At 42.7% G+C, this 143738-nt stretch overlaps 4 protein-coding genes across 12 annotated transcripts; 2 read left to right on the top strand and 2 right to left on the bottom strand.

The window, feature by feature from the left end:
* Positions 1 to 22847: 22847 nt before the first annotated feature.
* Positions 22848 to 41431, bottom strand: CRELD2 (CRELD disulfide isomerase 2). Its single transcript, XM_028746013.2, has 10 exons — positions 41168 to 41431; positions 39015 to 39097; positions 36863 to 36973; positions 32591 to 32682; positions 30943 to 31119; positions 29174 to 29269; positions 27513 to 27596; positions 25767 to 25862; positions 25183 to 25323; positions 22848 to 23381 (listed from the first exon to the last, which is right to left on the bottom strand). The coding sequence occupies exons 1-10, from the start codon at positions 41336 to 41338 to the stop codon at positions 23329 to 23331; spliced, it is 1104 nt and encodes a 367-aa protein (XP_028601846.2). The 5' UTR covers positions 41339 to 41431; the 3' UTR covers positions 22848 to 23328.
* Positions 41432 to 42253: 822 nt separating this feature from the next.
* Positions 42254 to 62562, top strand: ALG12 (ALG12 alpha-1,6-mannosyltransferase). Of its 3 annotated transcripts, none has more exons than XM_028746010.2 (10): positions 42254 to 42396; positions 46686 to 46867; positions 48996 to 49128; positions 50396 to 50569; positions 51462 to 51656; positions 52786 to 52889; positions 55068 to 55291; positions 55904 to 56073; positions 56871 to 56946; positions 61725 to 62562. In XM_028746010.2, exons 1-10 carry the CDS (start codon positions 42261 to 42263, stop codon positions 61960 to 61962), a joined length of 1632 nt encoding a protein of 543 aa, XP_028601843.2. In that variant the 5' UTR covers positions 42254 to 42260; the 3' UTR covers positions 61963 to 62562. The 3 variants fall into 3 exon arrangements, with proteins under 3 accessions (XP_028601843.2, XP_077791947.1, XP_077791946.1); XM_077935820.1 differs by lacking the exon at positions 42254 to 42396 and adding an exon at positions 43750 to 43840; XM_077935821.1 differs by lacking the exons at positions 42254 to 42396; positions 48996 to 49128 and adding an exon at positions 43747 to 43840.
* Positions 62563 to 68066: 5504 nt separating this feature from the next.
* On the bottom strand, positions 68067 to 83282 carry ZBED4 (zinc finger BED-type containing 4). Of its 3 annotated transcripts, none has more exons than XM_028746477.2 (4): positions 83098 to 83282; positions 77039 to 77090; positions 75709 to 75811; positions 68067 to 73234 (listed from the first exon to the last, which is right to left on the bottom strand). In XM_028746477.2, the coding sequence occupies exon 4, from the start codon at positions 72874 to 72876 to the stop codon at positions 69376 to 69378; it is 3501 nt and encodes a 1166-aa protein (XP_028602310.2). In that variant the 5' UTR covers positions 72877 to 73234; positions 75709 to 75811; positions 77039 to 77090; positions 83098 to 83282; the 3' UTR covers positions 68067 to 69375. The 3 variants fall into 3 exon arrangements, with proteins under 3 accessions (XP_028602310.2, XP_028602308.2, XP_028602309.2); XM_028746475.2 differs by having other exon boundaries at positions 83138 to 83282; XM_028746476.2 differs by lacking the exon at positions 83098 to 83282 and adding an exon at positions 78882 to 79091.
* Positions 83283 to 89005: 5723 nt separating this feature from the next.
* BRD1 (bromodomain containing 1) lies at positions 89006 to 132431 on the top strand. Of its 5 annotated transcripts, none has more exons than XM_028746471.2 (13): positions 89008 to 89390; positions 97220 to 98597; positions 101641 to 101797; positions 102087 to 102218; positions 103463 to 103591; positions 104374 to 104686; positions 107000 to 107257; positions 109216 to 109704; positions 119997 to 120132; positions 120520 to 120587; positions 124315 to 124424; positions 128227 to 128381; positions 130580 to 132431. In XM_028746471.2, exons 2-13 carry the CDS (start codon positions 97234 to 97236, stop codon positions 130761 to 130763), a joined length of 3495 nt encoding a protein of 1164 aa, XP_028602304.2. In that variant the 5' UTR covers positions 89008 to 89390; positions 97220 to 97233; the 3' UTR covers positions 130764 to 132431. The 5 variants fall into 5 exon arrangements, with proteins under 5 accessions (XP_028602307.2, XP_028602304.2, XP_028602305.2 ...); XM_028746469.2 differs by having other exon boundaries at positions 89009 to 89390; positions 120520 to 120647; XM_028746473.2 differs by having other exon boundaries at positions 89010 to 89390; positions 109600 to 109704; positions 120520 to 120647.
* Positions 132432 to 143738: the final 11307 nt, after the last annotated feature.

Here is a 143738-nt window from a genome sequence, read left to right as displayed (position 1 = left end):
TGATTTCTTTTCCTGTGATAAAAAGCCTTTTGTTTCGTCCGCCAAACCTCTCAGGGGCGCATTTGCAACCGTTTGGCAGCATTTTTGAGTGATTTGCCAAAAGTCAGATTTTTGATGAAATTGTCAGCCCGGGGCTTAGGGATTTTTTGAAAAAAATCTTTTTCTGCCGGTTAAGTTGTCGAGGGCTGATTTTTTTTCCTGTGATAAAAAGCCTTCTGTTTCGAACGCCAAACCTCTCAGGGGAGCATTTCCAACCGTTTGGCAGCATTTTTGAGTGATTTGCCAAAAGTCAGATTTTTGATGAAATTGTCACGCCGGGGCTTAGGGATTTTTTCAAAAAAATCTTTTTCTGCCGGTTAAGTTGTTGAGGGCTGATTTCTTTTCCTGTGATAAAAAGCCTTCTGTTTCGACGGCCAAACCTCTCAGGGGAGCATTTGAAAGTGTTTGGCACCATTTTTGAGTGAATTGCCGAAAGTCAGATTTTTGATTAAATTGTGACCCCAGGGCTTAGAGATTTTTTCAAAAAAAATCTTTTCCTGCCTTTAAGTTGTCGAGGGCTGATTTCTTTTCCTGTGATAAAAAGCCTTCTGTTTCGACCGCTAAACCTCTGAGGGGAGCATTTGCAACCGTTTGGCACCATGTTTGTGTGAATTGCCGAAAGTCAGATTTTTGCTGAAATTGTCACCCCGGACTGATTCTAAATATGCCTTCTTAACCCTGCATGCACATGGAGCTCTATTGAAAGAAAGAGGTCTAATCGGAGCCCACGGGAAGGCCTTGAAATATGGACCTGAAGTAGAAATCCTGTTGGAGGCAGTATGGGCTGCAGAACAGATTGCTGTAATGCACTGCAAAGGTAATGGACGAGGAAGGGATCCAATAACCAGAGGAAATCATGCTGCTGACAAAGCAGCCCGAGAGGCAGCCCAAAAGCCTGTGAGAGGATTTATAGCAGCCCTCATACCAGAGGTAGTTCCAGAAGAAGTTAAACCTCACTATACCCTAGAAGAGAGGAAATGGGCTGAACAGGAAGGAGCGGTTGTGAAGGACGGTTGCATGATCCTGCCGGACTATAGGATTTATGTACCTCATCACCTAGCAGGCACAATTGTAAGAAATTGTCATGAATCTACTCACCTTGGCGGTACTGCAACCAGAGAGAGTTTCAGTCAGAAGTTGTATATTATTAACCTATCACAATTAGCAACTTGCATTTCACAGAAATGTGTTCTTTGTGCTAAAAGCAATCCCAGGCAGGGACCGGTACAACCTCCTGGAATCCAACATGTGGGATATGTCCCCATGGAAAGCCTAATTGTGGACTTCACAGAGCTGGTCCCTTCTAAGGGATTCAAGTATCTCCTTGTGTTTGTAGATACTCTTACCGGATGGGTTGAAGCTTTTCCCACCCGAACTGAAAAGGCACGAGACGTAACTAAGAGACTCCTCACTGAATTGATCCCGAGGTTTGGATTACCTAGATGCATTGGAAGTGATAATGGGCCAGCGTTCATTGACCAAGTAGTACAAGAAGTATGTCGAGTCCTACAAGTGAAATGGAGACTGCATGCAGCATATAGGCCTCAGAGTTCAGGGAAAACTGAAAGAATGAATCGCACTCTGAAAACCCAATTGGCAAAGTTAACCCAGGAAACAGGATTGGGATGGGTAGATGTGTTACCCATAACACTGTTTCGTGTTCGGTGCGCACCTACAAAAAGACTTAAGTTGTCACCTTTTGAGTTCCTGTATGGGAGGCCGCCCTCCTTTGTTCAAGATATTCCAGCTGACCTTAAACAAATAGGAGACCATGTGACACAGGGACAAGTGCAATCTCTCTCCCGTGTTTTTGTTTCTCTTAACAGGTGGGCCCTCGAGCGCATGCCATGCAGCATTGCCGAGCCGATTCATCAGTTCCAGGCTGGCGATAGCGTATGGGTGAAAGAGTGGAAACGCGATCCACTTGCACCTAAGTGGCGTGGACCTTACACCGTCTTGCTCTCTACTCCAACAGCGGTGAAGGTAGCTGAGGTGACCCCCTGGATTCATCACTCCCGTTTGAAGAAGTCCGAAGGCAGTTGGACGTGCAAAGGTGACCCCTCTAATCCTTTAAAACTGACTCTCTCCAAAAAAAACCCTGTATCTAGCCCTACGGGGAACGGGCTAGGTCACGGGCAACATTAGACGACCGGCCTGCTGCAGCCACAACCTGGAAGCTGGCTGACCTGCGCACGCCTGAAGCTTGAGGAGCATCTGAACCAGCGATTGTGAACGGGAAGATTCTCTTATACAATTGATTGACTGCCCCCCTTGTGGAACAATTATCAGGGATATTACTCATTGGGGATCCTCGAGATATATGTTTTGGTCTTGGTGGTTCCCCATTTCTGTCACTTGGGGAATTATATTGGGGCTAATTTTTTTTGCTATCACAATAAGGTAATCTTTTGTGGAAGGAATGCATATACTAGACATAAACATGATTTTATTGTTAATCCTGATGCTTTGGGAAGGGGAAGGGTCCTTGAATCTGACCAAATTTGCTAAATATGGATTCCGCCATGACCACAATATGTGGGTAGGCTTAGCTGAGATGGTAGCCAATGTTACAAATAGGACTAATTGCCTTGTTTGCTCTCTTGGGCCAGATGATTGAAAGGGAGGTATGCCCTTATTACCGATACCATTAAATGCTATTGGTATGGTAAGCGAAATGCCACACCAAACAGAAGTACAGAATTTCCCCGGATGGAACTCAACTAAACCAATACGAGTTATACCTGTGCAAGGGGAATTCTGTGTACATAAATCATCAGATGCAGCTGATTCTACCATGGTAGGCTCTTCTCATTGCCATTATACTTGGGATTATATTAAGAATAGTCAAACCTGGGCAAACTACCTATCGAACTCGGAATACCTTGCCCTGTGCACCTCCTTTTATTCATGCATGGAAAATAGTGTGGAACATAACTGTGACGGCAAAAGGCAATCTAACATACTGCACTGTGAACTCTATACCCCTTTTGATATTTTGCCTTATGCACTCCACGTACCAAAAACCTCAGACCCGATGGTTGTGGTGGATATGTGGAGAATGGGCATACAAGCAACTCCCTTCCAAATGGAGTGGGACTTGTTTCCTGGGATGGGTATTACCACCAATGTGGATTATGCCCACTTGTTCAGCCAAGCGTACACGAAGAAACGCTGATATTTCTCATATAGCAGGAGGAAGTACCCAAAGTTGGAGCGATACTGATGATTGGCCACCAGAGCGCATTATAGCCTATTATGAACCTGCCTCCTGGAATCCTGATGAGCTCATACAAGGGGCACGGGATCCTATTTATAATCTAAACAGAATAATTCGATTGCAAGCAGTAGTGGAACTTGTAACCAATGCAACGGCCCAGAGTTTGAGACTTATTGCACAACAGTTGGATGAAAGTAGAGCCGCCATTTTGCAACTGAAAATGGGAATGGATTATGTACTTGCCAGGCAGGGAGGCCTATGTAGAGTCTTGAACTTGACAGGGAATGCCTGTTGCTTTAACATTTCTGATAATGGTGAGGCAATCCGTGTGTTGGCCACAAAGATGGAGAGTATAACACATGTCCCAGTACAAACATGGGAAGGATGGGATATGGGATGGCTCACCAACTGGTTACCTAATGTTGCGGGACTCAAAGGGATATTATTGTCTTGCTTGTTTTTCTTGACGGTAGTAGTAATGGTTTTATGTATGGTGCCATGTATCATTTCATGTTTTAGAAGTACAATTAGCAAGATGATTTCAAATGAAACTCTACCTCATATCATGGCCCTATACAGAGCTTTACCTCAGGAATATGATGAAGGTCAAGCTATCAAGGACACTTGGGATGAAGGTCCTTGAGCTTGAAAGGGGGGAATGAGGCATCTGATCACGGCCTGTATTTTAAAATGAGCTTAAAAATATATATATTTGCAGATGCTTGTGTGTTTTAATGCCAGGCAGAAGACCAGCTGTCTAAAAGACTGGCAGATGTTTATCTTCCTGGACAAGGGCCCCCTTGATTTATTGCAGGAGACGTACCTCAGGGTTGTAAAAGGGAATTACAGGCTGGAAGCAAAAGGTTACACTGACCATACAAATTACAGAATACAATCAAGCTGCAATTAAGAGTTGGTAAATAGTAAGAATTATTGTGCCTCCCATTAGAAACTTGAGTCACAGGGTAAACGGCAAGAGCTAATGGAAACAGCAGATGGCTAGGGAAAGATGCTTCTCTCTGAAGCCGCTTTGAAGCTTCAGAGAACTTAGAGAATTTAGCTTTTACTAAGTTCTTTTTTTACTTTGAAAAGGCCTTTCCTTTCCTTCTAAAAAGCTATATATGTTAATGTATGAAATATATTGGCTTAAATGTAATTATGCAAAGGATTTAGAAAGTAAGAAATGTTAGATTCTTATGTTAAATTCTTATTTCATAGAATCATATAGTTGGAAGAGACCACAGGGGCCATCGAGCCCAGCCCCCTACCAGGCAGGAAACACCATCAGAGCACTCCTGACATATGGTTGTCAGGCCTTTGCTTAAAGACCTCCAAAGAAGTAGATCTTTCATTGATGATGCGTGAGAATGTGAACCCAAGATCTCTGACATCTGTTTAAAATAAAAATTTAAAACCATTAACCATCTGTTTTGGAGGGCAATAGGGCAAGGAGGGCAAGAGGTGAGCTGGTAATTAAGGTGCCTTGTTGAGGCAAATGTAAGATATATGACTATTTATTTGCCATTTATAGATAGAAGGAAATATAGCTCTTTGTCTCCCATAAAAGCTAATAGGAAATGGGTGTATCTTTTATGATTGGTTCTAGCAAACAGCCAATAGGAATTTCAACCAGGCTGATTGGACAGAGGCAGCCAAAGGAGGAGCAAGGGGGCTGGGCTGAGGAAATATAAGTGCTGACCATCAGGGCTGGAGTGGGCAGAGCTTTGGTAACCATATACCACTGTGTCTCTCATTTATTTCTCTGACAAATAAATTATTATTTTAATTTCTCTATTGCTGCATTGAATATTTCATTCCAGCTAAGCGTTAACCACAAACAGGGTGCTACAGTACCTTGGTTCTCAAACTTAATCTGTTTCGGAAGTCTGTTCCAAAACCAAAGAGTTCCCAAACCAAGGTGTGCTTTCCCATAGAAAGTAATGCAAAACGGATTAATCTGTTCCAGACTTTTAAAAAGAACCCCCAAAAAAGCCATTTAACATTGTTTGGCGCCGTTTTTGAGAGCTCATTTTTTGGCCTACCTGGAAATACAGCATTTGCATCACCAAATGTTCCAGGAGGCAATTTGGAGGTGTTTACCGCCATTTTCAAGTGAATGGGACAACCTCAGAATTTTGGCAAAAACCGTGACCCGGTCAGGGCGGTGAGGGCTCGTTTTTTGGCCTAGCTGGAAATGTGGCATTGGCACCACCAAACTTTCCAGGGGGCACTCTGCTGCTGTTTGGTGCTGTTTTCGAGTGAATCGGATGACATCAGAATTTTAGCGAAAACCGTGAACTGCGTGCTCATTTTTTGGCCTAGCTGGAAATGCCATGTTTGCACCGCCACACGTTCCAGGGGGCATTTTGCAGGTGTTTGGTGCCGTTTTTACATGAATCGGACAACATCAGAATTTTGGCGAAAACTTTGACCCACTGGTGAGGGCACCGAGAGCACATTTTTTGGCCTACCTGGAAATGGCCATACCTTTCAAGGGGCCATTTGCAGATGTCTGGCACCATTTTCAAGTTGGGGTTTTGGCACAACTGTGAAACTCACTGGGTGAGCTCAGGCCAGTCACAAACTCTCAGCCCAACCTGCCTCACAGGTTTGTTGTAGAAGGTTGTAGAATGGGAGAGAACCAATGACAGAATTATTGCCTGGGGGGAATTTTGGAAAATCAGCAAAATGTCCCGATTTTTGATTACCGCCCCCCCCCCCAAATTTAAAGCTCAACAACTTTATTTCGGCAATTTGCCAAAAAAAGAGAGTCTCAATAACTTTCCCAAAGAGAGTTCGACAGCCTTTTTGTCTCCGAATTTTTACTTCTTGAAATACAGATGGACGGGGTATAAATAATAAATTCTTCTCCTTCTCCTTCTCCTTCTCCTTCTCCTTCTCCTTCTCCTTCTCCTTCTCCTTCTCCTTCTCCTTCTTCTTCTTTGGCAAGCTGTAAGGATATCAGGGGGTTACTCGAGAGCAATCAGGCAAATGCCTCTCTGGTCGGCTGTAAAGCCTCGTTATTAGTGCCAAAAACCCTTCACCATGCAGAGCACCACTATTCCGTGGCTCGCTCCTTCACTGGCAGAATCTGTGAGTGGGCGGTCCTTAAACCTTCTACAGCAGAGTAGTTTCTTGATGCCCAATCTGTGCTTCCCCTCTCGGCACGGAAGCCTACTGAACAGGGCGGGTGTAGGTAACCCCTCTTTGCTCAGGCAAGTTGTCCTGGCACTGCCTCGCCTCCTCCGAGCCCTGAAGCTCCTCTCCACTGGAGGCATGGTTACTTTCTTCCACTGAGGAGGTGCTGCTTCCCACAATCTTTGGGGGCTCTCTGTAATCCATCCGGCTTTTCCCCTCTCATCCCTGAGCCAATGGCAGTTCCCTGACACAAGCCTATTGTTGTCCCGCCACCAATCCCCACATTCTGAGCCTTCTTCCCTCAGGGATTCCCCAGCTCATTCCTCCCACCATTCCTTTGCCTCCAACCGGTTCATGACAGTGCAATTGGCACTGAATTGGGATTTCGCTTCTATAGGGTCTTTCTGCTCCCGCAAAACAGAGAGTATGCAGTTATCTTCCGAAGACCTGCTGGATGTATCCTTGCCGATGGAGGAATTGTATGGCGAGTCACACAGCAGAGTTCATATCAGTTTAGCAATGTCTTGCTAGACTGATATGAACTCTGCTGTGTGACTCGCCATACAATTCCTCCGTCGGCAAGGACACTTCTTCTTTGGCGATCACTCGTAGCCAAGTAAGATTGTCTTCCATGATCACAGTTTTAACAGTGAGTCTGTAAGTGGCTGCGGAGACCAATTCTGGATCCACACGTCCTTCCACAGTGGGGACATAGGTTTCCGGGCAGGAGTTGATCATGGTGAGGGTTTGCCAAGCGTGCCTTCCTCTTAGCACATTTCTCCATTTTGTCCTGATTTCGAGCATCTTCAAAATCCATGACGCCGCTGGTGACGGCTGTTCTCCAACTGGAGCACTCGCAGGCCAGTGTTTCCCAGCTGTTGGTGTTTATACTACATTTTTTTTAGATCTGCCTTGAGAGAGTCTTTAAACCTTATTTGTTGACAACCAGCATTACGCTTTCCATTTTTGAAATTTGGAATAGAGTAGTTGCTTTGGAAGATGATAATCAGGCATCCGCACAACATTAAAATCCCACCCGGCCCTCTGTTTTGTCTGGAAAGATCTTACCGTGTGACAACCAATGCCGAAGCTTCGAAATGTTAAGAAACGAGCCGGCAATTCCATGAGAGATCTGTCATTTGCACCCTGTCCCGTCACAAGCTGCGGCTTTGTTTATTAAAATAGATCTGAATCTCAGGAGGGAAGTCCTTTGAATGACAACTCAGAGGACAAGAAGCCAAAGAATTAACCGCTACAAATATCAATCACTTCTGCAGCCCTGTCCAAAGAGAGGAAGAATCTGTCATAGCACTGTGATGGGTAGCAGAGTAATTTTCCACTGGTGTTTTCCACCAATATAATCCCAGGACCTTTCCGGAAAAGGCTAAATTACTACTCTGTCATTCTGTGCACAATCACCATTTTGAAAGAAGAACCGGTTTCTGTTCTTCCTGGCCCAAGGAGTTGTTCATTTTCCCTTCAAGTGTTTTTATCTCGGGGAAACAGAGGAGATTTAGCACAGCTCCATTATCTCCATGCACATTTAGTTAGAAAGAAAGCATGGATTCATGTACTCATTAAATTGCAGAACTGGAAGGGACTCAAAGGGAAATTTCGTCCAAACCCCTGCAATGCAGGAATCTCGGCTAAATCATACTCGACAGGTGTCAGTCCAAAACTCAGACTCTCCAAATGTCCCTATTTTCCAGGGATGTCCCTGATTTAGAGAACCCATCCCAGTTTCTGATTTGATCCCAGAGTGTTCCTTTAGACGCCCTTATTTTCATTGGAGTTATCCAACTTGCAAGCTGTCTGAAGGCAATCCTGTATAGGGAACGGTTGTTTTTTTTAAATAAAGTTTAATGTTTTCTTATGTTTTTATATACTGTATTGGCCCGAATATAAGCTGCACCCGAATATAACTTTTCATGGTCGCAATTTGGCAAAAATTGCAGAGGCTTATATTCAGGCCAATACAGTATGTTGGAAGCCTCCCAGAGTGGCTGGGGCAACCCCATAAGATGAATGGGGTATAAAAAATAAAATTATCATTATGGCATGGGACGATCCTATTTTCATTGGAGGAATGTTGGAGAGTATGAAAGCTCTGCTTAAAAACCTCCAGCTCCAAGAACCTTCTGGCAGTTCCCTCACTGTGAGAAGTGAGGTTACAGGGAACCAGGCAGAGGGCCTTCTCGGTAGTGGCGCCAGCCCTGTGGAATGCCCTCCCATCAGATGTTAAGGAAATAAACAACTATCCTACTTTTAGAAGACATCTGAAAGTAGCCCTGTTTAGGCAAGTTTTTAATTGATGTTTTCTTGTGTTTTTAATATTCTGTTGGGAGCTGCAGATGGGCGAAGTATAAATAAAATAACAACAACAACAACAACAACAACAACAACAATACCTGTGTGTTTGCCACCCTGGGCTCCTTTGGTTGTTTGAAATATGTGCATTCCATGCGCCTATTAAAGGTAAAGGTAAAGGTACCCCTGCCCATACGGGCCAGTCTTGCCAGACTCTAGGGTTGTGCGCTCATCTCACTCAAGAGGCCGGGGGCCAGCGCTGTCCGGAGACACTTCCGGGTCACGTGGCTAGCGTGACAAAGCTGCATCTGGCAAGCCAGCGCAGCACACGGAAACGCCGTTTACCTTCCCGCCAGTAAGCGGTCCCTATTTATCTACTTGCACCCGGGGGTGCTTTCGAACTGCTAGGTTGGCAGGCGCTGGGACCGACCAACGGGAGCGCACCCCGCCGCGGGGATTCGAACCGCCGACCTTTCGATCGGCAAGTCCTAGGCGCTGAGGCTTTTACCCACAGCGCCACCCGCGTCCCTATTGGCATGCAGGAAAAAAGCAACCCTGAACACATTCATTGTGTAACAGATGTCTCATCTCATTGACTCGAAAGCCGGGGTAAAGTTTTGATGAACTGCACAATCGGGAATTAGTGAAGTGACTCCGAGAACGCAGAGCATGACACCGCTGATGTGAGGAGCCAGAGCGATGATGATGATGATGATGATAAGTTCTTGGATGTAGCCGTGACAGCTCATGAATTCGGAGAGAAGAGCATCCCAAGGCATGAGCCATTCCTCTTGGCACTGGGAACGTTCGTCTCGGAGCATTCTGAAATGAGCACAGCGAGCATTAAAATAGCCCCGTGGCTTTCAAATTGCTACTACCAGCAAATAACCATCTCCTCGTCTTTGGAGGGATGCTTCAGAGAGTTCCAGTCTTGTCTTTTTTTAGGAGAACAAAAGCACTGGTTTAAAATGTGGCACTTACCGCAATGTGCAAGTAATAAATTTTTTTATTGTTGTTGTGTTTTTCATGTTCTGTTGGGAGCCGCCCAGAGTGGCTGGGGCAACCCAGTCAGATGGGCATGGTACAAATAACAATATCATCATCATCATCATCATCATCATCATCATCATCATCATCATCGTATTTTTCACTCTATAAGACACACTTTTCCCTCCTAAAAAGTAAGGGGAATGGAAACAAGAAGAAATTCCGACGAAAGAAGAATGGTAGACAAAATTAATGGACTATGCAGAATTGGACAAAATGACAGGAAGGATTCGAAACCTGCGGGACCAGAGATTTACAGAAGATTGGAAGAAGTATATGAATTATTTGAAGAGAAACTGTAATCAACAAATTACGCTAGTAGGACTACAAGAAGTTTTGCAAGGAGAAATATACGAAGTGTTACAAAGTATAAAAAGATAGAGATATTGGTTATGAGTTTGAAATGTAATAGGGAAGATAAGAAAAGAAAGATAAGAAAATTTTCAGACAGGATTGATGGAAATCAAAATTTGAATAAGATGTAAAAGTATGTTTAATTACTGTTGAAAATGATATGTTTTAAAAAAAGTAATAAAAATTATAGGGGGGGGGGGAGTAAGGGGAAATCTTATGGAGCAAATGTTGTGCAGCGATCCCTCTTGCTGTTCTGGCTTCTGGGATCCAGAATATTTTTTTCTTGTTTTCCTCCTCCAAAACTAGGTGCATCTTATGGTCTGGTGCATCTTATAGAGCGAAAAGTACAGTACTTCATGGTGAGTACTGACACCTTTTTTTCCTAAAAGAAAAGCACTGGGCAGGGCTTCCCCAATACCGCATTAGCCTGAATACAAGCCTCGCTTTCCCCCCAAATTCCGACTGTGAAAAGTTAGTGTGGCTTATATTCGCGAGCACGGGGCAAACAGCGCCAGGAGTGTGGCAAAGTGGTGCCCATCCTGTACATAGTCCCCCGTCCTCTCCCCCAAAGCCGGGAAGGGAGAGAGCGAGGAAGGGGAAAGCCAACGCAGCACAGCTCCCCCCGCAACCCCAGTATGCAGCCAGGAGCAGTGAGGAATGGAGCGGCATATATTTGGGTATTTTTTGTTTCCCCCTCCCTCCAATTTTAAAGAAGCGGCTTATATTCGGGCCAATACAGTATTTTATTCAAGTAACGTAATAGTTTCTCAGGCGTTCTGGTTAACTTGTAGTTGTTATACAGTGGTACCTTGGGTTAAGTACTTAACTTGTTCCGGAGGTCTGTTCTTAACCTGAAACTGTTCTTAACCTGAAGCACCACTTTAGCTAATGGGGCCTCCCGCTGCCACTGTGCCGCCGGAGCACGATTTCTGTTCTCATCCTGAAGCAAAGTTCTTAACCCAAGGTACTATTTCTGGGATAGCGGAGTCTGTAACCTGAAGTGTCTGTAACCTGAGGTACCACTGTACTGCATCATCTCTCTCTCTCTCTCTCTCTCTCTCTCTTCTTGTGTGTTTCTGTACTTGTTTTCTTTACCTTCCTTTCTCTTTTTAATCCATTCCCAAGCACTCCCCACATCCTCTCATGAGCGGTTCAACACCAGCAGTTATTTCAACAGCAGCCGGTCAGCACGACATCAAAATCTTAGCCAGCCAGGGCGTGGTGCGATCCATTTGGGCCCTGCCTTTCCGACCCACGAAAATGTGCATGTCACACTAACTTCTCTGCTGAAGCCCGCTGGGTGCTCGGTGACCTGCATTTAGCAGTTTTGGCAAGTCAATACTCCACTGCCGCCTCCACCCCATGTTTTCTTTTTTTTCCTTTTGGCAGGCTCAGTAGGGGGAAATGTTAGCACCAAGCTGTGATAGATCGTTTGGAAGATGTCAGGGAGAAGGAGGAAAGGGCAATGCAGCCACCTGGTGGCTAGGAGAGAATCTGCTCCTCGGTTCCTGAGCTTGCTAAAACAGGGATGAGAAATGCCTGGTAAAATGTATCTTTTACCTGGTAGGTAAAGGAGGGGCGCAGGTGGCGCTGTGGGTTAAACCACAGAGCCTAGGACTTGCAGATCAGAAGATCAGCGGTTCGAATCCCCGCAACGGGGTGAGCTCCCGTTGCTTGGTCCCTGCTCCTGCCAACCTAGCAGTTCGAAAGCATGTCAAAGTGCAAGTAGATAAATAGGTATCGCTCCAGCGGGAAGGAAAACGGCATTTCTGTGCACTGCTCTGGTTCGCCAGAAGCGGCTTATCATGCTGGCCACATGACCCGGAAGCTGTACGCCAGCTCCCTCGGCCAATAAAGCGAAATGAGCGCCACAACCCCAGAGTCGGCCACGACTGGACCTAATGGTCAGGGGTCCCTTTACCTTAAAGGTATAGGACCCCTGGACGGTTAAGTCCAGTCAAAGGTGACTATGGGGTTGCGGCACTCATCTTGCTTTAAGTTGGATATGCAGAAGATATTAAAAAATAATTTAAGAAATCACAGAAAGAGGGGGAAGGAAGTCAAGTTCTGAAATGTCAAAATGATTGTAAAATCAGTGAAATGTATATATCTGAAAAGCATGAATATTTTTTTAAGGGGGGGGGGAGGCACAGCTCTGCTTCAGAGGCCCGGACTGCCTCCTGCCGGACTTGAGGAACCTTCCAAGTTTATCATTCAGTGACAGCGTGACTAATTCCTCTCCTCATTTGCACTGTGTGTGTGCATTGCATCGGGCTGACATTTTATTTATAGTGCAGGCACCCACGAATGCTACTCCTATTAGGTCATTTGTATTACACTGAAAATTGCCCCTCTCATCATCTGAATGCATTTAAAAGCTTAAAAGGAGATGGCAGCATTCCAGAAGGAGCTGCTAAAAAGCAAAGATCAAGGGGAAACATGACATGGGCTCCAAACAGCTGACAGAGGCTGCCACGGGAGAAACTCTGCCATCCTAGAGCTAGTTAATGAGTTTTCCAAGTAAACATCCAAGTTTCTTTTTATCATGCTATCAGGTTTCTTTTATCGAAAGCAGCCGCTCCATTCCTGGCTCATCAGCAGAAACAGAATCCTTTGAATTCTTAAAAAAAAAAAAAAGGACAGAAAAATAAAATATACCAAAGAAAAATGGAGGCTGACAAAAATTGTGAATAATTTAAAATGAAATAGATTTGAATCCGGTGGCTCGATGCTCTACAATCATTAATGGACTGTTTTTCCATAGGTTCGCTGGAGCCCAGAACTTGACGGAGGTCAAAACAACCACCATTCAATGGTTGCTGGTTTTTTCAAAAAAAGAGAAAAAGCTGTCATGAAGACCGCAGAGATGAAAGCAGCAGAGTTGGCTCATTTTGGAACCAAGTTACCTTGGGGACGTGGGTGGTGCTGTGGTCAAAACCAGTGAGCATCTTGGGCTTGCCAATTGGAAGGTCGGCGGTTCGAATCCCTGCGACAGAGTGAGCTCCCGTTGCTCTGTCCCAGCTCCTGCCAACCTAGCAGTTCGAAAGCATGCCAGTGCAAGCAGATAAATAGATACCAGTCCGGTGGGAAGGTAAACAGAGTTTCTGTGTGCTCTGGTTTCCGTCACAGTGTTCTGTTGCACCAGAAGTGGTTTAGTCATGCTGGCCACATGACCCAGAAAGCTGTCTGTGGACAAACGCCGGCTCCCTCGGCCTGAAAGCGAGATGAGTGCCATAACCCCATAGTCGCCTTTGACTGGACTTAACCAACCAGAGGTCCTTTACCTTTTTTTTTTTAACTTTGACCTAAGGGACCATCTCATACCGTACATCCCAGACTCCTCAAATAGGGTACCACTGAGAGCAGCGCATGCCCGGAGGAGGAGCACTAAATTTGCACAACTTTCTTCTGAGCGCCAGCATGGTGTGGAATTGTGCATGAATGAGTCATTTTGCAGATCAAAAGGTCTGGGAACTGGTCTTGTTTGCCGGAGATGTGTGTTCAAGATCTGAGCTCGAAGTGCATCGATTATACACAGGATCAAAGAGAGAACATCAAATACATGACCCCACTGTAATGTAGCCTGAAGTGTGTTGATAGTTTCATCGTGTCATGCCAAGCCATATTGCCATTTACAAACAAATGGCCTGGGGCCCAATTTCACAAACAAGAGCAAACTTTGTCACCAATCATTAATACTATTCAAAGATGGAGTTTTTTCATTCTTTGTTTTTCCTGCCCTGATCCAGGTGGCTGAACGTATAACTTCTGATTTACTGTCAATTCCCATATGATGTGCTGCCAAGCTGTTCTACGTTCAGAGTTCAGCACTACTTGGTGCAACTACTATTTACATCTGAACCATAATGGATCTTCAGAAGGCGAGCCGGTTTGATCCTTCGAGAGGCAGAAGAGTTATTAGACTAAAAACACGGGGAAATTGCGTTATTGAAAGATGAAAGGGATTCCAGCTTTGGAGATGTAGATCAAATAACTTCATGACCAAGCACAATGCGTTTCTGAAACCTAGGCAGTGACGTCTTTCGGAACAGCAAAGAAAGCATGGTAGTTTTATAGTACAGACAAAACCAAACCATATTCCATGGCTGATTTTGCTGCATGGTAAAACATGTCGAGGAGGCAGAAACCGCAATGCAGATCCGTTTGAGAAATGTATGTGCTGATTCTTCGCTGTTCTGCACCCAGCTCAATTTGTACTTTCCCCCGAGGTGGTTGGGGGCATATATTTAATAGTGGTAAACTTGATTCATATCACTGAGCATCCCCAAATGACAATGCTCTTTTTGTCTTTTACAAGAGATGCTTGCAGCTAGAGACCCGATACAAATTGCTCAGATATAAGGAGCTATCGCTTTACCAACCGAGGTATATCCTCAGCTGGTTGAATCTCCTCCCCCCGGCTCCAGCTAATGAACCAAAATTAAGCAAAGCGCTCATTAAAATGACACCCAGGACTGCCAGCATTTTATTACACAAAAATGAGAGCTTCCTATGGGAGACAAAAACTTCTTTGCATCTGAACACTGATTTTATTAGCACCACTCAATTACAAATATTTCGTTTTGAGTGTGGGGATCTATAAAAGTTGCTCTTGCAGTTATTACAGGCCTGGATAGAACTCCATTCAAATTTCTTTCTGGATCATTTGTGATACGTCTTTAAGACTCATTGTCAAAGTGCTTGTCAACATTGCTGTTGGGGCTGGGCGATATATCATCCAAAACTGGTTTCAAGCCCAAATTGTGATATTGGTTTCACGCTTTTTAAGCTGGCGATATATTGCGAAATTTGTGTGCTGTGCAAAAATCACGATTCAGGAAAAACTGTGAAGCCAGCCAATGCCTCTACAAAGCTCCATCCTTATTTTAGACATTGCAATATATTAGTATATCACGATGCTTGCTTATTTATTTATTTATTTATTTATTTAAAAGCATTTTTATTGGTTTTACAAATACAAAATACAAATAAACACAAACTAATAAAAACATATCTGTATAAGGAGATTAAATACAATGGCAACCTTAAAGGTAAAGGGACCCCTGACCATTAGGTCGAGTCGTGACTGACTCTGGGGTTGCGGTGCTCATCTCGCTTTATTGGCCGAGGGAGCCGGCGTACAGCTTCCGGGTCATGTGGCCAGCATGACTAAGCCGCTTCTGGCGAACCAGAGCAGCACACGGAAATGCCGTTTACCTTCCCGCTGGAGCGGTACCTATTTATCTACTCGCACTTTGATGTGCTTTCGAACTGCTAGGTTGGCAGGAGAAGGGACCGAACAACGGGAGCTCACCCCGTTGTGGGGATTCGAACCGCTGATCTTCTGATCTGCAAGTCCTAGGCTCAGTGGCTTAACCCACAGCGCCACCTGCGCCCCTCTTTACCTACCAGGTAAAAGATACCTGGCATTTCTCATCCCTGTTTTAACAAGACAAGGGTGTCCCCATCACCGTTATTGTTTAGTTTAGTGTTAGAAACACTGGCGAGGAATATAAAGATTAGATGAGACAGTGAAGAATAACTTTAGGAAGTAAAGCATATAAACTGAAAGCTTTTGCAGAGGACCTTACGATTACTGTGGAATATCTGAAGAGTAGCATACCAAGATCCAGGAATTCGGCCAGGTAGCAGGTTTCAAGTTAAATAAAAATGAAACTAAGGTCTTGGTGAAAAATGTGACAGAGCAATATAAAAAGGACCTACACCAAACCATGGATTTATGTAAAGAAAAAGAAAGTTAAATAAATTATGATGAAATAATATGCAGTTGAAAAGGTTTATAATAGGACCCACGGAGGGGAAGGTGGGAAGTCTAGAGATTCAGAGAAATCTCTAAATATGGATATGCATCTGGTATTGTTGTAAAATTATTTCAAAACAAACAAACAAATTTAACTGCTAAACCTTAAGGCGCATTTCTAGTGCAACAGCAACAACGGATTGGCGAACTGTATTGTTACGTAACGGGGACGCGGGTGGCGCTGTGGGTAAAAGCCTCAGCGCCTAGGGCTTGCCGATCGAAAGGTCGGCGGTTCGAATCCCCGCGGCGGGGTGCGCTCCCGTTGCTCGGTCCCAGCGCCTGCCAACCTAGCAGTTCGAAAGCACCCCCGGGTGCAAGCAGATAAATAGGGACCGCTTTCTAGTGGGAAGGTAAATGGCGTTTCTGTGTGCGGCTCTGGCTAGCCAGAGCAGCGATGTCACGCTGGCCACGTGACACGGAAGTGTCTCCGGACAACGCTGGCCCCTGGCCTCTTGAGTGAGATGGGCGCACAACCCCAGAGTCTGTCAAGACTGGCCTTTACCTTTACCTTTATTGTTACGTAACACGATACAATTTCCAAACATCCAAGGGGAGAGGGGTGGAAAGATCCAAAGGCAGTTGCGAAATGGCAAAGATTGATTTTGTACCAAGGAAACAGCACATTATTTTTAGAGCAATAGTTGGGAAAGAGACAGCTTTGTTTAAACAGTGAGTAACAGGGAGTTGCCAATGTTTTAAATAGCTGTCTATGCAAACCAAACCTTCACATTGCTTCCACAAAACAGGTTATAAGAGTTGAAATTCAGCAGACACACACAAAGCTTGCCCATGTATATTTTCTCCTTTAGCTGCAGAGTTTTGTATGCATTATTTCTTCAGAGTCCTAGAAATGTTGAGGTATACCAATAAAATGTTAAACAACCGCAACCATTATTTGCAAGTGTAAAGTTCCACGTGTATACTGTTGGGTTGTTGTCCAAATTGTTCTTGAACATACCGTATTTTTCGCTCTATAAGACGCACCAGACCACAAGTTTTTGGAGGAGGAAAACAAGGGAAAAAAATATTCTGAATCTCCGAAGCCAGAACAGCAAGAGGGATCGCTGCGCAGTGAAAGCAGCGATCCCTCTTGCTGTTCTGGCTTCTGGGATAGCTGCGCAGCCTGCATTCGCTCCATAAGACGCACACACATTTCCCCTTACTGTTTAGGAGGAGAAAAGTGAGTCTTATAGAGCAAAAAAATACGGTACTTCGTACAGCCTCCTAGAAACGGTCCCCTCAGTTGGAAAAGGGCAAGCCTTTGAGATTCTTTGTAGAATCGTAGCTGGAAGGGAACGTGAGGGTCATTTCTGCAATGCAGGAATCTCATCTAAAGCATCCGTGGCAGATGCCCATCCAACCTCTGCTTAAACCTCCAAGGAAAAAGGGTCCACAAACTCCCGAGAGAGACCATTCCACTGTCAAACAACTCTTGCATTGCAATGAGAACCAATCACAGTAATATAGACACAACACATAGGCTAATAGTTATTAGAGAATATATAATAGAATAATGATATCATTCATATAGTGGGAGTAAGCCAATTAAAATTCATATATACAGTGGTACCTCGGGTTACAGACGCTTCAGGTTACAGACTCCGCTAACCCAGAAATAGTACCTCGGTTTAAGAACTTTGCGTCAGGATGAGAACAGAAATCGTGCGGCGGCGGCGCGGCAGCACCAGGAGGCCCCATTAGCTAAAGTGATACCTAAGGTTAACAACAGTTTCAGGTTATGAATGGACCTCCAGGACAAATTAAGTTCTTAACCAGAGGTACTACTGTACAGTGTAACAGAGAAGAACATAAAGCCGTATGTTAAAGATAGGTGTCCAAAGACAGTCTCACAGTAGTCTTTCAAATGTTTCAACAGAAGACGTCTCAAAAGTATCAAAAGTAAAGTTTCTCAATAGTCTTTCAAAAGTTTCAACGGAAGACGTCCCAAAAGTATCAAAAGGACATTATCTCCGGAATGATGCTACTGTTTCGTAATCGTCTTCATCAGCTGGAAATACAAGGCATATTACCAATGAATGATAACAAAACTGAGCTACCTGCATACACGTTGTATAATAACACAAAATATACAATATACCGGTATATAGAAAGGTACATACCCAATAGGGACGCGGGTGGCGCTGTGGTCTAAACCACTGAGCCTAGGGCTTGCTGATTGGAAGGTCGGCGGTTTGAATCCCCGCAACGGAGTGAGCTCCCGTTGTTCGGTCCCAGCTCCTGCCCACCTAGCAGTTCGAAAGCACCTCAAAGTGCAAGTAGATAAATAGGTACCGATCCGGCGGGAAGGTAAATGACGTTTCTGTGCGCTGCTCTGGTTCGCCAGAAGCGGTTAGTCCTGCTGGCCACATGACCCGGAAGCTGTCTGCGGACAAACGCTGGCTCCCTCAGCCTATAGAGCGTGATGAGCGCCGCAACCCCAGAGTCGTCCGCGACTGGACCTAACGGTCAGGGGTACCTTTACCTTTACATACCCAATATTTTTCAAAGGAATATGTAAGTAAGATTCAAGTATATTGTTATTAGAAACACCTGTGGCTTACTTCATATGTCCTATGCAGTTGGGTTGCAGATCCTTAGCATGAATCTTACGTTTCCAGCTGATTAAGACTATAGGGAAACAGTAAAATCATTCCGGAGATACTGTCCTTTTGATGCTTTTGAGACGTCTTCTGTTGAAACGTTTGAAAGACTATTGTGAGACTGTCTTTTGACACCTATCTTTAACATGGCTTTATGTTCTTCTCTGTTACACTGTATATATGAACTCTTGTTGGTTTATTCCCACTACAGTGGTACCTCGGGTTAAGTATTCGTTCTGGAGGTCCATTCTTAACCTGAAACTGTTCTTAACCTGAAGCACCACTTTAGCTAATGGGGCCTCTTGCTGCTGCCACTGCGCTGCTGGAGCACAATTTCTGTTCTCATTCTGACGCAAAGTTCTTAACCAGAGGTACTATTTCTGGGTTAGCAGAGTCTGTAACCTGAAGCGTATGTAACCTGAAGTGTATGTAACCTGAAGCGTATTTAACCCGAGGCACCACTGTATTTGAATATCATTATTCTATTATATATTCTCTAACAACTATTAGCCTACATGTTGTGTCTATATTCCTGTGATTGAAACAACTCTTGCTGTCAGAAAGTTCCTCCTGATGTTGAGTCGGAATCTCCTTTCTTGTGACTTGAATCTACTGGTTCGGGTTTAAATTGTCGTCATATTTGCATACTGGAGGCAGCCACACTTTGAATAGGCAGCACTGTCGCTAATCCTACGCCAGGCACCAGGAGATTGACTCAAGGACGCTTCAAGTGCACAGCTCTTCCTACCTCTTTCAGAATTCAAACCTGCAAACTGACTTCCTTCCTCTCATCCACCTGCCCTGCTGAATATTGGTCTCAAATCCCATTCCAGGCATTCAAGTTGTGCACAATCCATTTGTTCGGGTCCTACCATCCAGAGCAGGAGAAAGCAAGCTTTCTCCATCCTTTAGATAGTTGAAGATAGTTATTATCTCTCTTCTCAGTTCCCTCTTTTCCAGGCTAAACATATCCAACTCCCTCAACTGTTCATGGCTTGGTTTCCAGTTTAGGATGCCTTCTTCTGGGGACTAACCTCCAGAGCAGGAGAAAACAAACTTGCTCCCTCTCCCATGTGAAAGTCCTTTAGAGATTTGAAGGTGGCTATCCTCTCTCCTCTCAGTCTCCTCTTTCTCAGGCTAAACATCATTAGCATTATTACATTGTAGTAACTACATTGCTGGTTTCCCCACAGACTATTCAATGATTGAGTTATGCTAGTAAGAGATGAAGGGTGCCCTCTTGTGGCTGAAAGTGCTCAAATGCTGCACCGCAGACCATTTAGAACATGGGTAGGCAAACTAAGGCCTGGGGGCCGGATCCGGCCCAATCGCCTTCTAAATCCGGCCTGCAGACGGTCCAGGAATCAGCGTGCTTTTACATGAGTAGAATGTGTCCTTTTAGTTAAAATGCATCTCTGGGTTATTTGTGGGGCATAGGGATTCATTTTTATTTTCAAAATATAGTCCGGCTCCCCACAATGTCTGAGGGACAGTGGAACAGCCCCCAGCTGAAAACGTTTGCTGACCCCTGATTTAGAAAGATGGGGTAGTGCTTTCAGTTTGGGGCAGTTTTTTCTGTTTTAACATTACAGTGGTACCTTGGGTTAAGTACTTAATTCGTTCCAGAGGTCCGTTCTTAACCTGAAACTGTTCTTAACCTGGAGCACCACTTTAGCTAATGGGGCCTCCCGCTGCTGCCGTGCCGCTGGAGCACGATTTCTGTTCTCATCCTGAAGCAAAGTTCTTAACCCGAGGTACTATTTCTGGATTAGTGGAGTCTGTAACCTGAAGCGTATGTAACCTGAAGCGTATGCAACCCAAGGTACCACTGTATTCACATGGGGAATGAAGTTGAAAAAGGCTGTGTGATATGACTAAGCTCGCTACATATAAAAGAAAACGATTTCTAGTTTTACAGAGCCACCCACATCGAATCTACTTATAGGTAAAGGTAAAGGACCACTGGAGTGTTAAGTCCAGTCAAAGGCGACTATGGGGTTGCAACGCTCATCTCGCTTTCAGGCCGAGGGAGCCGGCATTTGTCCACAGACAGCTTACTGGGTCATGTGGCCAGCTGGACTAAACTGCTTGTGGCACAACTGGACACTGTGACAGAAACCAGAGCACATGGAAACACTGTTTATCTTCCCGCCGCAGCAGTACCTATTTATCTACTTGCACTGGTGTGCTTTCGAACTGCAAGGTTGGCAGGAGCAGGGACTGAGCAATGGGAGCTTACCCCGTCGTGGGGATTCGAACCACTGACCTTCCGATCGGCAAGCCCAAGAGACTCAGTGATTTAGATCACAGTGCCACCAGCACCCCCTCAAATCTACATATAGCTATGTCTGTCTCCGCAGCTGTAGATATTTTACAGAATGCTACAATCTATATCAGTCCTCAAGGTGTGTTGCAGGGAAAAGGATGGCAAGTGCAGCGCGGAGATTCAAGGACAATTATACAACCAGAAACGGAATTCATGCCTCTCTTCAAGAGCACTGACTTTTCTTCTTCTTCTTCTGACAACATACTGTTGTCAACAGGGAGTTTCAACAAATTATGAAGGATCAGGGGGGAAAAGAAAGGCTTTTTTGTGTTGATGAGATGAGAGCTTGCATGTCTCAAATTGGACCTAATATAAATGAGATTACCTGGCCAAAGCAAGCTCACACCTCTCACTGAGTTTGTACTTACGGTACATATGTAAGAGGCTCGTTTATAATCTCATTTTCAGAATGATTCATTTTCTTATGTAGTTGCATTGTTGTAAACTTTTTGGATGTCCCACGATCACATTATAAAGTAGTTGTGTGTTCTGTTATAAATCAAGCACTGCCAGTTGCTTTTCGTTTTCCAATGTATTTCTCATCAATTAAAAATCCAGTGACGTTAGGAAATTTGTGTGTGGTCCAGAGAAAAGTTTGAGAATAGAATCACTGGAGTCAGGAGTCTTTGCCCTAGGCCATGTGTCACATACCTGGTCATGCTAAATAAGCAGTTTAATATTAATGCAAGTATGACTTGAGACTCTCTTATTCAGGGCATCTTAGTTCTGTAGGCAGGGTTTATAAATACCTACCCCTTGTATATGATATAGCACATTATATTATTATTACTTATTGAATTTATATACCCGGAGGTCTCAGGGCAGTTCACAGAACAAAAAGTTTAAACTTAATGGAATCAATTAATCATATGAGTTTTACTATTTTGATCGATTAATCTATCTATAATTTGCTCATGAGTAAAAACAATATTTCTGAAGCAGCCAGCATTTTTTAAGCCACCGTGTTATATGACATTGTCCCAATCTTGCATGTGAGAGGAAAAAAGACTTTTCTAAAACATCAGAGAAAAATGTGTGTGTTGTGTGTGTGTTAGGGGAAGAAACCCCAGGAATAATGATGTGCTCTGTTTTGTTTTGTTTTGTTTTTGGAGGGGTGTGTAAAGTTAAAAAACCCCAGCGCTTACCCAAATAAGATTCTAATATTTTTGCAATAAATTATAACTGCGTCCCTTCCAGCTTTTCCCTTTCTTTGGAAAATATCTTAAGAGCTCATGATGACATCAACACAGGTGAAGTCAAAGAATAACACAAGCGTTCAGAAAGGAGAAACATACCCAAACCCCCCACCTAGTTGCATAAGTGCCCTGAAGCTTACATGTTTTCAGTATTTTATTTCCTAAATCCGTCTGCATTAACAGCAGCATTTTAAAAGCTGTTGAAGAACCAGCAGCCGCTAGGTGGATCTCCAGTATTCAGTCCAGTGCACTTGTAGTTAAACAGTCAGAGTTCTCTTCTTCACTTTTAAAAGTCTGTGAATCCAAGTTGTATGCCATGTTCTTCAAATTTTGCAAAGCCCTCTGCATGAATTGAACTGAAACATCTTCTCACCCTTCCCTGATCCTCCTTCGCACCTCAAGTGTTTTGGTCGGGTTAGCAAGTGTCTCTGCATTCTTGAAAATACCTTTTGTCTAGATGGTTACGGAGGATTGTGCGAGTGTTTGCAGGAGCTGGCCTACTGGGCAACTGCATTTGCTGCTCTGCCAATTTTAGCATCGCCCACCTCTGCCATGTGGTCCCCAGAACAGACTTCAGCCCTCAAGAGAGAAAAAGCTTCCCTACACCTGCTGTACAGCAAGGCAAAGAAAAACAATCTTCTTTTGGTGAAGAGTTATGGGACAAAAAATTAAGATGGCTTCTCTCTTAAAGACCAGCTGATTTCTACAGGAGAATGACTCAAGGCAGAAGTCGATTCACCTATAAACTAACAATTCCCCCACACCCCCATGCAACAGATGCTAACACACAAGGCACACAAAATACAAAGCAGTCAAAATAAATCTTTATTGAATGCCGCACTTGACATTCAGCTCTCATTTGCAAGAGGAGCCTTTTCCATAAAACAGCATCTCCTTTTGCTGGTATCGAAAAGACAAGCATGGGTTGTAGAAAATCCATCCTGATCTAAAAGTACTTAAGTTAGCAAATTCATTTTCTTTTACACAAGGAGCAATGTTTGGCAGGACTCGGCAATAAGTCGTTCAATTTAACCAAATACACCGGGGGCAAAGACCTATCTACCTAACAAAGTCTACTAAGGTAGCTCAGTGGCGGTATAAAAAGTGACAATTGTTTGTGTTTCACAAAGAAATGCAGTTGAAAGGGCAATCCATCATTAAGTTCCAGAGAGAATCTTACTGGCGACCTGAGGTTATTTAATACCATTTACATCTCAGGTAGCAGCTGTTCCGTCCAATAACTTAAAGGTTTGATACTAATGTCTGTCATCTTGGAATGCAGATCATAACTCTTCGTGGGCATTTGACGAAGATACATTTGCGGGCGTCTCCTCTTCTGTCAAAAGCAATGCATCTTTGTTAAGACGAAACCCCTACACAGTTAACATTATTTGTAAGAGGCAGGAACCAGGCAGAGGGCCTTCTCGGTAGCGGCGCCCGCCCTGCAGAACGCCCTCCCGTCAGATGTCAAGGAAATAGACAACTACCAGGCTTTCAGAAGACATCTGAAGGCAGCCCTGTATCGGGAGGTTTTCAGTGTGATGTTTTACTGTGGTTTTATAATTTGCTGGAAGCTGCCCAGGGTGACTGGGGCATCCCTCACCTGTGGGCTCCCCTTCAAGTTCACAGGATACTACTCCAGAAGGTCTCTGCCAACTGGGGAGTGGGGCTTCTGCTGAAAAGACTCTCTGCGCAAGTAAGAAATACATCGTGCACACCCCCTAAATCTGGCCCATTCTTTTTTTAAAGAAGAAGGCAACCAAATGTCCTTGGTTTTTTAAGCAGCGCCAAGAATTTGACCATGCTGAGAATCTACAAGGGGCTTGCCATTCAATTTGACAATGCTTTGGACCATGAAGACCAATCATTAATGGCTTTTCAAATCAGATGTAAAGGAAAGAAGTGTATGGGGAGTGTTTTGTTAGCCCCCAAATGGAAAACGAGTGAGGTCCTAACCAAAGAAGAATGGCAACTAAAATTGATGGAATATGCGCAGCTTGCAGACTTAACATATAGAATAAGAGAGCAAGAAGAACATTTGTTTAAAGTAGATTGGAAAATGTTTATTGAATATATGGGTGAAAATTGTGTACTGTTTAGAGAAGCTTTTGATGTTTGATCGTGTTTTTAATATTCTGTTGGAAGCAGCCCAGATGGGTGGAGTATAAATAATAAATTACTACTACTACTAAAGGTAAAGGTACCCCTGCCCGTACGGGCCAGTCGTGTCCGACTCTAGGGTTGTGCACCCATCTCACTTAAGAGGCCGGGGGCCAGCGCTGTCCGAAGACACTTCCGGGTCACGTGGCCAGCGTGACAAGCTGCATCTGGCGAGCCAGAGCCGCACACGGAAACGCCGTTTACCTTCCCGCTTGTAAGCGGTCCCTATTTATCTACTTGCACCCGGGGGTGCTTTCGAACTGCTAGGTTGGCAGGTGCTGGGACCGAGCAGCAGGAGCGCACCCCACCGCGGGGATTCGAACCGCCGACCTGACGATCGGCAAGTCCTAGGCGCTGAGGCTTTTACCCACAGCGCCACCCGCGTCCCCCACTACTACTACTACTACTACTACTACTTTGGAAAATGTTGGCAGCATTAAGATAAATTCAACAGTGTAAATAATGGATGTAACAATGGAATACTGAATGGTTTAGTTTAAACAAAATACGCAGGGATTTATGATATTTAAAATGAACCATGGAAAGAGAAGGAGGGAAGTCATTGATATTTTAAGGTTGCTTAAATGAGTATTCTAAAATGTGAAACAGAAAAACTTAATAAAAAAATTATACAAAAAAAGAAGAAGTGTATGGGGAGGACTTAATTGCTATATTTTTATCCTAATTCCTTCAAGCTCAGGGCAGTGTGGTGCAAGGTCACTCAGGGAGATTCATGGCTGGGTGAAGACCTAGAAATTAGCCTTTCCAATCCTAGTCCACGACATCACACTGGACCAATGATGCAAAATGTGCTTAAGAATCAAAATGAGAAAGGATAGATCTGGCTGGGGAACGGTGATTGAAAATGCAAGGGAGGCTGAGACGATTATGCAGCAGCAGTTGTGCAATTAACACTGGATTTGCTACATTCCCCTACCAACAGCCCGCAAAACCTTCGGTAACAAACAGCCACTGACCTCCTTTTACCGTTGCAACGCAAGAGCCATCTTCATCTTGAAAACCCTCGGAACAGACACATTTGTAACCCCCTGCAGTATTAACGCAGTCTTCGTTTTCTCTTACACACACCTTTTCGGACGAGGTACATTCATCTACATCTATTTCAAAAAGGGAAAGAGTATCGCGAAAAGTTTAATTCAGTGCAAATGCACGTGGATGAAAATGTTCTAATACAAACATTCAGTTTCTTTTACTTTATTTGCTCACATATACAAGCAGCAACAAGGATTACGGAGAATGAAGCAATTTCCACACCGATAATCACTGAACCGTAGCCAGCTGTTGATTATCGGTATCAATAAACATACATAGAAACACAAAGAAATATGAGTACTTGTGTTCTGCAGGCCTAGTTTGAATTGTAGTAATTAAAAATTCAAGCATACAGAATCTGCTTAAAATGACTTATGAAATTCTCCTCTCTGGAAATCAGGAACACATTCTTGCCTTTTTGGTGGCAGTTAAATACTTTTTTTTTTTAATCCCGGACTTTTAGAGTTGTGTCTTGACTCTGACTTTCATACAAAAGTAGAAATCTAACCTGTGCATTTTTCATCTTTCATTTCATAGCCAGGTACACAGCTTTTACATTTGCTGGGCCCTTCTCCTGTGCATCCCAAGCAGCCCCGATCGCATGCTGAAACATAAAATGGAACGTCTTTAAATCACTGTAAACTAAGGTGAAAACTTGCTTAGAGAACAAGTTGAAGCTAATTTTTGTCGGATCCACCTATTGCGTTTAACCTACACTGTGCTGCTTTGTGTACAGAATCCTTTAACTTATTTTTATAAGTTTATAAACCCATTTAAGCTTGCTTTGAATGCTATGAATATATTGTTGCAAAGGGATTGTGAAGGATAAGAAATCTAACCAATAAACAACAAATGTCTATGTACAAATTAGGCAAGCAGTAACATTACTTGGAAGACCATAACGGCTACATTCAAGACTTGAGGCAAAGCTACACAAACCCCAGAAAGAACGGTACCTGTGTGAATGCTCTTATATCTAGATATTTGCCGTTTAACCTTTCGGCTTTCTGTGAACACTGCTAGCCAACTAAATATACATGAAGTTAGAAGCAACAAGGCAGTGGCGTAGCGTGGGTTGTCAGCACCCGGGGCAAGGCAAGTAATTTGCGCCCCCTAACCCATGGATTTGCGCCCCCTAATCCATGGATTTTCCCTAACCCCAGATGTTGCGCCCGGTGTGCGCGGCCCCCCCTGCACCCCCCACGCTACGCCACTGCAACAAGGTTACAAAAACCTTTCTGCTAATTTTCCAATACTACTTTCGTCAATGGAAAAATGGCCACAATTCAACTAATATATTTAACTCCTTGCTTCCCTTTTGAGATCTCATTATCTTCTATTTTCTATCATATCATTATCCCCTATTTGGGTGCCTTTTCCTTTCTCTCAAATTTATTTACTAAGGATCGCTTTCTAGCTGCATTCCTTCCCCCTCCCTGGTGATGCCAATATCCATGAAGACACATTCTGACCGCTCTGGAGGTGGGTCAAGGGAACCCCCATAGCAGCACGCGGCAAGAAGAGAGCGTAAATTGTTCTGTCTGGCCAGTGGAAATGTGGGTGCTGTCACCTTAGTGTGACATCAAATTCTACCTGCAGAAATTAAATGTGAGGAGTGTTGCTACACAATTGCATTACTAGGGTTCCTGCAATTGCAGAGACATTTCCCAGAGCCACTGAATCACAGCATAGTGTATCCATGTAGCTCACGTATTATACTTCTCCGTGTAGTTTTCTACTTGGGGACAAACACTAAGATTCACAATTTCGGGTGGTGGGGAAGCCACAACAAGCATCCCACTTGAGATGTACCATAGTTACACCTCATTCCAAACCAAACCCAGAAAGTATATACAGTCAAATCTCGGTTGCTGAACATCTCGGCTGCCGAACATTTCAGAAGCTGAACACCGACAACCTGGAAGTAACTGCTTCTGTTTTCGAACGCACCTTGGAAGTCGAATGGCTTTCTGAGGTGCATTTCCCTATTTTTTCAATGTAATTTTTCGATCGCCCATTGAGCCTTGGTTATCAAACGTTTTGGAAGTCGAATGGTCTTCTGGGATGGATTACGTTCGACAACCGAGGTACCACTGTACATCTGTTTATGCCAAAGGAAGCGTGACAAGCTCTTCTTTAAACATGAACATCTATCGATGGTTTTCACGCAAAAAATCTGACATTTGTTTCAGCTCTTATATAACTAAGCAAGCTACAACTTAAGGTTAAATATATAGATATATGGAAAGGAAACCTTTGCAGGAGAAAGAGCCCTCTGTGTTTAAGCAGAATTGGTCCGTACTGCACGGAGACTCTTCTACGGCACATTCATCCACATCTGCAAAGGTGAACATAAATTTGGAAAGTTAGCATTGCCATATGAACAGAATGCTTCAAAGGGGGCGGGGGGGATGTCTGGTTCCAAAGAGATCTGCTCATGAACAGAAAGTGCTTATTATGCATATAAGGGGAGGGCTGCTGATTCATCTTTCCCACTTCAGCCTCATCAAATTGTTTGGAGACCGTGATTTGCACAGGCTAGAACGGAATGCAGGAAATCAGAGGATGAATAAGAGGAAAACCATGAGCTTCTTACCCTTGCATGTGACCTATTCTGACCCCTACAATGGCATGCATTACTTCATGAAAAATGTATCTTTTAAAATCATGAGTCGGTAGAGCACTAGGCTCTTAATCTCAGGGGCGAGACCCATGTTGGGCAAAAGACTTATGCATTGCAGGGGGCTGGATTTGATGACCCTGGGGGAGGGGCTTCCAACTCTGCAATTCTATGATTCTATGAAAAACCCATCTTCCAAATGGCATTGGATTGACATGATTTTCCTTTCCTTTCCATCTGCCAAATTCTGTGGAGCCAACTCACTCAGATTCAAACCAAGCTTCACAAAGGAGACTAGTAGTAGCAAGGGGTGGTTTAGCTTTTTCATTCATTGACTTTGCACTTGCTTTCTGTTTTTGATATGCAGTTAAGTGGGGATTGCGCTATTTAACCGTACCCTTGCATTTATACTATGCCATTCTTGGTGAACGGCTGATCGTTATTTGAATTTGTCGATAGATTTTTTCCAACTGCTTTCAATTGGAAATGCTGTATTTTGGCATTCGACGGAGAGGGGGCAGGTAACAGCCTTGAAATGATTCAGTGAAACAAAAGGCACATCAGGAATCAACAGTCTTAGGTCATCTTCTCCTTCATATGTAACAAAATCAGGAGGGTCAACCAATAATTTAGTGGGCCAACTAGTTAAAAAGCAAACTGAAACCAACAGCTGTAAGCCTGGATCAGAAAAGTCCTCCCAGCTCCAAACTTGTTTAGATAAAAACAGTGTTCTGCAACCCAGCAGCTGAATCTATGTAAATGCATCTCTGCTTGAGAAAAGGCCCTTTACTTTCCCTTCTACGTGGGTGCTGGTTCTCTTTTTCTTTTTCTCTTTTATTTATGTCTCACCATGTTTAGTGCATGTATAATTACAGTCGTACCTTGGAAGCTGAACGAAAGCCATTCCGGAAGTCTGTTCGACTTCCAAAACGTTCTGAAACCAAGGTGCAGCTTCCGAGTGGCTGCAGGAAACTCCTGCAGCCAATTGGAAGCCGTGCCGGATGTTCGGGTTCCAAAAGAACGTTCGTAAACCGGAACACTCACTTCTGGGTTTGCTGCGTTCGGGAGCCAAAACGTTTGAGTGCCAAGGCGTTTGGCTTCCAAGGTACGACTGTATGTACTTTTTAACTTTCAGTTAAGATGCCGGGGGGGTGGGGGTGGGGGTGGGAGAGAGAGAAATGGCACAAAGACAAGTATCTACATGTGTATGATTATAAACATGTTATATATTATATATTAGGTCTTAGGTCTTCTCTAAACTGAACGCTTCGTTTTCTATTGGATGTCTTACTAACCCACACAGGCGTCTTCATTTCTGGTCCAACCTTCTTTACATTCCTTACAGTCTGTGTTTGTTGCTCCACTGCACGTTTTACACGAATCATGACAAGCTGTGAAGACAAAGAAAGACTCAAGACTTCATTTCAGATCCTGGTGAGCACATTTAAAACTGAATCTAAGTTTACGTAATATAGTTAAACTGATTCTAGGGTTACGTCAGAGGCGTCGATAATGCAAATAATTGCATGTAAATTGGCTCATGAAATGTTTGCACATCCTGGTATGTTATTTAATTAACATGGTAAAATAAGTAGGAACGTTACGAAGTTACATAAAGCACTACCTTATAAAAGCAGTGGAACAAGTAGTGAGTGTGAAAACTGAAAAACGCTATCAGGTTATCACCCAAATAATGACTCCACTGTTTTCGGGTTCTGATCAACAAGATACGCAGGGCGGGTTTCTTCTTCCACTTTAGCAAAACAGTTTGGCTTTGACGGAATAAAGTGAGATTACGGCTACAATCCTATTCTCACTTACTTGAATTCAACAAGGCTTACTTCTGAGTAGATGAGTACAGGACTGTGCTTGTTCTTTTTTATGAATTTATTTATTCGGTTTTTCAAATTAAAATTTTACAATCGCAAACATACAACATAAAGACAAGATTCCAAGGAATCTCCTGGACTTCCCCCCTCCCCTTTGTGGGTCCCATTCTTAATCATTTCCTCCTGCATCTTTTATAATAACCAAATATTTTGCATCTCCATTACAGTAGAACCTCTATTTATGTCCCACTCTACTTAGGCCCATTCCAAGTCGCGAACGCGGCAAATCTGGAAGTAAACACTGGGTTTGCCGCGATTCGCCCACACGCAGAAGCGGCTGCCACTGTCTGCACATGCGCAGAAGCAGTTGCTGCCGTCTGCCCATGCGCAGAAGCAGGCTGCCGCTGAATGCGCCTGTGCACAATGGCGCTTCTACCACAGACCCATTTCGCCATAAGGACAGGCCTCCAGAACCGATTGTGGTTGTGAATAGAGGTTCCACTGTATTTCCAAAATCCACCACTAAACTACAAGTGTTATTCCAATCCCGCTAATGATTTTAGCTATTTACAATGGTTTTTAAGATAGATTATAAATTTTCCCCATTCCTTATTAAAATTTTGGCCTTCCTGATTTCTGATTCTTGTCACTTTGGCATAGTCCATCAACTTGATCTGTCATTCTTCTCTGCTAGGGATCTTATCTTCTTTCCATGGACTGTGCTTGTTCTAGCTAATTTGGGATGCAGATCAGGAGCAGTCAGTGAGGAGAGAGGTGGTGCCACTTACTGGGAGAGGGTTGAGATGGTGCTATGAAGATACATCAGGGGGAGAGAGCTAGACTAACAGTCGTGCCTGGCTAGCAACAACCTCCCTTGCCAGCTTGCCCTTCCTTCTGCTAGTAAGCAGCAGTGGCTCCAGCAGCATGGCACCGACCCTCCTCACGGACCACTCCTGGATTGAAATATAGAAAGTTCAGAAATATTTAGCGACAATTTAACCGTAAAAAGCACTGCCCGAAATCTTGCAAGCAATTGGGCATGCCCATGGTTCCGTGTCATATCTAACGGGACTTCTGACTTTTCTTTTGCCATGCCAGCTCACAAACAGCTTCTCGCACAACGAAGCAAAATGTTCCTGGAGAAACTCCAGTCCAAAGTCCCCTTTGTTGTGCGGAAGCAATTACGGTTCTCCGGACCATTATAAAGGCTTTAAATGTAAAGCATGTAGGCATACCTGTACAAACAGAATGTGTGTCGTTTCGGTGAGAGTTGTAGTAGCCGTCAGAGCAGTCCAAACAAAATTCTCCTTGGTATTCCCTTTTACAGCGGCAGGATCCATCGCCACCTCGGGTGCCGTCTCCAGCACAGTTGCCATTTCCGTGGCAAGGTCTTTCTGATCCCCCGCGGCAAGCTTAAATTAACACAAAAACAGCAAGTTTAAGAATTTCACATAAATGAAGCCGAACAGTATTTTCTCCCCATGGCCACTTCTCTCGCTGCCGCCTCTTGATCAACATTCACAAGCCTCTTCACAAAAAGCTTTTCTAACTAAAGCTGTGCTGAAAATTTTCTGTCCCTACTTTTGAAGGCCCATTTGCAGGTTGCCCCCACAAAATGGGTGGCGAGCTGCTTAGGAGGAGCACCACCACAGCAACCAGAAGAAGAAGAATCTAAAAGGGCAGGGGGGATGAAAAGCCTCTGCAGCTAACTCTACTGCAGTGAGCCCTCTGTGGCCTGAACATACTGTGATTTTTCTCCCACCCCCTCCCAAAATGCCTTGTTTTTTTGCCTCTCCAAACCCCTCTGAACGGTGCCAAACTTTCTGTGGATCTTTCAGCTTAGCTCAACTTTTTCAACGAACTGTGCCCTGATGCAGAGACTCCCCTAGCAATAACACCCTATGCCACAATATAACTTGTTGGTTTTTGTGATGCCACATTCTCTATGAACAGTCTTGCTACTGACCCAACAAAGGCCCCAAGTAGCCGATCCACTTGTGTGAGCCAATAACCCAAAGCACATGTTCGTCATACACCATTTCCGCACTTCTAAACTGGCTGTAACCGCTCCCTCCTCGGCACACACACACGCACACACCTGTAGCCATTTTTCGCTTTCCCTCTTACATCAGTATCACTGAGACTGAAAAAATAAAATGGCCTACTAGGCACCTTCCGTATGTCTGCTGGTAGAACCGCAGCTCACGGAAGTATCTTTCTTCTTCCACCATCACATCACCAGACTTAGCTATAGGAACTTAGGAAACTGCTTTATACCAATTCAGACCACTGGTCCATCTATCTCAGTACTGTCTGCACTGACCAGCAGCTGCTCTCCTGTGTTTCAGGCAGGGAGCGTCTCCCAGCCTTACCTGGAGATGCCGGCTATTGAAACTGAGACCTTCTATTGCATTTTGAACCGAACTAATCAATGATCTGGGGATGCGGGTGGCGCTGTGGGTTAAACCACAGAGCCTAGGACTTGCTGATCAGAAGGTCGGCGGTTCAAATCCCCATGACAGGGTGAGCTCCCATTGCTCGGTCCCTGCTCCTGCCAACCTAGCAGTTCGAAGCACATCAAAGTGCAAGTAGATAAATAGGTACCGCTCCGGCGGGAAGGTAAACAGCGTTTCTGTGCACTGCTCTGGTTCGCCAGAAGCGGCTTAGTCATGCTGGCCACATGACCTGGAAGCTCTATGCCAGCTCCCTTGCCCAATAAAAGTGAGATGAGCGCCGCAACCCCAGAGTCGGTCACGACTGGACTTAATGGTCAGGGGTCCCTTTACCTTTACCTAATCAATGATAGTAAAAGGCTGGAACTAAATGAAAGCTTCTGTGTATGATTAAAGACACCCCAGTATTTTATTATTGTCATTTAATTACCAACACAGTCTGGACCATGTGTTCCAGCAGGACAGCAAACTCCTATTGTTTCTATACAAAGCCACTTAAACAAATCAGGAGATTTCTTCTTCCTGTAAATACAAACAAACAAAACAAAAATGTATTTCTTGAACAGAAGGTAAGAGTTCTGTTCATATCCGATTGTAGTATTATCATTAGTCTGAACTTACTGAAATCAAAGTTCTAGAGAACGTCAATTAAAATTGTCACGGAGAGTTTAGATGGGGAAGCAGGTACAGTGTGCAATAAATTTGCATAGCCAGTGATATTAGATTGTCCGTTATGATTGATCTGGTACTTTTTAACCTTCTAGAATCTTTCATGGCAAGAAACTTGGCTCCCAGGTTTATAGTGGAGGTCAAGAGACCACCAACTGATGTCACAATAGAAATACAGTAAGTATTCCCTTCCCCTCTTGGTGTGCCCAGGGTGGAGAGGGCAACTTGGGGTGTCTGAAAACACACACACACACACACACACACACACACAAAAAAACCAGACAGACACCTTTTAAGACAGTGCAAAATTGCACATCCAACACACATAAACATATATGGTCCACATGTAGCTAGGCAGGTAAGACACACCACAAGTAGGAAAACACTCAGCCAGAGAGCAGACCTCCTCATTCCCCTCTTATGGGGAGAAAAGCCCTTCTAAAATTTGGCCCTGTTCTCTGCAAGAGAAGTGGCACTTTTCAAGATAATTTCAAGATAAACTGGATTTTGGAAGAGTGTGGTGAAAATGGTTTCATGGGCAGCTTTATCACCTCAACCTTCAGCATTTGCAACCTTAAATTTGATATATCAGCCGCCAAACAGTCCAGCGTGTCAGGCAAACACATCTTCAAATTGAAACAGAAGATCTGTGATGGAAGCAGAAAGCTAAAAGTGGCAGCCTGCTTTGGTCAGCTTTGTCTCACTTACCTTCAATACACTACTGGTTTTGCCTGAGCCACCAGAGGCTCCGAGATGCTATGTTAAGCTCACCACTATTGCAAACATTCCTATGGTGGCATTCCTATGTAGCAGTAGGTATTTTGCCAATGTGAACAGTCATCTTTACCCCCAGGGTGCAGTTTAGCTGAGGGAGAAGGGCTCAGGACACAGCATCCGCTTTGTATGCAGAAATTCCCAGGTTCAAGCTCTGGCATCTCAAGAGAGGGCTAGGAATACTCCCTGACTTAAATCCTGGATATCTGCTGCTGGCCAGTGTAGATCAAGGGTGTGGAAGCTTTTTTGGCTTTGTGGGCCAAATCCTCATCATTGAGCCAAATTTCAGCCAGAACCTCATCACTGGGCCAAATCCTCATCATTGGACCAAATCCTCACCACTGGGCCAAATCCTCACCACTGGGCCAAATCCTCACCACTGGGCCAAATTTCATGGCCAGATCCTCATCATTAGGCCATATTTCACAGCCAGAACCTCATCATTGGGCCAAATCCTCATCGTTGGGCCAAATTTCACAGCCAGATGCTCATCATTAGGCCATATTTCACGGCCAGAACCTCATCATTGGGCCAAATCATCATCGTTAGGCCAAAATTCACAGGTGGCTGGGGTTGCCAGATTCAGGAAGGGGTTGGTATTGAACCCCATGCATCAGTTGATGAGAGGTGCTTAAATCCTGCTTGGTGGGCTGAGTGCCAATTCCCTGGGAAGAGCTACAGTGAATAATAGTAGCTAAGCGAGTTCTAGTATCAAAGTGAACAGTAATGATTCACACCTTTGCAAAAAGGGAAGGGAAAGAAAAATATTAAGCATTCTGGGGTGTATCTGACTGAAACATACCTGAGAAAGCACTGACTAAAACAAACAGATTTCAGTGGGTCTACTCTTAGTATGGCTCAGTTGGATACAACCCTCTATGCAAGTCTCATTTTATGTTTCATGTCTGTGGGTTAAGAAATAGTCACAAATATCCTCCCTCATGTCATTAACTTCATATGGCTACAGTTATTTTGCAGCAATGAATGGACAGAAGTAAGGATCTCTCTTAGGATGCCTTGAACATTTTGAGATGTGTCTGGCTTGTTCTTAAATGTAACAAGGCTTTTTAAAAAAATAAAATAAAAATAAATATCTGCCAAATGCTGTGTTTGGGGCTGATCACTCATTTGTAGGAATGCCATGTTACCAAAGAACAATAGTTGCAAGTTGATACAACTTCATCATCAAAGATGGCCAGAAGGGCGGCGTATAAATAAATAAATAAATAAATAAATAAATAAATAAATTATTATTATTATTATTATTAGCCTTTTCCTTATCTAATTAACACAATCAAAAGCACAGGTAACTATGTCCTAAATTTTCAGATGTCACAAGAAACTCTGCATTAAGGATGAAAACTCGGGAAATTTCTGAAGGAAAATATTAATATGAGTCTCGACAACCAAATTGATATTTTGTCAGCTGCTGCAAACTTCGGCACCTTGGCATACGTTACGCTTGGAGGTGATAATAGCCTATACAGAGATGCAACTATTGGTTACCATTATAAGCACACAATTTTCTACATTTATTGCTTAAATAACATCAACACACTCTAGCATATGAAAGAATGTGTGTGCACCACCCAAACTGAATTAAGCAGTCAGACTACCTCCCTATTTTGAACCAACACTACTTTATTTATTTTTAAATTTATTTATTTGGTTTTTCAACTTAACATTTTACAAAGATGTATCAAACATAAATTATAAAAACAAGACTCCAAGGAATCTCTTGGACTTCCATCCTCCCCTTTGTGGGTCCTATTATTAATCATTTCCTCCTGCATCTTTTATGATATCAACCCTTTTATGATACTCCTGCATCTTTTATGATATCAACCCGGCGAGTTCAAAAGAACCAAGTTGAATTCTGACTTGTATTCCCATTCTCATCCTAAGGACCCCACACAAAATTGTTAAGCAGGTATGTGTTTTATAAAAGTCTCTGTGAATAAAATGTTAAATTGTGCAGGTTTAACTGAAGGTAGAATGTCGGTTTGTAGTCTCTAAAGCTAAGTGATGATATAAAAGAAGGAACAACTTGCCCTTCTGATTCCTGGTGGAGCTGTCATGGCCGGTAGTTAGATAAACTATCTTCTTTAGTAGCAAATGAAGCAAAAGTGATCTGGAATTAATAAGAACCTTATGGAATCCTACTAAGTAATGCTCTAGAATGTTAACATGTGCATTACAGCAGCACTAATAGGCAACATTAATGGTAACCTAAAGGTTACCAGGCAAGACCATACCATGCTTTCACAAGATACTCAAGCATGAAATTGGTTCTTCTTGCGCGTTACTAAGCTAGCTCAACAGAGACTGGCAACCATCAACGTTGGCCATGCAAAAGCTCAGACTGGTTCACCTGTTATGGATGCAGCAACTCGACACAACAAGCCATCTGCTTTATATGCTTTTCCTAACTGCTAGATTGAGAAATCAATAAAGAAATGTAGCTCAGAATGGTTTCCCCACTTACTGCAATTTACACTTCTCTAATGTGGTATCACCCATTGTGACCCACCTCTGTTTGGATCGATGTCTGCAGAATAAAACCCTGATCTGCTTGTGCTTTAGCTGAGGTGGAAAAACAAGAGCGGCAAGCCCGTTTGGACCTCAATTAGCATGCACGATTTCGAAAGTGCCTTTAAGTATTTTGAAATCATCACTGTGAGAAAGAACAAACCCTGATGCAATACCAAGCCTTGCATATACTTCTGACTAGCGGCCTTGGCCCAGTATACCTGAAGGAGCATCTCCACTCCCACGGTTCAACCCTCACTGCGAGAAGTGAGGTTACAAGGAACCAGGCAGAAGGCCTTCTCGCCCTGTGGAATGCCCTCCCATCAGATGTCAAGGAAATAAACAACTATCTGACTTTTAGAAGACATCTGAAAGCAGCCCTGTTTAGGGAAGTTTTTAATGTTCTATTGTGCTTTTAATTCTGTTGGGAGCCACCCAGAGTGGCTGGGGAAACCCAGCCAGGTGGGCAGGGTATGTATGTATGTATGTATGTATAAATTAATTAATTATAAATAAATAAATATTACTATAGTGAATCTGGTAAAATTAGTAGTTACCAAGCTAACAATATACAAGAAGCTGGTTTTATCAAGACACAGGTTGAAAATTTGTGAATAATGCATTTAACATTGCTTTCCAGGAAGTTTATACCCACTCTTTAATTTACACCTCTCTTGAATCCAATCCTGAATGCAACACAACAAAAAATATTGCCTTGTTTCTTTCTTACCATTTGAACCACCAGGTTTCTATATGTTCTTCATGCTCTTCTACCATGTTGTTGCATTCAAAGTTACTACTGTCACAGAGGTTCTCTATTATTTCCACAAGACGAATTTCACTGCATGGGGGAAAAAGACCCAAGACAAATCAGTTTATTTTGATGAGTTCTAATTGGGCACTGACTTTACAAATGAAAACACATTTCTATAAAAAAGGGTCAAGAATATTAAGAGTCACTATTCATTTCTGTTATTCCATCGGCTGTAAACATTCCAAAATTAAAGTCCAACTTTTGCTCAGGGTAAAAGTGATACATTTAAGCAAAATTGTCTTAGATGATACGTTACTGGTGCACAGCAGCAAAGCAATCTGTTACTACTCAGACTCAAACTATCTGATTTTTAGAAGACATCTGAAGGCAGCCTTGTTTAGGGAAGTTTTTAATGTTTGATCTTTTATTCCTTTTTATTTATTCTTATTATTAATATTCTCTTGGGAGCCACCCAGATGGGCAGGGTATAAATACTAATAAATTATTATTATTATTATTATTAAGCATTGTTTGTGCAGCATATGCAATCAACAGGAAGTTCAAAATACACCCAGCAAGGTCAAGAGCAAAGAAAGCTGTGCCTTTACAGCTTTAATTATAGAATACTTAATCGTGAAATATACTCAGCAAATGCCAAAGGGAGAGATAAGCATTCATATCAGAGCATGTGTTGAAAGAGAACCTGGAACTCTCAAACAAGGTGCTTCTGAAACCTTGCAATGAGGTTTCAGGAACCCTGGGGCTACACAAAAGTAAGCCCATGTTCTCCCTTCTTTTCCTGCCCCACTGCTGCTCCCAACTACATCCCCTCTGGCCTGGATCAGACTCTTTGAAGCAACTCGTATTTCCCCTGCAGAGAAACTTGTGCTCGGGGTTCACAGCAGGGATGCAGAACCTGTGGTCCACTGAATGTTGTTGGGCTGTAACTCTGTTCATCCCCGATAGTTGACCATCTTGGCTAGGACTTGGGGGAGTCTGGAGGGTCACAAGCATCCCACCTTTGCTGTAAAGGTTCCTTTCTCTCCTTCGTCCCTGCCTTAAGGGTGGTCCACAGAACTGCCACTACACTGAACCACTGCCCTTGAACAGCAGCCGAAGCCATTTAAGCTGTCTTCCAGGAATTCAGTGGATTTGTGTAGAAAGTCCCAGCAGGAAGACTGTTCTCTGCATTTGTGTGGTCCTCCCCTTCAGTTCTCCCATTCTTGGTTCGCTCTATCTAGTGTGCTGTGATACCCGAATTAAGAAAACTATGGTTAGCATTAACCAATATATTCTTGGGTTGGAGCAACTGGCTAAAATGTTTTCAACAGTTCTAATTTTGGTTCCTCTGTTTTGTTTTGGGTTGATGTTAGTTAAATGTTTGGTTGGGGTTGGCGGTTATTTAAATTTGGGTATAATTGTAAACTGTTTATTATTGTTATTATTGGTTTCTATTTATTTGTTTGTTTTATTGCTCGTATAGCATATTTTGCTTCTAACGCTTGATGCTTTGTTGTGTTTTATACATGTTGTAAGACGCTCAGAGGGGCTGGGGAAACCCAGCATGATGGATGGGATATACATTTTTAAAAAATATTATTTATTATTATGTTCCCCAGACTGTGGGCTCAAAGCTCACTTCAAAACAATGTTCTGCAACATTTGGACACAATTCCTCAAGGGTGGTTGTTCTTGTTATTTTGCCCATTTCAGATGTTATGGCAAAATATGGTTAGAGATAGCCAAAAAGGAGAAAATACACAGAACCAGGAAGGAGGGAGAACGTCAGCAGATATGTATGCTGAAATTGGGCCAAAGACTTTTTCAACACCTAACCCAGAACAATATTCTACTTTTTACAGAAATGCATGAAAGACATTCATTATGTCCTAGTAACAGCATTATGACCTAGTAACAGCAGGGTGCCAATATGTTCAAAACTAAGATTATGGAGCTTGACTAAAGTATCAAATGTGTCACAATGTGACATTCTTACAATATCAGCATGCTAACTTTGCTCTCAGAAAAATGTCCCCTGCTGACATAGACTATTTCATCCAGTCCAGTTATTTTACAAGCTGCAGACAAGGATATGACCTCATTGAAAAGAAAGATACACATACCATACCTGGACTCATATTTTGATAGGGTCCTTTCTTCCCAAGCTGTATTGCCACCTCCAAAGTTCTTTTTTGCAGTGTCAGTTAGACCCTGAAAAACAGAGTATTTTGAGACAATCTCATTTTCTAGAGCAATTGCAAAACCAGACAGACTTTGGATTAGTAAGTGATACTAATAACGGAGTTTTTAAAACACTAACATACCACCTAAAACTCCCTGAGACCAGTGGATTCCTTCAAAACTGGCTGCCCTTAAGAAGCTCCACACACTGGGCAGTACAGTGGGCAGCCGGTAATACACCCTTTTCTGAAACCCCAGGGCGCTGCTGCCAGACAGTGTAGACAACACTAAGCTAGATAAACCAATGGTATGGAACATTATAAGGCAGCATCCTATGGCTTTTTTATTGGTGTTTTAGAACCTAGTAATAAATAATAATAATAAACTTATTATTTAAGTTTAATAATTAACTTATTATTCTCTGTCCAGGGCAGCTGTTTATCAGCTCCATCTGGTACACAGGCTGAGACCCTACCTGCCCGCAGACTGTCTCGCCAGTGGTGCATGCTCTGGTTATCTCTCGCTTGGACTACTGCAAGGCGCTCTATGTGGGGCTACTTTTGAAGGTGACCCGGAAACTACATCTAATCCAGAATGTGGCAGCTAGACTGGTGACTGGGAGTAGCCACTGAGACCATATAACACCTGTCTTCAAAGACCTACACTGGCTCCCAGTACGTTTCCAAGCACAATTCAAAGTGTTGGTGCTGGACCTTGAAAGCCCTAAATGGCCTCGGTCCAGTATACCTGAAGGAGCTTCTCCATCCCCATTATTCACTGACATAGGCGCCGACTCCATGGGGCTTGAGGGGGCCCGAGCCCCCTCAAAAATTCGTTTGGGGGGGCTCCGCCCCCCCAATAATCTCCGGCGCCCCTCCAGCAGAGCGCCATCGCCGCCCCTCCCCCAGCCCAAAATGCACAGGGAGGGGCGGGCTGCATGCCTCCTGCCCTCCCTCCCGAGCAAAAGCTCCACCCAATTTCCTTTGGAGCTGATTAATAGGCGCAGCACGCTCTCCCCTATTCGCTCACGAGGAGGCGGCGCCACTTTATTTGCATATTCATGAGCTTATTTATTATTCATGAGCTTTCCCGGGCCCCCCCAATATTTTTTATAAGTCCGCGTCCCTGTTCACTGAAGTCCAGCTCCAAGAGCCTTCTGGCGATTCCCTCGCTGCGAGAAGTGAGGTTACAGGGAACCAGGCAGAGGGCCTTCTCGGTAGTGTCACCCACCCTGTGGAACGCCCTCCCACCAGATGTCAAAGAGAAAAATAACGACCAAACTTTTAGAAGTTCTGTAAAAATATTCAGTTATTTAGAACATCTGGAAATCAGGGAGATGACTGGCAGAATCCGTGACCAGGGGAAAGCGACAGTGGAAGAAGACTGGAAGAAATTTAAAATATATCTTAAAAATTGTTGTAAAATTGAGGAGTGTTAAGATGTCAAGGAAATGGGAAATAGAGAATTGCAGCTGTAATCAATAAGTTAAAGAAGAAATCAAAAGAAATTGAATTGAATAATTAGTTAATTGGAGGAGTTGCTGAAGAAACGTAAAACAAGGATGCAGAAAAGGGGAGGTATGGGGAAGTCCGGGAAGTAAGGTGTATGAAAATAAGATTATGAAATTATACATGTTTATATGTTTGTACGTTTGTGTATTGTGTATTGTTTGTTTTTATTTTGTGTTTGGAAAATCAATAAAAATTTATTTTTTTTAAAAAATAGAACACCTGGAAATCAGAATATAGAACTGCCCTGGTGGCCAGAGCCCTCGGTTCCCACCAATGATAGTCGTATCGAGAAATTATAGGCATCTTCAGGGCCAGTCCTACCGTTAGGCAGACAGGTATCTCAAAAATGTGGCCTTTGAATGCTGGGAAATGGAGGACTGTAGCTCAGTGGTAGAGTATTCAGTGTTCCCCAACCTTGGGCCTCCAGCTGTTTTTGGACTACAACTCCCATCATCCCTCGCTAGCAAGACCAGTGGTCAAGGATGATGGGAATTGTAGTCCAAAAACAGCTGGAGGCCCAAGTATATGATTTGAATGCAGGTGTTAAAGGGAGGAAAGGAGGAGGCTGAGGAGTCGCAGCGTCCCTCACCTGGCTGAAGCGCTCCGCGATTCCGCGGCAGGTGTCGCAGGCCTGGCGGACCCGCTGCTCCTTCTCCGCCGCCGCCGCCGCCGCGAGGGCGAGGAAAAGGCAGGCCCCGAGGGCGACGCTGAGCCACCCCGGCGGAGCCCCGCGCGCCTTTCCCGACGGAAGGCGCCTCATGGCCGCCCGCGAGCCTTTCCCCCTCGCCCGCGACCGCGGGACATTTAGCGCCTCTGACGGGGGGAAGCCGGCATCCCGAGCCTGGGGCCCGGCCAATCCCGGCGAGCCCTCGCGCCCGGCGACGTGGGCCAATCGGCGCCCGCCACGCTCCGGGAGACGTAATGAGAAAGCCCCACGTGGAGAAGAGGCGGGAGGGAAGGAAAAAAAAGCACGGAAAGGGCCGTAGAGCTAAAAATGAGAAGACCCGCGCGTGACTTGGATATTCCGGGTTCCTTTAGATCAGGCCTCCCCAAACTCGAGCCTCTAGTTTTTTTGGGGACTACAATTCCCATCATCCCTGACCACTGGTCCTGTTAGCTAGGGATGATGGGAGTTGTAGTCCGAAAAAAAAAAACAGCTGGCGGGCTGAGTTGGGGGGGGCGGGAAATGCCTGCTTTAGATCCCTTCCCTGCCCCACCGGGGATTTTTTTTTAGAGATTCACCCCTAGGAAACGAAACGGAATTTCGAGCTTGGTTGGGCAGCGGTACGTCTAACCACCAAAGTATAAAAAATAGGTGTAAAGAGAGGGTTTGTGTTATTTATTTATTTTTGCATGCTATTATTATTTAGCTTTATTATTTATTTATAGTTATATTTATTATTAATTTAATTTAATTTGTTTTAGTTAAACGCTAAGGAAAAAGCACATGGTGCGCCCAAGTACTTCTGACCTCTACTTAGCAATTGATTTGCGATGATTTGACAGGATGCAGGAAGCGAGCTGTCTAATCTGTCCTTCTCCAGCTTCTGGCTCTATTGCCATCCTATTAAATTCCTGCATTGCAGGGGGTTGGACTGGATGATCCTCAGCTTCCCTTTCCACTTGCTCCATTCAAGCTCTTAAATGCGCCCTGCGCCCTGTGCTTTTTGCCAGTCCCTAAGATGGCCGGGATGCTAGCTCGGCGCCCTTACTCCCGCAGGCGCGTTGGTCAGCTGACGCGTCCGGCCCCGCCCCTGAAGCGGATCACGTGCTCCGCGGGCTGGCTTTGCCTAGAGTGGCCACGTGGGTGCCTTGCGGGTAAGTCCAGTTTCCTCCTTCGTCCGGATCGGGCAGGATTTCTCATCCTTCCGTCGGATGGGCTTGGCAGGCTTGATCTCGGAGGGAAGGAGGGAGGAATAGAGAGCAGAAGCGGAAGTAAACGGGGAGAAGAGTTGGATCAAAGATCCGATACCCTTTTAAAATGTGGTTTTTTTTACGGGGGGGTGGCTGGAAAATTGGGCTGTTGCTTCCATTTCGATTATGTGTTTTGTGGTTTTGTATTTTGATTTTATTCTGCGACCTCTGGGTCTACGAATGCAATAAATAATAATAAATCGGATTCTTCGGAGGGCGTCGTTGATTTGTCGCAACGGTGCTAGTTGCAATCGAAAGATGCCCTCTGAGTTTGAAGGATCGCCCGCCTCAATCTAGAGCGTGGTGGCATGTTTGCAACATAATAATGCGTGCTTCGCCAGGGAGGCAAGAAAGTCGCATCCCTGTCCCCTAAATGCCCCTGCAAGAAAGGCAGTATGGACGTAGCCAAGTTGGGGGGGAGCAGATATTGTGTACAATGAAGGTACAAACACACTAAATGCCCTCTATCTTGTATAAGTGAGGCAGATATCCTATAATGCTGCTTTTCCAGTTGTTTGTAATAATAGAGGCAGTTAGCTTGCCCAAGGTTAATATTAATTTATAATTTATACCCCGCCCATCTGGCTGAGTTTCCCCAGCCACTCTGGGTGGCTCCCAATCGAGTGTTAAAAACAATACAACATTAAATATTAAAAACTTCCCTAAACAGGGCTGCCTTCAGATGTCTTCTAAAAGTCAGATAGTTGTTTATTTCCTTGATATCTGATGGGAGCGCGTTCCACAGGGTGGATGCCACTACTGATAAGGCCCTCTGCCTGGTTCCCTGTAACCACACATCTTGCAGTGAGGGAACTGCCAGAAGGCCCTCAGAGCTGGACCTCAATGTCCGGGCTGGATGATGGGGGTGGAGATGCTCCTTCAGGAATACTGGGCCGAGGACGTTTAGGGCTTTAAAGGTCAGCACCAACACTTTGAATTGTGCTCGGAAATGTACTGGGAGCCAATGCAGATCACCAGTGTGGTGTAGTGGTTAAGAGCTGTAGTCTCGTAATCTGGGGAACCGGGTTCGCGTCTCCGCTCCTCCACATGCAGCTGCTGGGTGACCTTGGGCTAGTCACACTTCTCTGAAGTCTCTCAGCCCCACTCACCTCACAGAGTGTTTGTTGTGGGGGAGAAAGGGAAAGGAGAATGTTAGCCACTTTGAGACTCCTGAAGGGGAGTGAAAGGCGGGATATCAAATCCAAACTACTACTACTTCTTCTTCTTCTTCTTCTTCTTCTCAGGACCGGTGTTATATGGTCCTGGTAGCCACTGCTAGTCACCAGTCAAGCTGCCGCATTCTGGATTAATTGCAGTTTCCAGGTTATGTGCTGAGTACAAAGTAGAGGTAACAACAACAATTTTTAAATTTATATCCTGCCCATTTTGCTGGGCTTCCCCAGACACTCTGGGCAGTTTACAAACATACAGAAAAACAAAACATAGCATCAAACATTAAAAAAACCAAAATCTATACGAGCAACAAACAAACAAACAAACCAATAAATCAATAGAAACCAATAATGATTGGATTTGAGCTGCAAAACTCCAACCCCTCTTCCTCCAGATTGGTTCTCCCCTTTATTGATTTACCCTGGCGTTGGACCATTAGGACTTGGTAAGGACAAAAAAGCAAAACAAGGTAATCAACAAAACACTCCAGTAAAAATCGATGCACATTGATTTTTCCTGGCTTTGTTTTTAAGGCAGCTGTTTGACAAGGCCGTGTGCCCTGTTTAAAGAACCTCCGCCTGTATTTCATATTCCAACCCCCTCTTATCTGCTGCTGTTTGAGAACAACAACAACAAACACTTTGGCTGAATTAATGATCCTTCAAAAGATAAAAATAATAAAGGGGGAATTAACTCATGGTGAAATACTCCGTGTGAACAAAGCATCTTCTGTGTTGCTTGTTACGGAAAATTTGTGTTGAGCAAGGGGTCAATTTTGTTTTGGGATATAAAGGTAAAGGGACCCCTGACCATTAGGTCCAGTCGTGACCAACTCGGGTTGCGGCGCTCATCTTGCTTTATTGGCCGAGGGAGCCGGCGTACAGCTTCTGGGTCATGTGGCCAGCATGACTAAGCCGCTTCTGGCGAAGCAGAGCAGCACACAGAAACGCCATTTAGCTTCCCGCCAGAGCGGTACCTATTTATCTACTTGCACTTTGACGTGCTTTCGAACTGCTAGGCTGGCAGGAGCAGGGACTGAGCAACGGGAGCTCACCCCGTTGCGGGGATTTGAGCTGCCGACCTTCTGATTGGCAAGTCCTAGGCTCCGTGGTTTAACCCACAGTGCCACCCGCGTCCCATTGTTTTGGGGTATATTTGTTCTAATAGCACTTGTGGCAAAGGCACTGTGAAATTCTTTGACTTTGTGCCGTGTTCCAAGCAGAACTACCACTTTTTCTTACTTCTTTTTTCTTCTTACTATTCTCTCTACCCTTTCTTTATCTTCTTTCTTACTCTTTTCTTTTTTCCTTTGATAAGATACATAGATTAATATTTTAGTTTGTGGGGGAGGAGAGGATATTGGACATAAGTTCTGTTTTTCTCTTTAATGAAATTTATTCAAAAAACCACGAACAAACCACAAGGCACCTGACCTGGCTTATAGTGTAACGTTTCCCACAATTGAATTCCAACACCTACTGGACCCAGGCATTATGGAGGTCTAGCACCCACAAACTCATAACAATACCTTCTATCCAGATAACTAGAGAGGGAACAGAAATGGCTAAGCTCAACATGCTTGCAATGTGAAGCTGTGCTGGTTTAGAACAGCTTGGTGCCCAAACCAGCATCATGTTATTCTCTGTGCCTACGGTGTTTGGCTCTGCAGAGAGATGCTGATTTGTCTTTGAACTTTCCCTTTTTTTTGAAATAATTTTTATTTGATTTTACCAGCGTAGAGTTATAACCATACCAAATACATATCCATATTTAGAGATTTCTCTGAATCTCTAGACTCCCCCCCCCATCCCCTCCAGGGGTCCTATTGTCAACATTTTCAACTGCACATTATTTCATAATCCATATTTTATACCTCTCCATATTGTCCATAATGTTTGTTACATTACAATTGTTATTAGAATCCTGCTAATGTTTTCATCTGCTTACAGTGGTCTCCTAAATAAATGACAGTTTTTCCTCATTCTTTCTTGGTTCCTGAGCTTTCCAGTCAGTTTTGCTCTTTCAGCATTGTCTAACAGCTTGGTTTGCCATTCCTCCCTGGTTGGGACTTTATCTTCTTTCCATCTCTGGGCTGGTAGCATCCACGCGGCTGTTGTTGCATACATAAAAAGTATTTTCTCTTCCTTTGTGATGCTGGTACCTACAATTCCTAATAAAAAAGCTTCTGGGATTTTTAAAAAATAAAGGTTATTTCAAACATTTTTTTCAATTCATTATAGATCATTTCCCAGAATGCTTTTATTACCTTATACGACCACCACATATGGTAGAAGGTGCCTTCTTTTTCTTTACATTTCCCTCAGGTATTTGTACCTGTCTTATACATTTTTGCTAACTTGTTGTTGTTGTTGTTGTTGTTGTTTAGTCGTGTCCAGCTCTTTGTGACCCCATGGACCAGAGCACGCCAGGCACTCCTGTCTTCCACTGCCTCCCACAGTTTGATCAAACTCATGCTGGTAGCTTCAAGAACACTGTCCAACCATCTCTTCCTCTGTCATCCCCTTCTCCTTGTGCCCTCCATCTTTCCCAACATCAGGGTCTTTTCCAGGGAGTCTTCTCTTCTCATGAGGTGGCCAAAGTATTGGAGCCTCAGCTTCAGGATCTGTCCTTCCAGTGAGCACTCAGGGCTGATTTCCTTAAGAATGGAGAGGTTTGATCTTCTTGCAGTCCATGGGACTCTCAAGAGTCTCCTCCAGCGCCATAATTCAAAAGCATCAATTCTTCGGCGATCAGCCTTCTTTATGGTCCAGCTCTCACTTCCATACATCACTACTGGGAAAACCATAGCTTTCACTATGCGGACCTTTGTTGGCAAGGTGATGTCTCTGCTTTTTAAGATGCTGTCTAGGTTTGTCATTGCTTTTCTCCCAAGAAGCAGGCATCTTTTAATTTCGTGGCTGCTGTCGCCATCTGCAGTGATCATTACAAGGAGCCAAATACCACCAGTACATCATTTTCATATCTTTTCACTTTTGATCTCACACTATAATCATGCACAGGTGGATGTTTTGTATCCGTCATGGCCGAGAAGAGATCTTCGGGAGGACAGCAGTTTCTGTTGCTGTTGATCATCGCCGTGGCCTTCGTGCACCTAGCAGTCTGCCCGTTTGCAAAAGTGGAAGAGAGCTTCAATCTTCAGGCCATCCACGACATCCTTTGGCACAAACTGGACTTCGACAAGGTGAACGGGATGATCCTCAGGGAAGATCTTGCTTCGAAACCTTCCTCTGTTTACGATTGGTGTCCTGCTGAGTTGCTAGGTTCATGCGACGAAAGGGCGGAAAGCAGAGGTTTTAACGCTCTCCATTTTTAGCCTCTGGGTTTCAATGGATGTGGTAGAATGGAAACAAACACCCATTGCTTGAGGGAGTCAAAAGAGGAGAACCATTATGTTCTTTCTCTTGGGGTGAGATTTGAGATGAAGCACTTAATTCTCATCCCATGTTCAGAGGCATGGATGAAAAAAGAAGTCGTATTTATGCCCCTCTAGAGAGGAAAGGATGCGGGTGGCGCTGTGGGTTAAACCACAGAGCCTAGGACTTGCTGATCAGAAGGTCGGCGGTTTGAATCCCTGCGACGGGGTGAGCTCCCGTTGCTCGGCCCCTCTCCTGCCAACCTAGAAGTTCGAAAGCACGTCAAAGTGCAAGTAGATAAATAGGTACCACTCTGGCGGGAAGGTAAACGGCGTTTCCGTGTGCTGCTCTGGTTCTCCAGAAGCGGCTCAGTCATGCTGGCCACATGACCCGGAAGCTGTACGCCAGCTCCCTCGGCCAATAAAGCGAGATGAGCACCGGAACCCCAGAGTCGGTCACGACTGGACCTCATGGTCAGGGGTCCCTTTACCTTTAGAGAGGAAAATGTTTTATCAGTTTATTATTCCCTGCGCAGATGACGAAGTAAAGGCCGTTCCACATCTGCTAAGCCAAAATATTTGGATTGAATTCAGTACAAGTCTGATCCCCACATATGTATAGATAGGAATTGGAGTCTAGCAACACCAGGAGGGCATGGGTGCCTCACCAGTATTTTATATACCATACTTTTCCATCTGTGAGATGCCCCCATGTATAAGACACCCCCTATTTCGGGGGATTAAAATTTATGTACAGTGGTACCTCGCAAGACGAATGCCTCGCAAGACAAAAAACCCACAAGACGAAAGGGGTTTTGGTTTTTTGAGCTGCTTCGCAAGACGATTTTCCCTATGGGCTTGCTTCGCAAGACGGAAACGTCTTGCAAGTTTGTTTCCTTTTTCTTAACACAGTTAATACAGTTGCGACTTGACTTCGAGGGGCAACTCATAGCATGCGGTGTGGTAGCCTTTTTTGAGGTTTTTGAAGACTTCTGTGATTTTTGAAGCTTTTCCGAACCTTTTCCGACACCGTGCTTCGCAAGACGAAAAAAATCGCGGAACGAATTAATTTCGTCTTGCGAGGCACCACTGTAAATAGGGGAGATCCCACAAAGTTTTGCACAGAGGATTGCACAGAGTTGTTGAGCTTTTTTGGGGGGGGGGGGATGCTGAAAATTGCTCACCCACACACGTTGCTAAATCCGACTCCCATCTGTCCCCTCGCCAGCAGAAGCTGCAAATCACCTGCCCAGTTGCTGCAGCGTCGGCCAATCAACTCCACCCATTGACGCAGCAACCAATAACACGCACAATAGCCGCTGACATCTGCGGCAGCAACCAATCAAACGTCCACCCTATGCACTCCCCAAGTATAAGACGGCCACAACTTTTTAGCATGATTTCTTAGGAAAAAAACATAGTCTTATATGCTGAAAAGTACAGTAATCCTTCCAGAGGGATCTCGTGGGGAAGTGTACTGTATTAGGCAAATTGCTGCTTCAGGATTATGCTACTTGTCTTTTTAATTACCGCTGCAAATACCAGCAAGGCTACTCTGGAGCAAATACTTTGGAGAGCGCATCCCTGTTTCTGCAGACCCACCGAATTTAGAACTACCATTGCCATAGAATATTTGCGCCTTCTATTTTGTGGGTCATATACAGTCGTACCACATGTTGCATTTGCTTCATGATACACTTTTTCAGGTTGTGTCCTGCGGCGACCCGGAAATACCAGAAAGGGTTACTTCTGGGTTTTGCTGCATGTGCAGAAGCGCAAAATGACGTAATGCGCAGAAGTGGCGAATCGCAGCACGCACAGACGCGGGTTGCGTTCTGCTCATGTTGCAAACAGGCCTGCAGAACGGATCCCGTTCACAACCAGAGGTACCACCGTATTTGTTATTTGCAACATTTGTCGCCTACCTTTCTATAGCCTCTTTGTTTTTCAACGACAGTATGATCATCACGAATTTCCTGGCGTCGTCCCGAGGACGTTCCTTGGCCCCTTGTTTGTCGCGCTGCTTTCCAGCCCAGCCGTCTGTCTGCTGTCGCTGCTGCAAATGTCCAAGTTTTACTCCCAGCTGATAGGTATGAGATCTGTTGCTCAAGTCAAGAAAGGCCCTTTTCAGGAATTTGGGGGGGGGGGCGGCTCTGTAATAGTCTGTAAACTGTGGATGAGGAAACCGTGATCCTGGACTACAACTCCCATTATCCCTTAGCATTGGCCATACTTACTGGAGCTGCTGGGAATTGTAGTTCAACAACAATAAGTGGATCGACAATATGAGAACACTTGCAGCTTGTGAACGGGCTGCTTACAGATGCAGACTGGGATACATATGACAATATTTGGAATGTGTTACACAAAATGCAGTAGGCTGTTCATATTTACATAAGTATTAGAATAATATCAAATTCATATTTAAGGGTTAGGGTATTTTTCGTATATATTTATATAATGTTTTCCCCCCTTTGCACATTTTTGTGCCTTTTTATTTTTCTCTCTTTTCTTTTTCTTTGGATCACTTTATTTCTTTATAACTGGAAACTTAGAATAAGTTATACCAAATGCAGTAGGCTATTAATATGTAGATAGGGTCTTCTCGGTAGTGGCGCCCGCCTTGTGGAATTCCCTCTCATCAGATGTCAAGGAAATAAACAACCACCTGACCTTTAGAAGACATCTGAAGGCAGCCCTGTTTAGGAAAGTTTTTAATGTTTGATGTTTTACTGTGTTTTAAATATCCTGTTGGAAGCCGCCCAGAGTGGGAGTCCCGGCCAGATGGGCAGGGTATAAGTAATAAATTATTAGTAGTATTAGTATTGGGATATTAATATCAAATTTTTATTCATGGGTTAGGGTATTTTTTCATATATATTCATTTAATGTTTTCTCCCCAACCTTTACACATTTTTGTGCCTTTTTAAAATTTTCTGTTTCTTTGTATCACTTTATTTATTTATAACTGGAAACTTGGAGTTATAGAAAATGATAATAATATCAAATTTATATTTATAGGTTAGAGTATTTTTCATATATATTTATATACTTTTTTTCCCTTTTGCACATTTTTGTGGCTTTTTATTTTTCTCTCTTTTCTTTTTCTTTGGATCACTTTATTTCTTTATAACTGGAAACTCTGAAAATAATTGAAAATTGTCAATAAATTATTATTATTATTAATAATAGTAAAAATAGTAAAAAAAAAATTGTGGAGGGCCACAGCTACCTCACCTCTGCTACAATCTCTAATGCAGTTAGATTGCCAGAGTAATCTCGCAGCAGTCGATTCTTCCATTTCTACTACAGATAACGTTTGCCCTCCCTCCCCACCTTGTTTTATTTCCATGCAAGCCCGAGGAAGCCTGGGGCTGTGTGTAATTTATGCCTTGTGGCGATTGCACAAAGAAGTGAGAAAGCAGTTTGGTCCGACCGTCTCGACGATGTTCTGTCTCATAACTGCGACGCAGTTCCACCTGATGTTCTACTGCACTCGAACGCTCCCCAACGTGTTTGCACTACCCGTCGGTAAGCAGTTTTACTCGCCGTTGCCTTTAGACTGAAATAACTTGCCGCTTGATCAGTAGTTAATCCAGAATGGAAAACGAACGAGGTCCCAACCAAAGAAGAATAGCAACTTAAACTGATGGAATATGCACAGCTTGCGGACCTAACATATAGAATAAGAGAACAAGAAGAGCGTACGTTTAGAGAAGATTGGAAAATGTTTATTGGATATACTGGGGGGGGGGGATTGTGCACATTTGAAAAGGAGGGCAGCATTAAGATAAATTCAACGGTGTAAATAAGTTTTTATGAATGTAGTAATAGAATACAGTGGTGCCCCGCAAGACGAATGCCTCGCAAGACGAAAAACTCGCTAGACGAAAGGGTTTTCCGTTTTTTGAGTCGTTCCGCAAGACGAATTTCCCTATGGGCTTGCTTCGCAAGACAAAACGTCTTGCGAGTTCTTGCGAGTTTGTTTCCTTTTTCTTTAAGCCGCTAATAGCCGCTAAGCCACTAATAGCCGCTAAGCCGCTAATAGCCGTGCTTCGCAAGACGAAAAAACCGCAAGACGAAGAGACTTGCGGAACGGATTAATTTCGTCTTGCGAGGCACCACTGTACTGAATGGTCTAGTTCAGGCACGTCCAACTTCCAAGAGACTGCGATCTACTCACAGTATAAAAAGACTGGCTGTGATCTATCCATTATCATTGCCAGGAGTTGTTGACCTTGTTTTTAGGGGAGGTTGGCCAAAGTATGCAAAATTAACCGTGGACAGAGAAGAAATTGATATTTTAAGGTTGTTTAAATGTTCTAAATTGCAAAACAGAAAATTTAATGAAAATTGTGTTGTTTTTTTAAAAACCCTAATCTGGTCACACTTTGACAGATTCTTTTGTTTCTCTGTCCACCAGTTCTGCTGGCCATTACGTCCTGGATTCAGCAAAAGCACCGCTCGTTCATCTGTTTCTCGGCGTTGGCCATTATTGTCTTCAGATCTGAGCTCTGCATATTCCTGGGTCTTATGCTTCTGATAACCCTGTTTAATAAAAGGCTCTCCTTTGTGAAAATGCTTTCCTATAGCGTTCCTGCAGGGGCTCTATGGCTTGGTAAGACCCATTTTTCTTTCACATTGCTTTTAGCGTCGATGCGTTTCTGTGAAGAAGGTTGGCTGTGGGTTATTAGTAGCTATTTTTATTTCTGGTTTTGAACAGCCTTCCGAAATGGCTTCATTAATTTTACGGATTGCTTGGCTGGACTCGGAGATCTTTCTAATTACTGTTCTGAAGTATTTTACTGAAATTGTGTTGTTGCTTTATAACGATGAAGGAAACTGCCTCAGGAAAATTGTTTTTTCTTTGAAAGGTTGAAGCTAAAAAGCAACAATGGCCCAGAAATATTTAACAATTAAAGTGCACTTTTGGACTAGTGAAGAAATAACCCCTTTCTAAAAACTAAGTCTTAAACACCTAACATCAAATAGCTATTTTATTTTTTTATATACAATATAGTCTCCAAAGATATTTCAAATAACTTACCATCATATAGTTTTTTTATACATACATAACGTCTTCTAGATAAGGGACGCGGGTGGCGCTGTGGGTAAAAGCCTCAGCGCCTAGGGCTTGCCGATCGAAAGGTTGGCGGTTTGAATCCCCGCGGTGGGGTGCGCTCCCGTTGTTCAGTCCCAGCGCCTGCCAACCTAGCAGTTCGAAAGCACCTCCGAGTGCAAGTAGATAAATAGGGACCGCTTACTAGCGGGAAGGTAAACGGTGTTTCCGTGTGCGGCTCTGGCTTGCCAGAGCAGCGATGTCACGCTGGCCACGTGACCCGGAAGTGTCTCTGGACAGCGCTGGCCCCCGGCCTCTTGAGTGAGATGGGCGCACAACCCTAGAGTCTGTCAAGACTGGCCCGTACGGGCAGGGGTACCTTTACCTTTTTAACGTCTTCTAGACTTCCCGTCCCACCTTTCTTGATGTTTATTTTTACTACTTTTTATTAGCTGTTTTAAAACTTACTATCTAAGCCCTGATATCATTAATTCTTTCAATAATCTGCTGCTTATATTTCAAATCCTGCCTGCAACTTCAACCCATAGCAAAGGTTTTTATTCCACTGTAATTCAGATTGTGTTTTATGTCTTATCTGGGAAACAAATTCATTGCTTCAGGCTAAAAAAAAGAAAAGAAAAAGTGTTTTCCGTTTCACTTTTTACTTTGGGATTTTGCTTTCGTTTAGGCCTCACCGTAGCCTTGGATTCTATGTTGTGGAGGCAGCTTCTGTGGCCCGAGGGGAAAGTGCTTTGGTATAACACCGTTTTAAATAAAAGTTCCAACTGGGGAGTATCCTTTAATGTGTGGTACAGCATCAGTGAAGTCAGGTATTCTGAGCTGGCATGATCGTCCCAGCTGATGCCCTGCGAGTTTCTCTCTCTCTCTGATTTTTATTGGTTTTACATATAATCACATTGCGTGTCGAGGTCCCCAGGTCCACCCCAATAACTCACACATCACACGGAATTTTCGTTTAAGGTTTTTGGCATAATTTTGGCCACAACTTTATTAAAATACAAACAAGTGAGTGGTTGCTTAGGCATTGATTGCGACTAGCTGCCCCCCAGTGGGGGACAGTCTGACATTCCACACGCCTGTGAAAGTCAGAAAAGGGGAATACACTTGGGGCTAGCGACGGAGCAGGGAACGTGCCCTCAGCCCTCCCCAAATGCAATCAGGGGCTGTTGCGTGGCCCTAGCCCCTTGACAGGTTTCAGACAAAAGCAATAGTGAGCCCCTGTATTCCTTGAATGGAATCCCTTGCAGCAGCAGCATTAGAGGGGCAGGCACAGCCAATCCATGCCCCTCAACCAACCAAACCATAAACCAATGCCTAACCGCAACCTTACAAGTTGTGGCGATTTGCTACGCAGTAGGCAAAAACCAAATAGCACCAGCCAATCAGCCAGATGGACAAAATTCTTACCGGGCCTCTGCCCCAAGAGCAGACGACCCCATAACAGGCATAGCAAGGTCAAAGCGAACAACCCTAAATATAGGGAGGGGGCGACGGGCAATCCGCTGCACGGGCGAAAAGAAAAAAGCCCTAGCCTCCTGCAAGGAGTTTTAGCATTTCTGTATGTCAATCAACAAATGGCAACATTAACTTCTTCCCAACAACAAGGGAAGCCCAATCGTATCAGTGGCCAATGGTCGATTAGCCCGCCCCACAACTTTGGAGTGTCCTGGTGGCCCCCACCGCAACACGTGCTCTCCGTGAAGGAGAACACGCTTTACGTAACATCGTATCTATTTGGCTGGACTGATTGAGACTTTCAATTGTGAGTTTTGAGGCCCATGTTGGGCAAAAGATGCCTGCATTGTAGGGGGTTGGACTAGATGACCCCTGGAGTCCCTTTACGATTCTATGTAAACTTTGCCCTTTCACAAAGCTGTGCCATATGGGAACACAGTGGTACTTTGGTTCTCAAACTCAGTCCATTCCAGACGTCCGTTCCAAGGTGCACTTTCCCATAGAAAGTAATGCAAAACGGATTCATCCGTTCCAGACTTTTAAAAACAACCCCTACAACAGCAATTTAACATGACTTTTACTATCCAACGAGATCATTGATCCATAAAATGAAAGCAATAATCATCATACTACGCTATAAAATAAATAAGGCAGCATTGTAGATGATAAAAATTAAAATTATTTTATTTTGTTCCCTGCACTGATGATAGTCAGATTTTATTCATTTCTGCAGACACTCAATCAATCAATCAATCAATCAATCAATCAGTAGCTGAACTGGGATTCCACACAGTCACACAAAAAAATGAACCCAAAAAGCCTCAAAAACAAAAACGCAAAGTAAATAGCAAAAACAAAAGCGCCAAACTTAATGCTGTCTGTTTGACTTCCAAAATGTTTGAAAACCAAGGTGCAGCTTCTGATTGGTGCAGGCGCCGCAGAAACAATAGCCAACAGCTGCATTGGACATTCAGCTTCCGAAAAACGTTCCAAAACCGGAACACTTACTTCCGGGTTTTCGGTGTTTGAGAACCAAGGCGCCATTGTAGTTGGTATGTGCATTTATCCACATGCTCCTACTCTCTCAAACACACGTGTCTCCTTTGGAAGGCCCATGTAAATACAGTGGTACCTCGAGTTAAGTGTTTAATTCGTTCCGGAGGTCCGTACTTAACCTGAAACTGTTCTTAACCTGAAGCACCACTTTAGCTAATGGGGCCTCCTGCTGCTGCTGCGCCGCCGGAGCACGATTTCTGTTCTCAGCCTGAAGCAAAGTTCTTAACCTGAAGCACTATTTCTGGGTTAGCAGAGTCTGTAACCTGAAGCGTATGTAACCTGAAGTGTATGTAACCCGAGGTACCACTGTACGTAGTGTTTCTGTATTCCACTAAAATAGAACTTTTGTCTTTATTCAGGGCCTGTGAGTACGTAGCATGCTTCTTCACTGGAAACATTCCAAAAGGCAGCATTAAATCCTTAACTCTTTTTTTGTAGACTTCTCCTTTCCTGTGGTATTTTTATTCAGCCATGCCTCGCGCCCTGGGTTGCAGTATACTATTTATACCTCTAGGTGCAGGAGAGAGGAGGACTCGAATATTACTTCTACCCACACTTGGCTTTATTTTTCTCTATTCCTTTCTCCCACACAAAGAACTGCGGTTTATTATATACACTTTCCCAATCTTCAATATTGTGGCTGCCAAAGGCTGCTCACGAATGTAAGTTAAGATTTATTTATTTTTTAATCCTGTCGTCCTTTGTTTTATTGGTAATGCATTACTTGCCAGTTTTAGAATCACTTTGAGTTGCCTCCTTCCATCAAGGCTCACCTAACAAGGTAAAATTGACCTGAAGGAAGAAAAATGTGTGAATTTATGTTGGCCTAGAAGCCATTCACATTCTCTCTCTCTATTTACTCACCGAGCCACCACAACGTGTGGTTTTTTCCCTGTATTTGAGTTGGATATATTACGGGAAGACAAGATCAGCACCCCTAACATGAGTTTTTCTGCCCTGTACAGTCGTACCTTGGAAGTTGAACGGAATCCCTTTCTAGAAGTCCGTTTGACTTCCAAAACATTCGGAAACCAATGCCCGGCTTCTGACTGGCTGCAGGAAGCTGCTGCAGCCAATCGAAAGCCCCATCGGACGTTCGGGTTCCAAAGAACGTTCGCAAATCAGAATACGCACTTCCAGATTTCGATCATTCAGGAGCCTATTTGTTCGGGAGCCAAGGCATTCGACTTCCAAGGTATGACTGTGTTTGAGTTGGATATATTATACAAAGACAAGATCAGCCGCTAAGTCTCGTCTCCTTTTCTCCTTTGCAGTCTAAACAACTACAAGAAGTCTTGGTTGTATAAGTTGGCATCTCTCTTTGTTGCAGTACACCTTCTAGCTAACGCTGTCTACTCGGGAGTATCTCTGTATGTTTCCCACTTCAATTATCCTGGAGGAGTCGCCATGCAGAAACTCCACCAGTTAGTGTCTCCAACGGCAGGTGCGTGAAGCCGAGATGAAACTTAAGGAAGAGACTTTTGGGCTCGGGTCCCGTGACAGTCCGTGGGGGGCGGGGGGGCGCGTCGTTTGTGCGTTTGTAGATGCGTCGCTCAGCTTCGGGAAGCTGCTTTGAGGAGGCAGCTCGGAATGGAGAAGCGACCGTCCTATATTCACCGCATACATCCAAAACACTGCAATGCCACTGATGGGCGGCACCAGGTTTTCAACACTGCAATGTATCGCCAGCCAAATGTTGTGATATGGTGATACATCATGATGTTGAAAAGCTGATGGAGAAACGAGCTGTGTCGGGTCTGGTTCTGCAAGGCAATGTGTCAGGGACCGTGTTGAGGAGGGTCCCCTCCTCCTAATCCTGATCCTGAATCTTGTCAGGAGCAGGAGGACAGTATAATAATAATAATAATAATAATAATAATAATAATAATAATAATAATAATAATATGTTTATTATTTATACCCCGCCCATCTGGCTCGGTTTCCCCAGCCACTCTGGGCGGCATATTGGAATTGGAATTGGAAGAGTGGTTTGCAGAGGGGCATAGAACACTTTGAATTGTGAGCACCAACACTTTGAATTGTGCTTGGAAACGTACTGGGAGCCAGTGTAATTCCAAGTATATTGTCCATTATTTTACACCAGGCTCCAGCACACGGGGTTGTACTTAAAAGCATGTAAATTCTCCCTACCCCAGTGAGACTAAGTTTTACTCCTTCCTTTCAAGTGTTTCTGTCTTGAGCTCCTATTTATTTAGAAGCACTGTTTCGTTCTCTCCTCAGATGTTTCCGTCCATATCGATGCAGCTGCAGCGCAGACCGGAGTGTCTCGGTTTTTAGAAGTCAATTCGCATTGGATGTAAGATTTTTTAAATATAATAATACTTTTTATTAGTTTTCCATTACAGTCCAGTAATAGCCTCATTATAACAATACCAATTTATAATACAGTTATTAATACCAGTTGTTCAAATGCAGAATTGTATAATTTAGATAAAGTCTAAACAACTGAGATTCCTGCATTGCAGGGGGTTGGACTAGATTACCCCTGGGGTCCCTTCCAACCCTACAATTCTAGGATTATTCTTTTATCATAAATAATAAAATTTTTATTTCTAAATTATTTTTTCAAGTTTATACATTTCACTAATTTTACAATCATTCTGACATTTCAGAATTCCCTTCTGCCTCTTTCTGCACTTCCTCAAATTTGTTTCTCGTACCTTCTGTATCTCCAAATTAACTTAATTTACTCATTTATTCATCTTCTTTAAATATATACTCTTATAAAACTGCAGGTTATTACAATAATCCTGCCAATGTTTTTATCTGTTTATAATTTATCTGTAAATATTCAAGAAACCGTTTCCATTATTTCGTAAAAAAATATATGAAAATGTTATCTTGATTTCTTAATCTTCTTAATACGAATAAGAACTAGGATTCTATTCTAGATGGAGTTTTGGCTTTTGACGCAATCTGCAGATTGAGTAAAGTTGTGGGCTTACTATATCTCCAGAGTTCACAAAGGAATCTTCCCACTTCCCATTAATGGAAATCTAGGCAAATCTTTTCCCCAAACTGGGCAGTGCTTCGCCTTCAGAACTTCCTTAATTCAATTAAATGGATGTCAGCACGATTAAGATGTGTGTGAGAAGCCTCGGCCCTTCGGCAGGAGCCCGTGTTTCAGCTCTGAGCACCTATATAAACTCAGTGACTCATATAGGCCACCTGAGCTACCTTTTCATCGCCGTGCCTCAAAAATCTGCCTCAAGAAAAATGGCTGGCGGCTGATTGTCTTCCTCCGGTGACTGACGGCGAATCAGCTTGACAGACATGCTAACGCAAGGCATGCTCTCTATCATCTTGGCAAAACCAGGATGAAAGGACGGGGCTGAATAATAGCGTTTGGCAGAGCTTGCGCCTTAATGACAGCTTCTTCGGTAGCCGGGGGCAAAGTATTACTCCAGGAGCCGGCCAGGTGTTTGGTTTTCTCCTGCAAGCATCCCATACTTAGTGTTTCAATTAGCAGCTAGCTTAGATTACGTGCAGCTGGCAACTGCAACCCAATTTATGAGGGCGGGAACATCTGCCCAGTGACGGACCAGGTTCCTCAAACAAAAAAGTCTGCACTGTTTTGCACAAGACTTGTTCTGCATAGTTAGGGATGGAGGGGGATTATTCTGAGGAGCAGACTGCCCTGTTGTTGTTCTTTTCGGCCGGACCTTGGCCAACCTGGTGCCTCTTAGATATTTTGCGCTGCAGATCCCGTAGTTCAGATAGGCTGAGCTGCTAACACAGGGGTGAAGACATTAATGGGTGCGATTAACTGGAGCCAGCCAGCCTGGCTATTCCCTTAGCTCCCCGGGTGTCTGTGCGCAGCCTACCTTTCCCTGATGCCGGAGGAAGCCAAGCGAGTGTTGCAGAGCTGATGCACGAGGGTGAAAAAGTAAGGGAACAATTGGAACAATTTGTCACCCATTGCTAGTGAGGAAGAGTCGTAGTGGTCTGCTACAGAAGTTTGCGTCGCCTTCTGTGCGGTTCATAAGAAGAGCCAGGGTGACGTAACAGTTAGAGTGTCGGACTAGGACCTTGGGGAGCAGGGTTCAAATCCCCAATCAGACATTGAAGCCATTTGGTTGGCCTTAGGCCAGTTGCCATCTCTTAGCCTAACCTGGGAGGCGGGTGGCGCTGTGGTCTAAACCACTGAGCCCCTTGGGCTTGCCTATCAGAAGGTCAGCGGTTTGAATCCGGACAACGGGGTGAGCTCCCGTTGCTCTGTCCCAGCTCCTGCCGACCTAGCAGTTCGAAAGCACACCAGCGCAAGTAGATAAATAGGTACCGCTGCAGCGGGAAGGTAAATGGCGTTTCCATCACGATGTCAGAAGCGGTTTAGTCGTGCTGGCCACATGACCTGGAAAGTTGTCTGAGGACAAACACCGGCTCCCTTGGCCTGAAAGCAAGCTGAGCACCGCAACCCCATAGTCACCTTTGACTGGACTTAACCGTCCAGGGTTCCTTTTCCTTTTTTCACCTCACTGGGTTGTTGTGAAGATGAAATGGGGGGGGGGACGGTTAAGTCCAGCTTTCCAGGTCATGTGGCCAGCATGACTAAACCACTTCTGGCGCAATGGAACACCATGACGGAAACCAGAGCGCATGGAAACGCCGTTTACCTTCCCGCTGCAGTGGCACCTATTTATCTACTTTCACTGGTGCACTTTCGTACTGCTAGGTTGGCAGGAGCTGGGACAGAGCAACGGGAGCTCACCCTGCCACAGGGATTCGAACCTCCGACCTTCTGATCGACAAGCCCAAGAGGCTCAGTGGTTTAGACTCCAAGTTTGGCGTGTATAAAGTAGCGGCCTCCATTGACCATAAGGCATTGTGTCTAAAATAAGGCAGGCTGAATACTGCGTAGGAATCGCATCCGCTGAACTTGAAATCATTGTCCTAATCTCAGATGCTTTGGGATAGACCGAGACTGATGGAAGGGATGCGGTTCTGTTTGTTATTCACAAACCTCAAGTCTGATTTAGCATTAAAGGCAGGTTCCAGTTTTAAATTTTTAAAAAAGAATAAAGACATCAAACGCTCTTTACATCTTGGCCGTAGACACAGTTTGCAAATGAGGTAGACTTAATGAGATGTTTACTGGACCAGTATTTTATGTGCACATCATGTTCTCCGTTCTATCTGGAAAATGCGGCTAAATCGCCTGAAGCATCCCCAAAGAAACTTGAATCAATTTTAATGCCTCTTTCTGGGGCATTGTTAATAGCAAAGGGAAGTACATGTTGTTTAGGATTTGGGGAGGTGAATAAGACGTGCAGCTTTTTGCAATTGGAATAGTGGGCAGGGCTGCATTTAGTTGATGCGCACAGGCATTCTGCCATCGCTACAGGTTGGGCAGCTGTGCCCTGTTGCCGCTTCAGCCCCACGGAAAAGGCTGGATGCCCCCTATCACGGGCTCATCTTGGTGTAGCTCCTTCCACTGCTGGTTGGCAGCCCATTCTGGTTGTGTTTCAATGTGCCATTCCGACCTATGCCTACTTTGTCCTACACAATTGATTTGGGGAGTGGTACCTCGGGTTAAGGGACGCGGGTGGTGCTGTGGGTTAAACCAGAGCCTAGGACTTGCCAATCAGAAGGTCGGCAGCTCAGATCCCCACAACGGGGTGAGCTCCCGTTGCTCGGTCCCTGCTCCTACCAACCTAGCAGTTCGAAAGCATGTCAAAGTGCAAGTAGATAAATAGGTACCGCTCCGGCGGGAAGATAAACGGCGTTTCCGTGCGCTGCTCTAGTTCACCAGAAGCGGCTTAGTCATTTTGGCCACATGACCCGGAAGCCGTACGCCGGCTCCCTCAACCAATAAAGCGAGATGAGCACCGTAAGCCCAGAGTTGGTCACGACTGACCTAATGGTCAGGGGTCCCTTTACCTTTACTAAAGTTGGGTATAATGCAGGAATAGTTGTTGCAGTAGCCCTAGGTCGGCAACCTGTTTTGTGCCTGCAGGTTTTTTGAGGGAGTGCCATGGGCCGTGGAGGTCGGATCCAGTAGAATTAACCTGAGCTTTGAAAACCACATAGAGCTGAAAGAAGAAGTGGGAAAGAGTGTCCTCCTTCTGACTTCCTGTGAAGGACTTGCTCACAAATTTATTGACAGCTGCAGGAATTATGATAGCTAGGAAATGGAAGGGGCATGGTGAATATAAGATGGAAGAATGGCATAAAAAGGTGTGGGATATAACTATTAATGATAAATTAACATGTGCCATTAAGGGAAGACAGGGAATATGCAGGAAAAATGATTCTGAGGAGATATGGAGGGTGCTTGTACAATGCGTACTGTTAAAACAGAAAGGGGTCAAACCATCACAAGAGATGTTGAAATTTTGGTAGGTTGGGGGTTACAATGGAATGGTCTCGGTAGTGGCATGCATTTTCTTAATTCTTATTTACTTATGATTATTACTTCGTTGGGACGCGGGTGGCGCTGTGGGTTAAACCACAGAGCCTAGAACTTGCCGATCAGAAGATCGGCGGTTCGAATCCCCACAATGGGGTGAGCTCCCGTTGCTCGGTCCCTGCTCCTGCCCACCTAGCAGTTGAAAAGCACGTCAAAGTGCAAGTAGATAAATAGGTACCGCTCCGGCGGGAAGATAAACGGTGTTTCCGTGCGCTGCTCTGGTTTGCTAGAAGCAGCTTAGTCATGCTGGCCACATGACCCAGAAGCTGTCTGCGGACTCTGGCTCCCTCGGCCAATAAAGCGAGATCAGCGCCGCAACCCCAGAGTCGGCCATGACTGGACCTAATGGTCAGGGGTCCCTTTACCTTTTTATTACTTCGTTAAAATAAAATTACAATTAAAAAAGAATTTTAAAAATGTAAATAAATATAAAATATAAATAAAAGAATGAATAGAAGCAAAAAAAAAGAGGGGGGACAGCATGTGATAATAATAATAATAATAATAATAATAATAATAATAATAATAATAATAATAATAATAATAATAATTTTATTATGCTCCCACTACTATGCCTTGCTTATTTCCAGACTGGAGCAATAGTCTTACTTTTGAAAAGAAAAGAAAAAAAACTAATAGCAGTTTCTTATTGCTTGTTCCCTTAACAGATATGACAAACGGGAAGACCTCATGCCAGGCGACCCACTCATGTTTTCTTACACACATATACTTATGGAGATGAACCCTGTTCACTTGTCACATTACGAGAAGACTCACAGAGTGCTGGCGCACATACATGGGACCAGTGGGATCAGATTGAATTTTACTGCGCTGCCTCCTGTTTCTTTGAACTTGAAATCCAAATTAGTATTGTTGGAAAAGTTTCCCACGTCGGCCGGAACGTAATTTTGCAAACAAGCGCCGCGTATGTTTGCCAGAGAAATGCTGTTGCGCCAGTTGCAAACTAGAACGCAGTGGCTGTGGAAGATTGAGAGAACCCACCCTGCTCCCCTTTCTTGCGATAGGATCGCATAGACGTGCATTTATATGTCAATATATAAGGCACATTCTATATGTATTTCCACGCAACTAAAACCTGATACCAAAAAATAATAATAATAATAATCGTGCAGATGGTTTATTGTGTGTCCCACAAAGATGTAATGCACACTTTGAAACATCTGACAGATGTGTCATGCTCTTGTTATTTCTCCTGCGTTTACGTAAATGTGAAAGGTAAAAAACTGTGTGTGTCCGTCCCCCACCTTCTGCAACCGACTGCTAGGTAAAAACCTTTGTTGTTAGGGACTACGGCATCTAAAATTTAAATTTGTTCTGGGCTTGCTCCGACAATCAGATTGGCTACACAGTGTGGGAAAGCAGGATTGCCCATAGTGCCTGTTTTTCTGGGTGGACACGTCTAGGTGTCACATTTGAATAGCCTCTGCATGCAAGAAATCCAACATGCAGAGGCCAAAGCTTGTATAATAAAATCTGTGATGTGCATAGCTGTCAAGCGTCCCTTATTTGGAGGGACATTCCCTTATCCCAGCGTCATGTCCCGCTGCTGTCCCTTATTGATGATGTCCCTTAAATTTCCCGGGTTTCAAAGGAAGCAGCTCCTCTCCCTCCCTCCCTGCCGGCCAGGGAGGAGGGAGGCTCCAACTGTGTTGCTTGGCTGCCCGGCCCGCCCTCCTCCAGCCTCCTCTCACCAGCCTCGGCCCCCGGGAGCCCCTCCCCGCCGGGACTGGTGGGAGACTCGGGCCCTTCCGCCTCCATCCTCCTCGCGGCCGCTGAACTGAGCGTCTCTGCCTGGGGCCTCCCCTCTGCCCATCGCCACCGCTCCCGCTAGGCCGTACTGCGGCTGCGGATGAGATGGGCAGCCTGGCATGGCCTATGAATTGCTGAGGAACCTTGAGAGGACAGCGAGGGCAACCATAGAGAAAGCAGTTCAGAGAGAGGAGGGAGAGGAGGAGGCACGGGCAGGTGTTCCAAGAGCTGCAAGGGAAGGACCGCAAGCGCTTCTCCCATAGATTTGTAGTAGTAGACTAGCATAGATGGTCTGATCTGCAGGTTTACTTCAGGCGCTATTCCCCCCCCCCCTTCCTCCCGCCCCGCCTGATGGAACCGAGAGCTGCAGATGGAGCACGAGAGAAAAGATACAGAACCGCAGCAGCATCTTCATAGCTTGGACTTCGTTTTGCGTGAAAAGTGGTTGCTGCTTGTAGTTATTTAATTGCAGTGTTTCATCGGCTGGTGTCTTGAGCAGCAACCTCTGTAAACGAAGGGCTAAAAACCGGCGCTGCTCTCCAAAATTACCTGGTCCCTTTTAACTGGTTGACTAAAATCCCTTATTTTGGCTGCTAGTCCCTTATTTTCAAGGCTGCTGGTCCCTTATTTTCAAATCTGTAAGTTGACAGCTATGGTGATGTGACTCTGATTGATGCTTGTATCTACTGAAGGTGCAAAGGCACAATTCAAACACAACAGCCATATGTGCTGGGCCCAAATACAGGCGTTTTAACATTCCCTGTATCCTGTTACCGGTAACATTTCTGAACTAGCTCCCTAGTCTTTTTTGCAAGCAGGCGATAGTTTAATTAATATATCACAATGGACGACCCCCTCAAAAAAGGAACAAAATCAAGCTAACACCTTCAAGGTGCTAATGAGAGCTATCCAAACGTAAATTAGGAGTAAAATACCATACCATATTTAATAGAAGCATCAAATCATAAGAGTTGGAAGGGACCCTGAGGATCATCTGGTCTGACCCAATACAGAGATCGAACCTGCAATCTTGGCACTATTGACACCATGCTACCCCCAACTAAGCTGGGGATAATTTTTGTGTGCATGTTTTAATCATCGCAGCTCATTTTGGGAATTCTGGCTGCGAAATGCAAAGCCTCATTAATCTGTCGTTGCGGTGAAGCCACCTTTTAATAAAGCCAACATTTCCTTGCTTGTTTTAATTTTAAAAAATGTGCTTTTCAAGTGGTAGAGAAATACAGTGGGAATTTTCAACTGAACAAGATTAGCGATTGAAGCACATTTTCAGTGTGACCACAATACAGCACCTCGTGGAAAGAAATGGGTTTAGAGTCAACTTAACAATTGTGCCAATAGCCTGAAACCAGCTGGCAGGGACACTGAGCTGCCCCTTTGAGGAAAAGGTATTTCTGTATTCTTTAAGCATTCTTTAAGATGCTTCTTAAAATTATGCATACGAACTTTATTTTCATTCAAAGAGAGCTGAGCACCCGGGTTCATAATTTTGGGCGTAGCCTTAGCACAGCATGAGCAGGGTGAAAATTTATCTCAGTGCATCAAATGCCAACCTGCAAAACCAGTTCACCTGCTGTCCTGCAGTTCTCTTCTCCCTCTGCCACACATGTGATCAATTTTATTCTGCGTCAAAGAGAAGAGTGCAATAGTTCTTCCTAGGTGTGTGATTTATTCAGGTATTCAGCAGCAGCTGGTTTCACTAAGGGCAGGTGAGGTAGTAACCCACATGGAAGCAGCATTATGTGCTATCATAATGCTGTTTCAGCCAGCACTGTAACATGAATATCAGGTATTGTAGTCTTGCTGACTGTACCAGACCTTGCTAATAAGACACACCTATTGAATTAACTCCTTTCAAACACCAATTGGAATAACTCCTTTTAAATAACCCCCCCCCCCCACTGGGGGGGGGAGCCTACTTCTTCCACGAGTGCCGGTTCCCATGGTATTTCACACGATTTGGGGAATACCTGCTGCTCCAAGTATGTGCAGTCACTAGTTGTGACAACAGGCAAGAGCAGGGGTCGGCAAGGTTTATTTTGCCTGGGCCAGATCAGTCATGCGCGTGCTCACAATTTCCGGTGGCTGCGCAGATGTGATTTCCGGCGCCACGGAAGCGAGTCCAAGCGCAGCGGGTGGGCAACGTGGTTCAGGGGTGACTCATGGGCCGGTCAAACAACTTCCATGGGCCGCTTCTGGCCCATGGGCCTTAGGTTGCTGACCCCTGGATAAGCAACAACAAACCTATGGTCACGTAAGGCATACTCAATAAACACATGAGACGTAACTACGCAGCTACTACTATGCCATAAGATCCACTGTCCCGTAATAGCACATATGAGCTTTAACTACTGATGAAGCCCAGGACGGTGAAACAAGGCCAATATTCCGGAAATCCTTGTCTCGGACTTTGTGAAAGGATTTTGTGGAACTGTAACAACCTTTCATGTGGATGGTTTGGACTTTATGAACAGACAGGTGGAATGGACGCCATTACACGGAAGGACCTTATGCATGAACTGACTATAGAATGATCTGATCCACTGGGTCTTCTGCTTTGTTCGTTTGTTGAACTTTGAGTTACTCCTGTTGAAATTTACAATTTGATACTATGAATAGTATATCTTATTTATCTAAGAACACAGCCGGTTACGTCTCATGTGTTTTTTGACCCCTGGAATAAGAGCTTAATGGCCACATAGATTTGGCTTGCCTTCAAATATTGGTTGAGTCGATGAGATGTACGGACAGGTACTCCCCCCCCCCTCCAAAGTTAGGAATGTTAAATGATTCCCAGGGCTGAATCCCAATGGAAAATGGTAGAGGCTTCTGTAAATATCACTTGCCTTCTCTCAATGGATGCATCTGATGCTATCCGACACGTCTCCATGTAGGACCATCAATATGGTTAAAGCCCTGGCTGCTAATACTGCCATCTTTGTCCCAATTTTGAGAGTCAGTGTTCCCGACTGCTCCTGAAAACCCCATAATCCACCCATAACAGATGTTAAGCTATCCTGGTATCCTGGATCCCCCCTTGGATCTTAATTAACTTTTGGACAGATCCCATTTGGCCCCAGGTATCTGCTATGTCTTCCATTTGCCAGTAAAGTCCAGCAGTTCATCCCCTATCACCCCTATTTGCCCCAGCAACTCAAAACACCCTTTTCTTAAGAAGTCAGTTGAAAGGTATCTGGCCAACATCAGAGCCTAGGGGAAAAGGTTTTTTGCAATCTTGTTAGCTCAAATCCAAATAAAACATGTCACTGGTTAAATGTGGGTCCACCACTGATTACCTTTGATGGATTTACTTCCCAATGTGCATTCCTGTACCCCACTCTAATTTTCAATAAACTACTTTAAATACAGAGGTTATACCTCAATAATTATGACAGAATAGAATAGGTAATATCTATCAGTTCGTAAACAAAACTCATTTTACAAATCACATTATTCAAGCATGAAGGCCAGGATCAAGACTGCGGTGTTCACTATTTTTATTGTTTAAACAGCAGCCTTTCCAATACCATATGCTAAGCATTCAGAGTTAGAAATACCAGCAGAAATGTGCAATCCATTGAGCTCACTTCAAGTTGATTTTGGGTGACTGGCAGTTTGACTCTTTCCCTACAGTAGCAATAATTTTAACCCCTGAAAGCCATGGTTAAAGGTAAAGGGACCCCTGACCATTAGGTCCAGTTGTGACCAACTCTGGGGTTGCGGCGCTCATCTCACTTTATTGGCCAAGCCGGCATACAGCTTCCAGGTCATGTGGCCAGCATGACTAAGCCGCTTCTGGTGAACCAGAACAGCACACGGAAACACCGTTTACCTTCCCGCTGGAGTGGTACCTATTTATTTACTTGCACTTTGACGTGCTTTCGAACTGCTAGGTAGGCAGGAGCAGGGACCAAGCAATGGGAGCTCAAACCGTCGTGGAGATTCGAACCGCCAACCTTCTGATCGGCAAGCCCTAGGCTCTGTGGTTTAGACCACAGTGCCACCCGCGTCCCTGAAAGCCATGGTTAGCCATGGTTTATTCCACAAACCACAGATCAAAGAAGTGTTGGCTTGTTTCTCCAAATCTTGGTTTTCTAGCTGCTCATGTCTTTGGAGATTGGTGGACGTCTGGGATTGAGCTCAAACCAGTTAAGGAAGGTTACAGGATTCAGACATAATGCCAAACCATCATTAAAACAAGTCATGGTCCATAAGCTAAGCCAACAAGCCATGGCTTCACATTAAAAGAGTACAGACCTTATGGTGTTAACATTTGCAGAGGATTTGCAGAGGAGACCCTCTTTGTGGTTCCACTATTCTCATTTGGGGATGGCAGTCTGGGGGAAGGTATTTCTGTGGCAGCCCGGAAGAGAATATTCATTGTGAAATTCCCTCTCCAAGAGTCATGTATCTGGTACCTTATCATATGCTGAAGAAAACACCTCTTTACCCTGGCCTTTGACTCCAGAGAGGACCCACTGTATTCTTCTGATTAAAAATCAAGTAAAACAATTTACAATCTAGTATTTTCATATTGTTGTAAACCACCCTGGAACCTTGAAGTGAAGGGAAGGTAAGAACTTGAACATATTATAATAACAAATTTGTTGGGAGAAAACAAACCATGGTTGCTGGGCTGGGCTCATACATTTAAACAACCTGTGGTTAGGCAAAACCAGCCATAATTTAGACCTGTATGAAAATAAAACCCTCATCTGCCTTAGGTGTTGTCCTGCATCTGTTAGTAAAGTGTTTTCAATGCATTTTCTTAAATAATATTTTTTCATAAATTGATTCCATTCTAGTCTATATAGTGTTTTTAAATATTGTGCATTTAGAATAGAATGGGATAAACAGAATATTGTATGGCAAAATGTTTTGGCTTTGTTTTTTAAGTAAAGCAGCTCTTCAGCATTGTGTTCTAATGTGTGATTGCAGACTGACATCTCTAACCAGTACTTATCACTATATGTTTCTTAATGCAACTGCTAGGTCACATATATCATTTACTGCAACTGGTAGTTTAAGTAATGGAATCCAACTGAGACCCAAAAAAATACAAGTAAGAAAATTTTGACTGAAAGATTGCAGAAGTGCCCTCCCCAATTCTTATTTAATGTAACCCCGTGCATTTGCTATACTTCTGCATATTCCTAAAAGTACTTTTCCACCAGAAATCCTCACTGCACTCTGAAGAGAAAATAGGGTAATTCAACTCACTCTAAAAATTGCAAATAAGAGGTTTAATTTCAGAAACTGAGTTCACCATTTATAAATACACTAAAACATAGTAAATGCAAAAATTAGGCAGAGGTACAGTATTTTAACAAAACTACATATTTTCTAAAGGTCATAGTCAATTCATTTCCCCTAAAGAATTTCATCAATGCACAAAAAATGGGGAGACAAATCTTAATATTAAAAAAAAGTTGAGACCATACTGTTTACAATTAAAATGCTGGCTATTCTTACCTCAGTTTGAGGTTTAAAGGGTTCTACAATATTTTATTTGCCTGATGGACACTGTCAATTATGGGTCAGATCTACTATATAATATTCTAGGCAGGGCACCAAACTGCAAGGGTTATATTCATAGAGAATCATATTCTTTTAACAGGAATGCAAGAGGATGTCATGCACATTTTTTCAATTACACGGGAAACCAAGACTTAATTTTTACACCAAGAAGTATCGGATGTCTTGTTGCACTCAATTTTTAAAGGCTTTAGCATAATACCTACTCTTTATATTTTACCTTTCAATAAACAGTATTAAATAACAAACATTAATTGGAAAAAATTGAAAATAAACATCCCAAAGACCTTATAAATACTCAAGCTCTAATTCAGTTACAGTGTAAAAAAAAACCTGAATAGGGACCACTGAATGGCAAGATTATAGATTACTGTATAAATGATGTTCCGTAATACCTCTAAATTTAATTTAGTCAAATACTAATTCAATAGCCACCCTTAGTACACATACATCACACTTGAATATCATCATTACCCTTTAAGTACATTAGGCCTGCAGTTAAAACCTGCTAAATAGAAAGATGGCTTCAATTCCACCTTTATGTACAGCTTTCTTCTGACAGCTACAAAATGTTTTGTGTAATTAAAGCAAATTTCAACTAATATACAGTACCTGGTTTATGGTTTTTACATAATTGAATAAAAAACTACATAATAGAACTGTTTACATCTTTTTCTTTGCCATTCTATTCAAACTGTTTTAAAACTTCATTTACAATTCTCAATTAAAACCAACATAATTTGTATTATCAGGACAAAGACATGTCTAAATTCTAATGTGAACTTAAAAAAAACACATATATACAATATCTGGCCTGAAGGACTATTAATAAGGCACATGTAGACATATAGAAAGCTTAAAAATAAAACTAGAATTTGGAACTACAGTCACTGATTAAGATGTCATACATGGCCCCTTCTGGAGCAATTTAACAATCCAAGTTACAAATACAGTAATTACCCAGTGAGCAACAATTTTTTTAGACTGGCAGCTTGTTCAATACTGGAAGTATATCAAAGGAAGATTTACTTTCAAAAATATAAGTTTCTCAAAGTGTTCCATTGCTAGCCTTGACTGACTAAAGCTGATGTTTTCATTGGATGTACTGAACAATCTCTCGGATGGGACAATGCTTGGAGGACAACCGAGGAATCGAACTGCTAACTTCGACAGTACTGGCCAAGATGATTTCTTAAAGTTCCAGTAAGTTAGGGGATCACAGTTATGCTCAAGTACTTCTTCCTCCAAGTACAAAAGCACCATCTCTTCTGGCAACTTGGCCTTTTCTTTCGGAGCTTTCGCTTTTTTCATGTCTTCCATAAGTGACCAAAGATTATTGTCCCCGTAAGAGTTTTTAGATGATGAACCTGTACCACAGCCATTGGAAACAGGTTTCTCATCATCTGAGGTAGCGTTTAGTATTTCCAGCTCCCTGATTAAGTCCTGTTTATACTGCTCTGCCTCCTCTTCGGTGAATAAGGAAGCTTTATAACGAGGGTCCAAAAGTGTAGCAAAAATATACCGTGGATCATGAAGTGTGGAGGACAGTCTACTCACCATAGCTTCCTTTAAGGACTTTAGCATGGTATCGATGCCCATCGTTTCTTCAAACAGCAGCTCAATTTTCCGGTTGAGTATATGAATCATTGGAATTACTTGACTTAGAGTGGACATGTGTGTACTCATCTCTCGGCTTGCCACTTCAAACGGTTTAAGTGCGTGACAGACAGACTGCATTACTTTCCACTGATCACAGCTTATTAACTCCCTGAAGCTGCACTCTACGGACATTTCATCAATTGCTCTTTTCTGTTCAATTAGGCGTTCAAGCATATGGAAGGACGTGTTCCACTTTGATGGAACGTCTTGGATCAGCTGGTGCTGCGGCAAGTGATACTCCTTCTGCAGATCTGCCAGTTTCTCCCTTGCTTTTGCTGACCGATGAACCCGCTCACAGATCTTTCTTGCAATACTAAGCAGGTTCTGAACCATTCTCTGGCTTTTAATAGCTTCGGTTACTATGAGGTTAACCGTGTGACCAAAGCACTGCACACTTGAATGCTCCCCTTCATTTAAAGTCTTTCCAATAGTCTGATTATCTGTAACAGTAATCCCAACCTGAAGCCCAATCGATGCGATCCAGGCTTCCCACCAATATTCTAGCTGCTTCTGAATGCTGATGCCGTTGTAGTCACAATCAATCTGCGATACATTTAAAAGAGCGGAGCAATGGTAATCTTCACACTGTGGTCGAACCCTAGACTCAAACGTTACCCAGTGAGCAGTAAGGGTAAGATATTCTCGAGTTTGGTTGCTCATCCATATTCCCGATGTAAAATGGACTACTCCGCTTTCAGCTTCTTTCAGATGTGAAACGATTATTTCTTTTACGCTATCATACATATCAGGAATTGCAGTACGGGAAAAATAAGATGGCGAAGGCAACGAATACTGAGGCTGCAAGAATTCAAGCAATCGATTAAAGCCAATATTGTCTACAAAAGAATATGGCTGAAGGTCAAGTGCAATCATTTCTGCTACAAGACTGGTGATTTTTTTGGCAACAGGGTGAGTGTCAGAAAACTTGTCGTTGGTTTCATCGAAAGATGACGACCCCAACAGATCTGTGCTCAGTGGCACGTGACTATTTGCAGAAGAGGACAATACTGGCTCGGAGGCATCTGGTTTGAGGACATTGTTATGAAACCGTTGTAAATGTCTTAAAAGGCAACTTGTACCTAGATTGGTTGGCTTTTTCCCTCGACTTATTGTACGTCCACAGTGCATACATATTACTTTAGTTGAATCAGCAGAACAAATTGAAAAATGATTCCACAGTTTTGAGGTCTTTTTGCTACTGACAGGAAATATGACTTGTCTCTCATTAGAAACCATTGTGGGTAAGTCAGTCAATTTTGACGATGAGCATTCTGCAGAAGCCAAGGTAGCATAAGGAGAATTTGCTAAACTCACATCTATAAAGCTCTTCTGGATCCCGACGACTTCAGGGTGACGTCTGTATAAATGTCTCGTCAAACAACTTGTGCCTACATCACCCTTTTTCCCGCGATTGATGATGCAATTGCAGTGTCTACACACAACTTTCAGACTGTCGCCTGGAGACGAAGAAAAATGATGCCATACCTCAGACTTCAGCTTTCGCATCATTCGTTTATTCTGATGAAAAACAGAGCCGTGTTCAAATATCAAAGGGCTTTTTTCAGGGGAAGAAACTAAAGAAGCTTCACCTATATCTTCAGATGACGACAACAACGAGGAGTCCTCCATAAGTGTATCCCCCAAAGGAAGAGAAGAATTGTTTTCTTCTGCCATTCTGTCCGGAGAAGAGCATATAGATGTTGGTTCCTTAGCTACTTTTGCAGGAGATGACCCAGAGTTTGGATCGCCATCTGAAGGCAGTATGGGTTGCAACAAAGTTGGAGATGCAGAGTACAGAGGAGGTATGCTTGAACCACCTCCATTCTCTTGTAGAACAATAGAACGATGGGCTCTCCACATGTGTCGTATTAAGCAACTGGTTCCAAGATCTTTCCCATTCTTTCCTCTACTGAATTCATTCATACAGTGGATGCAAACAGCTTTTGAATTATCTAAAGGAGACAAATAGAAATGTTTCCAGACGGCAGACCTTCTTCTGGACCCAGATGTACTCTTAGGAACCTGGACCGTTTTCTCTGCTACATTTTCCACTGTTTCTTCACATTGGTTGTTGGGAAAGGGTTGACACAATCCACCACTGCCTTCTTTATTGCTCTTTTCAGGATGTAACATGTCTGAAGGCATCTCTTCAGTAGAAACTACGGGAACAGACTCCTCAGTTATTTGATCTGGGGATGGAATCTTGGAAACGGTTTTCTTAACTAATTTTATGGGGGCAAGCACACTAGTTAAATCTCCAACATCGGCAGGCTGTGGTGGGATTAATAATGTAGGTGAAGAAAAGGAAGAGATAGATGCCATATTTCCATTTTCCTGAATGAGCACAGTGGGATGAGCTCTCCTCACATGCCTCATGAGACAACTTGTACTTAGGTCTTTTTCATTTTTGCCCCTGCTAAATTCTTTCATACAGTACATACATATTGCTTTAGTGCTGTCTCTAGGAGATATGAAGAAATGGTTCCAAGCAGGAGACTTTTTTCGGGAACTTATATTTCTGCTTGAAAGAAGGCTCTGTGTGACAGCTTCCATTGCTACATCATAAAGGGTGCTGCTGTACTGGGAAAAGAGAGATCCATAATCATCTTCATTTTCTGCAGAGATATATTTGCCTGAATTGTTATGGATGAAATTCTTTTCTCTATCGTCTTGTTCATCACTGCTATCTGTCTGTCTCAAGTCCTCTTGCTCAGTTTTTATATCTATTGTTTCTAAAGCAAAATTACTATCATCTTCTGGTTCCACTTTTAAACTGTTGATTTTATCCATCATAAAATTATCATCAATTTGTGGAGAATCTGACCTATTTGTATCCATGATTGACCTCAGTTATTTCTGCTGCTTCTTCATAACTTAGTGAATTCTTAGAATTGGATTTAAATTGTATCTCTTAAGTCATACAAAAGGAAGGATGTGGAACATAAGTTTGTATTTGTAGTTTGATAAGAAATGTTTATTACACAAACTTATGAAAGAGCATGTGGTTTAATGCACACAATCTCATTTCTCCCCCGGGATCATGAGATTTCCAGGTCATGTATTATTTTTGATGAGCGATGCTGCAAAATGCTTCATGTTATGGGAAAAAACCTAATGAGAGGATCATTAGAATCATGTTGAGTTTCTTCCTCTAAAAATCATATATTCTTTTCAAATTTCAATCCGCTCACATCATCTAGAAAAAAAAAAGAAAATGTGTAACTGCATCTTACTTCATATGCTTAAAATGAATGATTACTTATTTACCTCCTCGTTTTGCCATTAAACATCACTGCTCTTATAAATTAAGAGAAAAGAGCACACACACATTTCAGAAGAAACTTAATTCCACAAAATCTCTGTATGCAGAATATATCTGAAAATAAATTTGCAGAAAGTATATGTAACAGCCAGAACCCAAACAACTAGTTCAGATGTATCCAAGAGCTTAATCATGTCAGATATGAACCGTTATCAACCCTGCCTTTTTGGTGAACACTCTTTTAACATTTCGCAAGCTGTCTCTGCAGGTACAGTCCTGTTCAAAAGTATTTTGGCTTACATTATATATGGAAACTTTGAGAAAGAAAGGTGAAAAACACCTTAGTCAAAGTTTTTTTTTGGTCCCAGCCATTATTTGTCTGTCACCCAATTAACAGTCTCTACTTAAAACTATCTAAGCTTAAATGTTGTAGAAAAAATAAACAAGAACTTATTCAACAAATAATCAAAACCATGATAAGTGAGAAGCAGAATAGGCTTATGACATACTGATGTCAGATAAACTCTTTGAAAAATCTACATGTCAGCTGAACAAAGGGAATGAACCAGGCGATTGTTGTACGTTTTATTACTTACACTGTTATCTTATTTTTTTGTCTGTGTGGGAAAGAATGGAGAAATAGGTGGAGTCACTTTGTGGTTGCTGTACAGATAACCCATCTATTTCCAGCTTCTCTCCCATCCAAAATTTGTTTATTATTTATTACATATATCTTCCCTTTCTTCAGTAGGGCACAAGGAAGAATACAGAGGATTTCCAAGCATTCTCCCATTCAGGCCCAGATCATTTTAGATTCAGTAAATTTGCCTTTTCACAGGCCCAGGAGTTAAAAATTGATCAGTCTAAGTCGCAGAAAGCTGGCTGCTAAGTTATGCTACCATTCCCACTTTCATTACTTCCGCCATTGCTCTCACTCCATAATTTAAGGTGATGGAAACAGCCCCAACTCTTGCTTCCCCTTTAGTAAGTTTTTGAGGGAGGCAGGTGTGTGAATGGACATGGCATGTTAATTTGGTGCTAAGACTACATTGGCCATCTAGTTTACAGTTTCCCTAGTTTCCCTGCTATAATACTCAGGATTCTCCCTATCTAAGCAGAGACATGGACACTAACATAGCAACTTAGTTTATTCTAATAAAATAAGGCAAACAGACAGGAAACAAAAGAGGATAAGCACCACAGGAAAGGGGGGGGGGGACTTTTCATGTACTGTATTTTAGTCTAGTTCCACAAGCTTAACCCTAAACCTGTAGGATATGTCTTTGGACTGTGGTCTACTCTGTGTGGGGTTTTTAACATCTCTCAAAGATGTTTTAGCATCTCTCAAAGATTCCAGAATTTCTATCCATTTAATATGAAAACAGTCTAATTTCCATGCCGAAACTATCACTCATGGGAGTGTATTCCATTGCTACTAGTCCATAGCAACTATCAAAAAGGAATGACATTCATGCTGACTCAACTGTTAATTTCAATATTAACTGAAATGAGTAGGTGTTAGATCTTATAATAAAAATACTTAATAACAACATTTAATGAGGTTTTTATTAGCCACAAAACATTCACCATTTGTCTTTGAGGCTAAATTGGCAAGACAGATATGTTCCTATCAAATCTTCCATCTTTTAAGTTTGTTTTCATTGAGATATCAGCTAAGAATGAACATATTTAATTAAGAGGGTTGTTTCCCCTTAATATTCCCCTTTTCTTCATACGTAGTTTTAAGTTCTGAATAGCAGAGTTGGTAAAATATGCATCTTCTTTAAAGAAGGTTCCAATACTTAATTGTTGGGATAAATCCAGGAGTTGTTCAATTCCACTCTCAACCACTTCAAACAATGATATTTGTAAAGTCTACATTTTACTTATTATTGAGAAAAGTGAAATCAGCAGAGCTATCCATAATTACCCTAGAGAGGACAATTTAGAGACAGGAACACATGAAAATGCCAGACTGCCCATGTCATGGTTTACACTGCAACTGAGCAGTCTCCACCTTCAAGATTTTTTGCTAAGTCAGTCTGATTTCTAGCAGTCCGGCATGATTTAAATGTAAATCATGTTACATTTAAGCCAAAATCCCTAGCTTCTTATATTTCATTTCATCTACTTTCTCATAATGCTGACTCCCATAGAATTTAGCGTGCATGGAGGGTAAAGAGTGGTGGCTCAGAGCAGGCAGGTACTTACTACTAAAGGAGGAAACTGCAGAATTCTTTCCCCCCAACAAGCAAGAGGCTAAGATAAGACCAATAAAAACCTCTAAATTGCAATTTCCTAAATGCATCCCTTTTTATTTGAAACAAAAGTTTCAATTTACCTCCCAAATTTGTAGTAATTTGTAGTAATCTGAAAATGTTTGGTGCATTTTGTAATTTTTCACCTACCTTGTAGGTTTCATCCTTCTCATTAAGCCCATGTGGATAGACAAACTTGAATTTTTCAGTTTCTTTGATTTATTGAAGAAAGATGTCCACATTCTCTGAAACCCTGTACAAAGACAAATAACACTCATTTTATATTTTCCTCATTATTCTGCATTAACTACTTTTGAGTATGTTTAATGATTTATTTTTTTAATCCAGGCATCATTCTCTTAGGAATGATAGTATGACTCAATTCAGACCTAATGACAAACCTCTTCCTTTATGTGCAGCGAATGAGGTTCAAAACTTTGAAACTTCCTGTTTCATCTGAGCACAAATTTCCCATAATTGAACAAAACATGAAAATGTGGTTTGTTTTGCAAACTGCACCTGAAGTATTAAAATTCCCCACCCCCCTGGTACAGGTAAAGGAAGAAGGGAACACAGAGGTCTATTGTACTGCACTCTCCTCACAACAAGCCATGGTTGATTGCAGTGTCTATGTATCACTCAGATTATTAGCAATTATTTGAATTCAAAAACTGAGCAATTTAATTACCTTCAAGTTAAGAAAGAAGCTCCAACTGAAATGGTGAAGCATTTAGAAACTACCTAATATAGTTGGAAGTCAAAGTATCCCTGCAACACTGGCACACCAAAAATTCTTTAAGAACCATGCTGAATTATTAGTAGCACAGCAGCTTCACTTCCATTGCAACTTATTCAGACAATTAACTTTCATGGAAAATTTGACAAAAGGATTTAAAGCAGCCTGCTAGCAACTCAATGCTTTGATTACATCATTCTTCTCTTGATGTTAATCTGCTCAAGTCCATTTTAAAATGTTGGCGTTGATTTTTAAAAAATACTTTAGGCACTGGATATTTTAAGACCATCTCTCCCCTATGAACCCACTCACATTATTTAGAGCCCCTGCTCTATTTCCCACTATTTATTGAAGAACAGCAGGTGGATACATAAGAAAAGCACCCACAGTGACGACACCTGGTTTATGAAATTCTTCGCCTCAGAATATCCAGCCACTGTTCTTCCTCTCTGTCTTTAGAAACCAGACTAGACACTTATTTCCACATGCCTTTGTCCTCTGTGGTGATAGGCAGATTGGTTCTCTTATTGGGATTTGTTTCTGGTTTTGCTGCTTTTGTATTTGAATGATGCTATTAGAAGTTTTATTTCTAGTGATACTATGTATTATTACTTGTTTTTATCAGCAATATCCGCTTTGAGAACTGCACATATAGGAAGGCTGGATACATTTTTTAAAAACAATAATTTCACGTGGAAAATGTAGCAAGTCAATGAAAATAAATATGGTTGACAGGGCACTCACCTATTCGGCCTATTGTCTTTCCCTGGCTTCATTTCAGAGACAATCTCCAGATCTGGAGGGAAAGGAGAGAGGGAGAAAGAAGAGAGACCTAAATCCATGCCCTTTGTTTTTGACCTAAGTGTATAAAAGATACCCACTTTTCTGCATATAGTCACTTCTAATGCATCAAACCTTACTCACATCTTATTTTTGTAACTTTTAATATGCATCCTTCACCACCGCCATGTCAAGTTACTTAAAATGTATTGATTCAAATGAGATTACTCCAAATATGACTAATGTTGGATATCAGACAAATATAGTATGTGAGCAAGATCTTAGAACAGCACACAACAACTGTCCTGTTTTGTAACAATATGCAATTTAAAAGATCATTTATAAATTAACACAATGAAGCATGAAGCTGCATAGATCCAGAATGGAAACAGGTACACAACTGGAAACCAGAGACTGTTCCAGCATGCATTGATTGATTGATTGATTATAAAGATGGACAGGAAAAGAGTATATATACTGGAGGCTATATGTCATCCCATAGTTCATAGTTTCTAAACTGGTCAGGATATTTTCGTTTTTAACAAATATTGCACTTCCAAATTTCAAGCACAAGTATATCCAAAGCCTATCAAAAGCAACCCATATAACTACTTTGGGTGTGGTTCAAAGACTCTCTCAAGGCAAATCTTTAAAAATGTAGTACAGTGGTGCCTCGCAAGACGAAAAGAATCCGTTCCGCGATTCTCTTCGTCTAGCGGTTTTTTCGTCTTGCGAAGCAAGCCCATTGACAGCTTAGCGGATTAGCGCTACAGCGGTCTAGCGGCTTTTCGCGATCAGCTGTTAAGCGGGTTATCAGCGAAACAGCTGATAGGCGGCTTAGCGGCTTAGGAAAAGGGGGGGGGGAGCGAAAAAAACCCGTGGGGCCGCGCAAGATTTTTTTGTCTTGCGAAGCAACCCCATAGGGAAATTCGTTTTGCGAAGCGCCTCCAAAACAGAAAACCCTTTCGTCTAGCGGGTTTTCCGTCTTGCGAGGCGTTCGTCTTGCGGGGCACCACTGTACAAACACCGAAAACTGGGAAACACTGGCCTGAGCGCGCTCCAATTGCAGAACAGCCTTTACCAAAGGTGTCGTGGACTTTAAGAACACTCAAACTCAGGATGCAAGGGAGAAATGTGCTAAAAGGAGGGCTTGGCAAACCCTCACCGTGACCAACTCCCACCCAAAAACCTATGTCCCCACTGTGGAAGGACGTGTGGATCCAGAATTGGCCTCTACAGTCACTTAAGGACTCACTGGTAAAACCGTGTTTATGGAAGACAATCTTACTCAGCTGTGAGTGATCACCAAAGAAGAAGAAGTGGCCTACACTAGCCCGTTCTGCAAAAATTACAGGGATGTAAATAATTATTCTGTTAACAGGCAAAATCTAGAAACTACTGGAAGATTAAAATAATGAAATTTGAGTAGATGAGATGATGGTGCTAAAATAGGTGTAAAATATAACAATGCAAAATTATTATTTTTTAATCAACACTTTTTTCAGCCTGTGGTCTCTGTAAATTAAAGGAGAGTGTCTAAGCCCACCGCAGATATAACATTACCTAGGGTTATCGTATAAGTCCGTGAGGCAATGGATGAAGGAGCTTTTAGTTGTTTACAACTGTGACTTTTTCTATCAACATATGTCAGCCTTGCAAATTAGTACACAAATGTTAGGGTGCAATCCTATATAAGTTTACCTAGAAGTAAGGCCTATTGAACTCAAAAGTGACTTATTTCTGACTAGACATGCACAGGATTGTGCTACTACCCTGCAAATTAATTAATAAATATTAAATAACTAACCTGTGTTTCTATGCTGGCTACAAAGCAGCAACCAATATGGAAACACTAGCCTCTTAGCCGATTAGCAAAAAAAGCCTTCTGCCAAGGGAACTGGTGAAAAAAAGGACAATGATCCAGCTGTCCTCTCCAGCCAGCTGCATTTCCATGTTGGTTTAGGAGGAAGGTGAAAAGGGGATGGATGAAGTGATCCGTTCCTCCTGTCAGCCCACATGAACTTGTTTGCACTGAATTCCTGGTCATCTAGGGCTACAAGACAAGTTGTTACATACAAGGCTGACCTAAGTACATGGATAATCCGCTGAAGTTCCTATTTCGAAAATGTTAACAAATTGCTAACTATATGCAATACTAATCTGGGTGGTTACTCCTCAACACTCTAGTATGTTGCACTCAGGGTGCAAAAGGGGTCTGTTTTGATTATTCCGAATCGAAAACCTGAGGTAGTAGTGGTAATTATTCTGAAATTGCTAACATGGACTCCATCCAGCTGGAGTCACAGAATCATAGAACTGCAGAGCTGGAAGGGGCAAATGGGTCATCTAGTTTATCCCCCTGCAAAGCAGGAATCTTTCCCACAATGTGGGGTTCGAACCCACAACCCTGACATTAAGGGCTCTTATGCTCTACCAGTCAAGCTAAGATTACAATTCTTTCCAGTTATTTGCAAGGAAGCTCCATTGAACAAAATGAGATTTACTTCGGGGGGGGGGGGGATGCTAAAAATGGGACTTGATTTAGTTACAATTAACTAGTTTCACGTTTCAAATTTAGGCTACAATTCTATGTACTCTTAAATGGAAGCAAAGAATATAATAATTATTTTTCTACTTGTATTTTTATATTTCATGAATTACAAAAGCTAAAAAATACTAGAAAGCATTCACACAGGATGCATATACATTGATGAGCCACAGGACAGAATTCCAACTTCTCACCAAGACTACTCGCAAGGAAGCCATATTTCAATTGCAGCTCCTACTACAGGGGTCAGCAAACCTTTTCAGCAGGGGGCAGGTCGACTGTCCCTCAGACCTTGGGGGGGGGGGCGGACTATAATGGGGGGGGGGGATGAACACATTCCTATGCCCCACAAATAACCCAGAGATGCGTTTTAAATAAAAGCACACATTCTACTCATGTAAAAACACGCCAATTCCCAGATGGTCTGTGGGCCGGATTTAGAAGGCGATTCGGCCGAATCCGGCCCCCGGGCCTTAGTTTGCCTACAGAAGACAGCTTTTCAGACTTCTATGGTTCTGCTTATGATATTAGAGGAAGGAGCCACCAGATGTTGTTGGACTACAGCTTCCATCTCCCTGGCCAATCACTGATGCTGGCTGGGACTGATGGGAGTTGGAATCCAACAGCTGTAGGTCCCAGTATATGAGCCATTATACTTTTTTCCTTAACAAATAGCACTGGACATCTTTCTAAATCACTTAAAAGAGCTGTTATACTTGCACATTAGATATGCATTCAAAAGCATGATATCTGCATAATACAGACATCAGAAACACAGGCATTTAAGTACCACTTATGAGATGGAAAGAAATGAGACTTTAATGCTTCACACACATTATACAAAGCACATCAAGCTTGCAAACTTTGCACCCTGTGCAAAAGTGCAAAGGATCTGGCATATAAGAAAGGAAAAGGAGAACAATCAGGTTATTCCTCATTTATTTTAATTTATGATTAAAATAGAAAATAGTTTGTAGTTCAAAATACCAAGGTCCTCCCACCACAGTAAATAATTCAGTTTGAGGGACAATTTATACTAGTCTCTATTTATCAAGCCAAATCATTAAGCAGTTCCACAGCTTGATCAGGAAACAAGTTGAACCTGACTTCTAGACCATAGACTCAAGTCTGGGAGGCTTATTATGAGGCTAAACTCTGCCAGTAGATGAAAATCAAACCAAACACAACTGCTATTGTTACAGATTTTTGTTTTGAATCCCTAAGACCAACAACCTTAGTAAGAAAGAAATTAGTAAGCAAAGAATTTTTTTCTTCCAGCAGTGCTGCTGTTTTAGCACAAGCTGGATCGATAAGATTCCCTCACCTACTCAATTTCTCCTAGGGCAAGTTTAAATGAAACATGAAGGCTGCAAAAAACACTTTCTTGTTATGACTCTCCAAACAGCAAACAAATATTTAAAATGTTCCCTAGTCCACGATCTGGCTGAAACATACACAACTCCAGGCAATTGTTAGTTGGTTGTATAGGATGCAAGATGTTGCATGAAGAAACCTCACACATTTGGGATGACATATAAGAAAAGTTTAAACTGTGAAGCTGCCATTGGGAAGTGGTCTATGACAAACTCCATGTGAGGGCTTAAGTGGGGGTTGAATTGTCCCTTAGTTGTGCATGTGCATGCATTAAAAACTTGTGTAATGCTGCCAGATCATTGATCCCTAATTCAGTCCATTGATCCCCTGCCTATGTTGACAAGCAACCACTCTCCAAGGTCTCAAGCAGAGATCTCTCCCACCCCTGATATCTGAGATAGTTGTAACTGGAGATGCCATGGATTGAATTGTAAGGTCAGAATGGCTATTAACACTCTGATTACTCTGCATCAGGGTGATTTAATAAATTACAGGGTCCCTCAACCAACACTTGTGAAGAAGTGCTTAGACCTTAAGAAACCAGTCTCAAACCACAACCCCACAGGCTGAATGCTCTAGGTCTGTGATGACTGCACAGATGCACATATATTTGCTGGAGAGCTGGAAGTGGCCTTAAATTTCCCATCCCTACAGTAGAAACAATCCCTGGAAGTGCCTCCCCCTCTGCCTGGGAAGCTAAGAGGATTAGCCCAATAGAGCTTAGCACCTTTTGCTGTTAGACTCTGCACAAGGGTCCCTCATTTGTCACTTGGGGGGTGGGGGAGAAACTGCTTGCAAAGTGGGCAAGGGGGGTGGGAAGCAAAGCTTGCTGTCAGAAAAGGTGTGTTGTCAGCCCACCTACCTCCTCTTCCAGTAAGTGGAGGGTGAAGGAAGAGCACTCTGGGACCACCCACAAAGTGTGTGTCTGGGACACCCCCCCCCCCAAAAAAGGAAAAAACATAGCAGCAAAGAGGACTATTGCATTGGTTGTGTGTGTGTGCCAACTTGAACAAAATATTGGGGGAGGGGGGCAGCCAGGTAAGCCCCACCTCAAGTAATTGATCCCATGGATCTGGCAGGATTATTGTAATAGCCTGCAGCTTTTTAAGAGTATATATTTAAAGTAGATGAACAAATGAGCAAATTAAGTTCATTTGGATATGCAGAAGACATTAAAAAATAAATTTAAGCAACAGCAGAAAGAGGGGGAGGGAAAGCAAGCTTTGGAATGCTAAAATGATGGTAAAATTAGGGAAATGTGTAAACCTGAAAAGCATTAAAGAATGAATTGATTCCGTGGATCAATCTGAATGGCGTTTGAATGGCAATGCCCATCAACTTGGGTGTGGGTGTGTGTCTGAAGTATTTTTTTTGTGGGGAAATCCAAGACCCCTATGGATCCATTTGAATGGCAATGCCCATCAACTTGGGTGTGTGTGTCTGTCTGTCTGAAATATTTTATCGTGGGGAGGCCGAAGACCCCTATGGATGAAACTGATAAAATTTGGGGTGGGGGTGACATACCCCAAGGGCGTTTCCCAGGGGAAGGAGAACCCAAAGCGGGTGGTGGTGGTTGTTGCTTGGGGGGGGGGAGGAAAAGGTTTGAGAGAGGAACCGAACCGAGGGGCAGACAAAGCCACGCTCCAGGAAGGGACGCGCGGCGGCCCAGCACCTTCTGGGGTGGGGGGGTGGGGAGAGAAGCCCTTCCTCATCCGGCACTGGAGGGGGAGAGAGAGAGAGAGAGTGGGAGGGCATAAGGCGTTGCTGCTGGGAGGTGGGGGTTGTTCCTCAAGGCCCAGGAATGAATTAAGTGTGTGAATGTAGTTTCTCTCTCTCTTCCCCTCAGGGTCTCCTCACAGACAATAAGGCCGGCGCACGCTTATTTGGAGGGGGGGGGTCGGCCTCTGAAAGGCGCCCCCCCCTCCTCGCGCCGTGTCTCTCTCCTGAGGTGGTGGGCCTGGTCCCAGCGGAAGGATTCCGGCGGGCCAGGAGGCGTCCCTCGCCGGCCGAAAGGAGTCCGCGCGGGGTTGGGGGTGGGGAGGCTGAGGAGACAGGCGCTTCGCTTCCCCTCACACACACACATATATATATCTATGTCTACCTAGATACACACGGAGCGCCGGACCCTTCCCTTCGCTCACCTCGTCTTTCTCCCGCGAGGAGCGACTCGACGCGGGCCCGCCTCCCCGGCCGCTTTGTCTCGCCTCGCCCGCTGCCGCCGCGACGCCGACTCCCCTCCTTCCTTCCCTCCCTCCACACACACACACACATACACCCGGCTCGGCCGACCACGCCGCGCACTGCGCATGTGCCACGGCGCGGCGCGCGGCCGGTGGGGGGAGGGAAAGGGGAGGCGGGCGAAGCCGGAGGGGAGCGTCGTCGTCGCGCGCGACGTGGCGCGTCATCGGGAGAGCGACGCGCGCCTGGCCAAGGCGGATAAAATGGCCGCCAACGGTGGATGTTGGGGGGGGGGGGGAACAGTGAGATCGGAAGTTTTTAATGTTTGATGCTTTATCGTGTTTTTAATATTCTGTGGGAAGCCGTTCAGAGTGGGGTAACAAATAATAATAATAATAATAATAATAATAATAATAATAATAATAATAATAATGATGTATCCTGGCCCAGTTGTAGATGTTGCCTGGGGTGGTGGTGGTGGTTTTCCTCTCTCTCTGCCGTGAGGGTGAGGAGGCCAACCGAAGGGGCCTGAGTGCGAGTTCTGGGCTCCCCCGCCTGAGAGAGGCAGACGGGGTGGGGCGGAAAAGAAGCGCTTCGCCGGCGGCCAGGGCTCCCGGTAGGCATGTTTTCACCCGGGAGGAAATGCCGCTCGAATCAAAGGGTATATAATAATAGTAATAATTATTTATACCCTGCACATCTAGCTAGGTTTCCTCACGCTTCGCGGCTGGCCTCTGTCGCTCGCTTTCCCCCAGTGGTAATTCGGATCTCCTGTGCTGCGAGAAACTCCCAACGCATTAAGCTCTTTTATGTACGAAGGCGGAAGGGTGGGGTTTATTTTATTTTATAACTTGAAACTTTCGACCAGCACCGTAGATCTCGCTGCCCGAGTAGTTTTTGCATGCGATTGCAGCCTTGACAGCTGCGTAGATATCGGAGTCTTGGAAGGTACATGAGCGCCAGGATTTCTTCTTTTGAACAGTCCCCCCCCCCGCCCCGAAGTCGTCTGCTGAGCCCTTCCTACAGCCGTTTAGGTTAACTTGTTATGCTAACGTTGTTAACTCCAAAAAAGGGAAATTTCCTGAGGGAATCCATCGGCTTGATTTCTTTTCTCGCTTTTATTCAGAGTCTGTGACTCATGACAGCTGAATGGCAGTTGTGGGGCTGAAAAGGTGTAGGTTGTGCTTCTTGGTCAGTTGGTGCATGTTGTGAACGCTTTCAGCCCTGTGCACACTTTCCTGGAAGGAACTAAATAAAACTCTGTAAAGGCTGTTTTCTGGGTTCACTTTTGAGTAGACATTCATATAATTGCACTGTAAGTTGAGGTGTGATGGCACTGTTAGAGCTGTATAAGGCAGAAGTGGTGAAGGAGGACTGGATGCAATAGAAGGTGGGGCATCTTGAATTCATGGAAAGATGTTCTTGCAGATGCAGATATTTCAAGCCCTGTGGTGCTATAACCTTGCAGCCTACATCTGCCCAAACTCTTGCTGCTATCCAATTATTAAAGGCGCATCTCAGCACCATAAATATTAGGTGTGCCCTCTCCTTGACAATGCGTGTTCTGTGAGCTGACATGGAGGTATAGCAAGTTTAATACATAATTTATACTTTCCACCCAGAATGAAATGAAACTCTTTGGATCTTAAATATTACAATTAATCACATAAAGGTGATTCACTTACACAGATCTTCCATATAAGACTACAGTCCTATGCACATGTATGCCTGTACTTGCTTACTCCTGGATATTAGTCTGCATGTGTGACTTCAGCCTGTGAATGTGTGTGGAGACATGATGTACAATAGAATTTGTTAAGATTTGCACAAAGACTGGTATTGTTCCAGAATTTATTGTATGAGCATAAGAGTACCCTTATAGCATTATGTTTTCTTTGTGTAAGGGGATAAGAGTTTAATTTTGATAATTAAACTGTCAATGGCAGTGGTGGTGGTGGTGGGGAAAGTGTACCCTTAAAGCAAATTAGATTGATCCATTTAGCATAGCACTTATTGACAGACAGCAGCTTTTCAGCACAGTGTTTTTTTTTCTAGTTTTAATAGCTGAAAACTTTTAGCTAGAGATACCAGTTAAATCTGAGACTTTGTCTCACAGGCAAGACCACATGTTCTGACACTAACCAATACCTGTTTATATTTAGCATCCTGAAGAGACATTTGTATGCTGGCTAAATACACACACCATCAGACTGGATTCACCTATGCAATTAACAGATTATGGGTTTTGTTGACTCAACATTTGTCTGTTTAGCATGCAAAATATTTTGTAAGAAGTTTACCAGTACCACCACTCTCAATCCAAACTTTTCCCTGCTGTTGTACTTTTAAAATCTTACATAACAGAAATTTACCTTAGTTGCTAGACCTGTTGTATGACTTTGGACGTACACCAAGAGAAAACATTACACAGCTCTTTTGTGTGAGAAAGATCTCTTTAGGATACAGAGTTCTATGTGTGGTGCAGTTTTCTCTGTCTCAAGTCTTAAAAGATGTTGATTAATTAGGTCCAGATAGTCTGTGGAAATTGGGTGTTGTTTCTGAAAGAAATTGTAATAAACTTTTGTAAATTAGGAAGATAAAGCTGTGATGGGAACACTAGGCAAGATGACTCATACAACAGCTTCTGTATACATATTCAATTTGGTTTTACAGTGATTTTCTGTAACTAGGTAAAGCCCACCACCTGAACTAACAAATTAAAGAAGCACTTTATGAAATGAGTCTTAACTGATGTGGCTAGGCTCTACTCTACTTTCCATCATTTGTACTGCAGAGTTTTTCAAACTGTTAATAGTAAGCCTTTCTGTGTCAAGGGAGGGAAAAAAATTTCCTTTCTCTCCCAAAGGATAAATAAGGCAAAACTAGAACTCTCAGGCTAGTTATTAAACACACACAAAATGGGGAGTGTGAAGAAAAAACGGGGGGGGGGGGGAATTGTCCAGTAGCAACCTAGAGACCAACTAAGTTTTTTCTTGGTATAAGCTTTTGTGTGGTATAAGCTTTCATGTGCATGCACACAAAAGCTTATACCAAGAACAAACTTAGTAGGTCTCTAGGTTGCTACTGGACAATTTCTTTTGCTTTTTTATATATTTCGACTGTGTCAGACCAACACGGCTACCTACCTGAATCAAGAAAAAACATAGTTTGGGATATGAAACATTGGGGCTTTTGTAATGCCCTGTATCTTTTTTATTTTTCATCTTCTCTGTGTGGGTGTGTGGGTGTGTCTTAAATTAACAGTTCTTAACTTTAAAATGTGCTCACTATTTTGTTACATGGTAGCTGGCCTTATTGAAGACTCTACTGTTTGCTTTATATTTTACCTTTACGTTTTAGTTCTGCAGTGCTTTTTATCTAGAAAAGTAGGTGCCAGGTGTCACAATGTTGTTACAGTAGGTAGCACATTTTTAACAACAAAAAGGTGCCATACTGAGTACCCTTGAGGATCCCCTTGGGGGGGGGGGAGCACTGGTCCTACACTTGATTTCCCCCTGCTGTATCTAAATAAAGTTATGTCTAACCCTTTCAATGAAAAATTAAAAGGAGAGTCAATTGTTAAGTACAGCATTCAGCAACATACTTGGCTCATAGTAAAGAAGTGTGTGGATGCAGCTTGAAGTTGCTAATAAAGCTGATAATAGGAACGCTTTGTTTTTAGTTCTCCAGCAGAAGGAAACTGGCTTAAAATGCAGTGTTATGGAGGAACTTGAGAAGGTCAGAGGAAGATTAAAAAACAACGGGGATGACAGATTTGAATCATTTATTTAACTTAAATAATTTTATCACTAGCTGAGGACTTATAAAAAAGGCTTGTAATTAAAGGCTGATGTAATTCATTATGTCATGTAGGCCTGAAATATGTAGTGTGAGCTGTATTTTGAATACTTGGTTATCTTTCAATGAATGTTACCCTTTATATAGAAAGTAATTCTTAAAAAGTGTAACTGAAAGTACTAGAATGCTGTAATTACAGATAAGGGAATGAAATAGTTTAGTATTTTTGCAAGAATCCCTTGCGAACAAGGACAGCTGGCCATTCCCTAAAATTAACATAATATAGACAGAATTCAGCTTCTTTTTTATTTGTATTATCGCCATATGAATATGTTGGGCATCTTTGCTACAAACTAACTTCAGGCCATTTGTTTCCAAACTCTTATTTAAGATTGTTGATTGATATGGGTGTTTGCATCACATGTTGGAATTGCATCTTACTGTGGGTTCGAAAGTTTTACTTCTCCCACTTTTATTCTTTTATTGTGTGACAGTCCTGAGCATTACTTCAGTTTGAGACCTGGTTCCATGCAGATACTTGTCACATGGCAGATAAACAGGAGTGCTCACATACTATTGCCATAAAGCTTGCAGTATAGGGATACAGGAACCTTGAGCCCTGCAGAGTATTATTGCACTACAGCTCTAACCATCCTTGACAATATTGGCCAAGACTGATGGAAATTGGGAGTCCAACTTCTAAGGAGCCAAAGGGCAACATTTCAATAACAATGTATCAGTATTAAATCCTAATACTACAGAGATGTTGCCTGTGGAAACAGAAAATATCATCAGTAACAAAGAATACAAATGTTTATGTTACTAACAGAACATGTGGCAATGCATACCATTAAAAATGTTCCCCCTCCATTGACAGACTCAATATAGTAAACTATTTTTTTTACTTAACTTTTTAATATTCTGTTGGAAGCTGCCCAGAGTGGATGGGGAAACCCAGCCAGATGGGTAGAGTATAAATAGTATATTATTATTATTATTATTATTAATAATCATATAATTAAAAGCATTTTTACCATCCAATGAAATATAATAGTTTCATGTACTTTCACTATGATCTACAAGCTACAGGACTGCCTTCAGATGTCTTCTAAAAGTCAGAAAGTTATGTCCTTAAGATATCAATGACTTCCCTTCTTCTCTTTCCATGGTTCATTTCACGTATCACAAATCCCTGCATATTTTATATATATATATAAAAACCTATACCAGGGATGTCCAAGCAGTAGATCACGATCTACCGGTAGATCCCCAGCTGATCCTGGTAGATCGCTGGATCCTTATGTACAAAAAGTTATGGGGGGAAAGCTAAAAAACTCTGTGCAATCCCCCCCCCCCCGCAAAAGGTCAACAACTCTGGGCACTTCCCTCCTAAAGAAATTCTGGGCAAGCCATCCATCCCAGGCTCGCTCCTCCTCCCTCCAATGACAATGGGTAGATCACTGCCAGTTTTTTAATACTAGGAGTAGATCACAGTCTCTTGGGAGTGGGACATGCCTGCCCTATAACCATTCAGTATTCCATTATTTCATCCATGAAAACTTGGAAAGGTCGGCTTTCACGGGGGTGCCAAAAGTACGTCAGTGAAGGCGGGCCCCAAATTGGGGGCCGAATCCTGGCTTTAAAGCCCTCTGCATCAAAGAAGATGAAGATCTAAAGGGGCCGGGTCCGTTTAATCTTCCCAAATACAGTGCGATCTCGAGCGGCAAAGAACCTGACGTGTCAGGACTCCCCAGCCGATCCTACGACAACAACTTCTCGCTCCTGGCCCCGCAAGGACAAAACGCCACGCCGCGGAAGATCGCCCAAGAAAGGGCCGCGTGCTCCCTTCCCATCCGCCTCGTCCATCCCTGAACCTGGCAGCAGCCTGCGCTCTTAACAAACCCGGCGCGCTCTCGGCCCCGCCCACCTCGCGAGGATTGGTTGGCGGCGGGCGGATGACGATGACGGCAACGGACGGGGCGGGGCCTCCGTGGCTCCGCCCCCAGAACGCGCGTCGTCGTCGTCCGCGGGGCTGGGAGGTGCCTGGCGCCCTCGCGTCCCGCTGCTGCTGCTGCTGCTCCTCCCCCGCCTCCCTCCCTCCCCTCCCCCGCCGGCGCGAGCGCTGTGGTGAAGCCGCCGCATTGTTTGTGCCGAAGGGGGGAGGAGGAGGAGGGGAAGGTTCTCGGCCACGGGAGCCTCGGCGACCAACCCGCAGCCGGCCCTCCGCCCCCGAATGCGTCGCGGCAGCCGGAGACAGCAACCGCCGCCGCCACCGGGAGCCCCAAGGCGGCCGGGACAGCGCGGACGACGAGGCCCCTCCCTCAGTCTCCTCACAGCCGCTCGGCGTTAGCAAGCTGAGGGAGCCGCCATTAGCCCCGGAGTCTCGCAGCCAAGGGAGGGGTCGGCCAGCTCCCTCAGGTGAGCGCCCGCGGCCCGTCAAACGGTGACTCCCCACCCCCACCCCCGCGCGCCACCACCCACCTCACGGGCGGGCGGGCGCCATGTTTGCGGCCCGAGCATTGTCCCGGGTGGGGGGAGGAAAAGCGAGGCGGCCCCGGCGGGGAGAGATAGGGCCTCGCAAAGGATAAGGCGCCGGGCCTGGCGTGGGAGGAACCACTCGGCGAGAGGGGAGGAGCGGTGGGGGAGGGGAAGGAACCATCGGCGCGCCAGCGGGAGGGGCGCCCGCTGTTGTTGATGTCGCGGCCGGGCGGGGGGAAGGCGACGTTCGGGGAAGGGGGTGGGCGGCGGCGGGGGGGGGGTTGTACGGGAATCTCGTGCAGGGCGCAACCATTCCGCGAAACCGAGAGGGGGGGGTTTGGATTGGGAAGAAGGAGGGTGGCCCGCGCCTACCGCAAAACAGATCGAGTCTTCCTGTTTCGCCTCGTTCCCGTCGGGGAGGAAAGGGTTACTTCCTGGGGAGTTCGCTTTCGCTTTCGGGGCGAAGCGCGACTTTCCCCACCCCACCCCCACCTTCCCCCTCGCCTTTCTGTTGTAACTCCCAGCTGGGAGCTGGCCCGGCCGGATTCAGCGCACCGGGTTCCGCAGTTTGTAAGAGGAGCGTTACCTCCCAGGGACCAGGGCCTTTTAACTCGTCGGCATGCAGTTGGAAGAGGCTTTCATCTTCCTTTCTGTAACAAGAGATGATGTAAGACGCTCCGCAAATGGACGTGTGATTTATTATTTTGCGTTCCCAAGGGAACTGCAGATAGGGTAAACCCTGACTATAGTACTAATAGTAGAAGCCTCGCAAACGGTATGCTTCTTGAGGAAGGCTTTATTTTGGCTGTGTGGTCTGGTGATAAAATGTCACTTTTAAGACGCTTTGGCTGTTGCTGAACTTCGAGAAATGTTGTTGATGATGATGATGATGTATACCCCGCCCATCTATCTGGGTTTCCCCAGCCACTCTGGGCAGCTCCCAACAGAATATTAAAAACACAGTAAAATATCAAACATTTAAAACTTCTCTAAACAGGGCTTCATTGAGATAGTTGTTTGCACATACGGTAAGCATTTCTTTCTGTCATTCTTCTAGACGCGGAATTCATTCTCTCTGAACTAGATTTTATCTAGTTTATGATAGAGGAATACGCTCTCAGAATAACTTGCATGGTTCTTCCTTTTCCCATGGTTTTCCTTCTTTTTAAAATCCATGGGGAAACAGTTGTAGTTTAGCATGATAATTTCTTCCAGTTTTAGTTCAGTGTTCATTTATATGATGCCTGAGATTTTGAAATGAATTATGGCTGTCAAATAGTACTGTAAACACAGCTTGGGTATTTTAAAAGTTTGCTTGGATCTAAAAATGTCTGGATGCGAGATCCATTTCTGTCTTTCTCATCAGTTCACCAATTATAAAATGAGAGAAGTAGTGGCCTACCTCACAAGGTTGTTAAGTCAGTTGGCTCTCCAAGGATTCATTCTGATTCAATGTAATGGGTAAATCCCATTGAAATGGAAAGCCATAGGATTATGTCGCAATAGCTCTCTATAAAAAGCTTAGAAATGCTCCCCATTGTGTACACACACAAACATAGCCCTCTTTCTGTTACAAAAATTGAAATGTGACATTGGATTTGATGCAGTTCAGTCTGGAACCAGTAAAAAAAAAAAGCGGGGGAGGTGGGAGATGAGTTGCAAGCTACCAGAACAGGTCTGAGTGGCTGTTTCATAAGAGTGCCAATTTTGATGAAGGTTTGTATAGATACCTCTTGCATTTGGGTGTTCAGTTGATGAACTAGCTATTAAAACACTGCAATTTCACAAAGTTCATGTAGCTTCTGCTCCTCTTTCTTGCCCCTCAGTATTTGTGATTAAAGATTTAGTGGGAATATTTGCACTTCCCAAAAGTGCTTATTGTGGGGGAAATGTCAACACAATTTGAAAATAAGGAATATTCATCCTCTGTAACATGGGGAAGTGGGAGAACTGTCATTTGAAGGTAGGGCATTGACACAAATGTTTCAAATAGAGTTGGTGCCATGCATTATCCATGAATATGTGTAAAATGTTTTCCCCAGTGCAGACATTTGTTGAGTGTTGCTTGTTTTATGTCTTCAGATATCATTGCACAGCTACCCTATTCTTTTCTTACTAACAGCTGCGGTTACTGGAAGAGAAAATGATGATTACTATCCAGTAGTCTTCTATTACTACTTTTTTTAAAAAGCAGCTGTTGCCTGTTGAATTGCTTTCTGATACATGTTTTGCAGTCTGCACAGTTTTCTAAAGTAATATATCAAAGCTAAGTTTTGCAGTGATAACTTTATAAATACTATTTTGTTTTGTGCTTCAGTTCTTTTTATAAGGCTGTATAAGAAGCTTTAGAAATTACGACAGTCTAAGCTCAAATAAACCACAAACACAACCAGTTATTGGGTAATAACACAAAAAAGATTGTGACCTAAGAATCATTCTGCATGTGAAGGCGTGCAGGACTTGGGGCCTGTGTCCATAAAATGTTTGAGCAAGTTTTTTTTAGGCATTCATTCCTTTAAGTGTCTGTTCTAGCTTTGTAGGAAGGAAGGGAGATAGGGTGCTTTGCTCAAGATTACCAAATACTAGTAACCCTTTACAACTTTAACTCCATTGGCATACTTGTCATCTGGGTGCGTGGACCTTCCTGTTGTGGTTGTAGCATCTGCAAAGGCAAGGGATACCCATAGTATTTCTGTCCTGCTACACCCCACTCACAGATGAGTGCTTCCCAAACCATGAACTCATTTTCCTTGACTGTATTGTGGATATGAGAGTTGTACACAGACCAATATTTCTTATAACAGCCTAGTTCACTGAGTGTTCATATACTGAGCTGGAGGACATGGAAATACAGGACCATTGCCCTGTTCATTTGGGGGATTCTGTGTACGTGTACATACAAAGGATTTTTACTTCCCGTGCTTTTTAAGGTGAATACGTGAATGCACATGAGCGATCAGTGATGTGGGCACTTAAAATTAAATACAGTCTGGAGTAGGCATATGTGATCTTGTGTAGGTGGCATAGGCCCTTCAGTGCACTTGATGCACACCCTCTTGTGCACTTACTGAAATGAAATAATTGGCTTTTTATCAAACCTCCCAGAGGAATTGAGTGAACTTAGATAATGGTTTAAAAAATTATATTTAATTTAATACGCTTTTACTAACTGCATGAAATTATTCTAATCCTCGGGGAGCAAAGCTTTCCTTAGTAACGTTGAATGGTTGTATGGCTCCAAATGATCAAGGCTAGCCACAGTTTTTTACTGATTAAAACAAGTTGACCACTTATTGTGGTCCATGTTCAAAGAAGCTAATTCATTGTTGATTGTGCTGTAGTTTAGTCTGGAAAATAGCACTGAGGTTATCCAGATAATACTTTGTTTTATTGTCTAGTAGTCATAGTCTTGTTTTGTTCCTGATAGAAAGAGTAAAATTGATCCTGTGGCCGTGAAGGTTGGTGCCTTGGGGAGAGAATCTGATGCTGTGAGACAGTCTTCTCCAACCTTTTGTCCTCCAGATAGTTTGGACCATTGGCCATGCTGGCTGGGTCTGATGGGAGTTGTAATCAAAACATCTGGAAAATCTGTCTTAAGTGAATACTTGTTCAACAGATAGTTTGAGAGAATTTATTTATTGAATGAAAAATAATTGCTGTAAACAGAACAATAAAATTTGCCTACACTGTTTGTAAACAGGACAGTTTACAGAAATGGCCAAGGTGTGATTTTTTTCCTTTCGTTTTTGAGATCAACTCACTGTGTTTCCTTTCTTTCACATTTTGGCATGTGAATTTTCACAACATAACTCTTCTTTTTCTCTCTTGCCCTGTTCCCCATTAGAAGCACATTGGATCCCTCACAGGTGCTGCCTCGTACTTGCATTTGTGTACTGTACTGTATTAAACATCAGCATTTTCCAGCAAATTTCTGACCCTATTACAAGACAGAGCCATTCAAATATCATTTTTCTACTGATGAGCAAGTCAAGCAATACACTAAAGGGGAAGGAACCAATGTCCCACTTCTTCCCAAGCATATCAGTCATAATTATGTTCCTCCAAGTTTTCTCCAAATGATTTTTTTATGGGCTCATTTACACTGCATCACAACATTTGTTGGTTCATAACTACAAATTGTGTCAGTGTCTGCTTTAACTCAGAACCTGAAAACTGTTTTTTCTCAGAGGCAAGTAAAAGAGATACATACACAGAATATACCATCCTCTGTATAATTTCCAGACAGTATGTATTAAAAGCTACACAACCATAAACACAAGTGAAATCCTATAACATCAGGTAAAATGGTTCCTATTCTACATAAGAAAAATAAGAACCTTAGGAAAGCAATCTTTGTTGATAGTAATATACCGGTAGGTCACAAACATGAATTATGTATATATTGTAGTTGAACAAAAATATATACAAATTCAACATTGGATTTTATTCTGTGGATTTCACGTGATGGCTTAGATCGAGACCATGAGAAAAAATAGGCTACTTGTGCAACAGAGTTGTTTCTTTACCCCTAAAATCTGTTCCTCGCAGTTGGTGTGGGGAGAGATCCCTTTCTCACTGTAGCCCTCCATGTGCAATCCCATGTTACTTGGCTTTGGAGAGCTCTGTGGGTTGCAGTCCGAAGGAGTCGGTGAGGAACCACTGCATGAAAGGCCTTGTGCAAGTGATTTTTCATAATTAGAGGCCCATTTTGCTTGATAGAAGAGTAGAATGCAATCCTCAATACTGTGGAGCTAAGGAGAATAAAAAAGTTTTAAGTAGTTGTTGACATCTGTCAGTTAGTCGCTATAACAAATCCTTCATAGAAATCAGCATCTGATTCTCGCTTCACATTTCTTTGAGCCATTTTTGCAGAGCCATTTTAAAAATATTTCAAGACATCCTGTATTAGAAACAAGGTGATGGATTTTTATTTTCTTTCTTTCGCACTGGTGGTGGTGGGAGGCCCCAGGGAATTACCTGATGGAACATTGTCTTGTATAGCTATCACCTCTCCAATGATAGCCTTAGATGCCTTCATTTACTGGCACCATTCCATTCCTTGCACCAAAATTTCAAGCTCTGGTATAATTCAATATCTGTCTTTAGGATAACCCATCTAAATAAAATAAATAGGTGCAAAATAAACTTTCCAAATAATGTTAAAGTGTTTGATCCAAAAGGCTATGCACAGTATTCTGCAAATGCATTGGAGCTTCCTAGCTCCTTTCATTGCAGGTGTACTATCTCTCACTCTGTCATTCAAACCCCCACCCCCCACACACCCACTTTTCTCCATTCTGCCTCCTTGCTTTTGGAAGTCACAGGACCCTTCAGGATTCTTCATGCTGTGAAATGCTGCAAAAATTGGCAGCCTCAATCCTTACAAGCAGAAGGTTTTTTTCTGCCTGTGCATAGGACTCTGGTGTCAGTGAAGTGTACCTGTTTTAGTTTATGCTATGCTATGTTACACCTGTGAATGATGGATAGTTGTTTGAACGTGAATTAAGGAGTGGCTCACTATTTCAAATGTATATAGTGAAAGTAGGAAGTGGCATGCCCAATGAATCATTAATCTCTCCAATAAACAAATCTGCAATCAAAGCTTGCTATTGCTTGAAGGACTGGTTCACATTCTGCACACTTCTGAAAGCACAAGTGCTTTGTTCTCCCTTTGCTTCTGCCAGTCCTTAGCTGCAGGAAAGCAAACCAGAAGCTAGCTTTCCATTATGCATGAACCAGAAGTAATGGTTTGTTCCCTGCTCCCACACAAGCCATTTATGGCTGGGCGATATATCATCCAAAACAGTTTTGAAGTCCATGTAATGATACTGGTTTCATAATTTTTAACCGGGCAATATATCAGTAATCAAGATGTGTGTTAGGGCTGGGCGATATATATCGTCCAAAACCTGTTTGAAGTCCATATTGTGATACCAGTTTCATAATTTTTTACCTTGCAATATTTTACAAATTGGGATGTGTGTGTGCTGTGTAAAAATCACAATGTAGGAAAAACCGTGAAGCCATCCAATGCCTCTACATAGTTCCATCCTTATTTCAGACATTGTGATATATCAGTACATTGCATTGTTTAGCTGGTGATATATCACGGTGTTGAAAGGCCAGCCCTAATGAGCAGTATGCAAATATTTGTTTTTGGCTTACACTGTGTGTGTGTTTGCGAGTTCGGGCAAATGACAACCACTGGTTTGTAAGTAACTTGAAGCCACCCTCCAATTTCTTCTCCAGTGTGCTGAAGGCAAAAACAAAGCACAGTATTTCAATCAACGTGCTCCAACACACTGTTTGATCACTTTATACCAGGCCAACTCCCAAGAGACTGCGATCTACACTCAGAGTTAAAAACTGGCAGTGATCTACCCCTTTTTGAGGGGTTCAGGTCAAAGTTTATGAGCTTTATTTTTTAGGAAGGGGGAAGGCCCGTTTTTTGGGGGGAGCAGGGCGAAAATGATGAGCTTTTTTAGGGCAGTCAAACTTGTTGAGTTTCTTTGGGGGGAGACAGTGATCTACCTGTGATCTACCACAGACATTCAGTGATCTACCAGTAGATCATGATCTACCTGTTGGACGTGCTTGCTTTATACCATAGTTTATTTTAAACTATTTTAAAATGACATGTGAACTGGACTGTAGACAGGCTCACCGATCATCTGTTCAAGTTACTAATGAATGTACTGCATATTACATGCTGTTAGTCTTTTCCCCCTTTTATTTAATATCAGGCAAAATGTGTTATCCATGCATTTTTATCAGCGCAATATTTACATCGACTTCAATGTCCCTTACTCCCAAGTAAGCGTGCATAGGATTTAAGCAATGCTGTCACCAGGGAGGCTCTTATGTTGCCATCACTAAATAGCTTCAGGTTTCAGGTGAAAACATTCCTCTTCAACCAGGCCTTTGACTTTTAACAGTATATAGCCTTTTAGAGGGGATGGGATATTTTAACGTTTTTCTTTTCATTTCTGGTTTTAACGTTTTATGTGTTTTTAAAAAATTACTTCCTGCCCGAGGCAAAAAATGCAACACATAAATGGAATAATAATAATAAGTGGAAAAACTACTATTTATTGTTAAGAAATGGGCTTGTTTGTGTCTTGTGTGAGTAGAAAAATGCTTCTGAAACGTTGCTGAATTATTCTGAATATACCTGCCCTGCTGCAACTCCCTGTTTCTCATCCCAAGCCATTAGACGAGGGCTCTCAACCCTCAGGAGCAGCTTCGGGGTGGTTGTAGTCAGGAAAGCCCTATTGTACAAGCAGATTTTCTCTGACAGTTCTCTGGATCCAACTCATTTTGAATTCCAGTGACCAGCAAACCAGTAAATATATCATGCTACTAGATCACGCTATACCTCTGTTTCTTCAGATACTGTTAAACTACAATCTTCATCACTTCTAGCCATTGTGGCCAGTAGGTAGGGCTGATGGGAGCTGTAGTACAACAACATCTGGGTAGCTAAGGTTGGGGAAGGCTGACTTAATGACAGCACACACATCTGTTTAACTGCAGGGATGTTTTATAAAATGAATTGTTAAGAGTTTTCTTAAATTACAAAAATGTGTGGAGTTCTTACTGTGGTCTTATGAAAGTATTGTGTTTCATAGTTTTTAAATGCCTTCGAGATACTACATTTAATTTTTATCATAGAAACCACCTAGTAGGTAAAAAAATGTTTCTTCTTTTGTCTTTCCTGTTTTCATATTAAAATATATAGTTTCATCTTACAATCATGCTTCTAATTTTAGGTAATCAGTACCAAATGAGGAGGAAAGGAAGATGTCATCGAGTATCTTCAGCAAGGCACTCTTCTTCTCCATGCAGTATTAAACACTCCCCTACTAGAGAAACTTTGACCTATGCCCAGGCTCAAAGGATGGTAGAAATAGAAATTGAAGGGCGATTGCACAGGATCAGTATCTTTGAACCCCTGGAAATTATATTAGAAGATGATCTTACAGCCCAAGAATTAAGTGAATGCAACAGCAATAAAGAAAATAGTGAAAGGCCACCAATCTTTCTGAGAACAAAGAGGCATAGAAACAACAAAGTTAAAAAGAAAAATGAAACGTCTCCGAGTGCACATGGCATCCCGTCTACAGCAAGTACTCTTCCAGAACCCAAAGTGCATATTGTTGAGTACAGTCCACCGTCTGCACCCCGGAGGCCTCCATCGTACTATAAATTTATTGAAAAGTCTTCGGAAGAACTTGATAATGAAGTGGAGTATGATATGGATGAAGAAGATTATGCGTGGCTAGAAATAATCAATGAAAAGCGAAAGAGTGATGGATTCTCAGTTGTATCGCAAAACATGTTTGAATTTCTTATGGACCGTTTTGAGAAAGAATCTTATTGTGAGACTCAAAAACAGGGTGAGCATCAGTCTTTAATTGATGAAGATGCAGTTTGTTGTATTTGCATGGATGGAGAGTGTCAGAACAGCAATGTAATTCTTTTTTGTGATATGTGTAACTTAGCAGTGCATCAGGAGTGTTATGGGGTGCCATATATACCTGAGGGCCAGTGGCTCTGCAGACAGTGTCTACAGTCCCGTTCACGGCCTGTAGACTGTGTACTGTGTCCAAACAAAGGAGGTGCCTTTAAAAAGACAGATGATGATCGATGGGGACATGTTGTTTGTGCTCTTTGGATTCCGGAAGTTGGATTTGCCAATACAGTTTTTATTGAGCCAATAGATGGAGTTAAGAACATTCCCCCTGCCCGATGGAAGTTAACATGCTACCTCTGTAAACAGAAAGGTGTTGGTGCCTGTATTCAGTGCCACAAAGCAAACTGCTACACAGCATTCCATGTTACATGTGCTCAAAAAGCTGGTTTGTATATGAAAATGGAACCAGTGAAAGAATTAACTGGTAGTGGCACGACATTCTCAGTAAAAAAGACTGCATATTGTGATGTACATACACCACCAGGTTCCATTCGGAGACCTCTGAACATTTATGGAGAAGCTGAAATGAAAAATGGCCTCTATAGAAAAGAGGGCTCTGCCAAAACAAGGTCCACATCAAAAGTCAGAAAAAAGGCTAAAAAGTCAAAGAAGACACCGGCTGAACCCTGTACAGTTATGCCTGCAGTATCTGCTCCGTGTATCCCTCCTCAGAGGTAAGAAAAACAATAAAAGCCAATGCTTTATTTACCTTAATGGTACGTTAAAGATAAATTTGCTTTATTTTAATTTTCTTTTAGTTGTCAGCTTATTGATAGGGAATGAAACCTGCAATGCTTTATGGCACTATTTGACAAACAAGTTAATAGAATTTTTTTAAGCTTCTTACTCAGTAACTCAATATTTCTGTAGAAGAGCAAGGATAGCTTTCAGAGTCGTTATCCCTGTGGTTTGAGTTCACTTAAATTGAACAGGAAACCTTTAAATTATTTGCCTAGATCACAGGTGGACAGTCTGTAGCCTTTGTCTTCATTCTATTCAGCCTTCAGTGTTTCTTGAAGCTGCCACCTTTCCCCATCTCAACAACATTTCTTCTCTGCCTGTACATTTCCTACTTACTCTTCTTTGCTGTTCTTCCCCTCCTTATGTAGCTTCAGAGCAACTGGAAGTGGCAGTATTTTTTTTAATTTAAATTTATGTTCGTTTCTCTAAAGAAAATAAATTCCCCTGCTTGTATGGCTTGAGGAAATGGATGTCTGAGAACAAATGGATAGGCTTTTGCTGTTTGTGTGACCCATCGACAGAATTACTTTTACTTGCTTTCCAAAACAACAGCTATTAATCTGTTGTTCTAAAAAAAAATATTCCCTGTATGCTTATTTGAGAGCAACCCTGTCACAATCTCATGAGATTTTCTCCTGAGTAGATTTGCACAGAATGGTCTTGATTCTTACATTGATCTAGTCAATGTTTCTAGTTCTACCCATCACCATCTCTGTTTCTGTCCACCACCGAAATGCAACCCTGAAAAAGGGGTTGCCTACCCCTGTGCTACATCCTCAATTAGCAGTTAGAATTTATTTTATTTTCTGGGGTTCCCTGTTTTCCCCCCAGCTATGCTGTGTTAGTGGAGTTGGGTTTGTGAATTGGGGGGCTATTCAAGAGTGACTTCCTGTTTGTATGATGGTGTCAACCTCTAAACATTCAGAGGGGTTAAACACAAAACATCATGTATATATTTAAATAATTTCATGGAACTCATTAATTTTAGAAAGTAACCTTATTGGCTACATATTGCTTCTTTATATTTTAAAATTATATCCTGCCTTCGTCCCCAGAGGAGCCTGGGGTACTTACTGTTTGTGATGTGATACCCACAATGGAAATGGAAGGTTGGGTGCTGCATACTTCTACTATTTCATATATTGACTTTGTTTATTTTGAGAAATTGATTCTTAAAGGCAACCCTAACAGGTGTAATATCTTGGGACATATTTGCCTCAACCCAGAAAACTACTGGGCAGACTATTTGGTCTAATCTCGGTATTTTATCTGATATTAGGAAGTGTTAAATATTTCCATTTCCCCTGTGCTTTTAATAGTGTACTACTGCCTATGAAATAATTACACATACAGACCTATGGCCCAGATCCAAGTCTGATTGTACTCAGGGAGGTTGGGAGGGTTGCCAATCTTGCTTTTGATTTATAGCTCCTAATTCTGAATTTAAATTTACTCTTGATGGTTCCCAACCTTCAGGAGCAGTGGAATAGGCACTTGGAGAGAGTGAGTGAGGGCTACATTAGGATGAGTGGCCAAAAAAACCACTTGTATATGTGCATGTGCAGTGCTTTGGATGCTATATGCGTTTCTAATACCTTCATATATCCCTTGAATAAAATTAGTGAAGTTACATGCAGAAGTGTAAGGAGAATTGTTTCTAATAACAGTTTTAGCACTCATCTGTAAATTTGTTTTCCCAAAAAAATATTTTGGCTAATTACTAGAAGGTTATTTCTGTCTCAACATTCCTAATGCAATCCCCTATTATCCAGATTGGCATGCCATGAAGAAGAAAAAAACTAGTGGAAATAAGATGCACCTGTTGGTACTTAGATGAAGCAAACACAGCTGGCATAGTAATAGAAATATAGCAGTCTGATACATCAAACTTGTAAATGGCAACTTGCCTGGATCTTATATCAGTTGAGAATTATCTCTAGGCAACCAGGTTAATTGAAAGAGAGTTGATTCTTTTTTTAGTATTACACAGTCAAATGTGACTTAACAGGTATGTGTTTGGACATGTGATACTATAAGTCTTGTAAACTTGCTTCCCAGGCTTCACTACATAACTTCAGTAGCAAAACGGTTAAATAATTTAATCAAAGAAAGGAATTCAGTGAATATGTATTGATTTGTCAAAGGTCTTAGGGTATGTATGTAGTTCAGGCTCTTTCTTTTCTTTGTTGGTCTTTATTGTGAAACATTCCACAAGGAAATAACAGGTGAAAATAACATTCTAGCTATATCAGGTTTGTAAGATTTATGTACAGTGGTACCTCGCAAGACGAATGCCTTGCAAGACAAAAAACTCGCAAGACGAAAAGGGTTTTTTGTTTTTTGAGCTGCTTCGCAAGACGATTTTCCCTATGGGCTTGCTTCGCAAGACGGAAACGTCTTGCAAGTTTGTTTCCTTTTTCTTAACACCGTTAATACAGTTGCAACTTGACTTCGAGGAGCAACTCATAGAACGCGGTGTGGTAGCCTTTATTGAGGTTTTTAAAGACTTTGGTGATTTTTGAAGCTTTTCCAAAACTTTCCCGACACCGTGCTTCGCAAGACGAAAAAAATCGCAAGACGACAAAACTCACGGAACGAATTAATTTCGTCTTGCGAGGCACCACTGTAACTGTTTATAATACCCTGGTACTAAAAGTGTGACTAGCTCCCAAGTACCTAAAAGAATTTCAGTTAGTGTTTCTTGGAGAGCAGTCCCTTACCCCCAGTACATGTTAAAACTTTTGAAATCAAGGGGAATTCCAAAACAAGTTTGCGATGTAACATAGGTGTGTCATCCAAAATAAAGGGGGGGGGCACTTGGCTTTCCTGAAGTTCTTTTTACACCAGCCCATGTAAATGTTGGTATCATTTCAAAACAACATTTCCGATTCAGAAGTATTCCATTTTTTTTCGTAATTAAAATATGCAGCACTGAGTTACAAAAATTAATATGTTTGTTTCCCCCCTATGCTTTAGATTAAATAAAATTATGAATCAGGTGGCTATTCAGCGAAAGAAGCAATTTGTTGAAAGAGTACATAGTTACTGGTTACTTAAAAGGTTGTCCAGAAATGGTGTCCCTTTATTGAGAAGACTGCAGTCTAGTTTGCAGTCACAAAGAAACACACAACAGGTATGTATCTTCAGTAATTTCCAGCATAATTAAACTGCTCATGTGATTTGAGTTGATAATATATGGCATAGGTAGCTAGGAACAGTATAATTGTGTATTAAGTGAAAACGAAGATGATATTTTAATTCCTATCTTTGTTCTATCAGAGAAAAATAGTATACCTGGCATTGTAAGTAACTTCACAGGCTAGCTGGACTCAAAATTATTCTTGAAATGCTTGCTAGAAGCTACTGTTAGCTGTAGAGTTAAGAGCAGAATAACATAGAAACTACTACTTTTCTTTCGTAAGAGGGAAGATGATGAAGAAACACAAGCCTTAAAGGAGAAGTTGAAGTACTGGCAAAGGCTCCGTCATGATCTGGAGAGAGCACGGCTGCTGATAGAACTTATACGAAAACGAGAAAAGTTAAAAAGAGAACAGGTATATGAGTAATTTCATTTATTAGGATTTTGAAGGGAAACGTTGCCGAGTCAGGATTGATTCAAAGGTTACACACTCGGGGACCCACAAATCTTGGGTGGCCTTGGTAGCCGCCAGAATTTATGGTTACCAGAAACCTGCTCTTCTCATAATGAGGGAGGGGTGGGATCCCCTTGTATCTGACATCACACTATGTGGAGGACATCTCCGAAGCACAGTGAAATGTCAGGAAGAACCCCTTTCTCAAATTCTAATCTCCAGGGGTTTTTTAAGCATGTGTCATGCTCCATTTCTGAAACACTTTGGACACCCACAAAGTGAATGTGCATGAATCCTACCCTCTTCCCAATCTTAGAGCTTTGGGGATCAGAGATCTCATGCATTTGTACTGTGCTTGCTCATAGAATTGGAAGGTACCCCAAAGATTGCCTAGCAAACCTAGCGCTGCATCCCAGATGGCTGGCCATCCAGTGTTAAAACACTTTAATGAATGAGAGTCTACCTGCCAAGACTCTTTGTTCTACTGTCAAGCAGTTTGCATTGTCAGAAAGTTGTTTCCTAATGTTTAGATTAATTCTGTCCCGTCCCCCGTCCCCCCGCTTTGTAATTTGAACCCATTGTTTTTGGGTCCTGCCTTCTAGAGCAACAAAAGAGAAATTTGCTGTTACTTATGTGATGGCCATCTTCAAATATTTGACTACGGCTATCGTGTCATTTTTTTAAAGTCTCTTCTCCAAGCTAAATATACCCAGCTCCTTCAACCTTTCCTAATAGGACTTAGTCTCAAGATCCCTTACTTTCTCTGTAGGTGTTCTTTGCACATGTTTCAGGGCAACGTGGAACAGCCTTAGAGCACCTTGGTAGCGTGGGGTAACTGGGAAGGCTCCAGACTTTGAAAGAGCACCATGATTCTGTGTCGTGTTTTCATTGGTATACTCTTTAATGTTACCCATGGCTCTATGTTAGTTGTATTGCCAAAAGCACACGGGGTTTTGTAATTAAGCTGTAAACATTGCCAGATACAGGCAAATCAATTTTTTCCTGTGTTATTGCACATTGAACATACATCACATATAACATTTAAGCTGCAGCCCTGTGTACACTTTGTGAGTAAGCACCATTAAACTTGTTGGAATTTATTTCTGAATATAGTTGCTTAGGATTGATAAATTCAATTTTTCATACTTACAGTCTGCAATCGTATCCATGAATGAAATGGGCTCTGTTTGTCTTCCATTGCATAGATCAAAGTGGAACAGGTTGCCATGGAACTTCAGCTAACTCCATTTACTGTACTACTGCGGTCAGTTCTAGACCAACTACAGGAAAAGGATTCTGCTCGCATATTTGCTCAACCAGTGAATCTTAAAGAGGTGAAACTTTAATATTTCTGATACAGTTGATCAGTTTTTGTATTGAAGCCCTAGCTTGGTAGTCATAGGTGTCATGGAATTACATGCAGGTGAGTGAGTAACCTGGCTGAGGATGGACAGATCACTCCATTTCTCCTCTGCACTCAGCATAGAGATTGAGGGAGTTGCCAGAGGAGAAAAGTCCCCCTCTGCCATCAGCATGGAACTACACTGCAGGATGTGGAACCTGGTATCACCAGACTTGCACATGAAGGATAAAATGCTTTAATTTGCAAACAAATAAAATGTTAATACCTTCATTTTCTAGACTCAGTGAAAGCATAAATATAAAAATAATTATTTTGTTAAAATTAAACATTAAAGGAGGAATCCAGTATCTGTTGGTGCAAGGATTTCTGCTCCTGCTAGTGCAACTGTTTAGTTCAATCCAGCCCTAATATTTGATTCTTCAACCAGGCGATAGCATTTAATCATACAAATCTCAGAAGAGTACTTTAGATTATTTTCTAGCTTAAATATTAAAATTAATTTGTCTGTGCCCAGGTCACTTTAAAATAAAGGTTGCCTTTAAAAGTAGATTAAGGGAACAGAAGTTTGGAAAGTGCAAAGCTTCAAATTATCAAGGTCACAAACACACATTTATACATTTCTATGTATTTCACTGAGTTAATATTTTTAGGAAGAAATTAAGTAATTTTTGCTTTCTGTTAATATTTATATTTCTGCTTCAATCAAAGAGCAAAGAATATATATATGTTTTTTTAAAAAAAATGTACTTGCAGGTTCCAGATTATTTGGATCATATTAAACATCCCATGGATTTTTCTACTATGAGAAAACGGTTGGATGCCCAAGCTTATAAAAATCTCAACGAGTTTGAAGAAGATTTTAACCTTATAATTGAAAACTGTATGAAATACAATGCAAAAGATACAATATTCTATAGAGCTGCTGTGCGGTTAAGAGATCAAGGAGGTATTGTTCTGCGACAAGCTAGAAGAGATGCGGAGGCAATTGGGTATAATAACGAAACTGGAATGCACTTACCTGAACGGCCTAAACTTGAATCTCCTCCACCTTTTACCTGGGAAGATGGTAAGGACGCATCAGAATGAACGCTGATATAATATTTTCAGGTTATTGAGTGGGTCAATTCTTGTTCAGAATTCTTGAAGCCTTTTAAACAAGGTGTGTTTCTCACACAAAGCTCATCTTTGCCTATAGCACTAAGCCCTGAAACGTTTATTAAAATCTACTGTGCATGAGCTGTGTGCAACCCAAGCATTCCTATGTCACTCCTCTTCTTTCACAAGTGGAAAGAATCTATGAAGTGGAAAGCTTGATGTTATATCCAAACCCAGCATGTAATGTTAAGTACAAGCCACAATTTATAGCCAGCTTTAAATGATGGTTGTTGGCTTAGCCATTAAAACAACAACAACATGATCTCAGGTTCGAAACACAAAAGCTAGGACCTTTGTGATTTGGTTAGCCGCTTCATTCCCAGGAACAAAGGAGTGAAGTTAGGCAGCGTATGCAGTGTGGTTCGATAAATGAAGCTTCATGGCTTAGCAGTATATGCAATTGGTACCAAAGTGAGGGGCTTTAGGGATATGGCAAGGGTTTCCTGCACTTGTGGCATCGTGGGGACTGCTGTAATGTAGAAAGCCCTATCACAAATTATTTGTATCTCTGAGATTAAAGATCATTTTGTGATATGAAGCAGGAAGACTGCTCTTAGGAAAGTAAATACTGAAATCCTATTGTTTATTTGCATGTTTTGTGGACTGTGCTTCTGGAATGAAGGTGTTGCAATAGGAAAAAAGTGTTGGACAGTAAAAAAAACCCCTCTTATAAGAGCATAATAAAGCAAAATAAAAAATAATTTAGAGTAGAAAGAAGGCAAAATATTTTAACATGCGAGGTTAAACTAGGGGTGAATGGACTTTCCTCATTTCATTCTGGATTCCTTCCACAGATTAACTGACAGTGCCTGTTATGTTCGTCTTCCAGTTTATAGTGAATTTCTAGAACATGTACTATTTGCTTTTGCCACAGCTTCCTGTTTCTACCATTAATTTGCATAATTTCCCCATCTACTCACTCCTACCCCGATATGATTTATATTCCTGCCTGTATCATAATTATCATTCTGGCCTCCTAGGAAAAGAAAGGAATCTTGATTTCAGCTTCTGCACATACAGAAGCAATTTTTAATGTATATGTCGAGAGGGTTAATTAAACCTGTGGTAGGCTTTCTTCCTTCAAAAGCATGTATGTAAACTAGCAGTAGTGCAATAGTAATCCATTTGTTATTATGCCGTGAGATTTGAGAAAAAGCACTTCTCATACATTCATATGAGATTTCGGGGATGGCAAAGGAGTTTTTATAGCAATTCAAAAACACATACTCCCAGTGCAGAAGTCTTTACAAACCCCTGGAATGCAGAGTGGAAGAAAAGCAGAAAGCAAATGTATCAGTGCTGTTTCATGACCTGTGCAAGGTAAATTTGAGTTGCTAAATCTGTGGAGAAATTCACAGGGAGGGAAATTCTGCATACAGGCTTACACATAGAATTTGTTTCAGATTGGATGGCCAAATACATTAGTAGGTTTGATACAATAACTCATAAAGGCATTTTTTGTGCCCTTCAGAACATAAAATTCGTGTTCAGTTCATGTTGCAGAGGGGCTGGATGTGGAAAGTGAATGAGATCATCAATAGAGCTTGTGGAACTGCCAGGACAGTCTTAGCATTGAATATTTGACACTGCCATCTTGAATCATACCATTGGCTCATTTTGCTCAGTATTGTTCATTGTGATTAGATGTAGCTCTCGGGTTTCCGGCACTGGTTTTGCCCAGCCCTGCTACTGAGGGTCCTTTCAAGTGGAGATGCCAGTGATTAAACCTGGGTCCTTTGGCATGCAAAGTTAGTACAGTCGCACCTTGGTTGTCGAACGCCTTGGTACTCGTACGTTTTGGCACCCGAACGCCGCAAACCAGGAAGTGAGTGTTCCGGTTTGCGAACATTCTTTGGAACCCGAACATCCGGCTGCTGCTTCTGCGGCTTCCAATTGAGTGCAGGAAGCTCCTGCAGCCAATCGGAAGCTGCCCTTTGGTTTCCGAAGTTGAACGGACTTCCAGAATCTGTTCGAGAACCAAAGTACGACTGTACTTTGGAACATCTGCTTTGCATGAGGAACGTCCACTGCACAAGAGATTTCCTAGGGATGTTTTAATGATTTTAGTGAAAACAGCTGTTTGGACAATACCAGCTGCAGTGGGAGAACAGAATCCTACAATTTATCAAGTGTTTCTGCTGCACCCGTGTCACACTGTTTTAGCAGTGCTCTTAATGCTATAGGGTGAAAAACAGTGTTCAAATGCCTGTGTTTTTAACTTCAGTGGATAGGTTACTGAATCCTGCTAACCGAGTGCACATGTCTTTGGAAGAACAGCTGAAAGAGTTACTAGAAAAACTTGATCTCACCTGTGCAATGAAATCCAGTGGTTCTAGGAGTAAGCGAGCAAAGCTTTTAAAGAAAGAAATTAACTTGATTCGCATCAAGATAAGCCAGCAACAGCATCAGCCCTCTCAGACTGAATCAGGTATTGGAAGTTTTGAAGAAGAAAATGCAGTATTAGAACAAGAAGGCGAAGAAGGTAAGATCTGTTAATTTAAGCAAGTATTAATAAAAAGTTGATAGAAATTGCCACAATCCTTGAGTGAAAGGTGATAAGAAATTACTTAGTGTTATCAAAAGCCCTGCACTTCTGTATACTTTTGTAGGTTCTAAATACAAATGTAGGAATCTAAACTTGATTTGGTTAGTATATAATCAGAGATGGGTTTTATTCTCTTATGTTCCCTGCCCAGATTCCAAGAGTACCTTAATCCTACAATGAATGAATTACAAATAATTGCTTTTGAGTAAACATGTATAATATCAGAATGATGCTGGCAGGATTGCATAGGGATTAAGAGATTTCAGAAAATCCATATTTGTGCATTCTTGCTCAGTTTTTGCAGCAGTGAAATAAGTTGTTTTCCAGATAAGCTAGAAATCACTATAATCCAGTTTAAAAGGGAGCATATAGGAATGGAAAAAATAAGAGTAGATTGAAGAGGTGAGAATAATCTAATGTGCCTAAAGAAGCTTACTGTTGCACCTATCTGTTTCCAAGTGATTATCCAGTTTTTACATTACATAGAAAGTTGCATTTTTTGCAGTGGGCCTTCATATTTTCATTAGCGGCTAGTTTCTTTCCCTGCTGTCGCATTGGAAATTGCTCCCGATACACCCGATAAGGCGGTTGTTTATAGCTCAGGTGCACATGTTTGCTATGTCTACTGTCTTCACAGTCATGGCCATGCAGGTTTTATAGGTGAACTGCAAAAAAAAGGGGGAAAACAGAAAAATTAAAAGGCTGAGATGTGAATAAAGAATGTATGCTGAATCCTTTTTTAAGTCAAAAATATGGAAAAGGTTAAAATCCAAAGCAAGTTTAAATGGGGAGCTGCTTAGTATTTTCATTGTGTGTAGAAGCAAATTGCACGAGAGGAGAAACCTGTGGGAAGCATTAAGTATCCTCAAAGTCACAAAAGCACCCGCTCAGTACTGTTGGTGTAAGATACTGACAAAATATTTCGGTAGAAATAGCTGTTTTCTCTATGTCCTCTTTCATTCTGCATGGAGTTTGTAGATAATGTGTATGGATTGTTAAGTGAGAGAAGCTCTTGTGCTTGAAAACAAAGGTGATAGACTTTATTGACCCAAAGAGCAGGCATTCTCCCAGGTAAATAATTCCTGTAAAGAATGTCAGAATGATGCTAAACTAAATAGTGGTGGGAAAGATGAATTGGTAAAAGGAATGTTTTTTTTTTTTAAAAAAAAATATCCTCCAAATAGTCAGTGGGTGAAATTCAGTGTCATGTAAGCAGTCCACGGATCAGTCAGGTACACTACAGAATGTCATCCTTAGGGTTGGGTTCATTGTAAGCATGACTCAAGGCTGGAGCTGACCTATGCTATTAATGGGTTTTGCCATTATGAGTTTTACTGAATTGAAACTGGTAACCGTAATTCTAAGCTGTTTTGCAATTCTTAATAATACATTAATTTAGCAAAGCTTTCAAAGCCCCCTGTTAATTCTCAACAGTTTCAGGCTCCAAAAGTGTTTTTTAAAAAAGCAAACTAACTGAAAAAGTTTAAACAGGTAAGGTGGCTATATTACTCAGCTTACTGTATTTGAAGTACTTTTATAAACAGCTTACGTCATGAAACGCTATGCAATTTGAAAGCTAACAGTATTTTAGAGGCTTAAAACTTTGGCACAAATTGGAATTCTTAAGATTCAATCCACAATGCAAGAGTGAGTCCTTTGGTTCCAGTGGGACTCGCTATGAAATAAATTCATTGAAGATTAGAGCCAATCTTTTCCACACTTACCCTATTCCCCTAAATCCAGGCACTAACTAGGACAGTTGGTTTAAAGTTTATGTGTTATACTTTGTATCAAACAACAATAATTATTGCGGGCTACATATTTGATACTAAGTTTTATGTAGTAGCTCTTATAACTATCAGTTTTCAAAAACCCAACTTTATTAATTTTTTCAGGAGATAAATCTCCCCCTAAACTTGAACCATCAGATGCATTACCTCTTCCTTCAAACTCGGAGACTAATTCAGAGCCACCAACCCTCAAACCTGTAGAACTCAATCCAGAGCAGAATAAACTTTACAAAAGAGTAAAATTTGACAATGAATTGTATAGTACTTCCATTCAGAAAGAAATAAATGGACACACTCCAGAACACTTACTTGACAGTAATCTCAGTGAGTCGACCGTTTCTGCTGTAGCTGAGTCATCAACTGATGTAAACAGACGTACTTCTGTTCTCTTCTGCAAATCGAAAAGTGTAAGCCCCCCAAAGTCTGCAAAGAACACTGAAACCCAGCCAACTTCTCCACAGCTAGGGACCAAAACCTTTTTGTCTGTAGTCCTTCCAAGGTTGGAGACACTACTGCAGCCCAGGAAAAGATCAAGGAGTGCTTGTGGAGATTCTGAGGTGGATGATGAGTCCCCTGTAAAGCGTTTGGATACAGGTAAACATTTGCTTCCATATTCTTTTTAAAGATAACATGGATAAATAATTATTGAATCCTTTTTTTAAAAAAGCCCACATTAAATTGACAATATCAATGTACAGCTTTATATTTGTAGAAGCCTGATACCTTCTGACATCTGATTAATTTGTTTTATCCATGTTGTCTAACTTCATATTCAGGGATGGTTGTTTTTTCTTTTCCTTTACTGCTGTGATCTGCTCTTCTTTTAAATTAAATTGAATGTTAGATCTTTCTTCAAAGCTTCTCCACTAACGAATCTGAACGCTTGCAGCCTAGTTAGCTATCTTTTATACGGCTACCTTTGTGTCTAATCATGAGAAGAATATACATGGATTCTGTTAAAGGTCAACTTTAGGATTTACATTCAAACCCAAAAAGGTTTGGACCAGTTCTGTTGTGCCATTCCCAGAAGCAGCCCTCTCTTGAGTATAAAATGTAGTTCCCCCCTAAGTTTTATGCGTTGGATCCAAGCAGCCGTGTACGTTGCTTGTCGGGATTAAGCGTCATGGTTTTCCTTTAGTGCTCTAGCACTGGGAGTGCCCTTTGGATCCAATCCTATATTACAGTGTGTGTGTGTGTGTGTGTGTGTGTGTGTGTGTGTGTGTGTTTCAGAGAAAATCCTCAAAGTTATGAATGAGATTAATCTGGAAAAAAGTTTTATTAGTGTTATGAATGAATGAATTTATTAATACGGTCACAGACCAGCGTCAACACACACAATATCACAGCTCATAAAAAATATCAGAAATACAAGGGACAATATGAATATAGCAAGGATTTAAATATAAAAATTAAAATTAATTGTTAGCATGCCCCCTGTAATTAACAATTAGGGGTTTATGCATTATGGGATACCACTTGCTTCCTGCGATTGATTGCAGACGCACAGAATTTAGCTACATTTAGTGTAGTCTTGGGATTCTTGTCCTCTAGCAGTAGTTTTAAACTATGGTATTCCGATTCTTTCCTGGACTTTTGCAAAACAGGTGTAATAAAAGTCAAACGTATATCCTCATAAAGACAACAACGTAATAGAACATGTGAAGCAGTTTCAACTTCCAACGAGCCACAAGGACAGACCCGTGCTGTATATGGTTTACCCTCAAATCTGCCCTGAAGTAAGGCAGAGGGGAGAATGTTAAATCTGGCGAGGGTAAAAGACCGTCTGTATTTGGGTACCTGATAATATTAGTGTTATGAATTATTATTTTTTTGAGTGATAGGTTCCTACAAAGCAAACCAAATCCCTACTCTGCCACTCCGGCCAGGGCTTGGATGAAGAAGTGGTTCCCCCCCTACTCAACTGTGCCTGGGCTTTGCTGGCAGGAAGCGGAGCCCCCGTGGAGCTCTCCTTTATTCACCTGCCTGAACGGTGGTTATATGGAAGCTGTTGCTGGTGGTATCTAGTATAAAGCCCCCCCAAAGGGGTGTCTGGGAGGGCAGAGGTGGAGCTGAACCAGCAAAGGGTTAACTGAATTAAAAAGCTGGCCTTGCTGGTGGTAAGTTGCGGATCTGGACCTGTTTGCTGTGCCAGCCTGGCGTGACAAACCATAAGGTTTTCCTGTCCATCTCCTTTCTTCCTGTGGCGAAGATTGTGTGGGAGCAGGGAAGGAGATTTTGAGTCCGTAACACACAGCCAGTCTCTTAACCGTGGTCAGACAAGAGGGAATGTTATATCTGCATTGTGTCATTGAAAAAGTGTATCATTTTAAAAGGATCAGTTTGGTGATACAAAATACACAAACCACACTTGATTATGACGTGCTGCTGTTAATGTCAACTTTTCAAGTCTGACATTCATCTTTCATGTACTTGTTGTGTTAAGCAGGTTTATTTGTTTGCAATGTAGAAAATAGTGGTGATTTACACTTTTCCTCTTGCGTGAAACGGCAAAAGCAGAAAGTAGCTCGGTGAACAGTGTTCGCTTTAGTGGTTCAAGCCATCAGACCTGATTCACAGCAAAGAGTTGTTCTGTTGAGCAAACCAGTAATTGAGCAAACCAGTAACAGTAGCAAACCAGATTTTCGGGATGTTACCCTTCAAGAAGCATATCCAGTAAACTTGTTGACTTCAGCTAATTATCTCTTTAAATTAGCCAACGAGATTGCTTTCCTTTCTACTGTTCTGCTTCCATGTTTTTCTTTTCTGTGGCCAGGAGTTCAGTTGAAGAGGCTGCGGTTGGCATACATTTTCAAGTATTAATTGTTCGGATAATACTGCAGGTATCAAATATGGGTTTAAATCCAGAGCAAGTTAGTCTTACTTGGGTCCTGTTGAAGGAAATGGAACTTAGATCCCATTGAACTCAGTGCAACTTACGTGCAGCTAACTAGTTCTGGATGCATACACTTGTGTTCTGCATCTCGATGGGGAATGTGTCACAGGAACAACTGTTTAATGGGCTGCCCCAACTATCACACACTATATAATGCACTGTATTTATCCACAAAGTCTATATTTGAGTTCCCACCCCCATCATTTCTCATTGCAGTTTCTAGAAATGTCAAATCAAACTGTGTTGACTAGCATTTGGTGCAGAGAGAGAAATGTCATTTGTAGTTGGTGCCTCTGTACGTTTCCATGTGTGTTTGTTTATTTATTGAGTCATTTTTTCATTTATACACACACACACATATTCATAGATACAAACCCCATTTACCTGAATATCCACCAGAAGCATGTTCTTAGCCTGACTTGTTTTAGCAAATAGTAGCATCTAGTACAGGCTTCCTCAACCTCGGCCCTCCAGATATTTTTTGAGACTACAATTCCCAGCATCCCTGACCACTGGTCCTGCTAGCTAGGGATCATGGGAGTTGTAGTCCAAAAACATCTGGTGGGGCCGACGTTGAGGAAGCCTGATCTAGTAGCTGCTTGATTTAGCTTTAAAGTCAATATTTTTACAAGTGGAACTCATTTTTCCTTGTGTCTAGAATGCCATCTGAACAAAGTTTACCTGTGTCTGTCTGTTCTCATTGTGTTGCATTATGCCTCTACACGCCTAAGGAACCTCTAACGCAAGAGTATGCCACTTGCTAGTTTGTTTCTTGCAGCTCATTATGAACTCATTCTCCATATTTATCCAGAATCTTCCTACTGAACACGTTTTCTCTTTTTTACTGAGGTTATAGCAAAGTTCCAGAAGCGCACAAGACCGTCAACCAGTGGTTCACAAACATTCCTTGGCTTACTGGCCAGCTATCATATGTAATTGCTACCAATCCCCTCTCCTGCGTCATCTGGCATTCACAGAATGCCTGGGTGGGTAGGCATTTGTGTGGAGGTAAGGGGGCCGGCAGTAAGAAATAGTGGAAGTGTCACCATTTACTTGGTAGGAACTTCTGCTATTTCTTACCTGCTCAAAAACTGCAATGGAAATTAGACTTGAGAGTAGCGATCGGTGTCGTGTTCTCTAGAGGCTCTTGCCGCTTCCTGGTGAGTGGCCTTGTTGATCCCTTTTGATCCCTTGTTGATCAGTTGCCTGGACACCATCCGAGGAATCATGCCCTTTCCTTCCTACCATTGGAACGGTGCGTTTCTCTCTTCCTCTTCTCAGCCCAGCCTCCTCACGCTTTCCTGAGAAGTTCCAATTGTGCCGTTCCAGTTTCACAATGAACACGTGACGACACATAGTGCTGTTTCTTTTCTCTCCTCCCCGCCGCCCGCCTCACTACTACCCATGAAAGAGCAAAAGTGCCCCTAAAGCTGAGAAGCCGCAGGGGGAGAGAAGTGTTGGTGTCCCCCTTTTTTCAGAACTCCAATTTTTACTGTTGATTTTTTTTTAATTAAAAAAAATGTACAGTGGACGCTCGGGTTGCGAATGTGATCCGTGCGGGAAGCACATTCGCAACCCGCAATGCCGCGTCTGCACACATGCGGGTTGCGATTTGGCACTTTGCGCATGCGCAAGCGCCATAACCTGGAAGTAACCTGTTCCGGTACTTCCAGGTTCGGCGCAGTGCGCAACCCGAAGCGTCTGTAACCCGAGGTATGACTGTACAGTGGTACCTCGGGTTAAGTACTTAATTCGTTCCAGAGGTCCGTTCTTAACCTGAAACTGTTCTTAACCTGAAGCACCACTTTAGCTAATGGGGCCTCCTGCTGCCGCCGCGCTGCTGGAGCACGATTTCTGTTCTCATCCTGAAGCAAAGTTCTTAACCCGAGGTACTATTTCTGGGTTAGTGGAGTCTGTAACCTGAAGTGTATGTAACCTGAAGCATATGTAACCCGAGGTACCACTGTATAGGTAAATGTTTAATATATGTTTCCTGGCAAATGTTTTATATCACCTATTTTAAATAGCTGCAAAATCTAGAAAGCAGGGTGAGTTTATAATCCTAACCCAGATATAAGTTTTTCCCTGATGGTATCAACTGAATATTCCCTTCTGAGGGAAAGAAGAAGAAAATGCTGTAAAGCTTTTTTTTATTTGTGTGTGTTTCTGTCCCATCTCTCATATATAGAACTTCTTTTTAAACCAGCTTCATAAACCCATAAAATATTCAGGCAGTATTAGTTAATTGGCAAATGTTTCTTCTTTGCACTTAAATAGACCTTTTCTAAATACTGTTGTGCTTTGAGTAGAAGGATGGCATAGTGCAGTATTTTTTTTGTCGAATAAAGCTGTTTCAGAGTGTCAACACTATTTCAAATAATCATCTTACAAGACTCTTCTAATGTATATTGTGGATGCAAATGACTTGCTGCTGGCCTTATTAAGAAAACTTCCGTAAAGCTGTCTTTCTAGATCCCTAGTGTTCATGCAATCTTTGATATCTGTTAGCAGAAAAAAAGCTCTTTCTAAGTGTTCTCATGACTGTTGATCAAAACTCAAGTTTAACTTAAGTATAAAATTGGCAGGAAAAAACTAATAGACTATCAACTATACTAGAATATCTTACCCGGTTTTTGTTAGAAATATTGAAATGATCATGTTTCCAGTACTTTACTGAAAATGTAAGCAGGGCGATTCTATAGCTATATCTCTAATGTGGAAAAGTAAGATCATTTCTTTAATTGTGTGTGTTATGTAATTATTAAGGAAATACTGTGAGAGTGTTTTGGAAAGAATAAGCTCAGTTTACTTCTGAAATTGTGGAACTTGATGCCCTCTAGTCTGTTTTCTTATTTGTGGAGCAATTGACAGTAGCTGGAAACATTTCTAAAACGCTGTATTGCTTAGGATCCAGCAATTAACTGCAGCGTATATTGTTTTCTTTGAACTACTTAACTATTGTACATGGAAAAAGCAAAATTTGGAATAAACAATTTAGTAGTTCCTTCATCCTAAGCCTACGATTCCCCTTTTAGAAAATTCTGTGTGCTGAAAACCAGTTCAGTAGCATCTTGTGACCCTTAGCACATGCTTCTGCTAGCTCACAATACACCTTCTAAATTCACATGTGCAAGATACTTCCTTGGGCTTCGTCTGCTAATGTCTTACTGTACTGTTGTAGCATCTTTAGAGTTACGGATGCTCCAAATTAATCTGTCATCTTCTTTCATTGGAATGAATTTCTGCAAAAATGCAGCCCCTGTTCATGGTATCTCTTATGAAAAATGCCCCCAAGCTCTCTGCTGCTACATCTTTCAGTAATGAGCAGTTGATTCAAAGTGGAGAATATTTCAGTCTTCCACTTTCAGAAATTACAGTAAATATGACTAGTAGAAGACATTGATAGTTTGCATAGTTTTTGCTAATCTTGCTCTGGATACTGCTGGGAGGAGGGCTTATTTAATTAAAGCTCTTTTCCCTTTCAGTGAGACTAAATGGCTTTTTCACTGTCTTCCAGGTTCTCATATTAACTAATATGCTGAGTATTTCTCTATTTGGATCCTAATTATTTTCTATTATCCTGAACACGGACTGGAATTCAATGTAATGATCATTTTGGAACGCAGAAAGACAATTACATTTCAAGTAATTATTTTGGATCATGTTGGAGACACCAGCCATCCTTAAAACAAAATCAATATCTTGAACCCTGTTGGAGGAAGTCTTTGATATATATGAACCTATGCTCTTCATTCAGTATATGTCCCCATCTCCGTAAGTTATGAAGTTGTATGTTGCAATCTTATGTGACATAAATTGGTCGCAGTTTTACCAATCCCCAGAAGTCTTACCTCAAACGTGCTCCTTGTGGGTTGATTGGTTAAGAATGTTCCTTTCCATCGCCATTCCTCTGCAAGCCAATCTAATCTTCCCTTGGCCAGGATATAGACTCCATAATACATTCACCAAATATAATAACTACATTTCTCTCCATCTTTATTTTGTTGCAGAAAATACAGGGCTCTATAGGAATTGAACATGATTTTGCACTAGCACTGGGCAGCAAAAAGGGTCTATATAGTGGTGCCATTCATTGATTATTGAAAATACTTGCCAGCCAACACCCTCAATTACTGCCTAGATCAGAAAACCCAATCCTGCGTTATACAGAGAGGGAATTAGGCAAGGGTTTTGTAACTTCCTAAACCAAAGGGATTTTGAATTCCTAAATGCAGTATCTTATGTTTACTTTCCAAACTTTTAATATTCCTCATTTTTTTTAAAAAAAATTCCTTCCCTTTTTCTTCTGTTTTTTCATAACTGATTGCTTTCTACTGCATTGAGTTTTTTCAGAGTCCAGTCGAGAATTCTTATCTGGTAGACACGGGTCTGCTTCTTTTTTACATAAATTTTAAACACTCTTGACACAATAAGTTTGACTCCATATTTACAGATTGGGTATAACTTCAGTTCCAAAATAATGAAATAGATTTTTTAAATTTTTTGTGTGTATCCGGTGTTTCCATGAAATGGTTAGTTGTGTTACAGCAAGGAGTAGTTGTAGCTTCTACTGTGACAGTTACATATCTGCTTCAACTTACACTCAAGGTAAAGGTAAAGGGACCCCTGACTATTAGGTCCAGTTGCGGACAACTCTGGGGTTGCGGCGCTCATCTCGCTTTACTGGCCAAGGGAGCCGGAGTACAACTTCTGGGTCATGTGGCCAGCATGACTAAGCTGCTTCTGGCGAACCAGAGCAGCACACGGAAACACTGTTTACCTTCCTGCTGGAGCGGTACCTGTTTACTTGCACTGCGTGCTTTCAAACTGCTAGGTGGGCAGGAGCTGGGACCGAGCAATGGGAGCTCACCCCGTCGCAGAGATTCGTACCGCCGGCCTTCTGATCGGCAAGCCCTAGGCTTGCTCTCTGTCTTCACCTATTAAAAATAATATTTTTTTGCGAAGAAGGTTTTCTTTCCACAGTATGAAAATCTTAAGTACATGTTGTTACATAGAATATCTTCATCAAAGAGTTCTTTACTACTTAGAAAGTGTTCTGTTGTCCCTTAACTTCTTGCAGCATGAGCTTGTGTAGGCAAGAGCTTGTTCATCAGAAGCGCAAAGGATCTGAAATGGACTATGAACAATGAAATTTCATAGGCTGTTAACATTTAGAATGCCTCACTCTTCCTTGTTGAAACAGACTAACATGGCTTTTCTTCTGAATGTACTCAAAATAGCTGTAGCAAAGAATGGTGTGTTCTTAGGAAAATGTTGCTTGGACAACTAATGAAAACTTAGAAACACAGAAAGATCATTGTAACGGTCTGTTAACTTCCCATGGAGTACTAATGGTTCCAGAAAACTTCAGTGTGGATCTGACAGAGCACCTCAAATGCAGAAGAAAAAGAAAACAGATTGAGCTATTTTACCATTGCTCCAACAGAGTGTCTAAAGTTGCTTGAGATATTGATAGTATCTGGCTACCAAGTGCTTCTTCCTCTAAACTCTCTATTTTTTGTAAATTGTTTGTGTTAGGCCAGGCCAAAATGTTTTATGCAACTATATCTGTTTCTGGCAACACCTGGGACTCAGCTGTACTGCTGCAAATAAAACGTTTTGTGTGTGTTGTAAAGTGAAATATACAAATGTGGCACTAGATGACAATGGTGAGCTATGGCAAATTCAATATATTTTTCAAAAACCTTTTTTTTAAAAGAAAAAGCATTTTCACAGCATTTTTATATATGTGTAGATTCCACCCTGTTCTTGCTAAATTATCATTTATGGTTTTGTATACTTCTATGGCTGTGTTTGGATTTAATGGTCAATTATGGTTTAGCATTACACAAACAAACCTTGGAGTGCTTCCCCCTTGCCTTTCTCTACTAGAGTGGCTAAGAGAAGTCTGGAAGCTTTTTTAAAACATAATAATATTAACTATAGTTTAGCTTACAGCTGCAAGACATACTGCAGCTCATTTTTGTAATGCTAGACTACATTTTTGTGTCGTGCTTGAATCAGCCCTGTATGTTTCACATATATTTCTGCAATTTATTAGCACTCGTTGTGGAATAGTGTGGGGATGTAAGGAGTGGACTTCGGTTGGATATGGTATTTGAACTTCTGTACTTTAACTGCTCATATAGAAGTTTGTGTACAAAAGTTTTAAATTGTCTTTCCAGTTTGCCTGAAATATTTTGCTGTTTGGCTCACAAAACAGATCAGCACGCAGTATTACACTGGTTTCAATTCTAAGCATTTGATCCTCTGGTCTCTTAGAAATAATGATGCTGGCCCTTTCAAGTCCTGTTGTGTGTACATACTATTTGAAAATATTCACTTTGCAAATATTATTGCATTTACATCTAGCTTATATTTAGCATCCCTCCCCCCAATTCATGTTGTCCTGTTTTGGAGGAGGATGAAGATCTTACCTGCGTGGGGCTTCAGCCCCATAACTGCTCTTTCTAACAGTAGTTTTTCAGTAAGATTTGTGCACAATGTCAGTAATGCAGTAATCTTTGCCTATGCACCACCACCTTGTAAAATGAAAAAAAAGGAAGATTCATGAAACCTTCAAAGCTGATACGACACAAGCTATTGTTGACTGCTTCTCATTTTGATTTCTCTGTACCCGGTATATTCTGGCGTAAAAATGCAGAGTGACTAACTGAACGACAAGAAGGAGCGTATGTGGGTATAGGGAAATTGTAATGACAATTTGCCTGCATTCTGTATTGCAGTTGGTTGTCTTCAGCTTGTATTGCCACAGGTTCATATCTTGTGTCTGACTTGTTCATCACACGGTACCAGTTTTAGGAAAAGTTATTTCTTAGAGCAGGTTTCTTTTTTTGAAAAATGAAAGATTGGAAACATGTTATTTAAAACACTCCAAGGAAACATAATTTTAGTGTTGCTGTGTTCTGGCGGAACCGTGCCTCCATACAAGCCATCTTACCCTCTGCAGCTGGTGTGCCAAGCAGATCTTATCCCCCCCCCCCAAGCGAGGCAGAGAGCTTTTAAGCTCTCAGACTTGCTTACTGAGCTCACAGGCGTCTTCTGAGACCTCGCAAGAGGCTCCCAGAGCCAGGCAGAGAGCTTAAAAGCTATTTTTTCCCCGGGAAAACCCTGCACAAAAAGCTGTCTGCCTTCCATGCTCTTAATTTATGGGATGTCAACCAATCAGTTTTCATCAGTATAAAAATGTACATAAGTTGCGAGTCACCTGCATGTTTTCAACGTATTTTATGCATCTGTTGAATCTTACGTACAATTTTCATTCATGGTCAATTGAAGCATCTTTCAGTTTAATTTATTATTACAATATGAGACACTACCATTCCTGTTTCTAAAATAAGAGAAGATCAAATTTCAAAGTTGGCAGATAAGCTGTTTGGGTTGTGGACTTTTAGACTAGTTTAGTGCTGTATTAGGCTTCTGTACATAGGTTCTGAATCCTAAACTGAATATGTGCAGACAGTGTTAGCATTTTCTAGGGCTCTATTGAAAGTTAGCAGTCGCCTATTTGATACCAGACTGGTCCTTACACTGCTGGGAAGTTGGAGTCAGCCATTCTCCATTTCTTCTGACAATTTGAATAGAATGAGTTTGCTGTCACTTGCAACTCAGATGCTTTAAGTACTGTATTAACTCACATTCTTTTAATTTTTAGATATTTAATGAAAATGTAGACCTGTCTTTTGTATGTTTGCATAGACTTCGTTCTGCATGCATTGCTTTAGGAGCGGCACAGTTTGATATATCTTGCAACAAGTATCAGTCTCTTGATTTTACCTCCTCTGTCTTCACTGATGTCTACACATGCTGCATGTTTCACTTAACTATTTAACGTTTAATCTCATTCCTCTTGCACATGTTACAGCTCTATTAACAGAGGTACTAAAACATGCACATAAGTATATATTGAAACATGTATGAAAATGCAATCCACTTCCACATTATGTGTATTTTTCTTTTGTTAACCTGCCAGGCCTTTCGAATGGTTTTGGAGATGGCAGTAAAGAGTCGGAGTTAAATGATACTCCAGGGAGAAAAGTTGAACCTCGTCGCCGTTGTGCATCAGAGTCTAGTATATCCTCAAGTAACAGCCTGTTGTGTAATTCAAGGTAAAAAAATGTGTTATTAGCCCAAAGTTAAAGTATGTTCAAAATATAATCATTTAGATCTGGACTTCCCATAAGCAGGGGTACTCCGGTTTGTCATTTGCCCTGTGCCTCTTGAAAATATTCTCTGGAAGGTTGCAGGACCCTCTGGAACAGTGAGGGAAGTGGTAAAAATCCCCATTTCCCTTCCTCAAGCAAGAATCTTCACTGGATTTCAGAAGTGGGCAGCCCAACAGTAATATTAGTTGTTGGGGTGAGAGACTTCTGGCATATAAATGGCCATGTCCATGAAACCTTGTAAAGAAGTATAACGATTCACGTGTTTCTTCAAGCTATTGTTACTTTTGTTGTTATTGTTATTATGTTTTCTGACACTTCAAATGTTTCCAGTTTTAGCCTGCCAAAATGTGGGAAAGGCAAACCAGCGCTTATACGAAGACACACGTTAGAAGACCGAAGTGAGTTGATATCATGCATTGAAAATGGAAACTACGCAAAAGCAGCAAGAATTGCGGCTGGTAACTGATATATTTACGCTATGCATTTATAAAAAATATCTGGCGTCTCTTCCTGCCTGCTCTCTAGAAATGAAGGGTGATGCCTTCCCAGGACATCCTGTTCTGTGGCCAGATGAATGTGAGACTTTGCCTATTTGTGTCTACCTCTTGACGATACCCGTTAGGTTTTCCAACTTGCCCCCGATGCGCCTCCTTCTAATCGATCTCTTATTTCCTCTGCCTCAGACATTTTGAGGTTGAACATAACAAACACAAACCTTCTCCCACCCATATTTCCCTCCTATGCACCCTTTTCTAAATTCATCGTTAAAATTGATCTGCTTTGAACACCCGTTACAACTTTAAACTCCTCTTTCCTTGTCTTGTCTTGTCTTGTCTTGTCTTGTGTTCTGCTCCTTGTGATTATAGCAGTTGGTCCCTTATGACTATTTAACCATTCCCTTTAGCACATCTCCACCTTGAGGCCTTGTTAGCATCGCCTCTCCTGCACCAGCCTCGCTTCACCTCATCTGCTTTCCCTCAGCTGTTGTCTCTTGTTCACGCCCTTGTTACTTCTTTTGTCCATCTAATATAAACTGTAAGCCCTTTGAGCACTATATTTTCCCTGTTCTATATATTGCCTTAACACACTGGTGTCACTAAGCAAATAAATTCAATTAACAAAGAACTCTTAGTTTGCATGTTGTGTTCAGGGCTTTCCATGTTGACTCTGCTCCAAAATGCCAGGAAATCGCAGCTGAGAACAAGACACATTATTGAGGCAGTATGGTACGGGATCCATGCTGTGGTTAGTTCAAGCTTCGCCGCCACCTTGGAGCAGAATGGCTTGCAGTTCAGAATCAGAAGAACCTTTATTTGCACCAGCCACTAGCCGTAGCAATAAAATAAAATACAGTGTACTGAAGATAGAGGTAAAAACTTAACTATACAAAATACATTCTGGAGGTTTACGTCAATGATCAAATAATAGATCTTATTCTAATTGCCCCTGCTAAATTTTTTGCAGTTTTTGCTGTCGCCCGATTATCTTGATCTGCTAGAAGAAAGGACACAGTAGCAAAGGTTGAGCGACCTGGTATAGATAGCATTTGAGGGGTAATAACCTCTCTCCTCAAAGGCTTTCCATTGCAGAGGGATCACCCTAACTCCCAGATTTGTCTGTTCACTGGAATAGACATATGGCGTCTATGCAGCTGAAGCTAACATGCAACTGAAGTTACCCTTCCATGTTACAACTACACAACTGGCACAAATGATAAGAGTTGGAAGGGACTGTTTAGGAGGGGAGGAGGAAGAGTTGACACACACAGAGACACACACAACCAGGGTTTGCCTTCCGCCACAAAATGGCCATTGTCGCTTTTAAACTTCTGTTTATAGGTATGGTACTGTATTTGAGTGCTGGGGCCTCTTAATAAATTACCTGCTCAGAAACTGTATGTATAATTCACAACACTGTGTGGAACGAGATCCTGGGCATAAACTTATACCATCGTTATACCTGAACCATATTTCAGCTTTTCTGGAGTTCAGTCTGTAAGTGCCTCAAGTCTGTTAGACTTAGCTGAGATGCTCCTGAAGAGCCTGTGGGAAACTGAGTTGTCGAGAAGTCTAGTCATTTGATACGATTAAAACACAACACACATCTGCATCCATTTCTAGTTACAGCAGTGGAAAGCGGAACTGTGTATTGGTAATTTAAAATTACAGTGGTACCTTGGTTCTTGAACATAATCTGTTCTGGAAGTCCTTTCGACTTCCGAAATGTTCGAAAGCCAAGGCACGGCTTCTGATTAGCACTGGCACCCCGGAAACAATAGCTGAAAGCTGCATCAGACGTTTGGCTTCCGAAAAACATTTAAAAACTGGAACACTCACTTCTGGGTTTTTAGCGTTTGGGAGCCGAAATGTTCGAGTACCAAGGTTCCATCGTATAAACTTGAAATAATTTTCTATGCTTCCTTTCCTCCAAGGAGCTCGAGGTAGTGTACATAGTTCTGCCTGTTCCATTTCATCCTCGCAAAAACCCTGTGGTACCTTAGCCCTCATGGCTGATGAGGATTCCTTATCCACCAAACTAACCCTTAGCCTACATTGGTTCACTTTATAAACTATTCTTTTGGAAAAATTAAAACCACGTGTTGTGTCAGTGTGAAATCTGGCATACAGAATGTAACTGAGGTAGGATATAATTTGACCAAATTTCACTCACACTTCGTATTGATTTTCTCTTGAACATTGGGTTTGCTGTGTGCACAGAATGGCAGGGTGGTGGAAGGACCTTTCTTACTTGCAAACTTCTCTGACTCGTAAAATGGGCTGCCTTTCAAACTGTTGCTGGGCAACACCGGTTCATACTGAGCACGTGCATAAATTTCCTCATTCATGGGAGCTTAGGCAAACTTTGGACCAGAAAATGTGTGGTTTTTTTGTTTTTTTTTAAGGCAACTCCTGGGTAATGGCACGAGTTAGACATTCCCCTTGAACTATTGCAATAAAAAGTTTTGCAAAAGATGCAGTAAAAACAAAAATCTTTCCAAAAAGTCCACCCACTCCCACTCCTTTTTCTTAATTGCAAGTCTGAGGGCAAGGACCATCTAATTATAATTTTTTTGTAAGCTGCTCTTAAGAGTCTTTTTGGCAAAAGGGTTGGGGAATAAATGCCGTACATAAATAAAACCAAACCATCAATGTCTTTGGGAAGGGAAAAAAAAGGTTCAAAAGGGCTAGTCGCTCATCAAACATTTTTCTTGTTCAAAACAAGTCATTTTATAGCATTTCTACCTCAAATTCAGTATGGACCTAACTCTTCTACCCTTTCAAGTTCCCAATCAAGCCATAGAACTTGAATCCCCACTTCCAGATTCCTTATTATAGTTCCAGAATGTGAGTCAACTGGCTTAACGTGGGACCATGACTGTGGCCTTATAACTAATGTGATCAATTATTTCAGTCCTACTTGTTTCCATGCCATGTAAAACTAATTACTATCCTTTGCAGGAATGCTGATTCTTGTGAACAAGCTATAGGAGTTGCCTAGTCAAAAGCATCATCATTATTCAACTAACCTTTACTCAGAGTCGACCCATTGAAGTTCATGGCTCAAACTTAATTTCAGTGGGTCTACTGTGACTAAAAGTTAGTTGACTTACTGTTTGATTTTTCTTCTTCAAATCTACACTAAAGAACAGGAGAACAGAATCACAGGACTGCCAGTTTCAGTTTGTGGAAATGATCACCCGAGAGTCTTAAAAGGCCACAGCCAACAAATTCTCTTAGCTCAACGTATCTGTGGCTTTCACATGCATAATATTAACTGGTTAAACTGGTCAGCATGTTACTCTGTTCTCCTAGTCAGCCAATGAACAATGTGTAACAATATATTGAGCCACCTCCAACCTTGATGTTGACAACGCAGCCGCTTTTCTGCATGGAATGGTTTGTTCCGAAACCTATGTGGTATGGACTGGTTTTCACCACACCAAAGGCTTGAGCAAGTAGAAGAGCAAAGATTAACAGCCGGTTACAATTGCCCAAACAACATAGGAGCTGCTTCATGCTAATGCCCTACTCAAAGGGCACACACAAAGTTTACCTTTTCAGTGTGTCAACCATTGCATCAACTGTAGCCGTTATTGGTTTACTCTCTCTCTCTTTTCCCCTTTAGAAGTTGGGCACAGCAGCATGTGGATTTCAACAGATGCTTCCAATTCTGTCCTTGAGCCTCTAAAAGTTGTGTGGGCCAAATGCAGTGGGTACCCTTCCTATCCAGCACTGGTGAGTTATTTGTCATTTATATTAGAGGTGACTAGAAGTAACATATCATATTTTTCGCTCTATAAGACACACCAGACCACAAGACGCACCTAGTTTTTGGAGGAGGAAAATAAGAAAAAATAATAATCTGAATCTCAGAAGCCAGAACAGCAAGAGGGATCGCTGCGCAGTGAAAGCAGCAATCCCTCTTGCTGTTCTGGCTTCTGTGATAGCCGCACAGCCTGCATTCGCTCCGTAAGACGCACACACATTTCCCCTTACTTTTTAGGAGGGAAAAAGTGAGTCTTATAGAGCAAAAAAAATATGGTACCTTTTTTTATACCAGGTGCACAATTTATTATGGGTGCATTTGAGTTCATGAAATGGCAAGTGGTAGTTGTCACATTCTGACTCTTTCAGAGTCAGTTTCCATGTAAGTGTCATGTTAGCCCAATTTTGGAAGCATACTCATTAATTAGTTTCCCAATATCAATTTATTCCAACTTGGTACAGAAAACCAGGTTTGTTTGTTGTTGTTTTTTAAAAACATATTGGAGAGTCGACGTCTCCAAACATGGATATGAAGGGACATACATATACACAGATACATATATATATATGTATTTGTATATATGTCCCTTCATATCCATGTTTGGAGTTGTCAACTCTCCAATACATTTTTAAAAAACAACAACAACAAGCAAACCTGGTTTTCTGTACCAAGTTGGAATAAATTGATAATGGAAATCTTAATAGATCCATTTCAATATGAGTTTATGCCTGGTTTTGGTCTCCTTTTATGATGACCTCTGTTAGGAGAGTGGGGAAATGTGTTCCAGTTATTTCTCCTTGACTTCTCAGCAGCTTTTGATACCATCAATCACGGTATCCTTCTGGAGCGGCTGTCGTGAGTTAGGGGTGGGCAGCACTGCTTGGTCTTCCTTAGCCATTTCCAAGAGAGTGATGCTTGGGGAGTGCTCTTCAGCTCTGTGGAGTCGTCAGTATGGGTTCAGTTTTATCCCCCAAGCTGTTTAGTATCAACATGAAACCACCAAGTTGGGCTATCCACGCTTTGGGACTATGTTGTCAGCAATATGCTGATGACAAACAGCTCTACTTCTCCTTTGCATCTGCAGGTGAGACAGTTGAAGTGCTGGACCAGTGTCTTGCCTGGTAATGGGACTGGATGAGAGCCAACAAACTGGAGCTCAATCCAGATAAGACTAAGCCACTGTTAGTGGGTGGTTCCCTAGAGCGAATGAATGGGAAGTTGCCTGCTCTTGACGGGATCACATTCCCTCTGAAGGAGTGGGTACATAGCTTGGGGTACTCCTGGATCCATTGCTGTCACTTGAGGCTCAGGTGGCCTCGGTGGTGCAGAGTTCCTTCCCTCAGCTTTGACTGGTGGCCCAGCTGTGCCCCTATCTGGACAGGGATAGCTTCGCTTTTGCTGCCTGTGCTTTGGCAATCTCCAGTGTAGATTACTACAATGCACTGTACATGTGGCTGCTTCTGAAGGTGGTTTGGAAACTTCAGCTGGTGTAGAAAATGGCGGCCACATTGCTCAGTTAGTTGCCAGGCCCAATTCAAAGTGCTAGTTTGGACCTATAAAGCCTTAAATGGCTCAGTACTGTTCTGTGGTCCAAACCACTGAGCCTCTTGGGCTTGCCGATCAGAAGGTTGGTGGTTCGAATCCGCACAAAGGGGTGAGCTCCCGTGGCTCTGTCCAAGCTTCTGCCAACCTAGCAGTTCGAAAGCACACCAGTGCAAGTAGATAAATAGAGGTACCGCTGTGGCGGGAAGGTAAATGGCGTTTCTGTGCGCTCTGGTTTCCGTCATGGTGTTCCGTTGTGCCAGAAGCAGTTTAGTCATGCTGACTGCATGACCCGGAAAGCTGTCTGTGGACAAACCCCCGCTCCCTCGGCCTGAAAAGCAAGATGAGCGCCACACCCCATAGTCGCCTTTGACTGGACCAGGGGTCCTTTACCTTTTTATCTTTTACCTGAAGGTCTGAACCAGGCCTTCAAATCATCATCCAAGGTCCTTCTTCATGTGCTTCTTCCACAAGAGGTCTAGAGGGTGGCAACACGAAAATGGGGCTTTTCTGCCATGGCTGTCTGTGGAATTCTCTCTCCAGAGAGGCTCTCCTGGTCCCTTCGCTACATATCTTTAGGCTCCAGGCAAAAATGTTCCTGTATAACCAGGCCTTTGAGTAATTAAACCAGTGTTTCCCAACCTTTTTTGGGCAAAGGTACACTTGTTTGATGAAAAAAATCTCGAGGCACACCACCATTACAGCCCCATGACGTCAGCGCGCAGCGTCACGCCGGGAGGGACGCACGAAAGTGTAACTTTCAATTTTTTTCCCTCCCCCTTGCCGGGGAACCTCCAAGCTTTGGGGGTGGGGGGAGGAGGAGGCAGCAAAGCGAGGGACTGAGGGACTCCTCCAACGACAAGGGTTGGGGAAGAAGAGAAAGGGCTATTCCGCTCCAGTCACGGGAGGGGAATATGTACTGGCCCAACTGGTGTGCGGTCTTCGGAAAGCGGGGTGCGGGAAGGAAGCCTAGGCTCGGGGTCCACCGACCTCGGCGGAGAAAGGCAACAACCGGAGCCGATGACGAGCCGGCGCGTGCGTGCAGTGGCTGGCCTCGAGCTCGGGAAGCTGCTCGCGGCGATGTTGACGCGGGGCGCGCGAGAGCTTGGGGGCGGGGCGGGAGAGAGAGAGAAAGAGTTGGCAGCACCAGGCGCTGTTACTTATTGCGCTGCGGACGCTGCCAGCAACTGCGGTGGTTGTGCGGCGGCCGCCGCCGCAGAACGTCCTCGTCAGTCAGTTGAGCTGCCTGGCGGCGTAGGGAGCCGAGGGGCGGGGCTTCCTTTCTGAAGGAGCTGAGGGTGGGGGTCCTCCGGCGCCTTCGGCGAAACGGCGCCGGCCCAGAGCGCTTCTAGGAGGCTGCCTTTGTGCGCGACGTAAAGCCCTCTTTCCCTCCCTCCAGCCCCGTGTCACATGTGGAAAAGGGGGCTGGATCCAGTGACGCAACTCGGAAAACTGTTAGGGAAGCCAGAGCAGGAAAGTGAGTGGGAGGCGGCGTCGCCGCTTTAACCCACGTTTCCTTTTTGAAAGAGAAACCAGTGTTTCCCAACCTTTTTTGGACTCGCTCGCGGCACACCAGGCAACATCTCGCGGCACACTAGTGTGCCGCGGAACACCGGTTGGGAAACACTGAATTAAACAATCTGGAATTTCAGTTGTGTTTATGAGAGGGAGTTATTGGTGATGGTGGTTGTTGTATGTATTTTGTGTTTCCATTCTGTAGTGTTATGCTATGAACCGGCCTGTGATCTTCGGTTAAAGGGTGGTATATGAATTTAATAAATGGCCATAGTAATCATAATGTCTAACAAATTAAAGTTTTAAGCATTGGTAACCAAAGTGTACTTAATGGGTAAATAGTGCACACAGTTGGTTATTTTAAAGAGGTTACTGTAGCACAGGGCTGGCTCGCCTGTGGCTCTTCAGAGATAGCTGGATTCAAACTAGCATCATCCCTGATTGTTGATTAGGCTGGCTGGAAGTGACAGAAGTTGGAATTGAGCAACCACTGGAGGACCACAAGTTAGTTATCCTTGCTGTAGCAGCCTGGGGCTTGATCATGTGGGAACCGAATGGGAAGTTACCACATTATTAAGAGCGTGACTCCTGTGAATTGAGTTTAATGTTGTGTACATTGGTTTGAGATTTATGTTAGTAGATGGCTGCCTGATATACAATAAAATCTTTAAGAACAGTTAACTAAATTATTATCCTTTCCCTTCCATTTTATAGATAATTGACCCTAAAATGCCTCGTGTTGCTGGTCATCACAATGGTGTTACAATACCAGTGCCACCCCTTGATGTGTTGAAAATTGGAGAACAAATGCAGACCAAATCGGATGAGAAGCTTTTCTTGGTTTTATTTTTTGACAATAAAAGGAGCTGGTATGTAACTTCTTTCTCAAATGAAAAAGTCCTGTATATTCTAACTGTAAGGGCAGCTGTGATAAATTGGGTTCCACAGCTCCTTATTTGCTCAGAAATGGAATTTTGCAGGAGAAGAAAACGTTACTTGCGTGATCCAAATAATTTTAGGAAGCATAAAAGCTCCAGCTTCTGAAAAACCTGACCCCTCCTATAGTAACTGTGTTTAGACATCATGATAAACCATAGTTTATTTTGAAAGGAATAAGGCTGTGCTAGCCTTGGGCTTAAAGGCTTCCCCTTTCCCTCTTCCAGCGCAAAAGCTTAACTTGAACTTTATTTGAAACGAGCCACCTTCATGATTCATGGTTTGAAGTTGGCTTGTTTTAAACCATACTTAAGAGTAACTATGGTTTTTTCAGGTTCAGATGTAATGATCAGCTACAGTGAACCAGAAACTGAATTGAAAGCTTCAGAACTTCTCAATAGCAGCACCAGAGGAGAATTGGGAGGAGTGTGCAAGCACAAGATTTGTGCAGGCATGTTCCTGCCATGATGAACTATGATTTATTGTGATGTCCAGTTGTAATCAAGGGCCTTATTTGCACATACCACAAAGCCAAGCCATGTTTGAACAAGTACGCACTGAGTGCATGGAGTGAAAATTACAACCGTTTTGCTCTGGTCCTGCTGTGAGATAAAGCCATAGTTTGACTTAGCATTATCTGGGCTTTTGTCCCTCCGAGCAAAGCATGTCCTGTGGCCAAGGTTCATTTCATTGCTTTACCAGTCATGGCATATCTGGGACAGATAAACCACAAGCTCAGGCTCAGATGTAACACTACATCTGGTACGCAGGCTGAGACCCTACCTGCCCACAAACTGTCTTGCCAGAGTGATGCATGCTCTAGTTATCTCCCGCTTAGACTACTGCAATACGCCCTACGTGGGACTACCTTTAAAGGTGACCTGGAAACTGCAACTAATCCAGAATGCGGCAGCTAGACTGGTGACTGGGAGTAGCCGCCAAGACCGTATAACACCGGTCTTGAAAGATCTATATTGGCTCCCAGTACGTTTCCGAGCACAATTCAAAGTGTTGGTGCTGACCTTAAAAGCCCTAAACAGCCTTGGTCCAGTATACCTGAAGGAGCGTCTCCACCCGCATCGTTCAGCCTGAACACTGAGGTCCAGTTCTGAGGGCTTTCTGGTAGTTCCCTCACTGCGAGAAGTGAGGTTACAGGGAAGCTTCTCAGTAGTGGCGCCTACCGTGTGGAACACCCTTCCACCAGATGTCAAGGAAATAAACAACTGACTTTTAGAAGACATCTGAAGGCAGCCCTCTTTAGGGAAGTTTTTAATGTTTGATGTTTTATTGTGTTTTTAATATCCTGTTGGGAGCCGCCCAGAGTGGCTGGGGAAACCCAGCCAGATGGGCCCGGTATAAATTATTATTATTATTATTATTATTATTATTATTATTATTATTATTATTATTATTAACCATGTGGCAGGAGTAGCAAATCTGCCTCTATCATTCACGTGTAGCCATAACTTGGCTTAACGTTGCATATGAATTTATCCTCTGCAGACTCTGGTGTAATGTTTGTCATTGTTAGCCTCTGATCCTGTTCAATATCCATCCTGATTGTGTATTTAGACCTTCGGCTGAGAAATGATGAAAGTGCCATCTCATACCAGTGCCGTGTTTTTAAAAAGTAATCTTGTTAGCCTGCTTGATAAAATGGTCCTCATTGAAATGGCCTTGGTTGTCTGAAAAATAAAGTGCAGGCCTAATACCTACGTTCTTGACTGCTGCACATCTTTTCCATGGACCACAGTTTTAAAATCACTTCCTTAGAGAATTTGTCCATTATGAGATTTTGTATGAAATTTTGGTTTACTTCCCTGTTTGAAGACCACTTGGGGCTGGTGGTAATGTATGGTTTTAAACATTGGACTCAAACATTTTTGTTCCACCATGCCTTTTTAGCTTTTCATTATTCCGATTAATCTGTAAGTGTAGGTTTCTTCTATTTCCAACAGTTATCCTTGCAAATTTTAATGGAAGTTGGTTTTAATTGTCTGTTGTAGACTGCTGTGAGTATTGTTTCGAGTGGAAAGGAGGACTTAAAACAAAAATTGCACGAGAACCAGGGTATTTTTTAATTTTCCAAAATGGTGATAAGTATCTGAGATGTTGACTTATCCTCTTCCAGGCAATGGCTTCCAAAATCCAAAATGATTCCGCTTGGGATTGATGAAACAATAGACAAGTTAAAAATGATGGAAGGTCGGAACTCAAGTATTCGCAAAGCCGTAAGGGTTGCTTTTGACCGTGCTATGAACCATCTCAGTAGAGTCCACGGAGAACCAGTCAGTGACTTCAGTGATATTGACTAACATAGATGCAGCCAAGGCACACAAAAAAACCACCCTGTATAGAGATCTACAAATTAACTTCTTCGTCTACAAGAATGTATTGAAGATACAACTTCGTAATCATTGATCCAGTGGCAGAGTTCTGCAGCAGATCCTCTGAATCACCATTGCCATATTGATTTAAAGATTTTTTTTATCATTGTGTTGCTGTTTGGAGGATTTTTCCACTAAAATATCTTGTTCATAGTGTTCATAAAGTGTACATATATGTATATTCAACTCTTAACTTATTCTGATTTTAGATGTACCTTTTTATTTCTTTTATTTTGGCTGGGAAAGGGATAGATTGTCATTTCCATTTCTTTCCGCATTTTTTTTAATTAAAAAAAAAACTTCAGCACCACCTTCCAGCTTAAGGTGCTAGGTGTTTCTTGAAGTATATAACATCAGATAGATTTGGCTAAATCATATATTATGATATGGTGCTGCTTATGAAACTTGTATGTGATCTGTAGCTTTTTAACAAGACCTCTGAATGTTTGATTTTGCATAAATCAATTAATCTTTGCACAAAGTACCACATAGTTAAGATGTAAATTTACAACAGCAAATGTGTATTTTAAGAGAAGAAATTACATTATTTTGGAGGGTACTTTGTGAGAAAGACAACAGAAGTAAAAAAAAAATTATGCTATGTACATCACTTGAAAAATCACCAAAAACACTCCATTGTTGCCCAAAATATCACTTTAGAAATAATTTGTGTTTTACACACAACCGGCTTAAAGCCTGTGAGTACATTATTTCTTGCAAACCATATCTCATCTATCTCCCCTGGATTTTATGTGCCTCCCTGTGTTATATTTATTGTAGAAAATGTATTACTTTGCTTTATAAAGAGAAATAAATGAGAAAGTATATTGATATACATTTTTATATAGGCACATAAGACAATTTGCTTTGGGAGAAAAAGCTGTCTTGGAAATGGTTGTACAAAATAACTTGATGGGTTGTGTGTCATTTGACCTTTTTTTGTAACTTGTAATCTTTCTTTCAAAGGGGATTTATGTAACTTTTAATTTTAGAACACTTTGGTAGCAATAGAAACTTTGGATACATTTTTGTATGGTACATGTGATGTATATAGAATTAGTACTTTATTTTTATTTCGAAGAATTAAAGCATTACATTTAGGGAAGGAAAATGATAGGGTGGGTTTCGAGTAATAACTTTTATATTAAAAAAATAAAGTAAAACTATTGATTGTTGTAGCTACTTTATTTCTATGTTCACTGGAATACTGAATTTGTAACAATGGAAATGGCAAGTATGTTTTCAATGTGATTTATAATGATTACACTATTTATAAGTGCACTGCGGTGGACTCTTCAGTGATAACTTAAATGCTGTACCGAGATATATAATATGCAACACCAAATAATGCATATGAATGCACGAAATATTTATGCCCAGCTTCTTTTTTTTAAAATGGGTTAGCAAAGATGGCAAAGCCAATACTTTTAAAGTCTTTTTAAACAATTTCATTGAATAGCGTTCTTCATTGTAAAACCTGCTTGGATTTTTATTTTAAAGCTACAACCAATTTTGGAATAGTTTCTAATGTTTTTTATTATCTATGGTTTGTAATACCCCCTTAGAAGCTTGAAATAAACTTCCTTTCTCAAGTGATACTTTTGTCATGCATTTGGCCCCTTAGAATGTCTACATGAGAGCCAGAATCACCTAACCACTTTCTCATAATGGAAATCACTACAAATGCAATATACAAAGGATCCGGTTTTGCACCGAGTTGCATTTTGAGCCACCTGACCGCTCACAGATCTCATATGCAGCAATATTTGTGATCGCTAAGGAACACTTCTAGGATCTCGAAGGTTTAACTTCTCTGTGTTTGTGTTACAAGAAGAACTCTGCAGGGGCACTTAACGTAATGTCTGAGCAGCCCAAAGAAAATTGAAGTTGCGGTAGCTTAAATGTGAGGACTCCAAAACTACGTAAACTCTGATGTCACCGCTGGACAAAAGGATGTGCATTTGGGGCTGATGGAGAAAATAGCTCCTGTGCTTTTGCACAGTTGGTTTTTCATTAATCATGCTATAAACTGCAGTAGGCAGAGGGCAGGTCACATATCCAAAAGAGGTCTGCATTGGAAATTCATCGTATTTTTCACTCTATAGGACGCACCAGACCATAAGACACACCTAGTTTTTGGAGGAGGAAAACAAGAAAAAATAATAATTCTGAATCTCAGAAGTCAGAACAGCAAGAGGGATCGCTGCGCAGTGAAAGCAGCGATCCCTCTTGCTGTTCTGGCTTCTGGGATAGCTGCGCAGCTTGCATTCACTCCATAATATGCACACACATTTCCCCTTACTTTTTAGGAGGGAAAAAGTGAGTCTTATAGAGCAAAAAATACGGTATCTTCACATCAATCGTTTCTTCATTGTGCATCTTCTAGATCTGTAAGTACCTTGTATAATTTTTGGGTTGCCATTTGCAGGAGTTCCAATAAAATGGGAACATTTGAGAGTTTGTTGAAAGTGCTGGAGATGATGGAATGTGGCTTAAGGAACAGAAACATGGGTCACAAAGGTGAGAGTTGATCCCTTTGACCTGTCAGGAAAGAGAAGTTGTACAGTGCAGTGACTTATGGCCTGCGTTCTTGTTTTCTCGGAAAGGAAGTGAGCAAGTGAATGTTTGCTTTGAGCTTAAACTTCTACAAGACCTGCTAGAAAGTTAGGGTGCTTTCTCTGAACACCGAGTAAACTGGCAAAAATGTATAAATCCAAATCAAATAAGTGTTGGAAATGTAAAGAGAAAGAAGGTTCCTTTTATTATATGTGGTGGTCTTGCAGTAAGGTTAAGGCTTACTGGGAAGTCCTGTGGACATGAGCTCTGTAAGCTCCATTGGGGAAAGGCAGGGTATAAATCATGGGTATGCAAACTAAGGCCCGGGGGCCGGATCCAGCCCAATCGCCTTCTAAATCCGGCCCATGGATGGTCCAGGAATCAGCGTGTTTTTACATGAGTAGAATGTTTTTTATTTAAAATGCATCTCTGGGCTATTTCTCGGGCCTGCCTGGTGTTTTTACATGAGTAGAATGTGTGCTTTTATTTAAAATGCATCCCTGGGTTATTTGTGGGGCATAGAAATTCGTTCATTATTATTATTTTTTCCAGAATATAGTCTGGCCCCATACAAGAACTGAGGGACAGTGGACCAGCCCCCTGCTGAAAAAGTTTGCTGACTCCTGGTATAAATGCAGCGCAAAGTTTTCATCTGAGATGCACCTTGTCTTGGTTCATAAAAATCTCAAGAAACTAAGGAGATCCTCATGTACCTGAAGATGGCTCACAGGCAGGGAGGAGCACAGTAGTTCTGCTCTCCACTCATTGGAGGGCGTTTGTCTAAAGGAGGGAACCTCTTTGAGGCTCCCAACGTAGCACCAAACCCTGAGATATCTCATAATTATGCATCTGCGAGCACATCAGTATGGAGGGGATTAGTTGAAAGGCCATGCAGCTGAGGGTGGTCACAGTGTCGGGGTGAAAACAGGGTTGCAATTCTAGGTGAGGACTTCAACTCCATTAGGCAGATTGGCTGGGATTGAGGGAAGTTGGAGTCCAAGAACCATCTGAAGCAGGCATCCCCAAACTCAGCCCTCCAGATGTTTTTGGAACTACAACTCCCATCATCCCTAGCTAACAGGTCCAGTGGTCAGGGGTGATGGGAATTGTAGTCCCAAAACATCTGGAGGGCTGATTTTGGGGATGCCTGATCTGAAGGGTCAAACAGATGGAAATTTTGGGACCATAGCTGAGAGAATACAGTCATACCTCTTGTTACATTTGCTTCACGTTAAGGCTTTTCCAGTTGTGGACATGGCAAACCCGGAAGTGTATACTTCCGGGTTGCGGCGCATGCGCAGAAGCATTCTGCATGCTTCGTGCATGCGCAGAAGCGCTCTCTTGCTCAGAAGCACCACTCTAGTTGCAGACTTTTCAGGGTGCGAACGGCACCCCGGAATGGATCGTGTCCACAACTAGAAGTACAAGACTCCATTGCCTCAGTAAGAACAAGCTACCCATTCAAACTTATACTACTAAGACTGAATCAGAGAAGTGCTGGAGATGCAATGAGGTCAAGGATATGTTCTTTCATATGTGGTGGACCTGAAAAAGGGTAAAAGAGTAAAGTGGTACCTCGGGTGAAGTACTTAATTCGTTCCGGAGGTCCGTTATTAACCTGAAACTGTTCTTAACCTGAAGCACCACTTTAGCTAATGGGGCCTCCTGCTGCTGCCACGCCGCTGGAGCACGATTTCTGTTCTCATACTGAAGCAAAGTTCTTAACCTGAGGTAATATTTCTGGGTTAGCGGAGTATGTAACCTGAAGCGTATGTAACCTGAAGCATATGTAACCCGAGGTACCACTGTATTGGGAAATAATGTATAATGAATTGGAAAAAATGTTTAAAAGCACCTTTCCCCCCAAAAAACCAGAGTCCTTTTTGTTGGGGATAATTCAGATGGAAATTCCCAGGTGTCAAAAAAGGTTATTTATGTATGCTACTACGGCGGCCCGTGTTTTGTTAGCCCAAAAATGGAAAACGAGCGAGGTCCCAACCAAAGAAGAATGGCAGCTTAAACTGATGCAATATGCATAGCTTGCGGATCTAACATATAGAATAAGAGAACAAGAAGAACATTCGTTTAAAGAAGATTGGAAAATGTTTATTGAATATATGGGGGGAAATTGTGTACACTTGAAAACGTGGGCAGCATTAAGATAAATCCAACATGTCTAAGTTTTGATGGAAGCAATAATGGATTACCGAATGGTTTAGTTTATATAAAATATGCAGGGATTTACGCTATGTAAAAAGAACCATGGAAAGAGAAGAAAGGAAGTCATGGGTATTTTAAGGTTGTATAAATGAATACTCTAAATGGTAAAATAGAAAATTTAATAAAAACTATTTTTTTAAAAAAGGAAACAGGCTACCCAAACATTGCTTGTTACTTAATTTGATAGGGGTGAGAATGCCATGCTTGATAAACCAGGGAGCGAGGGGGGTAGACTAGAAGTGTAAGGAACATCCTACTTGCTGAGATCTAGCAGCTTGAAAATGTTAACACCTGTATGTTTTGTTCGGGACGCGGGTGGCGCTGTGGGTTAAAGTCTCAGCGCCTAGGACTTGCCGATCGAAAGGTCGGCGGTTCGAATCCCCGCGGCGGGGTGCGCTCCCGTTGCTCGGTCCCAGCGCCTGCCAACCTAGCAGTTCGAAAGCACCTCCGGGTGCAAGTAGATAAATAGGGACCGCTTACTGGCGGGAAGGTAAACGGCATTCCGTGTGCTGCGCTGGCTCACCAGATGCAGCTTGTCACGCTGGCCACGTGACCCGGAAGTGTCTGCGGACAGCGCTGGCCCCCGGCCTATAGAGTGAGATGGGCGCAGAACCCTAGAGTCTGTCAAGACTGGCCCGTATGGGCAGGGGTACCTTTACCTTTACCTTTATGTTTTGTTCACACAGCCAGACACACACAATCTGCTTTATGACATAAGGCAAAAGATAAGAGATGCGCTTGGACAATAGATTTGAAAGTTAAATGGGGATGCAGACAATTCTACATGATTCTCAGTCCCTAGCTATTATCTTGTAGCCGGGACTCGCCCTCCTTTCTCCCCACCAAAAGGAAGGCCAGCACTACAGAACTGGGGTCTCCCAGGAATTCTACTTTCTAAAGCAAAATATTCACCTACTGTAATACTTCCAAAGTAAATCTAAGCCTTTTAACTTCAAGGTTTTTACATCCATTTAATGGCATTCTGCCACAGTAAAAGGTAGTTCTTAACGTTGGATATCCTTTTTTTAAAAAAACAACCAACAACACGCTTTGCACTGGACAGTTGAGCTCCTGCTAAAAAGGGGAAGGCTTTTTTCCCCGGCAAGAAAATAAACCTGTCATAATTCTCCTTAGGCATCTGGGTATTTGCACTAAATGAACACGTAATCCATCAATGTGAAGTGCTAAAACCCCTTAAAGACCATTATGCTAATTTAATGCTGTCGCTTGATTAATCCCTTGGTCTAAAACAGCAGAAGCTCAAAAATGAAAAAGAAAAAAATGGTTGGGGGGAAATAAGAGAGCGTTACTACTTTTTAACATGGTGAAACAAGGGGTTTGGCAGTGGATCATTTTTACAGTCTGCTTAGTGAACTTTTAACGCAATAAACATACACGTTCTGCGCACAGGAAAAGACCAACTTGGATGCTAAGACAATGAATAATAATAACAATAATAACAATAATAACAATAATAACAACAACAATAATAATAAGCGTCTCCACCCCCATCGTTCTACCCGGACACTGAGGTCCAGCACCGAGGGCCTTCTGGCGGTTCCCTCGCTGCGAGAAGCCAAGTTACAGGGAACCAGGCAGAGGGCCTTCTCAGTAGTGGCACCCGCCCTGTGGAACGCCCTCCCACCAGATGTCAAAGAGAACAACAACTACCAGACTTTTAGAAGACATATGAAGGCAGCCCTGTTTAGGGAAGCCTTTAATGTTTGATGTATTACAGTATTTTAATATTTTTGTTGGAAGATGCCCAGAGTGGCTGGGGAATGAATGAATGAATGAATAAATAAATAAAAATTATTATTATTATTATTATTATTATTATTATTATTATTATTATTATTATTATATAAAAATCCCTACAGGAGAGAGTCGGAATTTCCATTTACAGTGGCAGCTTTCCCATCAATTTTTACTAAAATTTAATCTCTTTCCACTTTTTGTGCTTAGCACCAGGGTTCAGCTGCCCCTTGAGGACTGGGGCACCGAAGTTTAAAATCATTTCCCCACTTATCAATGATGGCTTTTTCTGTTATTTTTCTATTAATGTGCTTTTTTTTAATAAAAAAAACACGTCAAAAATATTTCTTATAAATGCTTCATAGACATGAGACAATACCTGGATAGGATAGTAAAAGCCATCGTTTCTGTCAGTTGTGCGGGCAATGTGATTTTGCCATCAGCTTTTCAAACTGGTTTTCTTCAAAATAGGCAGTTCATTGAACTGCCATGAGTAGATCTGATCTGTTCTGCCTGCCTACCGTGAATAATAGCTTTTTTAAAAAGTGTTTTCTTCTTCCTGCTGCCAAAGTAGTGATTAAAGCAGTGTTTCCCAACCGGTGTTCCGCGGCACACTACTGTGCCGCGAGACGTTGCCTGGTGTGCCGTGGGAGGGAGGCGGGCGAGTCGCACGGCGTCTCGGCGTCGGGCGGCAGCGAGCCCAGGAAGCGGCCCAGCCGGCCGTGGTCGCCCGCCTGCATTCTCGCCTCGCACCCGCACGAGACCTGCTCCGCCGAGAAGCGGGCGAGCGCGGAGGATCGGGCGCGGCGGAGGCCAGCCCCGCGCTTGGAGAGGACGCAGCAGCCGTCGCCAAACCCGATCCTCCTCCTCCTGCTCCGCCGCCGTCCTCTGGCTCTCGGCCAGGAGGAGCCTGCGGCGACGGGGCGGGCGCCGAAGTTGGCAGAAGTTGGCGCGCCTCCTCGGCAGCACCTTCGTCCTCCTCCTCCTGCCTCTGCTCTCCTCCGGCGGCGGGGGCGCGCCGCCCTCCCCGGCCGGGGGGCTCGGCGGGGCCCGCGGGGAAGGAGGCCATGTTCGCGGTGCGCGGGATCGCGGCCCCCCTCGCCCGCCTCCGGCCCGCTCCCCTCCCCCTGCGCGCTGCCCTAGCCGTGCGGGTCTCCTCCCCCTGCGCCGCCGTCCCCTTTCCACATCCTAGGAGCCGCGGTCCGCCTACCGCCCCCGGGCCGCGGCGCGGCTCCCAGCCCGGGCTGGCCTCCGCCTCCTGGGACGCGCGCCCACCCCCGCGGCCCCCCAAACTTCGGAGCAACTCTCCAGACGCTTCTCCCCCGCCTCGGTCTCCCTCCTTTCCACTTCTCTTCCCCCCTTCCTTCCCTCTTTCTTTCTCTTTCTCTCCCACCCGCCTTTCCTTCTATTAACTTTCCTTTCCCCTCCCTTCGTCCTTCCTACTTTTACTCCTGGGCTCCTCCCCCCTTTGCGCAGCCACAAATCAATCTCTCTCTCTTTTTTTCCCTCTCTCTCTTCTTTGCTCAGACGCAAAAAAGCGCCGCTTTTTGGAAATCCGGACTGCTGTCCCCGCTGAAACGATACTTTAAAAAAGGAAGAACCCACTGGCTCTTATTTCTGTTTAAAGCAGTAGATCCCGAAGTCTTTTGGCCCACTGCCCCCTTGGTTCCACATCCCCCAGTGTCCCCTATGCTTACTCTATAGAAAGCATTACAGGGGTTAACGCGGCTCGCTAAGGAAGATATTAATAGAATTCTGCATTTGGGGGGAGACCCTAACAGTCATCTACCATTACCTTCTATGCTGTTACTATTTTTTTATTTTTTTTTACATAAGTAAAAAGTGACCTTTCCCCATCTGGCATGGTGGTGTGCCTCGAGATTTTTTTCATGACACAAGTGTGCCTTTGCCCAAAAAAAGTTGGGAAACACTGGATTAAAGCATGTTAAGAGAGCAATCCAGAGGGGGGTGCTGTGGGTTAAACCACAGAGCCTAGGACTTGCCGATCAGAAGGTCGGCGGTTCGAATCCCCACAGCGGGGTGAGCTCCCGTTGCTCGGTCCCTGCTCCTGCCAACCTAGCAGTTCGAAAGCACGTCAAAGTGCAAGTAGATAAATAGGTACCACTCTGGCGGGAAAGTAAACGGCGTTTCCGTGCACTGCTCTGGTTTCTATCACGATGTCCCATTGTGCCAGAAGTGGTTTAGTCATGCTGGCCAGATGACCCAGAAAGCTGTCTGTGAACAAATGCTGGCCCCCATGGCCATAAAATAGAGATGAGCTGAGAGTTGTTAGGAGTCACTGGGAAGTGGGAATGGCTGGGAATTGTAGCTTTGTGAGGGGAATAGGAGTCTTCCAGCAATTCTCAGGACCCATAACAAAGGGCAGTTCCCAGTTTTGTCTCCTTCCAGAGTAAGAGCTGTCCCTTGAACCTCCACTCCTCTCAGAGATATGGGCTGACCACACATCAAATGCTGCAGGGGTGGTCGATGTGTCATCCTCAGGATATCATCAGACTACAACTCCCATCAGCCCCAGGCGGCATGGTCCATGGACAGGCATAATTGATTCTGTAGTCCAACAACCCCTACAGGTTTGGCCATCCCTGGAATACAGAGTGAGTTCAGGCTCCAGTCACATAAGTCCATTGCTTTCAATGGGTGTACTCTGTGTATGACTTAGTCAGGTATCACCCACCAATCTCTACACACAAAAGCACACATATCATTGTGGTGAAAGCATATTCTTCATCGGCAAACTTGTTGCCGAGTAAGATTGTCTTCCATGAATATGGTCTTAACGACATGTCCATAAGCAAATGTGGAGGCCAGTTCTGATCCACACGTCCTTCCACAGTGGCGACATAGGTTTCCGGGCGGGAGTTGATCACGATGAGGGTTTGCCAAGCGTGCCTTCCTCTTAGCACATTTCTCCCTTTCGTCCTGAGTTTGAGTGTCTTCAAAGCCCATGACACCTTTGGTAAAGGCTGTTCTCCAATTGGAGCGCTTGCAGGCCAGTGTTTCCCAGTTGTCGGTGTTTATGCTACATTTTTTAAAAGATTTGCCTTGAGAGAGTCTTTAAACCTCTTGTTGACCACCAGCATGACGCTTTCCTTTTTTAAGTTCGGAATAGAGTAGTAGCTTTGGAAGATGATCATCAGGCATCCGCACAACATGACCAGTCCAACAAAGTTGACGTTGAAGAATCATTGCTTTGACACTGGTGATCTTTGCTTCTTCCAGTACCCTGGCATTAGTTCACCTGTCTTCCCAAGTGACGTGTAAATTTTTTTGAAGACACCGTTGATGGAATCATTCAAGGAGTTGGAGATGGTGTTTATAAGTGGTCCATGTTTCACAAGCATACAATAAGGTTGGCAGTACAATAGCTTTGTTGTGGGGGAGGAAGGGAAAGGAGAATGTTAGCCGCTTTGAGACTCCTTAAAAGGAGTGAAAGGCGGGATATCAAATCCAAACTCCTCCTCCTCCTCCTCTTCTTCTTCTTCTTCTTCTTCTTCTTCTTCTTCTTCTTCTTTATAAACAAGCATTTTGGTAATACACACATCACTGTGGTAAAAGCATACAGGGAACTCAAGTTATACAGCTGCAAATAAAACTTTTTAATGCAATGTACACAGGGGACACTAGATAGCGAGAGTGAGCCATGCCAAATCCAATGTGTTTTTCAAAATGTTTTTTTAGAAAAGCATTTTCTATACGTGTGTAGATCCCACCACCACCGGAATTTCTTGTGGGAGAAATTATGGAACCGAATGAGTTTTTTTTAGCCTTCAGGACCTTCCATCCAGATTCTTATTACACGCTCCTTCATTTTTTAAAACGCAAACGAGACTGCCTTCAGTCCGAGACTGGTTACCTTGCATGCCAAAAAGTCCATCATTTCATCTGAAATGCATGTCAGTATTTTTGGTAAACAGACACTATGGATCTCAACAATGAGCAGGGCCACCTGTCTGGAGTTAAAGAGAAAATCCTTGAGGTCTTGTTTTTGGCCAGGAGGCAACATTAACCACCTGGCTATGCATATGTCTAAGCGCACTTGCGGGACTAGGTCTGTGTGATCTTCATGTCTTTTTAGATTTATTTTAACAAACAGCATGCAGTGCCAAAACAAAAACTGCCCATTTAGCATTGCCCGTAGAAATGACTATGGACTTGGCAGGTCTTGTGGAATTTATTGCGTGTGCACCTCCGGCAGGTGAGGGGGGAGGCTAGGACAGAGTGAATGAACCAGCTGAGTTTTATCTGTGTTTTTGAAGTTTAGCAGTGTAAAAAACAACAACGGGGAGACGTTTTAAATGTGGCACCCTCACAAAATATCGGGGCAGAGGCAGCACTGCAGACCCTCCAAGTGTTCCTATTTTCCAGAGACGTCCCTGATTTAGAGAACTCATCCCGGTTTCTGATTTAATTCCAGAATGTCCCACTTTTCCTTAGGATGTCTCTATTTTCATTGGAGAAATGTTGGAGGATATGGAGTTATCCGACCCACGAGCCGTCTAAAGGGAATCCTGTACAGTCATACCTCATGTTACGTCCGCTTCATGTTACGTTCTTTCAGGTTACGTCCCGCGGCGACCTGGAAGAACTGGAAAGGGATACTTGCCGCTCGCGCATGCGCAGACATGCAGAATGCCGTCATGTGCATGCGCAGAAGCGGCGAATCACAACCCGTGCTTGTGCAGACACCTTGCTGCGAGTTGCGCTCTTTTCATGTTGTGAACGGGCCTCCGGAACGGATTCTGTTCACAACCAGAGGTACCACTGCATAGGGAAGTTTTTTAAATGTTTAATATTTTATTATGTTTTTATGCATGTTGGAAGCCGCCCAGAGTGGCTGGGACAACCCAGTAAGATGTGTGGGGTATAAATAGTAAAATTAACAATTTTGGAACGGGACCTCCCTATTTTCATCGGAGAAATGTTGGAGGGTATGGTATCTGCCCCTGTGTACACTTTGCCCAGCCTAGGTGCAGGTTTCAAACTACTCGGCTTACTTTGGGTCCAAACTGGAATTCAGGACACAGACAAATAAGCAAATGACAAACTTTTGGTGACAAACTACTTGGAGCATTCTGCCAGTCTGTTATGTACTGAAGTTCTCACCCTGGGCCAGCAGGGGGATACTGTAGATAGTTTTCATTCAGGTCCACATATGCAAATAAGGGATTGAAAGTGACGTTCAGTGATTGGATAGTTACAGAAAGTTGTTACAGTTGCGTTGTACTGGAGCTCTATATAAGCAGGCTGGCTGAGCCCTTCAGTTCAGTTCTGTTCTGGCCTGTGAATAAACAAGAGCTGTTGGAAGAATCGCTGTGTCGTCTGATATGTTCACCCACAACTTAACAGAGTCAGTCAAGACTGACTTTCTCCAGGAATTTTCAAGACAGGATCAGAAGATACCAAGTAATGTATCAACAAGGCGAAATCTAAATAATAAAGTTTTCCACTCTGCATTTTTTATGGGCTTTGCATCTTTTTAGTGATGCTCTCTCTAAATTATTTCAATATCTTAGCAATGGATTCAAGTCGCTCTGATTTTTCTTGGTAAAGGGTGTGAAACCTATGGCCCCAAACTGGATTTTCTATATTTGTTGGCTGGAGTAGGGCAAATGAGGACGAGTCATCTCATTCAACCATCTCCAAGTCTTTCTGGAGAAATTACCTGTCATTTCCCTAACACATTCCTGAGGACAGGAAGCTGTCATTTTTATTTTTTTCTTATTTCGCTTAGGTTGTTATCTAAAGTTCCCTGTACACCGATGGCTCTCTATAATGAATGCATGACTGAATGAGCAAATGAAAGATGGCGGCAGCAAGTTGTCAATTGGCAATGACAACTGTGAGAAACAAGCAAGCAAGCAAGCAAGCAAACAAACGAACAGATAGCATTCTGGGAAAGAAATGAGGATTGATACGAACTCATGAATGTTGCCTTAGGAATGTTGCAGGCAGCAAACAGCCCATTTCCGTGAAAAATAATAAATGGACACAAATCTAACATTGGAAATGGCTATATCTAAAGACGAGTGGCAAAACTCTTCAACTACCCAGGATACTCTGTAAGTGACCTTAAAATGGCCATACCTGAAGAAAGGGAATGTAGTATGAAACTGCTGACTTACATTTCAATATGTTCGATGCTATTGTTTGCAGATTAAGGCGAGGCAAATCATTTTTGTCATGTTAGATGTGTGAATTGAGTCACCAGTGCCATACCCTCCAACATGTCTCCAATGAAAATAGGGACGTTTATTATATTATTATTATTATTATTATACCCTGCCTGTCTGACTGGATTGCTCCTGCCACTCTGGGTGGCTTCCAACATATATAAAAACATAATAAAACATT

Source organism: Podarcis muralis, chromosome 10 (assembly GCF_964188315.1).
Source record: "Podarcis muralis chromosome 10, rPodMur119.hap1.1, whole genome shotgun sequence".
In the NCBI taxonomy this organism is placed as follows: Eukaryota; Metazoa; Chordata; class Lepidosauria; order Squamata; family Lacertidae; genus Podarcis; species Podarcis muralis.
This window is presented reverse-complemented; position numbering and strand designations above follow the sequence as displayed.

What these genes read in the sequence shown, in the direction of transcription:
- CRELD2 (XM_028746013.2), bottom strand. Translation starts at nt 41,338, where the DNA reads ATGAGGCGCCTTCCGTCGGGAAAGGCGCGCGGGGCTCCGCCGGGGTGG. An exon ending in GAAACCTGGTGGTTCAAATG is followed by an intron (nt 32,683 to 36,862) that starts GTAAGAAAGAAA and finishes TTGTATTTACAG; the next exon opens with GAAGAAGAAATCTCCTGATT. An exon ending in CACACATTCTGTTTGTACAG is followed by an intron (nt 29,270 to 30,942) that starts GTATGCCTACAT and finishes TTGTCTTCACAG; the next exon opens with CTTGTCATGATTCGTGTAAA.
- ALG12 (XM_028746010.2), top strand. Translation starts at nt 42,261, where the DNA reads ATGGCCGGGATGCTAGCTCGGCGCCCTTACTCCCGCAGGCGCGTTGGT. An exon ending in ACAAACTGGACTTCGACAAG is followed by an intron (nt 46,868 to 48,995) that starts GTGAACGGGATG and finishes TTTCAACGACAG; the next exon opens with TATGATCATCACGAATTTCC. An exon ending in GAAGTCAATTCGCATTGGAT is followed by an intron (nt 56,947 to 61,724) that starts GTAAGATTTTTT and finishes TTCCCTTAACAG; the next exon opens with ATATGACAAACGGGAAGACC.
- ZBED4 (XM_028746477.2), bottom strand. Translation starts at nt 72,876, where the DNA reads ATGGATACAAATAGGTCAGATTCTCCACAAATTGATGATAATTTTATG.
- BRD1 (XM_028746469.2), top strand. Translation starts at nt 97,234, where the DNA reads ATGAGGAGGAAAGGAAGATGTCATCGAGTATCTTCAGCAAGGCACTCT. An exon ending in AACCAGTGAATCTTAAAGAG is followed by an intron (nt 103,592 to 104,373) that starts GTGAAACTTTAA and finishes ATGTACTTGCAG; the next exon opens with GTTCCAGATTATTTGGATCA. An exon ending in TGTAAAGCGTTTGGATACAG is followed by an intron (nt 109,705 to 119,996) that starts GTAAACATTTGC and finishes TTAACCTGCCAG; the next exon opens with GCCTTTCGAATGGTTTTGGA.